Source organism: Perognathus longimembris, chromosome 14 (genome assembly GCF_023159225.1).
Source record: "Perognathus longimembris pacificus isolate PPM17 chromosome 14, ASM2315922v1, whole genome shotgun sequence".
Classification (NCBI taxonomy): Eukaryota; Metazoa; Chordata; class Mammalia; order Rodentia; family Heteromyidae; genus Perognathus; species Perognathus longimembris.
In genome coordinates this window covers 23367990-23512168 of record NC_063174.1, presented here as the reverse complement: position 1 = coordinate 23512168, position 144179 = coordinate 23367990, and the positions used below count along the sequence as shown (strand labels likewise).

At 38.7% G+C, this 144179-nt stretch overlaps 1 protein-coding gene across 7 annotated transcripts; it reads left to right on the top strand.

Annotated features, from left to right (window-relative positions):
• Nucleotides 1–75116: 75116 nt before the first annotated feature.
• Ddhd1 (DDHD domain containing 1) lies at nucleotides 75117–143952 on the top strand. 7 transcript variants are annotated; one of them, XM_048362956.1, is made up of 15 exons: nucleotides 75117–76134; nucleotides 99606–99779; nucleotides 100763–100783; nucleotides 106972–107073; nucleotides 108983–109111; nucleotides 110019–110166; nucleotides 117260–117366; nucleotides 122409–122515; nucleotides 125329–125591; nucleotides 127014–127089; nucleotides 129116–129265; nucleotides 131256–131508; nucleotides 132619–132810; nucleotides 136121–136204; nucleotides 141212–143952. In XM_048362956.1, exons 1-15 carry the CDS (start codon nucleotides 75270–75272, stop codon nucleotides 141391–141393), a joined length of 2853 nt encoding a protein of 950 aa, XP_048218913.1. In that variant the 5' UTR covers nucleotides 75117–75269; the 3' UTR covers nucleotides 141394–143952. The 7 variants fall into 7 exon arrangements, with proteins under 7 accessions (XP_048218913.1, XP_048218915.1, XP_048218914.1 ...); XM_048362958.1 differs by lacking the exon at nucleotides 136121–136204; XM_048362957.1 differs by lacking the exon at nucleotides 100763–100783 and having other exon boundaries at nucleotides 75118–76134.
• The last annotated feature ends 227 nt before the right edge of the window (nucleotides 143953–144179 follow it).

Here is a 144179-nt window from a genome sequence, read left to right as displayed (position 1 = left end):
TTTTGTCTCTTTAAAAGTTTTCATATTAACATGCCAGAGGATGTTGAGAAGATGGGTAAGGTGGGAAGTGCTAGGACAGCAGTTCCCACCAGCTCTACAGGAGAGTCAGGAAGCAAAAAAGGCAATGACATTGACAAAATGACACCTGAGTAGTGCCAGATGGACAGGATTTCACCAGATAGAGAAATTGGTGAATACATATATTTGGTTAGCTACAAGTAGACTAGTGTTACTGGGGCACAGTATATGGGAGAGACCTGGAGTGAGTTAATGTGATAGGCAAAGGTTAGAGCATAGAAAGTGCACGCTGAGGTTTTACTGTGTTGGTTTAATCAAATTAGAGAGAAATTTTAACTTAAACATAGGTGTGGTACCATTTACTTTATACTTAAGAAAGAAGACTGAAACAGTGAGAGAAATTCTAATGGAAAGCTTGGAGGTAGGAAAAAAGCAAGTATAAATCTGGTACAAGAAATTGATAAGAAGGTTCCAGTATTTGCTCTGAGTTAAAATAATGGAAGTATAGGTGGTAAAGAGACTGGATTTGAAAAGTAAAGCTGAACACTCGAGGTTTAAACATATAATCCTAACCACTTAGGGAGCTGGAATCTGAAAGTAACAGTTTGAGGCCAACCTACGCAGGAAAGTCTATGGGGATTCTTATCTCCAATTAACTACCAAAAAGGTAGAAGTGGAGCTGTGGCACAAATGATAGAAAGGGCATCATCCATGAGTAAAAAGGCTGAGTGAGAGAGCAAGGCCCTGAGTTCAAGCCAAAGTGCCCACAAAATTAAATAAATAAATAGTATAAACAAAAACTAAGAGCCAAGATTGGCAGAGTGAATGATTGAATTAACGTGTAGAGTGAGATGCAAAAGAAGGATTGAGGATGGTCCTCAAGGTTGTAAGTGAACAATGACAGGATATAGGGGGGAGGCAAGTTTGTACAACCTTTGGATTATTTTCCTTTAGTTTCTGCTATCAGTGTTTTTTTCTGTCGTACTGGAGTTTGAACTCAAGGTCTTGTGCTTGTTTGAGCCATGTCCCTAAGCCCTTCTTTCTCCCATTTTTCAAATAAAGTCTTAATTTTTGTCCATGCTGGCTTAGACAATGATACTCCTATTTATACTTCCTACATAGCTGGGATAATAGGTGAGTACCACAGCACTTCACTTTTTATTGGTTGAGATGGAGTCTTGTGAGATTGTTGCTTGAGCTAGACTTAAACCACTAGTCCTTCTGATAGCTTCCTCTAGAATGGCTAGTTTTACAGATATGAGCCACTATGCTCTGATGAAATGTTTATTTTTAATGTCTATAGGGAATACCTAGATGAACCTATTCAATTACCTATTGAATATGTAGCCTGGGCCTTACTAGAGAGTCAGCAGTGGATTGATGCATGTTCTTTTTGTAGTCTATTAACATTTTAACCCATTCCAAAGAGGATATGGGAGATAATACATTTAGCAAAGCCATCAGATGGGATAACATCCCTGTATTTCTAACCCCTAACAGATTGCAATGGGGGGAAAGCCACCATTATTTTCTACAGCAGCTCATATGTGTGTGTGTGTGAATGTGGCTTATCTTCCCCAGGCAGAATCAGTAGAGCATGTGACCATGGTGTAATAGAAACAGTATAAAGAAAGGAGTTTGGAAATGTGTTCTGATTTCAGCTCTCCATAAGCAATATGACTCTTCATAACTCATCTCGGAGGTCCCTGACTTGGGAGTGATGGATCATTTGATCTCCACGGTCCCTTCCAACTCTCCATGGGAATTCTCCCAAAGCCCTATTTCCTGGTTCATTTACCAAAGCTCTTTCCTCTCATTGTGGCCTCCCAGGTACTAATTAGTGCTTCAGCTTCAGAAGACAAAAGAAGGTCCAAGTTTGTGCTCTAGTTATTATAGCAAGAAAATATTAGATAGGGCAAAGCTATCATTACGAAATTGATGTTTGGATGTGAACTTTTTGGTTTATCACAGACTTCTAGAATCCCATGGGATCATAAATGATATAAATTTGTTCCACATTAAGGAAGACCATTTAAAGCAAGCTCACTTAGAAGCAAGTAGAGATATGATTGTGCTTTGATCTCCCTTTGCATTCATGTAGAAATCTCATAATTATGACATTCCAATAATAACAAAAGAACGTTTCAGGCAACTACAGAGTTTAATTGTCAAGAAAGAAAATAAACATCAACCCAACACAAAGTTTTCTCTTTACCAGTAATTACTGATTGACTAAAAGTGAAAGATTGAACTTCACAAAACAGTAAGAAGACATAGTTACGAGGGAAATGGTTGGGAAATTCCCAGTATGATCCGCACAGGGCTTGTAACACAGCAAACTTCCCAGCGCCGTGGGTGAGCATTCTTCTGGTAAGCATGCTTCTTTGAATGGCTTAGAATGCCCTTGCCCTTCTCTATGTGGGAAATGCTTACACCAAGAGCTCTCAAACTTGAGTGTATATCATGATGTCCTTGTAAAATAAATAAATGAAACAAATAAAGCCAGTTCAGCTCCTCAGAGTTGGTGTCTCATTAAGTTTTTATGGGGCCTACATCTGCAATTTGAACAAGCTTCCAGGTGATGAAGATGTTTCTGAACCAAAATACAGACTTGGAGAATCACTAACTCTCCGTCTTCTATTTCAAGAAAGGAGAAAGATGTCACCTTCCCCTGCTCCTCCTCCCACTAGATGACATCATACCAAAAAAAAAACTATAACTAGTACAGCTGCTTACAATTCTAGTCCTGAAGCTGCTCCTCCAGGTAGAATCCACCTACCGCCATCCTCAAAGCTGCACTGCCCTTGAAAGGAAGGTCAAATCTTTGTGCTTCTTGTGCTTCTCAGTGTTTCCATCAGTGCCTGTTGCTACCTGAGCTTTAGTAAATGCACACACAACACATGAATGAGTACATAAATAAAAGAATAATTGTGAAGGCATTCTTAATGTCAAATACATGGTTGTTACACAGTGGTTAAAAAATGCACTTAGCAAGCATGACTTTAATTTTAAGACAATTCTTCTTAATTTTAATTAACTAATTAAAAATTAATTCTCACTGGGCGTCAGTGGCTCATGGCTATAATCCTTGCTACTCATGAGGCTGAGATCTGAATATCACAGTTCAAAGCCAGCCTGGGGAAGAAAAGTCCCCAAAAGACTCTTATCTCTAATTACTCAAAAGCTGAGTGGAGCTGTGGCTCAAAGTGGTAGATCACTAGCCTCGAGCAAAAGAGCTCAGGGACTACACCCAGGCCCTTAGTTCAAGCTCCTAACAGACAAAAAAAAATAATCATTCTTAATTTGAAGAAAATTAAAGTGGCTTTTCTGCACTGCAGGGTCCTTACAAAGCTGATTCCTAACTTAAGGGAAACCAACACCATGACCAGATTCCTTGAGGTCCTGCAAATGGAGGGAGAGGATATCCTCAAATTCCCCACAGCAGGAATTTGAGGCTGGTGGCACTGACATTGATTCTAGATGGTCACAGGAAAAGGATGGTGTCAGCGTTCTAAGTCTGAAGAGGACCCAGGAGAAGCTGTGCCACTGTTGCTATTGGAAACCCTGCCGAGGTCAGTGTCCTGTCCTCCAGGAATCCTGGCCCAGGGGCCTTGCTGAAGGTTATGGCTACCACCAGAGCCACTCTTGAATGCTGATAGCTACACTTCTGGAACATTCACTAGCCAAACCCTGGAGGCTTTCCGGGAGCCAGTTCTTCTGGTGGGGACTTGATACCAGCACTGACTACCAGCCACTCCAGGAGGTATCTTATGCAACCTTGTACCACCACCCTGTGTAACCTGGGCAGGTGTTCCTCTGTGCTATCGGGATATTGTCATCCCATGCAACAATAAGGGAGCTCAGTGCCTCTGATGGGGATGCAGGAGGCGGAAGGGCACAGTGACACCTCCATTGAGCATCTGTGGGAGATGAAGCCTGATTGCTAGTTCTACTGTGGTCTGGAAAGAAGATTGAACAGGAAGAGCAGGTGAAACTACAAAGGCGGTAATCAGGGAGACTTTCAGAGTGAATGTTGTGCACCAGCCCCTGAGTTTGCTGATATACAGCCTGAGGTTTCAGACTGGTCTGCAGGTGAGAAGGTGAGGTCTGTGCTTATCCAGTAGGTCCCTACTGGAGCCTGGAGCCCCGAAGCTGCCACTAAGGACTGGTCTGTAGCATGAGCTGCTCAGCCACTCAGAGGGGAGAACAACAGTGAGTGGTCCTAAGCTGTTGGTCTGCAGATGCTTGAGCAAAATAGAAAGAAGGTTGATGGAAAATAAATACCAGTTGAAATAAAGGAAGGGGAGGGGAGGGGAGGGGAGGGCAGGGGAGGGGAGGGGAGGACTGAAACCAGGTGCTATGAAAGTATGCTGCCAGTAAATCTCCTCTAACCTAGCTAAAATTAAAGGAGGTTGAGAAAGAGGTGGAGAAGGGGTTGGGGATGTTGGGCCTAAAAAATGTGAACTTTTAACATGCTCCAGGCAAGGAGAGAATGGTCCATGGTAAACTCTTAAGTTGCAAGGCTTTGCCACAGCCACAGTGCAGCCCAGCCACACTTGACTGTATGTTAGAATCTCCTGTAGATCTTTACAACATGGTATCTAGCCCACTTTCTGAACCGAGTAAGTCACAGCCAGAATCTTAGGGGGTTTGGGACAGGCATCATTACTGTTTTTTTTGTTTTGTTTTGTTTTTTTCTTGGCCAGTCCTGGGGCTTGGACTCAGGGCCTGAGCACTGTCCCTGGCTTCTTTTTGCTAAGGCTAGCACTCTGCCACTTGAGCCACAGCGCCACTTCTGGCCATTTTCTGTATACGTGGTGCTGGGGAATCGAACCCAGGGCCTCATGTATATGAGACAGGCACTCTTGTCCTAGGCCATATCCCCAGCCCCCATCATTACTGTTTTAAGAGCTGCTCAGTATCGTAATGCACACCCAGGACTGAGAACACTCAATGTATAAATAAGTAAACACAGATATATTCAAATGACCTTAAATTTCAAATTCATTTAATCCAGATTATGAGGAGTTTCTGTTGTTCCTGATTGTACTGATGCTCATCATACCAAATATTTATCATCTTATTCTCTTTAAGACACTTACTTGATATAAAACACCTTTACTCAACAAATACCATGTAAACTAGCAAGACATTTCTGACAGCTTAAATATTTGCTTAATGTTAACTTAGTTTACTTAATATTCATTTAATGTTTGTCAAACTATCATGCTAAAAAATAAAAAAAAAAAACATTGCCAGATATAGTGGTGCACTCCTGTATTCCCAACTCTCGGGAGGCAGGAGGCAGGAAGATTAAAGAATTAGAATTTAAAACTAGCCGGGACCAGATAGCTACATCTTATCTAAAACAAAAGAAACAAACAAAACCAGCAATGGCTGGGCACTGGTGGCTCATGCCTGTAATCCTAGCTACCCAGGAGGCTGAGCTCTCAGGACCATAGTCAAAGCCAGCCCAGGCAGGATAGTCCATGAGACTTTATCTCCAATTGACTATCAAATGACAGGAAGTGGCATAGTGGTTCAAAGTGGTAGAGTGCTAGTCTTAAGCAAAAGAGCTTAGGTATAGCACCCAGGCCCCAAGTTCAAGCCCCACACATGATAAAAAAAAAAACACCAATAATTTTAGGTATAACAATTATAATATGTGTAGATTTTTCTTAGAAATGGGACAGTGTAACTGTCTAAGAAACTTCCACCAATATCAATGCCAAATGTCAAGATGCCACAGAATCTGGCCTTTAAGTACTGAAGCACAGAATGCTCTATTGCTTCCACAGTGTTAAAGAAGTAGAGTCTGGAGAAATATATATATATATATATACATATATATGTAAATATTTTCAGAATAGGACTCTGTTTGCGTGGCAATTAAGAGCACTGATTGGTATATATATTTTTAGGAAAAATTATCAAATGAAAATTTATATTTACACAGGATATACTATACATATTAGAGGATTTTCTTTTACAAGGCAATAGAAATATCTTACTGGTATAACTTCAACTACAAAGTTATCAGAGTTCTTCTAAAATATAACCAAATTGACAATGTAAGGATGGCTTATATAGCTGACTTTGATCTTGATAGTTGAAAAGGCAGCCCAGATAATGCTAAATCATCCAACCTTGGGTGATTGGTTTTGTCTTTGTTCTAGAAATAAATGACATAATTCATTCCAAGTTCCTGACTCCTGGGATCTAAACAGTAGACTCTGAAGTCTCTCCTTGCCAGAATGTGAATTAAAATATCATATATAGTATAGGAAAGAGAGACTTGGCCAATACTGCAGACTCCAGTGTTGCTGCAGAGCTTATTCTCAATAAGTTTAATTAAGCATTTAGTCAAACTAAAGCTGAGTACAGGGAATTAAGCCTTCCCCAGACCTTTTATTCTTTCAAATAAAAGATAGGAATGAAAATTTTGGAAGACTAATAGTTGAAGCCTTTTATTAGGTAAACCTTTTATGTTTCTTTTCTGTTAATCTTAAATTTCTAGGTAGTTGTAATCAGCAAGAGCTATTGAAACAGCATGACTTGCATATAGGAAAGGATAGCAGTGGTGCCAAGTTCAGTAAGTTATGCTATTACAAAATAATCATCTGACTGAAAGGAGAAGTGCCAGATGCAAGACAAAGGCTGAATACAAATTTCATAATGGACTGAGAGTCTTATTCTTATGGCTGAACTCAAAACAAAATACTTTGAACCTATTAAAGAAAAGCATCTAAGATCTGATCTTTATTCCCTTCCAATCAATTCCTTGAATCTATTTTCTAGTTTTGTCTCTTGTCTGAAATCTTCTAAATCACTAATGACATCCCACAGAAAAGAGTATATGTGCCAGAAATCTGAAAAATGCCTCTATTCTTTGCCTAATTTTCAAGGAAGAGAAGAATATGAATTAAATTAGTGTAGCCACAGTGAAACTAACATGAAGTTTCCTTAAAAAAAAACTAGAAATAGAATTACTGTATGATACTGCACCCCAAGCATCCATATCTGAAGGAATATAACTAAGCATACATACAGCAGAGATATCAGTGCACCATGTTTATTGCTGCACTGTTCATAATAGCCAAACTATGGAATCAGCCTATGCCCATCAACTGCTGAATGGATATATATATGAATATCAACTAGCCATAGATAAGAATAGTTACATCATTTGCAAGAAAATTGATGGAACTAGGCATTAATAGGTTAAATAAAAATGTGCTAGACTCTAAAAGATAAATATTGCATGTTTTCTCATGTGTGGAATCTAAGCCAAGAAAGAGAGAATGACACAAATGTAAAAAAATCAACACAAAAAGCTCAGTAGATATTTATATAACGAAAGAATTGACTGAGGGGAAAAATTCAGGAAAATAGCATTCACAATAGTCTCAAAAATAAATAAAATACCTAGGTATAAACTTAACCAAGAGGATGAAAGACATCTGCAATGAAAACTATAAAATCACTGAAGAAGGTGAAAATACTTTCATGGACTCTTAGAAATAATATCATGGAAATAGCTATACCACTGAAAGCAATCTATAGATTCAATGCAATCCCCATCAAATCCCAATACCATTCTTCACAGAAAGAGAAAAATCAATCCTAAAATTCATATAAAAGCACAAGAGACTCCAAATAGCAAAAGTAATTGTGAACAATTGTGTAGTAATGCTAAAGGTATCATAATTCTAAATTTCCAGTTATACTATAGAGCCATAGTAACAAAAACACCATAGTTCAGGCACACAAACAGTAGACATGAAGACCAACAAAACAGAATACAAGACCAAGAAATAAAACCACATAGTACAGTCATGATTTTGACAAGGGAATCAAAAGCCTATACTGGAGAAAAGATAGCCCTGTTTAACAAATGGTGGTAGGAAAACTAGTTATTTACACACAGAAGACTGAAACTAGACCACTGTTTCTTACCCTTACAAAAATTGACTCCAAATATATCAGGGATCTTATTGTAAGACTTGCAATGACCATGGGAAAACTCTAGATACATCCACTTTTTGGAACAGGATTCTAATTTCTTAGCAAAGAAGACCTAGCTTTGACAAATGGATTTCATCATCTTCAAAAGTCCTCTGTACACTAAAAAAAAAAAAAAAAAAAAAAACTGTGAGAATCAAGTGACAACTGAGAAAATCTTAACCAGCTATTCGACTGGATGAATGGCTGGTTACTCGACATTTGAAAGATATTCGAAAAGATGAATATCTAGAATATATAGAGTTCACAAAACTAAGCAGTAAAAGAACAGCCCAACTGAATAATGGGAAAGTAACTTGAATATAAGTCAAAACTAAGATTCTATATCACAGCAGTCAGAATGCCAATTATGAAGAAAACAAAAAACAAATGCTGATAAAAATGGAAGGTAGGAGCTAGGAATCTTCATACACTCTTCCTGGGAATGTAAACTAGAGAAAATATTATGGAAAATAGTCTTGAAACTCTTCAGAAAACTAAAAATGTACTTACCTATGAATCTACCATATCACTCCTAGCAATATAACCAAAGGTGTCCAAATCAATATACAAAAAGACACTACCATATCCATATCTATTGCGGTTGTGTTCACAATAGCCACTGAGGGATTAAGCAACCAATTACTTTGTTCATTATTTATAGACTTATTATATATGTGTATGTAACATGTACACATAAACACACATATAATATGAATGTATGCATGTGTGTTTATCTATATATTATAGATCTATTATATACAAATATTTATATGTGTATTATATTACATTGTGTATGTAATACATATAATGAAAATATACACAGTATATATAATATACATTTACATATGTATGTGTATATACTATATATACACATGTACATATGAGTATACAATTGTCTATACATATAACCATATATACATGTGTATATATTATATATACATGTTGTATATAAACACATATACATACAAGTGTATACACATAAATGTGTGTAGACATATGTATGTGTATATTGCATGTGTATATGTATATGTTTATATATGTGCATGTATACACTATATATGTATATATGTATAAATATGTGTATGCACATATGGTGTGCATACATATATACATATGTATATGTGTATATATATTTGATATCTACATATATATGTATATGCACACATCATGGAATATTACACAGCCATAAAGAAAAAGTTTATATACTTACCAAAGTGTAGTAGAGGTCCCTTTGGCCACATCCCTACCAGGATCTGTTATTGTTAGTTTTCCTTTTTTTAAAAAAAATTTTATTTATTAATTAAACAAAAATTTTTTGACAAGGTGTTGTGCAAAAAGCGTACAGTTACATAGAAGGGCAGTGTGTACATTTCTTGTGATATCTTACACCCTGTTTTTCTTTCCCTTCCCTAGGTTAGGTAGACATATATACAATATACAATGTACCAAGAACATATACGGTAGCCACGTGGCCTATGCCCAAGAAAATTCGCCTAGGGCTTTAAATGTAATGTCAACATTAGACAATATGTCAACAGTAGTCTTATATGAACGCACATACATAGCTTTTGAGCTATTGTATTCCACTGAGAGGTCAATTTTTGACCTTTATATGTTGAGTAGTTGTTTGGTTTTAGTTACATAATGTTGGGTCGCTGACCCAATCCTGTGGGAAATACCATTTGACAAGCAGTTTTTTGTTTCACAGACCTGGTCTCTACTGTCTCTCCATCACCCCATCTTAACAGTCATATATCAGGGAGATCATGCCCCGTTGTTTTCTGCGTTCTAGGCTTGTCTCGCTCAACATTATTTGTTCAAGTTCTGACCATTTCCCTACGAATAACAATATTTCACCATTCCTAATCGCCATGTAGTATTCCATTGTGTATAGGTACCATATTTTTTGGATCCATTCATCTGTGGAGAGGCATCTGGGTTGTTTCCATATTTTGGCTATTGTGAATTGTGCAGCGATAAACATGGAAGTGCAAATGTCTTTTTGATGTCTTGGTGCCTGCTGTTCCGGATAGATGCCTAGGAGTGGTATGGCTGGGTCATCCGCTGGGCCAGCCGGCAGTGAAAAGGGAATCCTGAATGAGGGGGGTGAGGATTAAAGAAAAGGAAAAATACAAGAGAAAAAAGACAAGAGGCAAAGATGGGGTACGGGAGGTCTGCAGCCTCAGATTGTAACTCAAGACTGCAGCCATGTTTATTCTTAAATTCCAGCTTATATGCAGTTTGACAACCAGGAAATAGCATAGGATTAACTAAGGTTTAAGAAAACAGGAAGGTCCTAAAATTGGTAAATAACAACAGACAGTAAAACAAGATATGGTTGAATGGTTTACAGAACACAGACTCTTGTGGACATAATAAAACATCTCGGGATTAGTACTGTCCTTCAAGTAAACCATGTCCTTGCATGTCCTTGAGATAACACAGCCAGAGGTTAGGATGAACTTTGTTGTTGGCTCCCTAAGCCATGACCTTGCATGCCCTTGAGAGTAAGCCAGAAGTCAGGGTGAATTTCACTGTTGGCTTTCGACAGGTCATAGGGTAGATCTATATTGAGCTTTTTGAGAAACCTCCATACTGATCTCCAAAGTGGTTGTACTAATTTGCACTCCCACCAACAATGGAGAAGGGTTCCTCTTTCCCCGCACCCCCTCCAGCATTTGTTGTTGCCTGAGTTCAGAGTATAGGCCATTCTAACTGGGGTGAGGTGGTAACTCAGGGTTGTTTTTATTTGAATTTCCTTTACTACCAGGGATGTTGAACATTTCCTCATATGTTTCTTTGCTATTTTTATCTCTTCTCTTGTGAAGTCTCTCTTTAGCTCCTTTGCCCATTTCCTAATTGGTTTATTGGGCTTGGAGGGGCTTAGTTTTTTGAGTTCTCTGTAGATTACAGATATTAGGCCTTTGTCTGTTGCTGTGCTGGTAAAGACCCTTTCCCATATGGTTGGCTGTCTTTCTATTTTGGTGGCTATGTCCTTAGCTGTGCAGAAACTTTTTAATTTGTAGTAGTCCCATTTGTCGAGTCTCTCCCCTTTTTGTTGTGCTGCTGGGACTCTATTTAGGAAGTTCCTTCCTGTGCCTATAAGTTCTAGCGTCTTTCCTACTCTGTCCTTCAGTAGTTTCAAGGATTCAGGTCTGATATTGAGGTCTTTGATCCATTTTGAGTTGATCTTGGTGCATGGTGATAGGCTTTGGTCTACTATGAGTTTTCTGCATATGGCTGCGCAGTTCTCCCAGCACCAGTAATTGAAGAGGCTATGTTTATTCTATTGTATGTCTTTAGCTCCTTTGTCGAATATCAGCTGACTGTAAGAGTGCAGTTTTATTTCTGGATCTTCAATTCTAATCCATTGGTCTTCAGGTCTGTTTTTATATCAATACCAGGCTGTTTTTGTTATGATGGCTCTATATTAGAGCTTGAAGTCTGGTATTGTGATACCTCCTGCACTGTTTTGCCTAGAATTGCTTTGGCTATTCTAGGTCTTGTGCTGTTCCATATGAATTTATGGATTGCTTTCTCTATTTCAGTGAAGAATGTGACTGGGATTTTGAAAGGGATTGCACTGAATTTGTATAACAATTTGGGCAATATGGCCATTTTCACTATATTGATTCTGCCTACCCATGAGCATGGGAGGTCTTTCCATCTCCTTGTGTCTTCTTTAATTTCCCTTATTAGATTTTTATAGTTCTCATTAAATAGGTCCGTCACATCCTTGGTTAGGTTGATCCCTCGGTACTTTATTCTATTTTTGGCTACTGTAAATGGAATTGTTTCCATAATTTCCTTTTCTGCTTGTACATTGCTGGTGTACAGAAAAGCTGCTGACTTTTGTGGATTGATGTTGTATCCTGCTACTTTGCCAAAATCGTTTATTAGGTGTAGGAGTTTGGGGACTGAGTTTTTTGGGTCCTTCAGATATAAGATCATGTCGTCTGCGAATAGGGATAGTTTGATTTCTTCCTTGCCGATGTGGATCCCTTTGATGTCCTCCTCTTGCCTTATTGCTATGGCTAGGGATTCCAGCACTATGTTGAAAAGAAGTGGGGAGAGTGGGCATCCTTGTCTTGTTCCTGAGTTTAGGGGGAATGATTTAAGTTTCTTTCTATTTAATATGATGTTAGCAGTTAGTCTGCTGTTACTGTTTTGAGGAATGTTCCATCTATTCCTGTTCTCTCCAGAGCTTTTAATAAGTATGGATGTTGTATTTTGTCAAAGGCTTTTTGGGCATCAACTGAGATAACAATGTGATTCTTGATTTTAGTTCTGTTGATGTGGTGAATTACATTGATTGATTTACGGATGTTGAACCATCCTTGTGACTGTGGGATGAAGCCTACTTGGTCATGATGTATAATTTTCTTGATCAGTTTCTGAATCCTGTTAGCTAATATTTTATTGAGGAGCTTTGCGTCTGTGTTCATTAGTGATATTGGTCTGTAGTTCTATTTTTTTGTTGGGTCTTTGCCTGGTTTGGGAATGAGTATGATATTAGCTTCATAGAATGAGTTTGGGATTTCTCCCTCTGTTTCTATTCCACAGAAGAGTTTGAGGAGTATTGGTATTAGTTCCTCACTAAAGGTTTTATAGAATTCGTGGGTGAATCCATCTGGGCCTGGGCTTTTCTTTGTTGGGAGGTTCTTGATTACCCCCTGTATCTCACTGTAAGTTATTGGTTTATTTAGTTGATTTATTTCTTCTTGGTTCAGTTTGGGCAGTTTATACTTCTCTAAGAATTGATCCATTTCTGTAAAATTATTGTTTTTTAGTGAGTAGATGTCAGGGCCTCTAAGGACCCCTTTTCCCCTACCTCCCAGGGAAAATGCCTGAACCCCAAAACTATGAAAGAGACTCAGCCCTACCCCTCCCACCGGCAGAAGGAATAAGGCGTATCTTTGTGGACTTTGCTGAGTTGAGGAGAAATGCCGAAATCCCCTTCCCCGCCAGGCCCCCTCACGTGTCTGATGCAGGAAGAGAATCCCGGGGAGACAACTTGATGGTTGAACGGGTCTCACCCGCCCAGGGGGCGGGCAGTAGAATTTATTACGATGACAAAGGCGGAAGGGGAGGGACTTGGGGTGATTAACTGATTGGATGAGCTGGGCTGCCCATCAGGTGATGTCATGAACCTTCCCCTGTGGGTGGGGATTACAGCCCCCCAAGAGCTGGGTCTCTGTAGAAGTCCCCGCCATGATGGCATGCACATGTTCGCCCCCCAGGGGCAGGGGCTTCTCTTCCTGTTACAGATGGAAGGGGAGGGGACAAGCTAAAGCCAACTGTGGCATCTTAAAGGCACAGCTGTCCCCAACAAGTAGAGGTTCTGGAAATAATTCCTTATGATTGTTTGAATATCGTGTGTACTTGTTGTAATTTTTCCGGTGGAGTCCCTGATTTTACGTATATGAGTCTCTTCTCTTCTTTTTTTTGTAAGTCTTGTGAGGGGTCTGTCAATTTTATTTATTTTCTCAAAGAATCAGCTTTTAGGGCTGGGGATATGGCCTAGTGGCAAGAGTGCCTGCCTCGGATACACGAGGCCCTAGGTTCGATTCCCCAGCACCACATATACAGAAAACCGCCAGAAGCGGTGCTGTGGCTCAAGTGGCAGAGTGCTAGCCTTGAGCGGGAAGAAGCCAGGGACAGTGCTCAGGCCCTGAGTCCAAGGCCCAGGACTGGCAAAAAAAAAAAAAAAAAGAATCAGCTTTTAGTCTTATTTGTTTGTTGAATGGTCTTTCTATTTTCAATCAGATTTATCTCTTCTTTAATCTTTGTGATCTCTCCCCTCCTAGTCATTTTAGATTCTGTCATTTCTTGTTTCTCCAGTTGTTTTAGTTTCATCGTGAGGTTATTCACCTGCTGTGCTTCCATTCTTTTAATGTGAGTGCTGAGGGCAATGATCTTGCCCCTCAGTACTGCCTTAGCTGTGTCCCATAGGTTTCTTTGTGATGTATTTTCATTGTCATTGTGGCTTATGAATTCGTTGATTTCATCTTTAATTTGGTATGTGGCCCAAGTGTTGGATAACAGTGTGGGGTTTAGCCTCCAAGAATGTGTATAGCCTCTGTGGTAACCGTTGTTATTGAGAGTTACCTTTAATCCACTGTGATCAGATATAATACATGGGATGACGTCAATACTTTTGTATTTGCTGAGGTTCTTTGTGTGGGCTATGACATGGTCTATTTTGGAGTATGATCCATGGGCTGCTGAGAAGAAGGTGTATTGGGTCTCTGTAGGGTGGAAGATTCTGTATAGATCTGTCAGATCTATTTGGGATATGGTGTTACTTAGGTCCTCAGCTCCCTTGCTAATCCTCTGGGTGTTGGATCTATCTCTTGGAGAGAGTGGGGTATTAAAGTCACCTACTATGGTTGTGTTTGGGTCTATCTTGTTCTGTAGTTCTGTGAGAATTTGCTTGACATATGTAGGGCCTCTTTTGTTCGGTGAGTAAACATTTATCACCATGATGTCTTGATTCTGGATTTTTCCTTGTATTAAAATGTAGTGACCTTCTTTGTCTTTTTGAGTTGATTTTAATGAGAAGTCCAGCTTGTCTGAGATCAAAATGGCTACTCCTGCTATTTTGGTAGGTGCGTTTGATTGGAAGATCTTGCTTCATCCTTTCATTCAGAGCCTGTTTTTAATCCCTTGCTGTAAGGTGGGTCTCTTGTAGACAACAGATGGCAACTTTTCTGCCAGTCTGCTCCTCTTTATCGGAGAGTTTATACCATTTATAATCAAAGAGATCAAGGATATGAGAGTTTTTTCTCCTTCCATTTTCTTGTTGGGCTGTTTTTCCTCTTTTTTTTTTCTTGTCTTTAGTGAGCTGCTCTTTCTTTTGGGGTCTGGATATTGTAGTTTCTTTCTGTTTCTGTCTGTGTGTCCTGTACAATTTCTGTTGGGTGGGATTCCCCTGTTAGAATTTGCTGTAGGGCTGGTTTTTTTATTCACATACTCCTTTAGATCCTCTTCGCTATGGAAAGATCTGGTTTTCCCCTCGAATGTGAACTCCATCTTCGCTGGATATTTTATTCTAGGTTGGCAGTTGTTGGCCTGTAGAACTTGGATGGTGTTCTTCCATTCTCTTCGTGTGTGGTAAGTTTGTGTGGAGAGGTCTGCTGCTGTTTGGATCCTCTTCCCATTGTAAGAGATTTCTTTCTTCGCTTTGGCTGAATTCAGAATTTGCTCTTTATTCTTGAGATCTGAAGTCTTGAATATTATGTGCCTTGGGGTGGCTTTTCTGGGGTCTAGCCTGCCAGGTGTCCTATAGGCTTCGGTTACCGGGATGGGGTCCCTTGTGAGATTGGGGAAGTTTTCTGCAATAACTTTATTGAAAATATGTTGAAGCCCTCTGCTCTAGTATTTCAGCTCCTTCTTCTATTCCAGTTATGCGCAGATTATAACTTTTGTCTTTGTCCACTAACTCCTGGTTTAGTCTGCCCTGGAGCTTTACTGTTTCTTGGAGTGTGGTAATTTTCTGGTTCTTATCGGCTGCATCATCGTCCAAGAGAGAGATTCTGGATTCCATATGGTCAATTCTTTGTGCTGTGGATTCAATTGCGGAGTTCATGGAGGTCAGAGAGCTATTTATGGTTACCAGATCAGCTCTGATTGTGGAAATTTCTTCCTTTAAAGAGTTGTATTTTAAATCTATTTTTTCATGCATTTCACTTCTCAGGATATTAAGGTCTTCTTTAACGAAGGTTTGCACTGTATCCATTTTTGCTTCCATTTCTTTCTTGGCTTCCTTCGAGACTTCCACTCTAAACTGGAATTGTTTTCTGATTTTGTTTCTGAGACTTTCCATCATTTCTGCCAACATAGCCTCAGCTCATTTTTTATTCTCCATCTTCTCTTCAGTCATGCTGCTTTTTGGAGCTGGCGAGTTGGCTTGCCCTTTGATGAAATTTGTTATATTTCTTTGTGACTTGCGCATCTGGAGATCTGTGGGTGGCTTCCCTGGTTTGGCTTTGTGCTGGTTCCTGCTGGTCTGTCAGTGGGAGACTTGTGTCCTGGCTCTGGGTTTGAGTTTGGGTATTGAACCTTGCTGCCCAATGGGTGAGCGTGACCTTCTCGGTTGTTGCCGGGGTGGTCACCCTCACTGCACTTGGGGGTGGGTAGGTTCTGTGTCTTTCTCTGTGGGATAGTGTCCTGCTGCTGTGTTGTGCTGACCCTAGTGTGCCCCTGGTGGGGGTTTGCTGGTCGCTGAGTCACCATGGTGTGGAGGCTTATCTCTTCTTTGGTTCTTTTTTCCCCACTCTGTATCTTGGTCAGAGGAGCTCACCTCTCAGGCGGTTCATCCTCCTGTGTGGATTATTCCGAGGCCGGTGTTGTTGATGGGCGGCACACCCACTTATGCGAAATGTGCCAAGTTGAGTGGGCGCTGCCACTGGGGGCTCTCTCCTCTTGTGCAGGTGCGCCTATCAGAGCAGGTGCTGCCACTGGGGGGCCCTGCCCACCTGTGCGATGTGCGCCTACCACAGTGGGCACTGCCGCTGGCGCCCCTGCCCACCTGTGTGGGGTACGCCTACCAGAGCAGGCCCTGGGTTGTTGGGGTGTGCTTGTGCCCTCCCGCAAGTTTGCTGTGGGGGGCGGTATATGTGGGCCCAGTGGGATCAAGTGTCCGGGCATGGGTTGGCTCCCACAGACTGCGCCTCCGCTGTGAGGGGGGGCGTGTGATAGGGCCCAGGTGTCCCTGCTGGGCTGGTATTGCCCACCAGTGCGCCTGTGGCTTTTGTTGAAAAAGTCCACGAGGCCCAGGTGCCTCAGGTGGGGCTTCCAATGCTTGCCGGTTCCCCGGCCCCTGTTGGGAAGGGGGGGCGGGGCCGGTGCGGCCGGTTCAGGCTCCTCTGCTGCCTTGGTGCTGCTCCGCCCCTCCCCTGCTAGCTCCTGAGTCCTCCCAGAGTTTGAAGGGAGCTTTTACGGCCTGATTTGAGGGTTCTTTGTTCCCCCAGGGTGGGGAGCGGAGGGAGGGAGTTCTAGCTTCTTTGTAGGGTTTGGGTCTCTGATAGCTGGTCTCCCATTGGGGGAGGGAGTAATGGGGAACTTACTGGTCCTGGATTGTGTGTGTGTGTCCCATGCTGCTGTTGGCCCTTCAGGGGTAGGGTGCTGGGCGGTCATTTGGTGGTGGTGGCCCCGGCTCCAGCTCGGTTCCCCCGCCGCTCACGTCCGATCCCGGCCTTGTGGTCCCAAACTTCCCGTCACTGCCGCGGTCTGTCTTGATCAGTCCATGCTCCCCTGGGTTCCGTGGAGTCCCACTGTCTGGACTCTGCGCTCCTGGCGTGACTTTTCGGCAGTCAGTTTGCTGGCGCCGGGTCCCCTTACCCAGCCTGGCCCTGTTTGGGCCAGGGTCAGCGGGTGGGGGGGAGGGTACCCTGGAGATGTTCCAGCTCCGTTAGGTTATAGGCTCTTCTTTTTTTGTTCTTTTTCATTTTCTTCGTTTCTCTGTTGCTTCTGGCTGCTGGTTTTGCTGGGTTCTTGATAGGGTGTTGGGTGCTGGAGTTCCCAGCTCGCTATTCAATTGGAGAGAGTTGGGGTGCCTCCCTACTGTGGCGCCACCATCTTCCTCCTCCTTAGTTTTCTTGATAATGGCCATTCTAACTAGGATGAGGTAAAATCTTAGTGTAGTTTTGGTTTGCATTTCTTCATCCATATGATCATATAAAATGGTATTTATCAAAATGAACTCCAAGAAAGTGAAACAGGATGTTTGGCGTTTTTTTTCCTTTGTTACTGTTTTTATTTTCTGTACATTTTGTCTTGTTTTTAAGTTTATCTGTTTTGGGGAAGGCAAAGGGGAACACAGAGGTGGTGGACAAAGGCTGAACAAATGTAACAGTGATACTCACTGTACCCTATGTTGAAAATGAACTATACAACTTATGTGGGAATGGGAGGGGAAAATAGAGAGAAAGAGAGGGAAGGGGTGACACTGTTCAAAAAGAAATGTACTCATTACTTGACTTATGTAACTGTAACCTCCCTGTACAATAACATTTTCTTAAGTTAAAAAAAAAGAATGTAAAGAAAGAAAAAGAAAAGAAAATTATCCAGGTGCTGGCAGCTCTTACCTGTAATCCTAGCTATTCAGAAGATTGAGATCTACGATCACAATTTGGTGCTAGCCCAAACTGGGAAGTCCACTAGACAACCTACAATTAAGCAACAAAATGCTGGCCTGAAATGTGGCTCAAGTGGTAGAGCACCAGTGATGAGCACAAAACCATAGGGAGAGTGCAAATAGAAAGAAAAATAATAAAACAAGAAAAAATGATAGAACTGAAGATTATCACATTGAGTTAACCTAAGTTCAAAAACGCAAATATCACATTGTTCTCATCTATGGAAACTAGTCCCAAAATATATACATATTCATTGGCATATACATGCTTGCATACACACCTACATAGGGGGAGTGTAAAAGGAGAGAGTGAGAACAACTATGATTAGCATATGCATATATAAAAATAGAATAATGAAACCCATTCAAAATTGGTTAACAGAAGAGAAGAGGAACAAGACAAATAAGGGGATGAACTTGATTCAAGGACATTATATACATTTATGAAACTGACACAATGCAACCCCTTTCTACAATCAATCTTTGCTAATAAAATACAAACCTAAAAGTAGATGGCAGGGCAATCGGGAGAAGATGGCAGAGGCGCAACAGCGCACTAGCTGAGCTCCCTCCAACAGCGCAGTTTTCCCACCCCAGAGAAACTTTTACTGCCAGATAGACAGCTCAAATAAGTTCTGACAGTACAGGGATTCAGGCCAGGACTGAAAAATCAACTTAGCTGGTCTGAAAACACCGATTTGAGCTCCGGGTGAAGTCCCAACGCCACGCCAATACAGGCACCGGCACCGCGCTGCGCACCCCATGCAGCTCAACGGAGACCAGGGAGAAATTCTCCAGATGGCAGCGTACATACAGATCGCAGGCTGAGCACGGACGGGCTGAAATCGCAGAGACAGCATGAGTATTCCCACAAAAGACAGTCTCACTCGCGCCCAAAGAGCAGCTCCTCCCCCAACCGCGAGAGCAAAGCGCCATCTTTGACACTGGCAAAGGGTCAGACCAGACTGGAGCTAAAGCCCTCCTGGGGAAAATGAGGACAAAGCGGCCATCTTTGCGAAGGGCAAGAGGGACCAATTAGCGAGAGCCAGCTTCGCCCAGGAGAACGTCCCCTGCCCAGGTGGGAGGCATGTCCTGGGCCCCGGCCCAGCTAGAGGTGCCCTCCCTGCCCACTGGAATTCCTTAATTAAAAAGCGAAAGCGGAGAGCAGCTATCGGCAGCACGGAACAGCCAAACAGGAGAACAAACTTTTTGAGTCAGATAAACGGTCCCATTTAGAAGCCCAATTCCCAGCCCGAAACAGAGCTGAATTCCATACCCAGCTCTGCCCAGAAGGCCGCCCCGCCCAGGAGGGAGGAAACTCCCCAAGGCAATTGACTCTCAGCCCGGTAAACCAGGCCAAAGATGCCCCGCCCTGCTGAGTTCGCAGCCCGGCATTAAAGGCAGCAGCCCCACAGCAGACAGGAGGAGCCATGGCTCCCAAGACCGCTCACGTCCCCACCTACAGAGCACGCCCAAGTCTTACCTGCAAGCGGTGGGAACCACAGAGACCCAGGATTGCACCAACAGGGGAGGAGGGTCAGAACACATCCACCCCTGCAAACTGAAGCCACATCAAACCAGCCAAGTGGCAGAATAGACTGCAGACCATCACAAGGAAACCAGAAACTGTAGAAAGCCCATCCAAACAAGGAAGACTTTTTCTTTTTTTGTGTGTGTTTGCTTTGTCTCAAAAGTTTTTTAAGCTTTCATTTTTATTTTTATTTTTTCTTATATTTTCATTTCTGAAACATCATTGGTTTGTTTTTGTTTCCCATTTTCAACTGTTGGTTCTATCATTTGTTGTTGTTGTTGTTGTTGTTGTTGATCTTTTTTTTCTTTTTTCTTTTTCTGTTTTTTTTTTCCTTTTTATTTTATTTATTTTTTTTAAATAACTTTTCTCGGTTATGTGCATCTGTCTTCCAGTATTCTCTCTTTATTTCTCTCTATGTACTCTCCTTCTTTAAAAATTACTTTCCCATGAATAACATCTCCACTCTTTACTGCTAACTCTCCACTGTCTATCATTTTAACCTTGTTGTTTCTACTGATTCTACCTCCACATTTCCACGTCACTGAAACTAAACCAAAATCATCACCCCCCCCCATACATTTTACTCTAGTTTCTTTATTATCTCTAACTTACCCTCCTGACTTACTACTAGGTCCTCCAGATCCCATTGACTCCTGGTTATTGGATAGAGGGTATCCCCCCTTAATTTGAGTGAAACAAAGGGGTTCATAGAGAAAGCTAGTCCAAAAGGAACTTAATATAAGAACAAGAATTGCTCATAGGGTTGTAACAGTAAATAAGTAACTACTGAATACAGGGCTCAGGATTGGTTGTTATATTGAAATTGTATTCTTTAGGAACACCAAATCTAATTTTATACACAGGTATAAAAGGTATGTGTATTTAATTGTGAACTTCTAAGATTTACACAACAGTGCTTGGTAAGGTCTGCTTTGGGTCTTAAATGGTGCTCACAGGTGCTGGTAGACTGGCATTCCCAATCCAAATGGGCAGAAGAAACACAAGAAAGATGGCAAACAATGAAGTCTTATCCCCCACTCAAAACAAGCTGGAAGCAGAGCAGTCAATCGAAGACATAGAAGAGAACCCCCAAAATGCTCTACAAAGTGTACTGATAAACATGATAAATGAAACATTTGAATCTCTTCAGTCAATTTTTCTAGAGTGTGAGGAGGCAAAGCAAAAATTAATGGAGAATTTCATGGCATCCACAAATAGAAAGATAAATGAACTTCAAGAGTCAAATGAAAAGATAGCTACCCAGCTTAAAGATTTGAGAGACAACATTCAAAACCAAATTAATAAAATTAATGAAGTAAAGAAGTCCATACAGGACCTAAGAAATGACATGGAAATCATCAGGAAAGACCAGTCAGAAGGAAAAGAGATTCAAAATCAAGTAGCTAGCCTACAGTCCCAACTAACTGAAGCAGAGGATCGAATCTCAGGAGCTGAAGATTCCCTAGAATCTATGGAGAAAGATCAAAAATCAATACAAATCCAGTCCAGTCAACAAAACAGATTGCTACAGGAGATTCAAGACACGATCAGGAAGCCCAATTTAAGAATAATAGGTATTGAGGAAAACTTGGAGAAAGAAGTTAATGGGATAGGCAACCTATTTAACAGAATATTAGCTGAGAACTTCCAAAATATCCAGAAGGAAAGGCCTATACAGATACAAGAAGCATTTAGAACCCCAAACCAACCAGACCAGAATAGGACATCCCACCGACACATTGTGATCAAAACAGGATCAGTAGAGTACAAGGAAAGAATCCTTAAAGCTGTTAGGGAGAAGAAAACAATCACATATAAAGGAAAAGCAATCAGAATTACCCCAGACTACTCAGCAGAGACCATGAAAGCAAGGAGAGCCTGGAATGAGGTATACCAAACACTAAATAAAAATAACTACCAACCAAGAATAGTGTACCCAGCTAAACTCTCATTCATACCCGAAGGTCAAATAAAAGTCTTCCATAGTAAGGAAAAACTGAAACAATATATCTTCACCAAACCAGCTTTGCAAAAAATCCTTAAAAATATACTATACAGGGAAAATAATCAAGATCCCAATACAGACAGAGAAATTAACCCTAAATAGTAAACATCAGATCAAGAAATGGGAAGACACAGCTTTTAACAAGATAGTGACAATGAAAGGAACGAATGATCATCTCTCAATCCTAACTCTCAACATTAATGGACTTAATTCTCCAATCAAAAGACATAGGTTCATAAGTTGGATAAAAAATCAAGATCCATCTTTCTGCTGCCTCCAAGAGACACATCTATCCAGCAAAAGTAAACATCAAAAAGTGAAAGGCTGGAATCAAATCTATCAAGCAAATGCCCCCCATAAGCAGGCTGGAGTTGCAATCCTAGTATCAGACAAAATTGACTTCAAATTTAAAAAGGTAAGAAGAGACAAAGAAGGTTACTACATACTAGTAAAGAGATCTCTCCTACAGGAAGATATAACTATTCTAAATATATACACACCAAATGCAGGAGCACCCAACTTCATCAAACAAACACTACTGACTCTAAAAACACTCAAAAACCCAAACACATTGATAGTTGGGGACTTTAACACTCCACTATCACCTCTGGACAGATCAACACGCCAAAAACTGAACAAAGAAACCACAGAACTAAATAATTGCATAGACCAACTAGACTTAACCGACATCTACAGAATATTCCCCCCAGCAACAACAGAATACACATTCTTCTCCGCAGCACATGGAACATTCTCCAAAATAGATCACATCTTAGGGAACAAAGAAAATCTGTACAAATTCAGAAGTATCAAAACCATTCCCTGCATTCTCTCAGACCACAATGGAATAAAATTAGAGCTCAACTCAAACAGCCATCACAGAAAATCCTACAATTCATAGAGACTAAACAACACACTGCTGAACCATCAGTGGGTCATCAAAGAAATTAAAATGGAAATTCAAATGTTTATGGAATTCAACCAAGATGAGGACACAAAGTACCAGCTCCTTTGGGACACAGCAAAGGCAGTACTCAGAGGAAAATTTATATCTCTGAGTGCATACACCAACAAACTGGAGAAACAGCAACTCAATAATTTAAGGAAGCACCTTAATCTCCTCAAAAATGAACAACAAACCAAACCCCAAGTCAATAGATGGAAGCAAATAATTAAAATCAAATCAGAATTAAGTCAATTAGAGACAAAAAAAACATCAAAAGAATCAACAAAACAAAGAGTTGGTTCTTTGAAAAAATCAACAAAATACAGACCCCTGGCAAACCTGACCAAAAAACGAAGGCAGCACACTCAAATAAACAAGATAAGAGACGAAACAGGTAATATCACCACAGAAATAACCGAAATTCAGAAAATAATAAGGGACTATTTTGCAAACCTTTATGCCAACAAATTCGAGAACTTGGAAGAAATGGTTGATTTCCTAGAAAAAATTCATATCCCCAAACTCAACCATGAAGATTTAAATCTTCTAAACAGACCCACATCCAGTATTGAAATAGAAACGGCAATAAATGATCTCCCATCCAAGAAAAGCCCAGGTCCAGACGGATTCACTGCAGAATTCTACAAGGCCTTCAAAACAGAACTCACACCAATATTTCTCAAACTCTTCAATGAAATTGAAAGAGAACGTTCACTACCAGACACATTCTATGAAGCCAGCATAACCCTCATCCCAAAACCAGGCAGGGACTCATCACGGAAAGAAGACTATAGACCAATTTCCCTGATGAACATAGACGCAAAAATTCTCAACAAAATTCTGGCCAATCGACTTCAACAGGTCATCAAAAAAATCATACACCACGATCAAACTGGATTCATCCCAGGGATGCAAAGTTGGTTTAATATATGCAAGTCAATTAATGTAATCCACCACAGCAACCGGAGCAAGGTAAAGAAGCACATAGTTTTATCTCTGGATGCAGAAAAAGCGTTCGACAAAATCCAGCACCCATTTATGCTAAACGCCCTGGAAAAACTGGGATTCCAGGGAACATTCCTGAATATAATCAAGGAAGTTTATGACAAACCAACAGCAAGTATAACTCTAAATGGTGAAAAACTAAAGCCATTCCCTTTAAAATCAGGAACAAGGCAGGGATGTCCACTCTCTCCCCTGCTCTTCAACATAGTACTAGAATTCCTAGCCAGAGCAATTAGGCAAGAAGAAAATATAAAGGGGATCCAAATAGGAAAAGATGAAGTTAAACTTTCTCTCTTTGCAGATGACATGATCCTATACCTAAAGAATCCCATAGACTCTACCCCCAAGCTACTAGAGCTGATCCAAAACTTTGGCAAAGTTGCAGGATATAAAATAAACCCTCAAGGGCTGGGGATATAGCCTAGTGGCAAGAGTGCCTGCCTCATATACACGAGGCCCTAGGTTCGATTCCCCAGCACCACATATACAGAAAACGGCCAGAAGCGGCGCTGTGGCTCAAGTGGCAGAGTGCTAGCCTTGAGCGGGAAGAAGCCAGGGACAGTGCTCAGGCTCTGAGTCCAAGGCCCATGACTGGCCAAAAAAAAATAAAAATAAAAAAATAAAATAAACCCTCAAAAGTCAACGGCCTTTCTCTATGCTAACAACCCAAAGACCGAGGCAGAAATAAGGAAAGGAACTCCTTTTGCAATAGCCCCAAAAAACATAAGATACCTAGGAATAACCTTAACCAAAGAAGTGGAAGACCTCTTCGATGAGAACTTTAAAAGCTTGAAAAATGAAATTGTCAGAACTAAGGAAATGGAAAAACCTCCCATGCTCCTAGATTGGGAGGATTAATATAATCAAAATGGCAATATTGCCAAAGGCTATCTACAAATTTAATGCAATACCCATTAATAGCCCAACACCATTTTTTAATGAAATAGAGGAAGCAATGGAGAAATTCATATGGAACAATAAAAGACCTAAAATAGCAAAAAACAATCCTTAGCAGAAAGAACAGTGCTGGAGGAATTACAATACCCAACTTCAAGCTGTATTATAAAGCTATAGTAATAAAAACAGCTTGTTATTGGTACCGGAACAGACCTGAAGACCAATGGAACAGAATTGAAGACCCAGAAATGAACCCACAGAACTATGCCTACTTAATCTTTGATAAAGGAGCTAAAACAATAGTTTGGAAGAAAGATAGCCTCTTTAACAATGGTGCTGGCAAAGCTGGTTCAACACATGCAACAAACTAAAACTAGTTCCTTATATATCACCCTGCACCAAAATCAATTCCAAATGGATTAAAGACCTCGAAATCAAAACAAACACCCTCAAAACACTAAAGGAAGGAGTAGGAGAAACACTTGGGCTCCTTGGCGCAGGACAGAACTTCCTTAACAAAGACCCAGAAAGGCTACAAATCAAAGAAAGGTTTGACAAATGGGACTGCATCAAACTGCAGAGCTTCTGCACAGCAAAGGACATGGCTCGCAAGATAAACAGAAAGCCCACAGACTGGGAGAAGATCTTTACCAGCCATTCAACGGACAAAGGCCTCATATCTAAAATATATGCAGAACTAAAAAAATTACCTTCCTCCAAAACAAAACCGCAAAGAACCAATAGCCCCCTCAGCAAGTGGGCTAAAAACTTACAAAGAGACTTCTCTGATGACATGAGAATGGCCAAGAGACATATGAAAAAGTGCTCTACATCACTGGCCATAAAAGAAATGCAAATCAAAACAACGTTGAGATTCCATCTCACCCCAGTAAGAATGTCATATATCAAGAAAACTAACAATAACAATTGTTGGAGGGGATGTGGCCAAAAGGGAACCCTACTTCATTGTTGATGGGAATGTAAACTGGTTCAGCCACTCTGGCAAGCAGTATGGAGATTCCTCAGAAGGCTAAATATAGAACTCCCCTATGACCCAGCAGCCCCACTTTTGGGTATCTATCCAAAAGAACACAAACAAAATCACAGTAAAGCCACCAGCACAACAATGTTCATTGCAGCACAATTTGTCATAGCTAGAATCTGGAACCAACCCAGATGCCCCTCCATAGACGAATGGATCAGGAAAATGTGGTACATATACACAATGGAATTTTATGCCTCTATCGGAAAGAATGACATTGTTCCATTTGTAAGGAAATGGAAGGACGTGGAAAAAATTATACTAAGTCAAGTGAGCCAGACCCAAAGAAACATGGACTCTATGGTCTCCCTTATTGGGAATAATTTGTACAGGTTTAGGCAAGTCATAGCAGAAAATCACAAGAGCCCAATAGCTATACCCTTATGATCACATAAGATGATGCTAAGTGAAATGAACTCCATGTTATGGAAACGATTGTTATATCACAGTTGTAACTACTTTCAACTTCTCATGTGTATCTGTAGCTTCTATTATTGACGATGTTCTTGTATCACCTTCCTGTGGTTGTACCTACACTATCTCTGTAATCTTATCTGAGTATATTGGAAACCATGTATTCTGGTTTTAGAAATAGGAAAGTGAGGGGCTGGGGATATAGCCTAGTGGCAAGAGTGCCTGCCTCAGATACACGAGGCCCTAGGTTCGATTCCCCAGCACCACATATACAGAAAACGGCCAGAAGCGGCGCTGTGGCTCAAGTGGTGGAGTGCTAGCCTTGAGCGGGAAGAAGCCAGGGACAGTGCTCAGGCCCTGAGTCCAAGGCCCAGGACTGGCCAAAAAAAAAAAAAAAAAAAAAAAAGAAATAGGAAAGTGAAAGGGAATACCAAAATTGAGAGACAAGGGGTAAAAAAAGAAAAACAACTACAAAAGCAATACTTGCAAAACTGTTTGGTGTAAGTGAACTGAACACCGCATGGGGGGAAAGGGAAAGGGGGAGGAGGGGGGGTATGAGGTAACAAGCAGTACAAGTAATGTATCCAATGCCTAACATATGAAACTGTAACCTCTCTGTGCATCAATTTGATAATAAAAATTTGGAAAAAAAAAAAAAGAACTTTCTTCTAGCAAGATGAATTGTGAGGAAGCTAGAATTCTAACTCGAACATTTCTGATACTTTGGCTTTTGACATTGGCCTCAATAAAGTGAAGAAACTTCAAAAAAAAAGTAGATGGCAGACAAACCTACCATTTATTGTAAGGGGGAAAAAAATCAATACTGGGTGGTTTAACCTAGAACAAACAGTTACAGAATAAACTGTTGACCATAAGGAATTACTCTGAATTAAAGAACACTTGTGTAAAAGTTTTCTTTTTTAAAAAACAATAATTATTTATTTATTGTCAAAGTGATATACAGAGGGATTACTGTTTCATACGTTAGGCAATGGGTACATTTCTTGTACTATTTGTTACCTCCTCCCTCGTTCCCCTCTCCCTCCCCTTTTCCCTCTCCCCCCATGAGTTATTCAGTTGGTTTACACCAAATGGTTTTGCAAGTATTGCTTTTGGAGTCTTTTGTCGTTTTTATCCTTTGTCTCTCAATTTTGATATTCCCTTTCACTTCCCTAGTTCTAATACCAGTATATACAGTATCCGGGGTACTCAGATGACATAGAGTGATAGCGCGGGGACAATCACAGGAAGGAGATACAAGAGGTTCATCAAGAAAAAAAGCTGCGATTTCACATGGCATGTTGAAAGTAATTACAACAGTGATATAATACTCGCGTCCATGACATGGAGTTCATTTCACTTAGCATCATCTTATGCGTTCGTTCATAGGGGCATAGCTATTGGGCTCTTGTGATTCTCTGCTGTGACTAGCCTAAACCTGTACTAATTATTCCCTACGAGGGAAACCATAGAGTCTATGTTTCTTTGGGTCTGGCTCACTTCACTTAGTATAATTTGTTCCAAGTTCTTCCATTTCCTTATGAATGGGGCAATGTCATTCTTTCTGATAGAGGCATAAAATTCCATTGTGTATATGTACCACATTTTCCTGATCCATTCGTCTACTGAGGGGCATCTGGGTTGGTTCCATATTTTAGCTATGACAAATTGTGCTGCGATGAACATTGTTGTGCTGGTGGCTTTAGTGTGTTCTTGTTTGTGGTCTTTTGGGTAGATGCCCAAAAGTGGGGCTGCTGGGTCATAGGGGAGCTCTATGTTTAGCCTTCTGAGGAATCGCCATACTGCTTTCCAGAATGGCTGAACCAGTTTACATTCCCACCAAGAATGAAGTAGGGTTCCTTTTTGGCCACATCCCCTCCAACATTTGTTATTGTTAGTTAATTTTTTTTTTAAGATTAGCAATGTTGGGGCTGGGAATATGGCCTAGTGGTAGAGCCCTTGCCTCATACACATGAAGCCCTTGGTTCGGTTCCTCAGCACCACATATACAGAAAAAGCCAGAAGTGGCACTGTGGCTCAAGTGGTAGAGTGCTAGCCTTGAGCAAAAAGAAGCCAGGGACAGTGCTCAGGCCCTGAGTTCAAGGCCCAGGACTGGCAAAAAAAAAATTAGCAATGTAGTAAGAGTCACAGATTGCTATAGATTTTATAAATCTGCAGTTTAGCCACCATAATATCTGTGATAGAAATGGATAAGTATGAAATACTTACAAGTATAGGAGGACCCTGTTTCAGATTTTGGTCTCTGTGGCAAAATATTTGGGAAATACTTATTTTGTCTCACAGGGTTAGTCCATGATCACTGTATTCAGACTTTCATCTTTGTCTATAACTAGCTCTAACTCATACTGGAAATTTAAATGAATTTATTTGTGGCCTAAAACATTTTCAGACAAGTTGAAGTAGTGATACTGATCTGTTGCTGGATTAGGTCATTAAAAAAGAAAGTTTCAGCTATTTGGCATTAAGCCAAATCTAACTAGATTGAATTTGGAGAATAAACAGAAATCTTTGATCAACTTCATCTTCTTCCTACACAAGGATTGGAACTTGTGTCTCTCAGGGATAGAATAAGATGCTGAGCGATGCTTTTCCCAGGCCACGTACATACTCAGTGCTCAAAAATTCTCATTTTATTAGCATTTTCATTACTCTTTATCATTGCCTTTACCTCATAGGGTTCTATGATACTAAAGCTTTCCCTTATTCAATCTTCAGACAACTGAAATCGAGCTGCACCCTTCATTCTGAATCTGATCTATCTCTAATGTAAGAATGAACAGAATCTTACCTGGCTTCACTATAAAAGAAAATAGGACATGCCCCAATCATTTATTTTATATCAATGTTGATATGTTAATAATCTTCCTCTCTATCTAACTGTCTTGCACTGTCTATTTTTATAATAATTGTCTACTTATAATTATTTCTAAACATATCTGGGAAACATGTATGATTTTAAAAGCTGCTATTTATCCAGTGTTTCTTGTGTATCTAAACTTCACCAACTCCTATCCAGTACAGTAGGTATTATACTTCCATCTTATGGACAGCTTCATAGACAATGCATCTAGAGATATGTGTATTCAAAGAATCAGAGGTCAAGAACCTAGACCTCTAATTTTCTCTATGTACTTACATAATCATCCTCAAAATATTAGCAATCTTGAAAGTCCCCACTCTGAGCCCCACCAAGTTACCCACAAATTTCTAACCTTAGTAGAATATTTTCACAGATGTATAACACACTTTATCTCCTCAATGCAGAACAATCATGGCTTTACCAAATCATTGAAGATCACCAGTTTTAGAAGCTGATACATGTCACAGGCTTTCCTACAAATATTAGCGGACCTCATAGCCTGATAAAATATGAGCAATTTGGAAGAAATGCTACCAAACCAATTCTACAAAGCCAGTATTACCCTAATAGCAAAACTGGGTAAGAATGAAACAGAAAGAAGAAGGTTATTGGCCAATATCCTTGATGAATATAGATGCAATGTTCTTTAAAAAATAGTTTCAAACCAAATCCAACAACACATTAGAAAGATATATACTATGATCAAGTAGGTTTCATTCCACAGATGCAAGGATGATTCCACATATACAAATAAATCAGCATAATGCTTCGCATAACCAAATTAAGGACATAAAACATACGATCATCCCAATTGATGCAGAAAAAGTCTTTGAAAAATTCAACATCCTCTCATGATAAGAGCTTTGAAGAAACTAGGAATAGAAACAACATGCCTCAACATAATAAAGGCTATATACAACAAGCCTATAGCCAACATGTACTAAGTGGAGGAAAATTGAAATAATTTCCTCTAAAATCAGGAATGCAACAAATGTCTACTCTCTCTACTCTTGGAATTCCTAGCCAAAGAAATAAGGCAATAAAAATAAATTAAAAGGATTGAAATAGAGAAGGAAGTAAAACTATCCCTATATATATACACACATGATATGATTCTATACGTAAAAGACCCTGACAATTCTACCCTAAACTCTTACATTTGATAAATATATTTTTTTTTTGGCCAGTCCTGGGCCTTGAACTCAGGGCCTGAGCACTGTCCCTGGCTTCTTCCCGCTCAAGGCTAGCACTCTGCCACTTGAGCCATAGCGCCGCTTCTGGCCGTTTTCTGTATATGTGGTGCTGGGGAATCGAACCCAGGGCCTCGTGTATCCGAGGCAGGCACTCTTGCCACTAGGCTATATCCCCAGCCCCTTGATAAATATTTTGGTCAGTGTAGCAGTAAAGCCAATATACAAAAATATCAATAGCCATTCTATATACCAACAGTGAGCATAATGGGAAATAAGCAAAACATTCACAGTAGCCTAAAGTATAAAAACCTAAGAACTGACTTAACTAATGAAGTGAAAGACCTCTATCCGGAAAATTATGTCACTGAAGGAAGAAATTGAAGAAGCCACAAGATTAAAAACTTCCCATACTCATGGATCAGCCAAATCAATATTGTAAAAATGCCCATACTAATGAAAGTAATCTATACATTCATCCCCCATCACAATTCTAAAAATGACATTCTTCACAGAGACAAAAAAAATCAATCCTAAAGTTTGTATGCAAGTGCAAAACACCTCAAATAAACAAAGCAATCCTGAGCAAAAGTGACAACACTGCAGTTATCACAGTACTAGACTTCAAACTATGTTACAGAGCAATAGTAATAAAAACAGCAGAGTACTGGCAGAGAAATCATATGTGCAGACCAATCAAACAGAATACAGGACCCAGAAGAAAGCCTATATAATCCACAGCCATCTGATTTTTGACAAGGGCACCAAAAACATACACTGGAGAAAAAGTAGCCTCTTCAACAAACAATGCTCTGAAAACTGGATATCCATGTTGACAAAACTAGAACTAAAACTCTGTCTCATGTTGTGTACTAATACCAATTCCAAGTAAATCAAAGACACATGGAATACTTGAAACTTTGAATGTCCTTTAGGAACACTTAGGAAAACAGTAGAACAGGTAGACATAAGCAATAACTTCCTGACTAGAACTCCATTTGCTCAGCTAATGAAAGGAAGGATTGACAAATAGGATTGCATCAAATTTAAAAGCTCTTCACAACAAAGTAAACAGTCACTAGAAGGAAAGAAGATTACAGAATGGGAAAAATAATCTTTCTCAGCTACATATTTCATCAGCCTAAAAATATAAAATAAACTGCTTCATGACTCAAGCTTGTGATCCCAGCTACTTGAGAAGTGGAGATTGGAGGACCATGGTTCAAGGGTAGGGCAACGCATAAAAAATTGTAAGACTCTAACTCAATAGCTTGGCACAGTGGCATGTGCCTGTTATCCCACCTGTGGAAGTACAATACTCAGATACAGTGGTACAGGCCTGTTGTTCCCAGAAACTTGAGGAAGCACCAGTATTAGGATGACAACACAGGCCAGCCTACACAGAAAGCAAGCAGACCTTACCTCAAATATATATAACCAAGGCATGCCAGGCAATGGCAGCTCATGCCTGTAATACCATCTACTCAGGAGACTGGGATCTTAGGATCATGGGTCAAAGCCAGCCTCAGCAGAAAAAAAAGTCTACAAGGCTTTATCTCAAAAAACAAAACAACAAAAAAAAAAACCTAGCAAAAACACTGGTCTGGAAGTATGACTTAGGAGGTAAAGCAACAAGAATGATGAAAAAGGCCCAGGTAGAGCATGAGGACACGTATGATACCAACACACACACACACACACACACACACACACACACACACACACACACACACATTGCCAAGGCATAAAGGGAAGAGAGGCATGGCTCAATTGGGAGGCAGCCTAACTAGCAAGCTCAAAGCCGTGGGCGAAACCCCAGTACCACCAAAAACAAATGAATATTTTTAAATGGGCCAAAGACCTAAAAAGAGACTTCTCTGAAGATGAAATGAGAATGGCCAAGAGACACATGAAGAAGTGCTCTACTTTGCTGGCCATAAAAGAAATGCAAATCAAAACAACACTGAGATTCCACCTCACCCTAGTAAGAATGTCCATTATCAGGGAAACTAATAATAACAAATGCTGGAGGGGATATAGCCAAAAGGAAACCCTATTACATTGTTGGTGGGAATGCAAACTTGTTCAACCCCTCTGGAAAGCAGTGTGGAGGTTCCTCAGAAGGCTAAACATAGAGCTCCCCTACAACCCAGCAGATCCACTTTTAGGCATCTACCCAAAAGATTACAAGCAAGACCACACTAAAGCCACCAGCACAACTATGTTCATTGCAGCACAATCTGTCATTGCTAAAATATGGAACCAACCCAGATGCCTCTCAGGAGATGAGTGGATGAAGAAAATGTGGTACATATACACAATAGAATTCTATGCCTCTATCAAAAAGAATGATACTGCCCCACTAGTAAGGAAATGAAAGGACTTGGAAAAAAATCATACTAAGTGAAGTGACCCAGACCCAAAGAAACATGAACTATATGGTTTCCCTCATAGGGAATAATTAGTACATCTCTAGGATAGAGATAGCAGAAGATCACAATAGCTCAATAGCTATGCCCGCAATGAACACATAAGATAATGCTAAGTGAAATAAACTCCATGTTATGGAAATAAGTGTTATATCATTGTTGTAATTAATTTCAACATACCATGTGAAACCGTACCTTTTTTTTCCTCTCATATTCCCTTCCTGTGGTTTTACTCCTGCTATGACTATAACTAATCTTAGTGCCCCAGATACTGTATATATGTGTATTGGGAATAAGGAAGGGAAAGTGAATACCAAAATTGAAGACAAAGGATAAAAAGACAAACCAATGCAATAGCAATATTTACAAAACCAATAGGTGTAAACCAACTGTACAACTCATAGTGGGGGAGGGGGAAGAAAGGGGGAAAATGAGGGAGGAGGTAACAAGTTGGATAAGAAATACACTTTCCTTACATATGAAACTGTAACCCCTTTGGACTTCACTTTGACAATAAAGAAGAGGAGAAAAAAAAAATCTAAATTCCCAAAGAATCAACAATATAATTCACAAATGGGCAAATGAACTGAACAATTCTCAAAAGAAGGTCAAATGGCTAATAAATATATGAAGAAACATTCAACATCCTTGTCTATAAAGAAAGCGTAAATCAAAACAGCATTGAGATTTCATCTCACCTCAGCCTAATGGCCACTATGAAGAACACAAAGAAACAACAAATGCTGATGAGAACGGGGGAAAGGAATCCTATAGTGCTGGTGCCACCATGGAAAACAGGGTGGAGGTCCCCCACCTCCTAAAAGGGAATTACCATATGACCCAGAGATACTACTCATAGACATTTACATATTACATATTATACATACAAAACATGTTTGTAACTGTGGGACTATTTGAAGGGGTGAGGGGAGAAGGAATAATGCAAGAATGCTGGAGAGTGTGTATTGACATTCATTGTATCTATGTATGAAGATGACATAAGGAAACTCACAGAAAGCTGTGGAGTAATAAGGGGATACATAAAGAGTAATAGAGATAATAGAGTCAGAGTCAGTGACCATTTGAGTAAAGTATAACAGATGCATGTGTAAAACACCACAGTGAACTCCCCCAAAAGAAAGTGAATAAAAAGAATATTTCACGGGGTCTACTGGACGATAGATAATAGCAGAGGGGGGAGGCGAACAGAGAAAATGAGTGAAAGTCAATGTGTTTGGAGTGATTTATAAACACGTATGAAAACAGAACAAAATCTGGTGCCAGTGGCTCACACCTATAATCCGACCTACTCGGGAGGCTGAGATCTGAGGATGATGGTTCTAAGCCAGCCCAGGTAGGAAGGCCCATGAGGCTATCCCCAGTTAGCCATCAGAAAACTGGAAGTGGTGCTGTGGCTCAAAGTGGTAGAGTGCTAGCCTTGAACAAAAGGAGAGCACCTAGGCCCGCAGTTCTCAAGCCCCAGGACCAAAAAGTAGAAAACAGAACAAAGAAATCTGTTGAAGTTTTAAGAAGAGGGAGAAAAAGATAGGGGGACATTATATGTGTGATGGAAATAGCACAATGAAACCTTCTAGTACTATCTAATGCTAATAAAACAATCATAATTTATAAATAAAGAGGAAATGCTGCCAGCAATTTTAAATGGAATCTATATTAAATAAACATGACAGAGCTAAAAAGCCCAAGTCCCTGGCAGGCAGTTGCTATTGTCCCACAGCTCGGGCTCCTTGCCCTCTTCCCCAAGATCTCACTTTCTCTTTCAAGACCCTTTTCCCAGCCCCTAGTTTTTCTAGCTTTCAGCCTCTGTCAGCCTCCATTTCCTTTAATTTTTCTCTCACAAAGAAATCCAACCACAGCTTCTGGATTGTGCCCTGGAGAGAGGTGGATGGAAAGACAGGTTTCATCCTTCCCAGATGTTTTAGAACAAAACCATCCTGTCTGTTGTGGATCACATGAAAACAGCAGTCTGGTCTCCTTCAGAAGTGTTTGATCATTCCAGTCAGCCGGTGTTTGTGGGAAAACAATATGCAGAATGAATTGCTAACGACTACCCCTAAAGTGAAATTCAAGCAGTCTCATTAACACAGCCTTGGGAAAATGTTGCTGAAGATTCCAAACAAGTAAGCAAGCAATCCCAGCACAGTCAATACTGAACAAGTAGAAAATGAGATAAGTCACACATTACACAAAACAGCTTTCAAATTAATCTAAGATTCAAAATTAGAAAAGGAACTTTGAAAGTAATTCAACCCAAGGGGCTTTTACTTAAAAAAATTATTATTGAGTAGAAAAGACTTTCTAGTATGACATAGGATTTAGAAATATAATGAAAACAGATTTAACAATCTGGCTACCTATAAGTATGTAACTTCCATATCACAAACTACCAAGTCAAAAAAAAAAAAAAAAAAAGCAGGGATGGTGACAACACTGCAACACAGAGAATAGATTGAAGAACAATTTCCGCAACAGACAATTAACTCAGATCTCATCAAAATGAACAATGATTTTAATAAGGTAAATAAATGTGACTAGGCAGCACAAATATATACACATATATGCATATACACATATACCCATACACACGTACCCAACTAACATATATATACACATTCATAAGCACATACATGCATATACACACACATATATGCACATAAACACATACTCACACACGTACATACACAAAGGGCCACTAATGCTATAAAAATACTTCTATCTCACTTATTCCTAAATAAACAGTTTTGAAAAACATGTTTTCTACATAATATATTTGCAAATGTACCAAAATTGACTACAGCTTGTGTCAGTAAGAAGAATCACCATAGTCATGCTCAGTTGACATGTAACATGAAACAGGCTCGAGTCCTGATAATTAGGCAACATCTGATTCAGAAATGTCACTTGCCTGAATTTTTCCTCAGATGTAGGATAAAGGATGTTTATTTGCAGCAATGCTTATCATTGAAGCAGGATAGAGGAATGAATGAAGTGACAAGTGAATTAGAAACCATGGAGGAGAAGAAAACTTAGACCTGATTCAGAAAACTTAGACCTGATTCAGAAATTATGGCATTCACACTCATCTTTAGATGTCAAATGAGTTACAATCTCCTAAAATGGGAAGGGGGTGGCAGGCATGCCTGAAAATTGACTATTAAACCAGAGGGGAGGGGCTGGGGATATGGCCTAGTGGCAAGAGTGCTTGCCTCCTATACATGAGGCCCTGGGTTCGATTCCCCAGCACCACATATACAGAAAATGGCCAGAAGTGGCGCTGTGGCTCAAGTGGCAGAGTGCTAGCCTTGAGCAAAAAAGAAGCCAGGGACAGTGCTCAGGCCCTGAGTTCACAGCCTAGGACTGGCAAAAAAAAAAAAAAAAAAAACAGGGGAATGCCCCAAATGCTAAACCCATTCTGTTTGTTTTCTTTTTTTGGCCAGTCGTGGGCCTTGGACTCAGGGCCTGAGCACTGTCCCTGGCTTCTTCCCGCTCAAGGCTAGCACTCTGCCACTTGAGCCACAGCGCCGCTTCTGGCCGTTTTCTGTATATGTGGTGCTGGGGAATCGAACCTAGGGCCTCGTGTATCCGAGGCAGGCACTCTTGCCACTAGGCTATATCCCCAGCCCCCCATTCTGTTTTTAATAACAGCAAGTTTACTAGGGTGAACTCTGTGTTGGGGGCAATAATAAGACCCGTCTTAGAATAATTATATCCATGTTTGTAGCAATAGACTCACTCTAAGCCATTGTCTCCAGGCTTGGGAAATTAAGCAAAATGACTAAGGGTTGCTAGAAGACATGACCACATGTCTAGGTAAAGATTCAAACGGGCATTCCCTCAACTCAGAAGGCATAAATACACCCAGGACACAGACTCACCTCCTGCATGGGGAGGGCTATTCCTATTTCCTGTTCTCTTTCCTTTGCTCCACCTTCCTAAATAAATCTTTGCTAAACGTCCACTTGGTCCTTTCCTTTTCAAGAAGCTTTACAAAATGTTCTTTCATGTATTCCAAGTTTCTGTGATTTTTTTCATGTACATTGGAAGACTTCTTCTCCCTTTATTATGGAGTATTCCTTCTTGACTTTTCTCAGGTAACCATCATAACAAAAGAACTATTACTGTACAAATGCTCATCCTAAGAGGGGCTGTATAACCCATACTACATTCATATAGTAAATTTAAGAATAAAGTAGATGACAGTTACAATTACAGAGCTAAGTGGGAAAAAAAAGCAGTGATACTAATTGTATAAAGAAAAAAACATACACAGCAATTCTGAATCTCAGTTCACCCAAACCAAGACATATTTAGAAAAAAGTTTACTTCATCTCACTAGAAATATATATAAATATGTCATATCTATCTTGTTCTTCCACCAAGTGACAAAAGTGTTCATTTTTTCTGTGTGTGTATGTGTGTATTGTGTGTGTGTGTGTGTGTGAGAGAGAGAGAGAGAGAGAGAGAGAGAGAGAGAGAGAGAGAGAGTCCTGGGGCTTGAATTCAATGCCTGGGTGCTATCCTGAGCTGCTTTTACTCAGGGCTAGTGCTCTACCTACCTACCACAGCTCTATTTACAGCTTCAAATTTTTCATCTTAACCAATTTGTTGTCCCACTTTCCCCAAAGCTATTTTTAAGATCCAAGGGGCTTAGAAATTGGCAATACATCTGAGAGACAAGTACATCTATTCTCTGAAATAGTCATCCATGCACACTGACTTCCATGAGTCATTTTTTCCATCTGGTACTCCTGATCATTTCACCAAGGACTGATATCTAATTGGCATGCACCAGGGCCACTGGTGTAATATTTTAGCCATAATACTTCTAATCAACAGATGCTGCTCTGAACTCTCTACTCCACCCACTAGACAGGGCTGCCCGCCTCTCCTTCACTTGAAAGCCTTCCCTATCTCCCTATTGCTAAGCACAGAGGAGCTTTCAGAACCCTGCTTCAATGACACAGACAGCTCGTCCTCAGCAAGTCAGGGGTCTTATTTGCTACTAAATATTATTGGGTGCTCTCTTCCTCAAAATGCTACTAAACTCCAAGCATTCACACACAGTGAGACCAAAGGATACTCTTGCCAGAGGAACACAAAGGCACAAAGCCTATGTGCAGCTGATCATACAAAATAGCACTCATCTAAATAAATTCCAGGAAATGGAAACCAAGTTTTTTTCTTTGTTGCTGTTTTCATATGCATTTTTGTGGGGGTTTTTTTGGTCTTATTTGTTCATTTATATGTCTTTGGGAGGTTAAGGGGAGGCACAGAAAACTAGACACTGTTGAAAATGAATTATACATCTTGTGGGGGAGGGGTGGGAGGGAAAAACTGAGAAAGATGGAGGGAAAGAGTGATATTGTCCAAGAAGAAAGGTACTCTTTATAACCCCTCTGTACATTATCTTTATAATAACAATAAAAAATTCGAAATGAAAAGGAAAAGAAAAAAATAAACTGTTAATTAACTAGGTTAATAGCTTACTGCAGTAAGCATAGTACTACCTTTGTAGGAGTCACTGAAATCCCTACTTTCTACTACCACCCCCAAAATACCAGGAAATTATAAGTCATTTGTGGATTAGTTCACTGAAGGGGTGAGAGTCCCCATGATCCAATCATTTTCCAAAAGTGATTTGCCATCCTTGGGAGCCAAGCCTTTTCACATGCAAGCCTTGGAGGGGTCATTTCAGACTCAAACAAAAACAAACAAAAAGTGGTATGGACAATCACTTTGGAAAAATTTCGAAGGTTTCTCTTATGAAGTTAGACATGCACCTATCATATGACCTAGCAACAGCATTCCTGGATATGTATGCAAAGGACCTAAGAGCCTATGCTTGCATATATAAATGTTTATACCAGTTTTACTTAGAGCTACCCAAATTGGAACTAACTTTCCAACAGCTCATGAAAGCAAATAATGGTATAAACATGCAAAAGAAAAAAAAAACCAACCTACTGCTCCACGCATTATGGATGATCATGATAAGTCAGAGAATATAGATTCAAAAGGCTATATACCATATGATTCTGTTCATAGGACATTCTGGACATGGTAATAAAAATTAAAATCAGTTATTTCCACAAGATGCCACTGGAGGAAAGGTTGATACCAAAAGGAGATTAGAAACTATGCCAGGTGATAGAATTGTTCTATATTGTGATTATGATAGTGATTATGGAATCTTATGTGTTTAATCAAAACTCATAGACCTTTTCTGAATATAAATTATATCTTGAACTTGACCTTTGGAAAGCCATTTGGCAAGAGGTAATTGTAAGGAATCTTTTTGGAGGTATCCAAAGGAGACTGCAATTCGGCTCTTTTCTATTCCTTACTTCACCTTATTCTGGTGACAAATGGAACATGAAACAGAAATGCACTAATGCAATTTCCACATCATTGTTGATTAAGTACAGTACTTATACTTACTAGGGTGAATCATTTCATATAAAATCTCTGCAGTCCATTCCTGACTAGAGCCATTCCCTGCCATTCTATAACAGCTTCTTCAAGGATAGCCAAAGATTTGGTCTCTCAGGGTTTCATGGTTGCTAGGATTGTAGTGAGCAGGGGCTTCCCATCAGGTATAATTATCAGTCAGACCTTTTTCACCTTCAATGTTATCACTTTCTACATGAGCTTCTATCTTCATAATAACTGTTTAGAAAGCATTAGAACATTTAAATGGCTGAGCATTTTAATGGAGCGTCCTACTAATGTTAAAAATGTTTGCTGTATGCAAAATTCTAAAACTGTAGACTTAGTCAAAATCTTATCTACCACCAATGAATAAGAACACTCTTATCTCTAATGCACAAGGTCCAATGAGCCCAGTGGGCTCTGGCCTCCTGCACAGATTTGTGTATCCAGAAAAGGGTCATGTGAGGTGAGTGAGATCTGTTATAGTCTATCCTATCAGACAGGTACTTGTTTCATCCTTTTAAGGTAAACAGAGTGATTTTTAATTGAAGTTGAAGAAAAGATGAAGAGAAGAAATGTAGCAAAACTCTCCATCCAGAGAGGAGTCCCTTTTATTCCAGCTTTGATATATGACTTAACAAACATGAGTAAGTTTGGGGGCTTTGAATATGGCCTAGTGTAGTAAAGTGCTTGCCCGTGTACATGAAGGCCTGGGTTCAATTCCTCAGCACCACATATATAGAAAATGGCCAGAAGCGGGTGCTGTGGCTCAAGTGACAGAGTGCTAGCCTTGAGCAAAAAGAAGCCAGGGACAGTGTTTAATGCCCAGGACTGGCAAAACAAACAAACAAACAAACAAATTCCCCATAAGATTCTTATGCCTAATTAACAACTCAAAAATTGGAAGTGATTCAAAGGGGTAGAGCACTACTAGCCTTGAGCAAAAGAGCTTAGGGACAGCACCCAGGCCCTAAGTTCAAGCCCCACAACTGACCAAAAAAGAAAAAAGAAAAAAAGAGTTAAGTTTGGATTTTCTAGAGGAGTCCAAACAATCAGTGTGGGATACAGATAATTCATGAATTGAAGTTGAACAGACATGAGTTTCTCCTTCTTCAGGTAATGAAAGTATTACAGGATTTAAATTAATATAACAATGAAGGGGAGAAAGGGAGAGGATTTCATAAGAGGTAACTCTGTTGACCTAACAAATTGGGTATATTACTCATTTTCTCAGGAGAAAACGAACAAGTATTGACCATTTTTATCTAGTGATGCTACAGTAAGCAAAATAGCCTCAAGTTGTACTATACAAGTTGAAATCGAGTTTGGATTTGCTACTACAGGTGTAATAAGGAATTTGACTAGCTTGCTGGATCCAAGAGACCCTTATCTCCAATTAACCAGCAAAATGCCAGAAGTAGAGGTGTGACTTAAGCAATAAAGCACCAGCCTTGAGGGCCCGGGGGGGGGCAGGGGTTAGAAAACTAAGGAAGTGTGTGCCATGAGGCCTTGAGTTCAAGACCAATAACAGTTCAAAAAATTTCAAGTATTTCTTGTAAAAGAATTTGAGGGCTAGGATGTTTGCATAGCAAGTGCAACATCCTAAGTTCAATCCCTAGTACCAAAAAAGAAATATACAGTTTAAAATAATGAATTTGGCTGGCCTTAAATGCAACTATATTATGTAATGGTAGCAATGGATGATAAAGCCCTATGAGCATAGTGTTAAACTAATACTGTCCCTAATCTAGATCAGCACAATAGGCTTAGCAAAGGTAAATTTTGAGTACAGAAAGAGAGAAGGAATTATAGCTGAGGGTAGAGGAATAAATAAGTTATTCAGTCAGAAAAATTCAGTACTACATTAATGCTCCTAAAGAAGATTAGAGCAAGAGAAACCATTGTCTCTTAGCTCAGTTCTGCCATATATTGGAGGTGAATCTATATGATTCTGAGGTCATTCCTGCTTTTGAAACCTGGAAAGCTGAGCGGCCTCTCACTGAAGCCTTTGTGTTCATACAATATGATTTGGGTTGAATTGAAATAAGGATACTGGATCTAACAGGTGCCATCTTGGCAATATAGATGATAGGGGATTAGGTATAACTCACTCCATGTTGTCTTCTTGGTGGTAAAAGGTGAAGCCTCACCCCCAGATAATGGGTGTGCCTGAATTCCTAGCGTCAGGGGCAGGGACTTGGACAATAGGTTACTGAACCAAACTCAGGGCACTCCTGGAACTCTCAAGCTCCCTGTGCCCCAGCCCTCCTGTTCATGACCCTAATTAGCCCCCGCCCCAACAGGTCAGCTGCCATTTTTGTGCCATGCCTCATGTCTTCTGACTCTCCTCAAGTCACCATGGCACCCCAGTTCAGCTCTCCACTGGGGTTGATCTAGCTTCTTGGGACTGTTTTTTCTGTTCTTTCTTTGCTTTACTTCATGTCTGCATGTCTCAGTTTTCTAACACTGTTAAGTGTATTCAAGGCTGCAAGATAGGTCTCTATTTGACTTTATAATAAGACTAGAATCAGACAATTTTCCTGAATTCTTAGGGTCAACCTACAGAATATGAGGAATGTGAGAGCCCTCTGGATTTGTAGCCAGTTTGGCAGAAGTGAAGTGGGTAAGCCTGGGGTCTTGATTGGACCACACTGTATCTATTACTTACATCTTGTTTATGGGACAATGGCAGAGTTGAGTGATTGTAATGGAGGCTCCATGTTTCTAAATCTATAACATACAGAGTTAGCAGATTTTCAGTTTTGATTGAAACAAACCCATCAGAGTCTGCCATTCTCTAGCCTATCAGCTGAATCTGGCCACACCATGTGACCCTGGGAACTATCTGGATAATGTTTTTTACTTTCTGGCCTATTGATACCTCTATCACAAAAGGCACTTGGTAAACCTGTTTTATGTATCATCTACATTTCTTCCAAGCACAGGAACCTGGTGTAATAAAAGTTTGGAATAACCTCTTCTATAGTCTGAATGCTCTTTAACCCAAATTCATATGTTGAAACTTAACCCACATTTCAGTAGTATTAAGAGATAAAACGTTTAGGTACTTGATTAAATCATGAGGGCTCTGCTCTCATCATTGGGTTATTGCTTTATAAAAGAGCTAAGACCAGATGCTGGTGGCTCATGCCTGTAATGCTAGCTGAGCAGCTGAGATCTGAGGATCACGGTTTGAAGTCAGCCCAGAGAAAAAAATCCATGAGACTCTTATCTCCATTTAACCACCAGAAAACTGGAAGTGGCACTGTGGCTCAAAGTGGTAGAGCACTAGCCTTGAGCAAAAGAGCTTGGGCACAGCACCCAGACCCTGAGTTCAAACCCTACAACAGACAAAAAAGGAAAAAAAAAGCTGAGATTACGTCTAACTACTTAACTTAGGCTCTTTTTGCCCTTCCCTCTTCTCCCTCATGAGGACACAGCATTTGTCTTTTCCAGAGGCTGCCGAAAAAAAAATAAAATAAAAAGCCATCTTGGAAGTAGAGAGAAGGCATTTACCAGACTGTAGATTTGTCTGTACCTTGATCTGAAACTTCCCAGCCTCCAGAGCTGTGAGAACTCAATTTTCTATTTACAAATTACCTATTCTTGTATATGTAATGAAATATCAGCACATATACACAAACACACACATACACACACATACATACACACACATACATACACACACACACACACACACACACACAACCATAATACAACCTTCACAAAAATCAGCAGCTGATAGACTTCTACTTACTTTCCTCATCTCTTCCTTGTCACTGAATTTGGCTGTCTCCAGAAAGGGACCACCATCTCATTGCTGCTTCCTGAGTAATTATCAAGATGATAAGGATGAGAAGTTACACAAACCTTTTGAAGGTCCAAGATTCAGCCCAGACTATTCCTAGGCACGTTTATTTATTTCTCTCATGATAGCATCAGGCTGCCTGGTTTCGACATCCTTTAGATGTCAGCCCAGCCAAAAGAAGGCCTAGGAAATGCAAAATACCTGAATTCGTTCTTTGGGGCAACATGGTTATGTTATCACAACCATAATGAGCACTTATATGAATACACTTATCAAGTTTCCCTACAATGGCCACATGATCTAGAGAAGAGACTATAACAGGTATCCGTGCTTTTTGTTAAAAATCTCTTGGTCCACCTTGCAAGGTAAAATGTCAGACCATAGTACTGGATGACTAAGGGTCAAATAATGAAGTTCTCAGTCTAGGAGAACACAAACACGTTGGCACTTAAGCAAGACAATCATAGCTTACAAACGCATAGGAAAAGGCATCATTGTCTTTTAGAACCACTCTTCTAAAGTCATACTTTTAGTGTTCTTACAAAGCTGATGTACAGAGGAGTTACAGTTTCATAAGTCAGTTAACAAATACATTCCTTTTTGAACAATATCACTCCTTCCCTTGCTCTCTCCTAGTTTTTCCCTTGGGTCCCCATCCACAAGTTGTTTAGTTCATTTGCAGCCTGGTGTCTAGTGAGTACCACTGATGTTCACCCTTTTTCCCTCCATTTCCTTAACCTCCCAAAGACAGATGAATGAACAAACAAGACAAAAAATGAAAAAGAAAACAATACAACAAAGAATAAAAGCTCTCGTTTCCTGGAGTTTCATGATAAGGGGCACATAGACATTGTAGAATCACTCTCAAAGCTTTCCTCACAAATAAAGATGCAGTGGGACCAGGCACCAGTGACTCATACCTGTAATGCTAGCTCCTCAAGAGATTGAGATTAAAGATTGTAGTTCAAAGCCAGCCTGGGCAGGAAGGTCCATGAAACTATTATCTCCAATTATCCACAAAAGAACCCAGACCCTGAGTTCAAACCCCAGGACTGGGGTGTGTGTGTGTGTGTGTGTGTGTGTGTGTGTGTGCACGCTACATATATAGTCAGGAAGAACACTTAGTTCTAAGCACCCTACACTGAACTGATTGCTAGTTTGTCATCTCCTACCAAATGACTCTGTAATTTGATTCCATTCCATTCCTCTTAACCTTGTCCGGAAGGAAAAGCAGAGAAATTCCTCAGCACTTGTACTTGCCTTCAGAACCACCAGTCACATCTGATATCTTTTCCATTGCATTTTCGGTCATTTTGTGGAGCAGACCACTATTGCCTGGTTAATAGTATGCATTAATAGGATGATTTGGGCTGATTACCCTCATGCAATTGTGCCAAAAGTGAAGGTTAGACAGTTATTAGAAATGAACTAAGGCCTACCAGCTCACTTGGAATACAAGTAGAGGCAATTTCAACCAATGGCCCTGGCAGACATAATCCTCACAACTGTAAGCATTTCCTTCCAAACCAAAAAACCATGTGAGCCCCTTGACTGGGTGAAAGCCAGCAATTAACTTGGCTCCTTCCCCACCTCATGGTACTTTCAGAGTGGTCACAAGAGACCTTTGAGTTTTTAAGGAAACACCACTTGTACCTCTTTGAAGACTGTGAAAATCTCTCTAAAGTAAGGGCACCCTTGATGACTGGAAGTTCTCCAGGAGGATACTTGTGTAGCTTAGGTTCAGGAATAATGTATAAATAAAGACCAGATTGGCACTAGTGGCTAACACCTGCAATCCTAGTGAGTCAAGAGGCTGAGACCCGGAGGACTGTGGTTTGAAACCAGCCTGGGCAGCAAAGTCCTCAAGACATCACCTCCAACTATCAAAATGCTGGAGGATTGGATGTATGGCTCACGTAATAGAGCCACCACCATGAACAAGTGAATGAGAGGCATCCTGGTCTGGAGTAAAGTAAGTAGAAGATATTTCTTCTTTTCTGAAAAGCTGTTTTAAAAATCACCTCAAAGAACTCGTCTACCAAGTCTATCACCACAGTAAGAATGGAAGGGGTAGATCCAGGTTAGAACCTAAGATAATACTCTGGAATAAGTACCACCCATTCCTGAGAAGAGTGTGAAAGAAATTCAAAAGGTTGGTATTTCCAAGTATGGAAGCGAAAGGAGCTATAAATAAGGCCTGATGTATGACCTAAAAATTAAGAAAATGATAGAAGAGGTGGAGTAGGAGGGGTGGATGAGACTATGAAAAGGGATGACATTGATCAAGAAGCACTGCACTCATAAACTGCTCTATTGGATGGCAATTCCTTTGTACAACTACCTAAAGAAAATAAAAAATGTATTTAAAAAAAAAAAGAGGGCTGGGAATGTGGCCTAGTGGTAGAGTGCTCGTCTAGCATGCATGAAGCCCTGGGTTCGATTCTTCAGCACCACATACACAGAAAAAGCCAGAAGTGGCGCTGTGACTCAAGTGGTACAGTGCTAACCTTGAGCAAAAGAAGCTCAGGGACAGTGCCCAGGCTCTGAGTTCAAACCCCGTGACTTGGTGAAAAAAGAGCAGGTGAGTCTGCCACAGACCATGCAATGCATGATTGAGAGGCTAGGTCCTTGAAGCTGCGAGGAAATGGCAAAAGCCAAGAGCAGGATGGACCATGAGTGGGTACAGGTCAGCAGCAAAGGCCACCAAGCTGCCTGTGAGAAATCCTAACTTTATTTCCAAGTCTGAAAACACAACAGCAGTGGACATCAGTGAAGGAGGAACTACCACCACAGAAACACACACACACACACACACACACACACACACACACACGCATGCCACCTTAAGCACCTGAAGCTTAAAGCAGCCCCTGAAGAAATGAAAGAAAGGGAGAGGAGGATGGAGATCTAAACATTTCTGGGCCCTTGAATAAAGTTTAAAGAATGAGTGAGTAAAAGTAAATGGCACAGCAAGCTTAACTATTAGTGGAAACAGCGGCAAGGGAAATTCAATTACATCTTTGCACACTTGAGTTTTGTGTCTGTGGACATTCACATCCATATGTCTCTATCTAGAATCAGATTTCTGTTTATACCAAATAGCATTTTTACCTGGAAATAATAAGTGAATAAGAGTAAAAAGGGCTACTTGAACAAACAGAGCATCATTTCTGCTTTTCCAGCAGAGGATGACCATCTGCAAGCCAAGGAGGAAGGCCCCTGAAGAACTCCATTCCCCAACACTCCCATCTTGACTCTAAAAATTATACGTTAAGGAGGTTTCTGCTGCTTAGGGTGCCCAGTCTATGGTACTTTATGGCAGTAGTCTAGAAAAGCAGTGCCATTCTTGTTGCTAAAGAGACAATGCTTTTAGGTATCAACTTTTTCCACAGCAATGAAACAGAAATTTGTTCTTGTTTATACATGAAACATTAGTAATAAAGTAATGTCATTAAGGCAGATCCAGAGCAGTTGCTGCCTGGACATTCTGTTCATGGAATTGCTATGTAGGATAATGAACAGCAAAACTCTTTTAATTTACTACTTCTTGCTTGAAAGTGAACTTAATAGGTTTCTAGATTTTGCAATTAAAATAATTTTTTTTCCAGTCATGGAGCTTGAACTCAGGGTCTGAGCACTGTCCCTGGCTTCTTTTTGCTCAAGGCTAGCACTCTACCACTTGAGCCATAGTGCCACTTGTGGGTTTTTTTCTATATATGTGGTGCTGAGAAATTGAACCCAGGGCTTCATGTAATACAAGGCAAGCACTCTACCACTAAGTCATATTCCCAGCCCCAACTAAAATAATTCTAATGAATGCAATAGATTTTGAGACTTTTCTGGGATCTTTCATATTTGTGTGGTGGTGGGGTACAAGGATTGAACACAGGATTTTGTATATGCTGGACAGTTGCTCTACCATTGGAACAATATGCCCAGCCCTTTTTGCTCTGATTATTTATATGTGTACATTTATCTATATTTATACATACATATATGTATTTATATATGTACACCTATGTATATGTGTATATACGTATATATGTATATGCTTATATACGTATATACACATATAGGCATATGTATATATAACATACATATATGTACATATATACTTACAAAGTATGTGATATGTATTTTCTATATCATATAAGTGTGTAGATATATTTATAACATACAAATTTATATATATATATATATATATATATATATATATATAAAATGTTGTTTGGTCTCACATTATGCCTGGAGCCTAGGCTGGACCTAATCCCACTATTTTCTCTTCCCACATAGATGAGATGATATGTGTTTGGCACTACACCTGCTTTTATTGGCTGAGATGGAGGTCTCCCAAACTTTTTGCCTGACCTGGCCTAGAACCAAGACTCCCTCAATCTCTACCTTCTGAGAAGCTAGGATTATAGATATGAACCACTGCACTCGGCCTTTAAGATCTTTGAACAAAATAGTAGATAATTAGGTTTTCAATTAAAGCATGAATAGCTATTAAGTTGGTTATGAACCACCATACTGAATTCATGAGGACAGAAAATTATCTTGGTTTTCCCAAATTTTAGACTTGCATCAGTTTCATGTAACAAGTGTTAAAATGTAAATGTAGAGTGATAGAAGGAATTCCTGGCACCGTAGACAGTGGTAGAATGCCTAGAACAATGGTAAGTGCGGGTTTATGGCCTAAAATCGCTAACTGGCCATGAAGATTTCTCTAAAATGGGATCCAAAAAAAAATTCAGCAGTCTGAAGGCCTCTTCCAAGTAATATATGCTCTTAAATAAAATAAATATACTTTTCAAAATTACTTACACACTATTGGTTTCTTTGTGGCCATCAAAGAAGACAAATAGCAGCTCTGGCTGGCTCAGCCCAATGCATCCTGAATCAACTTGCAGTGCCTCACTAATCACTATTCAGCGCTCCCCTCAATCAGCAAATCCCTATTGCTATGGTTTGGATTTGAAATGTTCCCCCAAAGGCTAGTGTGTTTAGGCATGGTCCCTAGTGTTCAGAGGTGAGACTACTGGAAAGTGATGGGCTCATGAGGGTGTTCACCTCACCAAATTATAACCTCAAAATATGAATATCAAACTATGAGTTCATCAATGAACTCATCATTGATCTATTGATGAATCTACTGATGGGATCATAATTTGGTGGGATATTCAGAGGATCTAGTTTAAGGGAGTGGATCCTTGGAGGACACCTCCCCTCCTCTCTCTTCTCCTTTCTCTTCATCTTTGTCCTCCTCTTCCTCTTCCTCCTCTTCCTGTTTCTGTGTCTCTCTGCCTCTATTTCTGTCTCTGCCTCTCTTTGTGTCTATCTCTCTGTCTCTCTCTGTGTCTCTGTCTGTGTCTCTGTCTCTGTGTGTCTCTATTTTTCTATGTATGTCTCTGTCTGTCTGTCTGTCTCTCTTGCTCTTGCTCTCTCTCTCTCTCGCTTCAATTATGGGACCACATAATCATAGACTGAAACTTCCAAACTGTAAACCAAATAAATCTGATCCTTTCAGGCATTGTGTCATAGCTATAGAAAATTAACACAGCTATTGAGATTAAGAATTGACAATTATTCTGTGGGTTTAGCAGCAAGACATTTGGGGTACTTTTATTTTTGTACAACAAAGTAAGCACAAGCACTCATTTTCTTCACTGTCCAAGTTCACAAGGTCCACGAGCACATTCCCGGATAATCTGAGCCAGTGGTCCATAGGCAGCCGGTCAGGCTGGAGCCACGGCTCTTAAGTAGCTTACAGCAGAATAATATGGAGGACTTGTTAAAATCAGATTACTGGGGCCTATTCTCAGAGTTCCTGGTTCATAAGATCTTGGATGGGGTCCAAAAATATGTATTTCTAGCTAGTCCCCACAGGACATGAGCCCCTGGCTATGTGGTTGGAATCTTACTTTAAGATACACCAAGGTAGAAATTTGAGCTCCAATACTTGGAGCCAAGTTACCTTATTTCTGAGAGGTTGTCATATGGGAACATGTTTGTATTTGAGGTTGCAGGTGAAGAGAAGCTCTGTGTTTTCCTGTGGTCTTCATTTTTCCCATTTTTAGCTTTCCTAGAGAGTTCTTAAGAGCTTTCTAAATCATTAAGTATATCTTCTTTCAAAGTCCCGTGGCATATCAATTGAAAGAGTCCTATTCCCTCTTATAGCATTTGTTTGATTGCTATGTAATGTGAGAAGAGTGCTTTAATAAAAGTTTGATGAAACTAAAGCTTTACATAAATATTTTATGCCACATCTTTTATCAATAGTGACCCCCCCCCCCAGGTTAAGGTTAGAAATGTGGTCTTCTGACACTGCTTTATGAGTGCCTGTGACACAAAAGGTACCGCAGTAGAGGCCATGGGACATGGAGATATGTAACTGCACTGGCTGCTGTGTATTTATGCGCAATGAAGTCAGACAAAAGATACAAAGCTGGAGATGGTCGCTGGCATCATGAGGGCATGAATAACATTCTTTAAGAGTCCAGGAAGTAGGGGGGAGGTCACAGTTTTCTAGAAGGTATCATAGAGAGATTTATGGTATGGATATTTTTCCCCCTCAAGATTTTGAGTTTCTGGTTAATTTGGTCCTTTATTAGTTGATATACTATAAATGATAATCTAGCATCATTATCTCTCTAAAGAATAAAAAGAGATAGTTGTACAGTTCAGAATAAAAGTTAAGTGTTACCAAATTGGAAACTGGAGAGTGATAGGCCATTACTGGACACTGGTAGGAATTCAGTGAGACGGCTGTCGATTTTTGACTCTTCTCCCCCCCTCCACTCCTCTTCCTTTCAGTTTCCTTCTCTCCTTTACCCACCAAATACATACACACACACACACACACACACACACACACACACACACACATACACTGTCTCCTTTAGGGCTCACATGGGCTAAACTGTCTGTATAGTTGCAGTTTCAGAAAATACAGAGAAGAGCTGGGCATGGTGGCTCAGATCCTTAATCTTAGCTCCTTGGGAGGCAGGGATGGGGGGCTATGGTTCAAGGCCAGCCTGGGCAAAAAAGAAGTACATGAGATTCCTTCCAATCAATGACAGCACAGTGGTGTGCACTCATCATCTTGGTAACAGGAAAAGGGAGAAAAGTTTCATGAAGAGAAGGATGGTAGTCCAAGCCTAAAGTTCAAGCAAGCCTAGACATAAAGAAAAATCCTGGGCCGGTAATATGGCCTAGTGGCAAGAGTGCTTGCCTCATATACATGAAGCCCTGGGTTCAATTCTCCAGCACCACATACACAGAAAAGGCCAGAAGTGGCGCTGTGGTTCAAGTTGGCAGAGTGCTAGCCTTGAGCAAAAAGAAGCCAGGTACAGTGCTCAGGCAAAGAAAGAAAGAAAGAAAGGAAGGAAGGAAGGAAGGAAGGAAGGAAGGAAGGAAGGAAGGAAGGAAGGAAGGAAGGAAGGAAGGAAGATCCTATGCAAAAATGACTGGAGGAAAATGAATAATAAATGCCAGAGGGGGTGTGGCCAAAAGGGAACCCTACTACATTGTAAACATAGAGCTACCCTACCACCCAGCTGCTCCACTTTTGGGCATCTACCCCAAAGATTACAAGCAATCACACTACAGCCACCAGCACTATGTTTATTGTAACACAATTTGTCATTGCTAAAATATAGAACCAACCCAGATGCCCCTCAGTAGATGAGTGAATCAAGAAAATGTAGTACATATACACAATGGAATTCTATGCCTCTATCAGAAAGAATGACACCGCCCCATTTGTAAGGAAATGGAAAGACTTGGAAAAAAAAATCATACTAAGTGAAGTGACCCAGACCCAAAGAAACATAGACTCTGTGGCTCCCCTCATAGGGAATAACTAGTACTTGTTTAGGATAGTCCTAGCAGAAGATCACAATAGCTATGCCCACATGAACACATAAGATAATCATAAGCAAAATGAACTTCAAGCTATAAAAACAAGTGGTATATCACTGTTGTAGTTACTTTTAACACACCATGTGAAACTGTGCCCTTTTTTTTTTTTTTTGGTTCTTCTTTTTCCATATTCCCTTCACATGGTTTTACCCCTGATAGCACTGTAACTGATTTTAATACCCTGGATATTGTATATACACGTATTGGAATTAGGAAAGAGAAAGAGAACACCAAAATTGAGAGACAAAGGATAAAAAGACAAACCAATGCAACAGAATACTTACAACACTTTATGGTGTATACCAACTGTACAACTCATATGGGGAAAGGGAATGGGGAAGGGGGAAGCGGGGGGTGGGGAAATAAGGGAGGAGGTAACAAGCTGGATAAGAAATGTTCTCACCATATTATGGATGAAACTGTAGCCCCTCTGTACTTCACTTTGACAATAAAATAATTTGTTTAAATAACTGGGGGGTGGGGTGGCTCAAGTAGTGGAGTACCAGTCTAGCAAGCATTAGGCCCTTAGCCAACCTAGAATACTTCCCCTTTAAAAAATTCAAAGGAAAGAAAGAAGAAAAGAGAAAAGAAGAATAAAAATAGATCGTTCACCTTATAAATCAAAGCAGTTGGAACAAAGGTCTTTGTAGCTTCCCTGGAACTTGCATTCCTATTTAACCTGAGGATATATGTATCCTCAGCTGTGTACTAATCTCCTGAATATTTTGAAACATACTGTGATGTAATTTTCTACTCAATATGTACTTAGTTCAGTTACATACAGGCTTTTGATCATACTTGAAACTGAGATAAAAGGGCACACACGGGGCTGGGGATATAGCCTAGTGGCAAGAGTGCCTGCCTCGGATACACGAGGCCCTAGGTTCGATTCCCCAGCACCACATATGCAGAAAACGGCCAGAAGCGGCGCTGTGGCTCAAGTGGCAGAGTGCTAGCCTTGAGCGGGAAGAAGCCAGGGACAGTGCTCAGGCCCTGAGTCCAAGGCCCAGGACTGGCCAAAAAAAAAAAAAAAAAAAAAAAAAGGGCACACACATGATTAAACCCAGAACCGAACATATGCCAGGCAAGCACTTTACCACTTGAGCTTTTCTTTTTGGAACAACATCTTGCTAACTTTGTAGAGGCGGCTTCCAACTCACAATCTTCCTACTTCTGTCACCCAGAGATCTTGGGATTACAGAAATGCACCACCATGCCCAGCTCCATATCACTACATTATAAAGAAAATTTGTGGTGTGGTCTCAATATGTAATACTATGATTTTTAATTTTATGTGTTGTATCTTATTTTGTTTTGGTTTGGTTTTTTGCCAGTCCTGGGCCTTGGACTCAGGGTCTGAGCACTGTCCCTGGCTTATTTTTGCTCAAGGCTAGCACTCTACCACTTGAGCCATGGCGTGCCACTTCTGGCTGTTTCTTTTTCTTTTTTTTTTTTTTTTTTTGGCCAAAATATGCTATTTATATTAATGACAATGATATTTAAACAAGGAGTTTAATGCATTTGATTACATCAGAATTCCATGTTTTAAAAATAGGACAAGTTAAAAGTAACAGGAAGAGAAAATTTGAAATATGCTAAAGTTACACCAATAAGAAAATCTACTTTAATCCATGAAGTTTAAGAAAAGGCACACTATACCTAAAGCATACAATGACCCAAAGACAAATAAGTAATCAATATAGAACTTCATATGGATACACAACTTCTTTCTTCTGTTTTAACATACTTTAAATAGGTATTTTTTATTTTAAAATTTTATAAAATACTGAATTACATTTAAAAATAAATATATACATTGATATTTTTCTTTTTTGTTAGTAGCAAAGTAAAAATGAATGTAGGCAATTAGAGACAGAAGTTATAAAGATGTATAAGTTAAAATCGTAACTATTGCAATAAAAGAATAACAGAAAATTGGTGATAGAAACTTAAAAAGGTGGAGCATAAGGGAAGGAAGGACAATAGATGCACAATTAAAGCGATTATTGGGGTCCTATGTACTCTGCCTACTGTGTGGTGAGTAGTTTCTTCTGGAATGGTCATCTGACATGAGACATGCTGCCATAGCCCTAACAAATGGCCATATTCCCAGCCCCGACTTCTGGCTGTTTCTATATATGTGGTGCTGAGGAATGGAACCCAGGGCTTCATGTAAAGGAGGCAAGCCCTTTACCACTAGGACATATTCCCAGGCCCTGTATCTTATTTTAAAAGTCAGAGCAGAGAAAAACATATGTATTATGAGTAGTTTTTTTTAAATTCCAAATCCTGAAAGACTTTACCAATGAGTTTCTGATTTTATTTAAATGATTGCTTAAGACATTCACAATCATAAATGACCTCCTGATTGCTGATGGTGATTAGGCATATTTGTTTACTCTGAGCTAAGCTTCTCCCTTGTCCAACATTAAAGACAAAATACAGCTTAATTATTTATAGAACAAATATAGTAGCATTAGCAGAAATATGAAAACCCATGTGGTTTCATAAGTAGCAAAGTATTAAGTTTTGCTGCTAACTAGCTATGAGATTTTAAATATCTCACTTTAAACCTCTCAGTCTTAGTTTCCTTCTTTACAAAAGGAAGAGATTGGACTGTAGGTTAGAAATGGATTGAGTGTACCTCCCAACAGAGTATGTGTTGAATTTTAATCACCATTTTGAAGATAAGAAGCTACAAACTTGCCAGGCATGTCTGTAATTCTAGCTATTCAAGAGGCTGTAATCTGAAGGATCATGGATTGATCAGAAAAAAAATCCATGAGGCTTTATCTCCAATTAGCCAGCAAAAAGCTGAACTGGATGCATAGTTCACATTAGTAGAGAACCAGCCAAGCAAGCAATCTGACTAAGTGCCAGGCTCTGAATACAATAATTGGTGCTAGCAAGGATACAACCTTAATCCATCCACCTTATTTGGAGGTGGGGTCTTTGAGAAACAATTAAGGTCTTATTTCAGATCTTCAAGGGAAAACCCACGTGGTAGAGACCCAAGCACACTCATTGTCTCTTGACTGGGGCCATCATCAGAGGCAGGCCCTTGAACTTACATAAGTATCTTTTCCCCAGAAATTTACACAACTTCCGGAATTACATTACAACGACACAAAATGGACTAATACAGATTTGGTAAATGGTCTTGAACTAGAACAGAGATCAGACTCATCAGGAGGGCTAACTTAAAGCATTCCTGCTTCATCCTCCCCCATGCAGGCACCAACACTCCACAGGACCCCATCAGAGACCTGGAAGATGAATTTCTAAGACCCCTTCTATATGGTAACCTCCTGCAGTCTTCTTCCCCACCTTCTACCACCACCTAGGGGTCTCTTAACTATAAAATATAACTTTTCTTCTCATTTTGTTTCAAAATATAGCAAATGAGGAAAGTACTTAAAACACATGGAAACTTAGCTATTTATTGCACAGGATGATTTCTCATAATCTGTTTGAAATCTTAGCATTTCAAGCTCCCAGAGGCCATCACAAACTTTGGTGAGCCTATCTAAGCTTTTAAACTGAAATGTGATCCTCTGGCCTTTTAAATCCTGCAAACTTTACTGTCCTCAATATTTGTTCTGTTTCATACTGGAATATATTTTTTAACTTTGTTCAGAAAAAAAGGTACTCTTTCTAGCTTAGACAGTCATTCATAATCCATAGCATTTGTTAAATGCCCTTTTGTGCCTGATATAATGCTAGAAGAAAAATACAACAAAGTAAAAGGAATCATTGCTCTGAAAATATGTTTGAAAATCAATAGCCTCAATGCCAGCCTAGAAAGGGTTTCATAGGTATAGGAATTTTCCTTGATCCATTGTGGATTTTTCTTTCCCCTCAAAGAACTAGAAGAGTTAACTTTTATCCACAGATCAGCCATCTTCCCTGCCCTAGTACTAGAGGTCAAACCAAGGCAAATGCTCTACACTGAGCTACACTCCTATTCCCCAAATTGGTGTATGGAAATACTAAGAAGGCATTTTAATTCTGATGCAATAAACTGAAAAGCAAATTTGTTCTCTTGTCTTGTGAGCAACTTCAGTTCAGAAAATGTAAATAATCTTTGCAACCCCAATGCCTAGGACACTGTCTAGTCAAAAAAAAAAAAAAAAAGAAAGAAATGGGATCAAGAAACATTTAAATGAATGGTCTGCTGTAGGAGCCATGGAGATATAGCTCAGTGGAAGAGTATTTGCTGGCATGTACAAGGCCTTGAGTTCAATTCCCCAGAAGAGCAAATAAATAAGTAGATGCTCTGTCTCCTTGCTCTGACTAACTCTCAGAGGGGACAAGCAGCAGGCTGCCTGGACTGCTATGCTCCTTCACATATAATACTAGAAAAGGGAGAAGCCATTTTCCCTGACTTGGGGTTTCTGATTTCTAAGCTATCTTTCCAAGTGATAATAGAGTGAATAGACCAGGTGAGACACAGAATGTGCAGCCACATATTTTATCTTCTTCATTAGTTTTTATCTTCAAAGAGTCTTTTCACTGCCTGCTCATCCAGAGGCAGCCTGGCCCTCAGCAGCTGTAACAACCACGATTTCTGAATAGTTAATAGCAGCTAACAGCTGTTCACACTTATCTTTTATGTGCAACATCTAACACAGGGCCTGGATTTAGGATCCATGGGTTTCAATAAATGTTTCTGAAATTGAATTGCAGAGGCTCTGTGTCTAAAAAGTGCTTGGCTCCCTTGCCTAGATATTCTGATTTAATTGGTCTTAAGTGTGGCTTTATATCAGCATTTAAGTTTCTTATATGATTCTAAGATACATTCAAAGCTGAGCTATTGAACAGTCTTCACATTACCCTGTCCCTTCTTTAAAAATTGAAATTAGCAGTTCTTAAAAAGCCATACAGTACTAAAGAGATAGTAGCATCTCAGTACAAGATTTCTCTCTATGTAGTCAGAAAACAAAACTCAGAAAAATGTAGGGCGGAGGCCAGATATTACAGAGAGAAATGGACACAGTTGCTACTCCCCTTATTGAATTTTTTAATGGCATGCAACGCCTCTGAAATATGGTTCAAAATTCTTAGCATAGCAATGGTGCTCACTGGATACTATGTTGAAAATGAACTCTATGACTTGTAGGTAGGGAATCAGAGGGAAAACTGGGAGAGTGCAAGAGAAAGGGTAACACTGTCCAAAAAGAAATGTACTCTTTACCTCACATATGTAACTGTAGCCCCTCTCTACATCAACTTTATAATAACAATTTAAAAATTAATTCTTAGCATGGCCTACAGTGCCTCTAGCATGACCTTAACATGGATTTCCAACCTGAGCTGGTGCAATCTCCTCCCCTTCAAACTAGGCATTATGTTTTTTCTTCACACCCATCAAAGAACTTTTTACAGGTATATTGGTGATTTATCTGGCTTAATGTCTATTCTCTCCCTACAGGGATGGCATTGAATCTGTCTTGTTCTCCATCAATAAGGTTCTATTGAGTCATGCTGTAACCTTGGACATATTATTGAGCCTCTCCAAGTTTCAAGTTTCTAATGAGCAAATGGTGATATCACGGTACCTAATGAAGGATTGTTGTGAAAGGAATTAATGAGTTCATTCATGAATCAAGCTTGCAATCTCATGCCTACCACAAAGTAACTACTAAGAAAAGTGTTAAGGATAATTATTCTGAAGAAGTCTTTAACGTAAGGTCCCTTCTAAGCTTTTTCTCACAATTGTATGCATCATGTAGCATTAGAGATTAGGAACTAAATAAACAATAGCTCCATTCTTGCTTTCCAAAATTTTGTGACCAAGTCAGAAATAAAACACAGAAATATTAACTTTATAATCTATGAGCTGATGAGATAATGTGGTTTTGGATATGAAGCTAAAGGTGATTACTATTACCCCTCGTCAAATTAAATCTGCTCCTTGCAGCCATTGTTATTCAATTGAACAGTTCTTTATTCAGAAACATTATCCACCCATACTATTCAAATACCTTTCTTCATGAGATGATATCAGTAATTTATAGTAAATATATTTATAGATTGGTTTACTTGATGAAATTCAAAGTTGATAACCTTACATGAGTCCTTTTTAATTTTGCTTGTCAAATTGACCTTACTCATGAAGAACAAGAGCTAGAAACTATTGAACTATGATATAAGGCAAGCAGGTAGAAAAGCATCAGTTAAACTACTGTTACAATATTAACAACTCTCCTACCCCTATATCCATATTATGTGCCTTGATTGAGAATAAACACTCTACTAAGGCCCAATTGAGGTATTTTCACAGGGACCTGGAAAATTGCCCATAAGTTAGTCTCAGTGCTGGGTGCCCATGGCTCACACCTATAATCCTAGCTACTCAGGAGACTGAGATCTGAGGATCATGGTTTGAAGCCAGCCTCATGCAGGAAAGTTTGTGAGATTCTTATCTCCAAATACAGAAAAGGCTGGAAGTAGCGCTGTGGCTCAAGTAGTAGAGCACTAGCCTAATGAAAAACAGGAGTTCAGGGACCACACCCAAGTCCAGAGTGTAAGCCCCAGGACTAGCAAAAAAAAATTTTTTTTAATTAAAATTTAGTCTTTGCTCATGGACAATTATTCTGCTTATCTTCCTACACTGGGTAACATGCAGTAGCAATTTATGAAAAAATACTTGATGGTAATGTCTGCATGGTAGTGATTCTAATGGTCTCCACTGCTTGCAAGGCACTGCTAGACAAAGCATGCATGACCTTGAGTGACATAAAATCTCATTTCTATTCTAACTAGACCTTATTAAATTGGTGCCACTATGATGATTCCTAATGATATGTAACCTCATTCTGAAATAAATTGTACTTGAAATAAGGAAATGAGATCCCATATATTAAGGAAGTGAGAAACCACATATCAGCAAGAACACCCAGAAGTTGTACAAATTCCATGAAGATGAGCTTGAAAAGTCCACAGCATTTCCCCAGGATTCCCTAATCACCCATACAGCATTGTACATTAAAAGAGTGATTCATTGTAACCTTGACCAAACTTAAGAGGCCATGTTTTATCATATAGATGTATGGACTTTTGCTTCAAATGAATGCATGGAGGAAAGCTTTTATTATTAAACCATCTGAGCTCCTCTAGTTCATTCTTCCAAGCCAGACAGCTCTGAGTATCACTTTGCTTTGAATGGACAAAGGACAGATGCAAAGACTGCAGTCTCTTGTCTGCCTCTTGATCTGCCTTCCCTGACAACTCTGCTTGGAGAGGAACAGAAAGATTAAGGAGATGCCAGGCTGTTGGGAAAGTGACAAGTGACAGCTTCTATCAGCATATATCTCTTCTTGGCAAAAATGAGGGAGTCTTGAAAGAGGCCTCTGTGGGACATGTTAATGATCACAAACCATCCTGAGCTGTGCATCCAAAGCCAGGAATATATGTATATTATTCATCAAAGCCAGCTTGCCAACTGACTATCCTTCACTAAAGTAAGCGCAATCATCTGTTGACCAGGAGGTTTGTATGTGCTATCTCAAATCATAATACTAAACTCTAAGATAATGAAGAAACTGACATTGAGAAAAAATTTGGTCATTTGTACAAGAAGCCTGAATTTCAATTTGAATTTCACTGGCTCCAAAACCCATTATTCAGTCACTCAAGGCCTTTCAATGTGCTTGGGTCTTTTCATTACACCGCTGGCTTAAGAAAATGGGCCAGACATAGCGCACAAGGTCTTAGCTAGGCAAGTGCCTAAAAATGGCTATAAAAAAGTGCTTAAATTTGCTATACCACATGGACGTCCTGGCGCTGGGAGGATGGCGGTGGCCGGTGGAGCCACTGGCTCGGGGCGGGGGGGGGGGGGGGGGGGGGGTGACGCGAAACGGGCCTGGAGGAGACCAGAAGTCAGTGAGCATGCGTGTAGCCATCAGCACCTGGGCACCTGTGCCCTGGCATCCCGGAGCCCAGAGGACCAACGGCCTCAGCCGCGAGGCTGTGCCCCTGCCCCTTCACCTGAGGGCAATCTAAGCAGGCCTCACTCAGAGACTCCTCAGAACAGTGAAAGGAGCCCAGCCCAGCCTTGCCCAAGATGCATTGCAGGGGAATCAGGGCATTTTAACCACACCAGGGATCGTTAGAAGATGCAAACCGGAAACAAAGATTCTGGTTTGCTTTTGGACTCGCCCTGTGACAGCAAATGTACACACCTTACAGATGGGTTTGGGCACCCACCTGTTCAGATTACCGGGCTGCTCTTTGCCGGGCAGTTGGTTGTCCTCATTCAGGTAATCTGTCCTCTGCACATGAGCCAGAAGCCTCTGCGTCACTTCCGGCCTCCCTTGAAATGTGCTGGACTAAGGAGATCAATTGTATTATTTAATTATACTAAGTGAAGTGAGCCAGACCCAAAGAAACATGGACTCTATGGTCTCCCTCATAGGGAATAATTAGCACAGGTTTAGGCTAGTCACAGCAGAGGATCACAAGAGCCTAATAGCTATGCCCCCATGAATGCAAAAGATAATGCTAAGTGAAATGAACTCCATGTTATGGAAATGACTGTTATATCACTGTTGTAATTACTTTCAACGTGCCATGTGAAACCATAGCTTCTATTGTTGATGATCCTCTTGTATCCCCTTCCTGTGGTTGTACCTGCACTATCACTGTATCTTATGTGAGTACATTGGAAACTGTATGTACTGGTATTAGAACTAGGAAAGTGAAAGGGAATACCAAAATCGAGAGACACAGGATAAAAAGACAAATAACTCCAAAAGCAATACTTGCAAAACTGTTAGGTGTAAACCAACTGAACAACTCATGGGGGGAGAGGGAAAGAGGGAGCAGGGAGGGGGGAATGAAGGAGCAGGTAACAAACAGTACAAGAAATGTATCCAATGCCTAATGTATGAAACTGTAGCCTCTGTGTACATCACTTTGACAATAAATAAGAAAAAAACTGTAAAAAAAAAATAAAATAAAAATAAAAGTTAAAAAAATTCTGCAAACTTCCTAGAATGTTTGGGAACCCTGTTGTTTATGGCATAATTGTATCCAAATGTACAGTAGCTATGGTTTTATACTTTCCCATTGTTTTGAGGATGTATCCAGGGCTGCTTACATATACTTTTTAATTGAAAGGCTTATTTTTATATTTAAAGTGCTCTATAATCTTGAAGTGAATTTTACTAAGTACTAGTTCTGTTCGGTGTCATTTTCCAGTCATAGTTTCCAGGGAAAGAACATGTTATATTAAAATGGAATTGCTTATCTTCTCCTGAAAAAAAAAATTTGCTATACCAAGGATCAAACCCAAGGCCATGTGCAGGCCAGGCAAATGCTCTATCACTGAGCTATGTCCTCAGCCATGGAACTTACCTGGCTCTCACTGTCCTGCTTCATCTTTGCCCACCTGGTTCATGTCTCCTTACTATACTCAGTGAGTCTCACAATATTTATATCTTTTTAACCACTGTTCTTTGTTGTATCCAGTAAGACTGCTTTCTGTAAGGCAGGGCTATGTTAATGAGCTACCTTTCCAATTACTTTGTCTGAAGTGTTCCTCATAAAGAACCACTCCATCAGGGAGTGTTTGACTGGTTGGTTTGTCTCTATCAGTTTTGCCACATGTGCATATAATATACACATTATTTTCAGTGCACCCATTCCTCCTAAGTCTGAAGTTGGCTCATCTTACCCTTTCTTCACCTCAGAAAAGTCTCTCAAGCAAGCTTTATTAACCATCAGCCAATAATGGGTTTGGCTGATAATGCCTAAGAAATACCTGATAATGCCTAAGAAATGTCCTGCAGATGTGTTGTGCTATTGAGTAGTATAAAGGCAGCCAGGTGATGGTAGCACATGCCTATAATCCTAGCTACTCAGAAGGCTGAGATCTGAGGATCATGGTTCAAAGCCAGCCCAGGCAGGAAAAACCATGAGACTCTTATCTCTAATTAACAACACACACACACACACACACACACAAATCCAGAAGTGGAGCTGCAGTTCAAGTGGTAGAACACTAGCCTTGAGCACAAAAGCTCAGGGATAGCACTTAGGCCCTAAGTTCAAGTCCCAGGACCAACACTATATCTAAATATAGATATAGATATAGATACATGTATATACATATACATATATGTATATAAATATACATATGTATACATATATGAAGAGAGAAGCATAGAATTTGCCATTATATTTATTTCAATGGATTAGCCATCAGTGATCATAGTACTAAATCCTATTAGAAAGCAGATTTTATAGAATATATTTAGTACTGAGATTATACTATCAATGGATGAAGAGAAATAGGGGAAATTAAAACATAGCATTAATGTCTTTGTTTGGGCTCTACACTCACTCCTGATTGCTATTACCCTAATTATCCCTAAACATAGTCTTCATGTTTGAATCATAATATACCAAAATAATATCCTAAGGCTGTATCTAACAGCTGTATCTAATAGCTGGCCAAGACAAAAGACCCTCAATCAGGAATTTGGGAGACTGGTAAGTGTCAAAATCCAGAACTCAGCCAGCCAAACAACTTAGCCAATTGAAGGGTTGGCCAAGAAGATATAAATGCAATGAGACTTACTGAGCAGAGTAGGCAGACACTGAATTAGATGTGCATAGGTCAAGTAGGACAGTGAGAACCTAGGTTAAGACCCATGGCTGAGGATATAGCTCAGCGCTAGAGTACTTGCCTGACATGCACATGGCCCTGTGTCAGATCCTTAGTATTGCAAAATTAATCAAGCATTTTTTAAAAAAGCACTTGCCTAGCTAAGTCCTTGCCTGACCCACTTTCTTAGACAAAAGTTGGAATAAAAGAAACCAAGTATATTGAAAGATCTTAGAGGATTATAACTTATTACAGAGAATAAAGATAAAAGGTTCCATCTGAGAAATATTATATAAAGATATTCTTTACGTAATATTCAAGGAATGTGCTAAATAGTTAGTCTTGAAAGTAGATTCTCAAAATAGATTTCAAAACATCTAGAGCCAGCACATTTCCATGGAATAGGTTTTCTAAGGAAACAATAAAAAGACCACTTCTCATGCTACCATGAAACTCTAAGGACTCTGGCTCAGTATCCTTAAGTCCATCATACACACCAAACACCATAAGGCCAATGTACTTCCTGTTTTGCACCTCACCAGGGAAACATTCAGCCTCCTCCTTTTCAATCTGTCCGAACACTCAAGTGTACCAGATATGTCTCTGGCTTCTCACTTTGATTCAGCCTCTGAAAATCTTATACACCCTCTCTCACATCCCATTCTATTACTTCCACATCAGGGGTTACTTTCACCGAGTTTCCCATCTCTTACTTGATTTTCCCCAGCATTTCAGAAAAATAGAAAAGAATATTTAACCTTAGTTACTCCAATCAGAATACTTAAGAAATTTCTCCCCTACAATTATCTTAAATTGCATCCAAAGATACCTTTCCTTTATATTAAATATTGACTTACCCAAACTGCCCTCTTTAAAACTTAAATCCAAACAAAACCAACAAAAACAAAAAAAAAAACAACTTAAATCCTCTTACAAGACAGGAAATTTTAGTATAATTGAATAGATTTCAATTTTCCCTCTAGGGCAGAAAAGCCCAAGACAAGGAAACACTTCCAGAGAAGAAAGCAGTCAAAGAGAGAAAAAGAAAAAACAGAAGCACCAAGTAACAATTGCCATTTTCTAATTTTGCTATTAATATGAATTGCACTGGACTTTTATAAACAATGTCCTGTCAAAGCTACATCTGTAGAATGAAAAGGTCAAAACAGTTTGCCAGTTTATAACTGTTATCTTATGTCTCTAAATCAGGGATTAAATATAGATCCCTTCAGATTCATGGTTAATATTAATATTTGAGGTATTAATCTAGTTTCTGCCCTCATCTCATCCTTGCTTCCTTCCCACTCCCTGCTCTCCAGCTCTGCTCTTCATAACATCCAGTAGTTCCTAGTGCCACTCAGCCTTTCCCTGAGCCCTGGCAAGCAGGACAGTCCTAGCCACTGACTCAAGTTAGAGCTCAGAAGGGTGCTGGATCCTCCAGTTCTCCCTGAGTAGACAAATGAGAGAGAGGGGAAATGGTTACATGATGTTTCCTCTTGCCCAGAGGGCCCAAGATCACCACATAGAGTTTCCTATATGTCCTGCTGTGGCACTCAAACAATGTTCCAAATATAGCTGACAGAGAGCTGGCTGGCCTGAAGAGAGTAGAGTTTGTGTTTGAGACAAGGAAGATTTAACAGTGACTCACTGATCAATCATGAAGATCAGAGAGGAATGTTGAGTATCTTGGCAGATACTCCAGGATGGGAAATGATGATAATATAAACAGATGCCCCCACATCTCCACCTCCACTGACCCTTGGCATAGGGGAGCACCCACAATTCAGACCATGAGATTAATTTCAACTACCTGGCAGAATAAAATAAAAAAACTAGATGTTTCCTGTATGATTGACTATGAGACCTATAATATATATCCTCTAGATCAGTTAATAGAACAAGTTGCAAAAAGAAGGGTAGTTTTATTAATTAAGATGCTAGGACACAAGGTATATATAGAAGCAAACTAAGAGCTTCTGCCTCTGGCGTGTGAGTCATATGGAATCCATGCTTAGGCAGCATCTATAAGGACTTTATCCTTGGGATCCCAGGGCCAAGTACTCCTGCTGGCACAATGCCAATGTCCAATGCACCATTGTGCATTGGCTGGAATTATATATACCGCAGTTAGCAAAAATTACAGTATATTTCTTTCAGACATCAAATTCTGAAAAGCCCTTTTCAGAAAACTGTAAGAAAAAAGATAGGGCTGAAATTGGAAAAAGGAATATCAGTTAAAAAATACAAAACACAAAATATAACAATGGTGATAAATAAAAAGTATAAACAAGAGAGATAATGCATAAGATCATGTATGAAAGCTTTTTACCATATCCACCCTCTTCCATCCCAAGACACATATATGCACACACGTACACAATTTCAACAAACTGAACTAAGTTTCCTCTGGGTTAACACACTATATCTAAGTTCAAAATTACTTGCATCTTGGTTAGTGCTAATTATGGCATGCTAGATGGCTCCATTTGGCAAAATAGTCAACCTGAACTGTGAAGTTCAGTTGACAATTCTCGACTGAACTTGAGAATCAGAAAAACAATCATAAAAGGTCACTGCTAGAGCTTTGAGGTAGAGAGGGGGACATGGCTCAAGTGGTAAAACGTATGCGTTGCAAGTACAAGACCCTGTATTCAAGCCCTAGTATCACATATGTAAACACACACAGAGAAAGAAAGAGAGAGAGAGAGAGAGAGAGAGAGAGAGAGAGAGAGAGAGAGCATGCTAGAAATGACTTTAGCTCAATTTCCTCATATTACAGATGAGAAAAGTCTGCTCCTGTAAGGTCAAAGTTTGCCAGGAGTCACAAGGCTCGTTAGTGGTAGAGCTGAGTTTGAAATTTAGGTTTCCTAATTCTATGTCCCATCCTTGCTCTACTCCTTAATTCCTCTGGGCTGTTTTTAGCTGCCTATCTCGGAACACACGTGCTTTCCTGATCTATATCAACAACGTCAACATTTTCCTTCCATTTCTGTAAAAAATGAAAAGTGCTACCAAGGACTGTCAGGACTAGTGAGACTCACTATAGCTCTCTACAAAGAGACAGTTGCTTTAATCCAAATAATTCTGTTTCCCATTTCTGGTGCTCTGCCTCAAAGGGTTCTGAAAAATAATTTCATGCAACAGCGGTAAGAATTAAAAATTAACAACTTCCTCACTTGAATGAAGCTGATGGTCTAAATGACAGCAAGCCTTAACTGGGAGAAGGGTAAGGCCCCATTGCATCACTGTGCTCGGCATAAGCTCTGGGGAGCATGGTTAAAACATAGGAAGTAAACATAAGAGATGAGCCAGAATAATGGAGTTCTGTCAATGTTATTGCCAAGTAAACTGAATTTCTACTCACTGATTTCTTTGAAAAAGGAAACAAATATTTATGTTCACTTAGTGTAAGACATCTTCTAAGGTTGCAGTATTTTTGAGATAATATATCAGAAAACTCTCTGTCCCTGGGACAAAGCCGAATACAGCAAGACTTCTTTTGGGTAGGCTACCATGAGAATGACCATTGCAAATAGATGGCTATAAAACTGTTTGTTATATTTCACAGGCAATGAAGTGGGGAGAGTACTTTTTGTAAGTGGAAGTTCCATAAATTTTTGCTGCTAATGCCTTTTACTATTTGTGGAAAGACAAAATTTCTTTAAAGGCACTTCTTTTAAATTTGAAAATGAGTTACTGACTGCTCTTGTGTGATATCATTTTATATAGAGTATCATGGTGCATTAGCTTCTCTTATCAGGCAACAAGTTCTAGTGACAGGCAGCATAATGGAAAGAAGAATTCAGTGAGTAATTTGATACTTTCATATATGCTTTTCCAAAGCCAGATCGCTAATAGCCTGCCCACATAGACCATTTCTGAAAATAGTTCTCATCCTTTAGAAGTGCACTAGGCAATCTCTTCTTCTTTAATCTATCCTATACTTAACTGGCTAATTAGTCTTCCTTTTGAGAGACAGAGACAGAGGCAGACAGACAGAGACAAAGATAGAGACAGAGAGATAATCACTGTGTTGATGTTTCTGTCCTGAAAAAAAATATCTTTCAATAGCTTCATTTTATATACAGACTGAAGTCAAGTCTCCTGAGCATGACATTGTGAGTTCCCGGTGCTAGGACAGGCAAATATTCAGTGTATAGTAAAACATGTAATTCTTGTCTTACTTTATTTTTTTTTTACTTTCTTTCTTCTCCCTGTTTTTGGGGGGGATTGGGTTTTTTTGTTGTTGTTTTTGTTTTGCTCATGTGTCAGATGAGCTTCTTATCTCATTCTTTTAACAATTTTTAAGCTTTTGTTAAACTTGCTTTTCTAATTTTCTATTTATTTATAAGTTCTACCCACTACTCTGGTAAAAACAGTATACCTTTTTCCAATCTACGTATAGTTACTCTTTATTTGTTAAGGCTTGTGATCATCTTTTTGCCTGCTATATTTATGATACATATTCAGAGTTTATTGATTATATTGTTATGGGTGATTTGAGAAAGTCATAAGTTCAGACCCAAATTTCTAAGGTCAGATTGCCTTCCACACAATTCACATCTTGAATCTTTTTAAAAACTCTCTGGTTTATCCTGACATTCCTCTTTGCTACTGGATTCATACAAACTATCCAGAGTTTTCTAATTCCAGCTACAGTATGCAGGGCAGGAGGATGCTCAAGAACCTCCTGATGACACTAAAAATCCATGAGTGCTCAAGTCCCTATGTAAAATGGCACAGTATACTTGGCCTTCCAAGTGGATGTATGTTGCCAACCAAATATTTGGAAAATGAAAGTTGCATCTGTGTAAACATAAATACTCTTTTTACCTTGTCATTATTTTCTAAAGAATAATACCTATCTGCATCCCATTTACATTGTATTAGGTATTCAAAGTAATCTAGAGATAATTTAAAGTATACAGGGAGGTATGGGTAGGTTATATGCAAATATTGCACAACTATATAAGGGCCTTGAGTATCCTAAGACTTTGGTCTCCCAGGGGATGTTCTTAGAACTAATATCTTGTGGATACTATATTTGCATATAACTGTATTTGCATATAACCTACATGTACTTCTACATCAATATACTTGAAAACTTTTCTAGATTACTTGTAATATTCAATACAATGTCAATGCTATGTAAAAAGTTTTATACTGTACTGTTCAGGGAATAGTAATGATGAGTAAAGACTCAATCACAAGTCTTTACTTGCTAATCATTTTTCCAAAGCATTTTTGGTCAATAATGAATCCTGACATGAACAACTCACAGATACAGAGAACTGACTGAATTTCATACATTGACATTGATATTGACTGACCCTTCAGGCCTTTGCCAATCAGCTAACCTATTGGGAGTTTATTGGGTTATTGACAGCTTTTACCTTCTGAGTGGCAAAGCTTTCTTTATGCTGTGTATCCTTGCTGAGTCTGAACCTTATATTTTTTTTAAATGGGGTTCATTTTCAAAAAACTAGTGAGAAGTGAGGATTGTTGGTTGTAGAGAAGCAGTTTCATACCGAGAAGTGGTGGATTTTTTCTTCACCTTTGGAAGAGAATGTTCCTTTGTTCTTGGAGAAAACTACTGACAGGGTCAACCTTAAGTAACTTGACCAGAGATGAAGGGTTTCAAGCTCTTCGCCTACTGTTCTAGGCTGGTTGACCCCACACTACCCTATCTCTGAGGTATTCTGTGGGTCTGTTTGGAGAAAGGTAAAAATAGGAAACAGGAAGGGGAGATGAGCTGCGGCTGGGGACTGGAGATTGAAGTGACAGGCTGAAGAGTGAATTCTAACTGCACTAGAGGTGGAGCGGTAGAACTCTGGATTCCAGCTGAAAGAAGCAGCCCAAAGCTGAAGGAGGGCCAGTATCTTCTCCCCTCTCAGACAAACACTGTCTTAGCACCTCAACCAGGGCCATTAGCAGGCATCAGAAGACAGTTCCCTGGACAAGGTCACAGCCAACATCATGAGGGAACAACACAAACCAGCCTGCAGTGAGGTTCCTTCAACCAGCCAACAGCAAAGACCTATGAAAGGAAACAACATTGTAAGACCTGAAGAAACAATGAAGATAATTGTAGTGGATGGGCCAGATTTTAACCAGATATAAACCATTCTCTTGGGAACAACAGGAATATTTGAAAACTATCTGGCCAGCAATCAAGTCAGAGGGATCTCAAAGTATAATTGGAGCAATAAAATTAATATGGTATCATAACTGAAAGACTATGACAGTTGTACACACACAAGAAAGAACATCCATAAACAAAATTCCTACCTTCCTCCTCTGTGTCAGTAGGAAGGAAAAGGGATAAACCCCTTAAGTGGAACCATATGAGAACGATAACAGGAGAACAAATACCTAAATTCAGCAACAGAGACTACATGGTAATATGTGCATGGTCCTATGCTAGCTAGAGGGAGCAAGAGGTATCAAAGTGCTTACAGTAGATTGGTTTGAGGGAAATCTTATCTCTGATCACTGCTAGTGACTAACCTAATAGAGCCCATTATTGGGACATATGATATGATCCTCATAAAAAGTCATGTAGCTGGGCATCAGGAGCTCATGCCTGTAATCCTAGCTATCAGGAGGCTGAGATCTGAGGGTTGCAGTTTGAAGCCAGCCCAGGCAGTGTCTGTGAGACTCTTAACTCCAATTAATCACAGACAAAGATAGAAGTAGCATTGTGACTCAAGTGGTAGAGTGCTGCCTTGAACAAAACAAAACCGAAACAAAAAAGGAGCCTTGGGACAGCACCCAGGCCATGTTCAAGCCCCAGGACCAAGAGGGGAAAAATGGCTCATGTAAAATTCCAACTTTTTAAAAAAATACATGAGGCCCCTACAGTTTCTAATTATTGTTTTATACTGCTCAGCTATTCTAATAATCCATATCTGCTCATCTCAACCTCTCTTTACTATCTTCCAGTTCTTTAAATTCTCCCCTTCTTTTTGAATATTCTTCTGCACCTCCATCAGCCTTTTCAGTGACTTTCCATTTGTCTTTCAGGTTCAGACTCAGGCTTCTCACTTTCTGGAAAGGCTTGTGTAGCTAGATGTCCCCATCATTGCTTCCAATAGCTTGGACATCCCTCTAAAAGCTACCATAGCATGTATTCAGGACATCCTTACAGCTCCTTTCAAGTTACAACTACCACCTTTCCATGTGTATTCTGTAAGGGACAAGCTGTTATTGTCTTTAATATATATTTGACTTCTATATAGTATGTATTCAATAAATCTTTGGTCATTCAAGTTAATTTTTTTTGAGGGGGGTGGGTCGGTCATAGGGGCTTGAGTGCCATCCCTGAGCTCTTTTGCTCAAGCCTAGTGCTCTACCACTTTGAACCACAGCACCACTTCCAGTTTTTTGGTGTTTAATTGGAGATGAGAGTCTTACAGACTTTCTGGTTGGGCTAACTTGGAACCAGGATCCTCAGATCTCAGCCTCTTCAGTAGCTAGGATTACAGGTGTGAGCTGCAAACACCTGGCTTGAAGTTAATTTTTTATCAGTTACCTCTAATAATCGTAACAATCAAGAGAGTAATTATTTCTCTCATTCTCTAAGTAGGAAAATACTGCCTATTATTTATAGTGGCTGAAAAGTAATTGCTGAGAATAAAATTCTTTTTGTATATTTTCCTTCCCTAAGAACTACAATGAATTCCATGTTCTCACCTCTGACTTAAGACTGCACTGTCATAAAAGCAGAAAAGTGCAAGGGAGTTTTGCCTTTCTTAAAATTCATTTAATTTTAATGGCGTTCTCATGGTTTTTGAAATAGATCAGAAACTTGTAGGAACCAAAGAGTTTTGTAGGCCCCTAGACTCCTCAAAAGAATATTTCTCCAGATCACATATGGAAATTAAGCTAAATTTTAGTTCTGAAAACCCCATGGGTAGGACCACTGGCGTTAAGAAGGTCAGCAGTATTAAGTAGGGAAGAATGCAGTCACAACCAGAACTCCATGTGACCTAGAATTCAGCTCCATGACCTGTCCTAGAAATTGCATTAAGCTGGATATGGTGCATACTACCTGTAATCTCCTGTAATATTCTAGAGGTGGAGATTAGGATTGTGGTTCAAAGCCAGCACAGGTGAAAAGTTAATGAGTGAGGGCCACCCACCATCTCAACAAACAAGTCATGCATGGTGACTCACACCTGAAATCTCAGCTACTTGGGAGGCATGGGTGGAACCATCACAGTCTGAAGCTAGTTTTAGGCAAAAGGTGCAAATCTCTATCTCAAAAAACAATTATAAAGCAAAAAGGGCTAGGGACATGACTTACGTAATACATATATTGTAGCAAGTATTATAGGGCTAGGGGTATGACTGAAGTAGTGCATTACTAAAGCAAGCGACCTCAATGCTAACACCAGTACTGCAAAAAAAGGGGGGGGGGGAGAGGAGGAGGAGGAAGAGAAGGAAAAGGAAGAGGAGAAGGAAGAATTGCATTAAGATAGAGAAGCCAAAAAGGGCTTATGAACAGGCCCTTTGAGGACTGAGGTTGAGTTCCTTCCCCTGACGTCTGTGTGGATTAGCTAAGAGTTCTAAGAAGAAGGTTTTGTAACTAAGGAATCATAAGGCTAGAATGAAGTGCCAACAAATAAGGTACTTTAGATTATTCCATTTTGCAAGACTTATGGATGAAAGGAAACCAAGAGCAAAAATGAAAGGAAAAATTTAAATATAGAAAAGTCTATTGCACATTTGCTGCCAGCTATGGCAGGTGATGAATACAGGAGGCACCAAGGAGTTTTGATATACATTGCTCCATTTTGTGCTACATAATCTGTATTGCTGCAAAGTAAGGCAAATAGTATGTACCTGATGCTGAATCTGAAGTTCAAAGTTCATGTAGCTAGGGCTGGGGATATAGCCTAGTGGCAAGAGTGCCTGCCTCGGATACACGAGGCCCTAGGTTCAATTCCCCAGCACCACATATACAGAAAACGGCCAGAAGCGGCGCTGTGGCTCAAGTGGCAGAGTGCTAGCCTTGAGCGCGAAGAAGCCAGGGACAGTGCTCAGGCCCTGAGTCCAAGGCCCACGACTGGCCAAAAAAAAAAAAAAAAAGTTCATGTAGCTAGTCCTGGCAGAAATGAGAATGGAACCTGGTTCTATCTGGAATCTACATGATTTCTATGACTCCTGTCATTAATAATCTTATTTAAATATGCTAATTAACTACATTGACATAGTCATGTGAAGAGAAGTCTTGCTTGGAGAAATCTCTAATGCCAGTAGGCAAAGTCAATATTAAATAATACTATTTTCCATTAAAAATTATCTTTTAACTATACAAGTGGCATACAAATATATGCCCATCATTATAAAGTCAAAATACAGAACTTAAAGTTTACTTTTATTTCTCCCCCTGCCCTCACTAATAAATGAGCACTCTGAAGCTTATGAATGATTTACGTATATGTACCAAAACATACAAATACATACAAGCCATGTAAACATATGTATATATGCATCTATAGTTTTTAATATAAAAGTAAAATCCAACAGAGACCATTGATCTGTAACCTGTTGTTTTCACTGAATAATGTTTCATGGAGATTTCTGAACTGGTCTTTTCGGAGTATTCCATAGGCAGTGATAAACAATAGGTTAACTATTCAGCTACTTTCATTCTAATATAAAGATATTTCTGACTACAAAGTGTTTTTCCACTTTGGTTATTTTGTTGTCAGTTTCCAAAACAAAGATAATGTCCTTCAGATGATATCCACTTAGTACTTTTGCATCCCAAAATTTTTTTATAGAATGAGATGTGACTATCCCAAGAAATCACAGATAAGAATATCCATAACAATGGATAGACTTGGCATTACACTTTGATTTCAAAATACATTTCACTGTTGACCTTAGCAGCATGCCTAAACTTTGGTGACACCTAATACATACCCAGTGAATGTTCCCTGTTCCAGTCTAGGATGCTGTTGTATTTAGTCAGTATACCAAAAGTACACTTGCATTTAAAGGAGTGGGATAAATACTAATCCTAAAAATAAAAAGGAAAATGTAAAGTTTAGTGGGTGGCTTATCCAGCAGGCATGCAGCAAATGGAGGAGTTACATTTCTTCCCTCGTTGTTCATTTTAAACACACACATTCCAATGTACCCTCTGAGTAAAGCCTTTACAAGTATGGGGTTGGGCTCAGAATACGTTACATGGCATAAGGCTATCCCCAATATTTTCTATAGATGTGAATATCAGGGAAAAGGTTTAAGGGAGAAGGAAAAGACAAGACAGGAAGAAACCAAATTACCTAACTTCTAAGAGAGGGAGAGAGGAAGATAGTCGTTATTGTCAGAGCTCCTGCCAAGTGCCTATTGAATGGAAGACAGGAAATGCCCACAAGCTACTTGTCTTTCGTAGTTACAAACAGCTGGCTTTACCTGTTTCTCTTGCCCACCAAGAACTCCTTGTGGTTTGGTTGAGAATCACCCAGCTGGTTTTTATAGAGCACAGACCAAGGAATGCCAGAAGTCTGAATCCGTCATGCGTAATTTCCTACTGTGAAGGAGTCTTGGTCTTGGGTAGTTATTAAAATACATAGAATGTTTTGTGTAATGCTACAGACATTCACATGCTGCTGTACCTGCTTAGCACACCAATAAAGGGGAAGGAACAACTCAACACCTGTCTGGTAGGTAGGGAATGGATTGAAGGCCTAGTCCCTTTCCCTTTTAGTAAGAGTGTACAACCTGAAAAGATGCTCTACAAAGCAAAAGATGGGCAATAGCAGGAAGCTTCAAAGAAATGATGACTTTTTCAAAAACATGTTTCTGTTATCTTTAAGTAGTTATACAAAGGAGTTGTCATTCAACAATGCAGCATATAAGTACAATTCATCTTGATTAATGTTATCCCTTTCAACATTCTCCCCATCCCTCCCAACCCCACCCCTCCTCATTTTTCTTATGTCAGTAGAATATTTATTGAATTATATGGCTGCATTCTTCTCCCCCATCATTTTAAAGCTAAAACTTTAGTTGAGAAGAGCTTCTTCCTACCCTTTGCATTACTTGGCTAGTGAATAAAGAGAAATAAACACAGGCAGTCATATGTAATTTGATATTATATCTTCAAATATATATTGCTATCAGCCTGGGACCTTTTACTAGCTGTGTTTCTAGTCTGAGCTCACTTCCAAAGGGCGGCAGCAAATTCAACTCCCACAAGTACTGACTGACACCTCCCCTCACCAAGGTCCAGACCAAACCAGCAAGGTTTACAACATGTGGATTACAATACCTGAGAAACAACTGCTACAAGAAAGATCATGCTACCTAACAGTGTGGTCTTATCCACTGCCCCAAAAGAGGCAATCTCAAACTAACCAAATAAGCAACACAATTAGACAATGCAAATAGTCACTCAGTACAAAGCAAGGAGTCCTTTTATTTTTTTACAGGGAAAAGTATTCATTAAATAGGAATTGTGTCATCCTTAAAGGTTAAGACTGGCTAAAATAATCTGGCCAGACATCTATACAATTTGGCTATGTTCTATCAAGAAACAGACATTTCAAGGTTCGGGGTATGGCGCAAGTGGTAGAGCACTTTCCTAGAGAGTGCAAGACTTTGAATTCAAACCTCAGTTCAAAAAAAGAAAAAGAAATATCTTAAATGTAATGGTATCTCTTTTCTATCACGTTGTGTGTGTAGTGTATCTTTACTTATCTATATCTATCACTAAACTGGAGATAGAAGAAATTTATTCACTCCCATTCTCTTTTGTAACAAAAGCTAGCATAGTTGAGGGCCAGTGGCTCACACGGTAAACCTAGCTACTCAGGAGGCTAAGATCTGCCAGGAAGTCCATGAGACTCTTATCTCCAATTAACAAAAAGCTGGAAGTAGATTGGTGGCTGAAATGTAGAGTGCCATCCTTGAGTGCTGTCCTTGAGCAACAAAGCTAAGGGATAGCACCAGGTTCTGAGTTAAAACCCTTGTGGTAGCCCGTGCGCACACCCACACCCACACACATACAGAGCTAGCACAGAGGTGCTTCTTGAATAGTAAATAGTTCAAAATTAATAGCCAATTTTGTATTCAGCATATTATTAATAGAAATGTTAAAGAAACTGGAATGCAGCTACTCACGAAAGCATCATGAATGCTAAAGTGTTCTAATCTTAAATGCTTTGCATCAGGGTCACTGTGTACAATTGGGCAGGTTATTTGCTGTAAAAGGTTACTCAGTCCAAAGCACAAACTGGAGCAGAAAATCCAGTCTGTGCTCCACTAGCCACATTATGAACCATATCTGCCCCCAAGAATCAATGCCTTTTTTCAAGTGCCTGCAAAAGTTACTCTATGCACTAGAGATGATCCTGATTTAAATAATGACTTCAAGTAATGTCTTGACAGGTTACATCCCAGGAGCAATAATACTTGCCCTACTGACCTGATTACAGAAAGGGAGTAGGTAAAACTGATGATTGCTGTTCTTGAATGGAGAACAGAGAGGCTGAAGATTGTTTATCTCTGAAATCTAAACATAGTGATGGGCATACAAAATAAAAAACTTTTTATTAAATATAAAATATGAATATATTAGTTATTTAATATAAAATAACTTCTGCCTTCGCCCTGATCCCAGAATGTGAATTATAGAATCAGAGATGCACTAGAAAAAAATAGAAGTCCTGGTGACTCAAACTTGTAATCCTAGGTACTCAACAGACTGAGACCTGGAGGACCAAGATTCAAAGCTAGCCTAAGCAGAAAAGTCCAAGAGATTCCATCTGCAATTATCCAGTAAAAAGCTAGGCTGGAAATGTTAATCAAGTGTTGAGTGCCAGCCACAGCAAATCAAACCACTGTACACCCCTCCGAAACAAATTTCAACAAAACAATCCACTACTAGAAATCTTAACGATTCGAGGCTCTAATACTGAAAGGAACTTTGTGGAGATCATCTCCTAATAATCCCTTACTGTTATAAATGAGGATGCAAACCCACCAAGGAGATTGACTTGCCCGGAGTTGTTAGCACAGTTGAGTCTAGAACCTAGTTGTTTTATGGCTTTCGAGCTAATCATCTTTTTACACTTGGCTGGGTTGGCAGTCATTATAATCAGCGAATATGGATTGAGCAACCCACTGCGTGGAAAAGGCTGGGCATCTGGACCTTGTTTCCATCAGGGCCCTTACCCTGGAAAAAAAAGAGAGAGAGAGAGAGAGAGAGAAAAAAAAAACAGGAACTGGGAGCATTGAACCATAACAATAAAACGCGGAGTCCCAGGAAGGAAGTCCATCCAGTTTCTGCGTGGGAGTGCTGACAGAAGGGAGCCGAGGTGGACTTGGGGTGGAGTGGCTTGTGTGGGCTGACAATCCAGTAGAAACACAGCAGGTGACCCAGTAGGTTCAGGTCAGACTACCCCAAGTCACCAACTTGAGCAAGCAACTTTCCAGGGCCCCTCCGGATGCGGAGGCCGGCGGGTTCGCCACCCAAATTGGAAGGATGAGTTGGGGAACGCCTCACCCCACCTGGGCCCGGCCCCCCAGAAGCAGCTGTGCAGTTGACACCTGAAAGATCTCAGCAGGCAGTCGAGGAGGCCCAGGTTGGCAGCCGACCCGAGCCGACCCGGGCTCTCGGAGGATAAAGGAAAAGGGTCTGCGCGCGCTCGACGCTGGCAGAGCCGAGGTTTCCGGGGTGACGCGCCGGTCCGGCGACCAGGCGCGCGCGCGCGCCGCCGAGGGGCGAGGTCAGACACAAAGCCCCGCCCACGCCGGGAACGTGACAATGGGGCGGGTCTCAGAACGCCGCTGCGGCGGCCTCGGGCCTCGGGGAGAGGCGGAGCCGCCGCCGCTGCCGCCGCAGCCCCGTCCGGGATTTGAAAGATTAAAAACTCCCCGTGGAGAGGGCGGCGGTGTTGGATGAGTGGCGGAAGCGCTGGGGGCCACGGCTCGGCGCGCGGCCGGACAGCCGGCGGCGTCTCCTCACCATGAATTATCCGGGCCGCGGATCCCCGCGGAGTCCGGAGCATAACGGCCGGGACGGCGGCGCCTGGGACCTGAGTCCGGACTCGGCGACGGCGTTCGGCGCCGGCGGCATCTGCTGCTTCGAGCACCTGCCCGGCGGGGACCCGGGCGACGGGAGCGTGCCGCTGGCCCTGCTGCGCGGGGAGGCCGCCTTGCACCTGGCGCCGGGCGCCGAGGACCTCAACCACCTGGCGCTGGACGCCTGCTTCAGCGACGAGAACTACGACTTCAGCTCGGCCGAGTCGGGCTCCTCGCTGCGCTACTACAGCGAGGGCGAGAGCGGCGGCGGCGGCAGCTCGTTGTCCCTGCACCCGCCCGCGCCGGCCTCGCTCGCTCCGGCCGACTCGGGGGGTGGCGGGGGCGGCGGGGGTGGCGGAGGCGGCGGGGGTGGCGGGAGCGCGGCGGGCGGGGGCTCTGGGGAGAGGAAGCGCCCCCGGCCCAGCGGCCCCGCCGCCCGGCACCGCTACGAGGTGGTGACGGAGCTGGGCCCCGAGGAGGTGCGCTGGTTCTACAAGGAGGACAAGAAGACCTGGAAGCCCTTCATCGGCTACGACTCTCTGCGCATCGAGCTCGCCTTCCGGACTGTACTGCAGGCCTCGGGCGCCCGGCCTGGAGTCCAGAACCGGGATGGCGACCCGGCGTGCGGCCGGGCCTCCAGCTCCGGAGAGGAAGACGACGAGGATCGCGCCTGCGGCTTCTGCCCGCGCGCGGCGGCGGGACAGGAGCCCGAGATGGAGGAGCTGGTGCAGATCGAGCCGGTGTGCGTGCGGGGCGGCCTCTACGAGGTGGATGTCACCCAGGGAGAGTGCTACCCGGTGTACTGGAACCGTAAGTAGCGGGACAGGGTCGGGGCCGGGCCGTCCCTGCAGGACCCCGAGAACCGGCGTGTGGGTTTAGCACTCGGAAGCGCGTGAGGCCTGGCGTGTGTGGTCGGGGTAGGACGGAGAGCTTGCGGGGAGCGCCGGCGGGAGAAGGGTCGGAGAGCAGATGGCCAAGCCCAAAGCTGCCGGGGGTGGGGGTGTCAGGGAGAGAAGATTGCACCCCGAGAGCGACTCCCGGCGGGGATGGCGGGGACGATTGCGGCTGCCATTCCCTGGAGATGGTTTAGGAAACGCATTTGCACCCACCCCTCTCCCCCTCCAATCCAGAGGTTTGCCTTTCGTGATCCGACTTCGAGAGCCTGGTCCAACTCGAGATCTGATTCGCTCTGGTTTACCTTGAACACCTGTGATGGAAGTCTCAGTATGGCCTCTGCAGTGGGAAGGATTGAGGGCGTCTGAGGGGAGTCCAGAGTTCAGTTATGGACTCCGGGGAAAATGAAGCCCTAGCGGGAACATACACTATTCTCGCCGGTGCGTTTCTGGAGATGTGGAAAGCTAGCACCTCAGGTTACAGTTCTGGCAAGCCAAAGAGGCTCTGCGCCCTTGGTGGGATGCTCCTTTTCTTCCTTAGGTCCGCGTTGACATTATTTTTATTTATTGCTTCTTGACCTTGAAAAAATAACAAGCCCTGTACCTCTGGTTTCTCGTCTATACAATGGCGATATTGCAAACAAGAAAATATACCTAACGGTCTTGGAACAGTGCTTGGCACTGGTGTGTGATACAAGTGTGAAGGATATTCTTTATACAGCAGCACAATTAGGTTTGTAATGAGAGTAAGCAGGAAGGGCATGAAAATATCTGCAATCCGAAGCAGCAAATAGTACATATAATATATAGTAGATACTCAGTAATAGCAAGCTAGTGGCCACTAATAATTTTTATTGTGTAGTATTAACTTTGCGAGCCCTTGCCCTAACTCAGGTGTCTGGTAATTGTCATTACCTTTAGGTCGTCCATTCATCTCTCTAGTAATTATATGTACCGATGGCTTAGATTTCCTTCAGTATGTATTGTGGCATATGGACAGAGTCCATCACCTTTTACCTCTCTCTCATAAGGCCTAGTGCAGTAGATACTTAATAACTTGGGATTTAATTGCACTGTTGATTCTGATAGTGTGAAAACTTTTATATGTTTACCATAAGTTTCTAAGATATCAATCACAATATGTGCCAAAGCAGCAAATAAAAAAAGCATAGCAGGAAGTTTCTTGCTGCACTTGAAGATGACACCAGAGGCATTTGTTACTGTTTAAGGCCAGATTCATATGGAATCTGTTATGTCACTCACTTTTTATTATAAGTTTACTAAATACAGGGAATGCTTGTATTCATTTACTTCTTTCTGATTTACTGAGTAGTTTGTGTTTACGCAAGATTCCTGTGAATGTATGTGGAAAAGTAGAAGAAATGTCCTTATCTTTCAGGACCTTCCCACTTTGTGTTTTCTTTAAAGTCTAAGCATCACAATAGACTTTTTTCCTTAGAAGCAGAAGGACTTAACTGAAACCAAAGAGTAGGGTAAAACTGCAGAGCATCTTTGAAAAAGGGACTGGAAACTAGGAGATAAATCTTTTAGATTAAGCTAAATACAGTGTGCTCTCTTTTATGATAAAAATTTTAATGTTTGCGTGGTGCTTCTTGAAAAAGGGATTTTTTTACATTATTTCACTATTATAGGAAATTAATGCTAACTGTGGGATACATAGAATGCTCAGTGAAATTTAATGAGCTTGTCCAAGGTCACTCAGCTGGGAAGTGATAAAGCAGTTCATTAGTTTGATGAGGGAACAACACAGTACAGTGTCCAGAAAAACTTCCAATCCTTTCAAGGGTGAGAATGTCAGGGAAGTGTTCCAAAAGTGTAATGCTGAGTCCTGAAAGGATGAATTTAATCAGAGGACTCCACAAGATAATAGAGGAAAAGGCATCCTCACCAGGTGGAGTGGGGTACATAGAAGCCTGAAAATTGTATGGCAGTTTGAGGAAACAAGCACCACACCTGGGCTGCACCCACAGGGGCCAAGATGCACAAATAAGTTTGGGATTTGACCACCAGAGATGGTGGTGCATGAGAGCTAGCGTTTGATCAGGGGACAGGTTGGAGGTTGTGAAGGGAGTACCTGCACCCGGCTGCCTTATTGGGAGAATACTACACAGGATAGATGTGCACTTCTAAGGAGTTTGAGCTTTTTCCTGTGAGTCACAATGAACTAAAAAGTTGAAAGTTCTGGGGCTGGGAATATGGCCTAGTGGTAGAGTGCTTGCCTCATATACCTGAAGCCCTTCAATTCCTCAGCACCACATATATAGAAAAAACCAGAAGTGGAGCTGTGGCTCAAGTGGTAGAGTGCTAGCCTTGAGCAAAAAGAAGCCAAGGACAGTGCTCAGGCCCTGAGTTCAAGCCCCAGGACTGGCCAAAAAAAAAAAAGTTGAAAGTTCTTCATTAATATGATCAGTGCCTATGAAAATGGATTGGAGAATGGGAAGCAGAATAGCAGTGTCCAGCAAGAAATGATGAGGGCTTACAAAGTTAACCTGAAGGATGAGACTTGGGCACATCTACAGTTTTTTTTTTTTTCCTACAACAGTAGCTATGAAGCCAAGTATAACTTATAAGTTGCATCGTAATTAACATCAGAGCAGCACACATTTTGTCTTCATACTAGCATTTTCTGAATAGTTTTCTACAAAATAAAATTCTGTAGGTGTCCAAAGGCATCATAGAAGCTACAATGAAAACACAGTAGCATTTTTCAAAGGAATTGTATAGGATCTCTTTTCTCACAGAATTCTCTGTAACTTCATTGCTTCTGTAAATCCTTGTGAATTATGTAAGTTTTCACACCTTTGTGGGAGGATTTGGTCTTCAAATGGAAGAACTCTTGAAATACTTGCACTTTTGATTTTTCCTTTACTTTACTCTTCTTTTTTCACCTCTTAAAGATATTTTCTGAGTAGTAGTAATGAAAGACTTCCTAATTCCAGAAGTCCATTGTCCATTTAGATTTTTGTGGCCTAATTTAGCCCATTGCTTCTAGGTACACAAGCTATGTCCAGTCTAAAAGAAAGATTCTAATTTACTTTTCCTTCTGAACTTTACTCACAGATAAAATTTGAGCCAGTTGGGCATGCGTCACTCAAAAGGGAATAGCACTTGTCTTCTATCTATAGCTGAAAAGTTAGTAGTATTATATATGAAAAAAGAGAGGAAATTTAGTTTTGTTTTATCTATGTCTGGGTATTCTAGCTGCATGTGGACATTTTAGATAAAAACTGATCTTTGCTGAGTAATGGCTAAGTTGACTCCCTTTTTTTAGTTCTCCTCCTAAGCTGCTTGTTTTGAGGATTATGTATGTACGCATGTATGTAGAATGGTGGCTGTCACATAGTACTAGGTAAATGTAAGCTACATCTCTGTGGACTCTCCTCTAAAAAATTATGTGCCTTATTTGCAGAAGCTCAAGTAAATTTTTTTAAGTTAACCAGTCAAAATGATTGAGTGGTAAATACTGTTATTGGCCTGATCATGATCCGAGGTGAGAGAATATTGGCAAGCTGGGTACCAGTGGCTCACCCCTTAATGCTAACTACTCCGGAGGCTGAGATCTGGAAGATCAAAGTTTAAAGCTCACCTGGACAGGAAAGTCTATGAGACTCTATCTCCAAAGAATAATCATCAAAAAGCTTATGGTCAAGTGGTAGATCACCTGCACAAGGCCTTGAATTCAAACCCTGCCACCTGCAAAATATATATGTGTAAGCCAGGGAGGTTAGACACACCTGTAATCAATAGTACTCAGGAGGCTGAGACAGGAGGAGGGCAAGTTTTAAACCAGTGTATGCTTCACGAAGATTTTGCCTCAAAAAATTATTAATAGCTGATGGAACAACATACATATGGAACATTATAAGTAGAATAGTCACACCACAAGTCTGAAAGCATTGTTGTATGCAGTAGAGTATATAACTTACATTCATATACATTTATATATGAATATGTAGTTTCCAGAAGTAGCTATAAACCACAGGTTTCTCCTCCTCTGCTTTCTGGTGTACTTATAATATTTGATTGCATTGTTATAGTTTTAAACCATTTTCAGTTTCAAATCCTTTCTAAATTCATCTTTCTTAATGATACTTTGAAGTGAATGGAAATCATATGCCTAACAAAATAAGATAGAAAAATTAGAGCTTTTCTTCCAGATATATGATGCTCATTAACTTGTTATAGATGTAATCATGCTATTTACCCAAGAATAAGTACCAGTCTTTTGTTAATAATGTAGTCCAAAAAAGGTAGAAGGTACTCTGCCTCCAGCAAAACAAGATTGTAGGGCTTACCCCTGAAAACCTATTGGAGACATTAATCTCCTCTTTTAACTGCATTATTCCCAACTCATCCAAAGTGGAAAGCGATCATGGGCTACATTAGACCTCTCACTCATGTTTACAGATCCTTGGCAGAAATCTTGAAAACCTACCCCCATCCCAGGCCAAGTCTGTTTTTTAATGTTGTTTTGGGAGCCCACAGAAACAGCACAAGAATGCAAATTGTTTCAGACACAGATGGAGGGCAGGACCTGGCCAAGGTCTATTCCAAGCTTGTCTTCCATTGTAATATGCCAGTTAGCTTAAAAACTGCTTTAATATTATTTATATGCTTATGTATATGCTTAATGTGGCTATCTTTCCGGTCAAATCACTTTACTTTCCTCATGTACTGTTTTGTTATAAAAACACTTCCTGTACTCATCCCTCTTCTAAACTTTATTTTCTAGGACCTTTCATACCAATTTTTATGGTTTGTGTTTTGTTGAGATTTTTTTTTTGTTATATGGAAAAGAGAAAGCTAATATGCTGGCCAGGAAAGCTCTCAGGATGATCAACACTAAGGGGAAGCAAGCAGAAGACAGACAAGAGAAAGGGAAATGGAGAATGTATTCATAAGAAGCCCAAGATGAGGAAGACTGTCAGGTAGCACACAGTCTGACAATTGGGGAATATGATCTGAAGACCTTTATCATTTCATGAGCAAGAAAGAGTTGAAACTGTATGTGTCAGCAAGACAAACTAACAGTGATAAAATGTATAGCTTCAGGCAGTCTGCCCATTTAAAAAGTAGAAAAAAAAGAAAAACATGATTTATATCTACTGTGTACAACCTGCAGCTCTACTCTTCAGATTCTACATCTGTGAAGGGTAATTTGCCCAGAAAAAAAAAAGTTGAATCACTGACAGATACTTGGATTATTTGGACAGAAAGCCTAATAAGGAACATTCTGATACTCATAAATTAGGGTTCAAGTAAGTGATAAAAAGTGAACTGAAAAAAAGGAAAGGTTGATATGATCATATAAAAATTGCTTCATATACTGGCTTCTAGTTTTACTAGATTTCCAGCAAGGCTAAACTACATATTCATTAATGTTTATCCTAATATTTTTCTTTTTTGGTCAGTCATGGGCTTGAACTGAAGGCCATGGTGCTATCCTTTAGCTTTTTTACTTTAAGCTAGCACTCTACCATTTCTGAGCCACAGTGCCACTTCCAGTTTTCAGCTCATTAATTGGAGATAAGAGTCTCATGGACTTTCCTGCCCCGGCTGGCTTCAAAACTGTAGTCCTCAGATCTGAGCCTTCTGACTAGCTAGGATTACAGATGTGAGACATTGGCACCCGGCCCTAATTTCTTATTACATTAAACTACCTCTGGATAGTCATTCAAATATACTCTCAGATTACTACTAGGGGTCAGAACAGTCTTTGGAAATTCAGTATTTCTGTATCACAAGACTTCAGATATCTGAAAAATCTCAAAAAAAAATTAAGTCCCATTTGAGTGTTGGATGATATTTCCAAATCACCATGAGGTAAGCATTTATTTGCAAGAATATACTTTTGTTCTTTGAATAGAAAATCTATTCTCCCTCTGGCTACCACTCAGTGGACCATAATTCTGCACACTGACAGAATACATCTTGAGGTATGTGACATTGGACAGAGAGCTGTATAAATTATGTTAAAACCTAAGGTTTATAAATCATGCCATGGATTGTGCCAATAACTTTACATGATGCACAGGGGCAGACTTGGAATTACTTATGAGTCTTAGCACAGACATAGCTAAATGAAATCCTACCCTTGGATTTCACTGTTTTTTACAATGGCCAACTTTCAATGTATGTATTATTAACTGAATCAGTTATTCTTATTGTGTGTAGAATGCTTCTAAGTAGGCCCAGAGTATCCCATATCTGCTTCATTCTCAGCTAGTCCTTCCTTATGTTGGATTTTAACATCTGGTATGTATTTTAACCTTCCTCTAAGATTTTAGAAGACAAAGGGTTTCCTTTAACTAAAAAAACAATCATCAGAAGGAGTCTACTTCAAAGCAAACCAGTGTTGAATACCACTCCAACCGAAAAAAGTACAGTGTGGCTGCTCAAGTACCCTCAAATGGCACTTACTCCTCCAGTGACTGCCGAAGTTAACTCTTCCTGTATGTCTAGCACTCAGTGAGACAGGGTACATCTATAAAGTTTATGAGCAGATGACTTTGTTCAGCATTCTCATTTTGTAGACAAATTCTAACATACTTCTTATGTAAAATTATAATAAGCTACCAATGCTCTTCTCTTTGCTTTTTACAAAAAAAATTGAGACCTTATATTTTATTTCTTGGTGGTCGTGGGTTTTGATGGTATTGATGATTGAACCAAGGGCCTTCTGTATGATAGGCAAGCAGTATACCTCTAAACTACATCTTCAGCCTGACATTTTGCCATTTTAAAAACTTGAATATAGTTGTATTTTATTTAATTTATGGTTTTAGCCTGGTGAATTATTTTATGTAAAGCTATGTTATCATTTGTACTTTTTCTGGTGGGAGAAGGTTCAGTCCTACCTTCTGTATAGTGTATATGTCAATCCTGGAATATAGGGCTGATGTTTGAACTTTTGATTACAGGATTCTGTTTTATGTGAAGATCTACAGCCTATGAGAGACCATGGGAGACCACACATACAAGATAGATCTGGTTTGCAACATTTGTTTGCCTGTCACCCTTTGCCTTACTAAAGCTCATCTCTACCTCCTCCATTTCATTTCCAGCTGGATTTTCTAGAAAGGCAGCGTTGAGTATCGGTTAAGGATGGGCCACTGGTGCCCAACTGTGTCTGAATCCTAGCTGTGCCGTATGTCTCCGTGACAGACAGCTTAAATTCTCTGTGCTTTCCTTCCTTCTGTGAAATGTAGATAGTATCTGCATTTCTGATTACTTTAATAAATGAGTAAATGTATTTAAATATCTTGACCTATTCCATAAGCAGTAAAATATGTAACTATTAGCCATTATTATTTCTCCATTTTCCTTTCCTATCTCTCCAAGTTTATACCTACTTAACATTCTTAGCTCTCTCAATTTGATTTGTAGTCCCTTTTCTGACATGGCATTTTCTTGGCCTGCTGTTTTAGTAACTACCTCTTAAATAGGGAAATCCCTTGAGCCCTAGTAACTGTTGCCTGCCCTTGTGATTTTTGCCTGATCTCAGGCCTCTGAATGACATGTGTTGTCTTGAGTCTTCCTGGCTTGGACATCAAAGAAGTATACCATTTACTCTGTCATGAATCTACTGCTTGTGGCTCAGAATTCTTTCCCATAGAAGAATTCCAAACTATTGAGCATCTATACTTTTTGTGGGGTAGAAGGTATGTAGATGCTGTCACCAAATATGGGAAGAACTGACTAACCCCCAAAGCTCATTTAGCTCATCTCTACCACCTACCAAGATTTTTGATACAATTGAGAACTTTATAGTTTTATAAAAGACTGCTCAGTTTTCAGTTGAGGCAGAGCCAGTAGTTCTTGGTTTTCTGCCATTTTGGCAAGAAGAAAATGGCCCGAAGAAAATGGCCCACAACAATTTTCCTTACAATGAAAGGGGAGGTCTCAGCATGCAAAACTTTGAGGGATTCCTCTTAGGCTAACTAGCAGTGATAGCAATAAACTAGCCATAGTAGGAATGGCAGCAAGGTTCTAGTATCTAATGTAAAATATAACTTGAAATAATCTTGAATCTGTACCTAATCCAGAGATTTGAGGCAGCCATTCCTTCCCCATTATTGGATATAAAAGCTGTATGGACTCAGAGAATAGAATTTTGTTGTCAAGTTGCTTTGGTTTGAATCTTTGCTTTATTGTAGCTATATGGCAAAGCAAATTATCTCTGTGGCAGGAGTTACTCTCCTTTGTAAATTGGGAATAATTCCTGCTTCCCGCCTCATAGGATTAATATCAAAATGATGATTCCTATTTAGATTTAGTTGAAATACATATATGTAGGTCATTTAGCAGAGTACTTGTTCAAATAAGTGTAAGCTGTTTGTTAGAAAGGAATATGAAAAGTTATGCATAAATATATATACTTTGTACAAGGTACTATGTGTACATATATAGTAATTAGATATATGTATGTGTGTATACATATGTATACATTTCCGGATGTTTGGGGAGTTTTGGGGGTTTGTTGTTGTTGTTGTTGTTGTTGTTTGTTGTTGTTTTTTGGTCGGTTGTGGGGCTTGATATCAGAGCCTGGGCGCTGTCTCTGAGCCTCTTTGTACTCAAGGCTACTGCTCTACCACTTGAGCCACAGAGCCATTTCTGGTTTTCCGGCGATTAATTGGAGCAAGAGTCCCACAGACTTTGTCTCACAGGCTTTCCTGCCCAGGCTGGCTTTGAACCATGATCCTCAGTTCTCAGCCTCCTGAGTGGCTTGAATTACAGGTATGAGCCACCAGTGCCTGGCCCAGGTGCTCATTTTTAAAGCCTATTTAATCATCAGAGTTCCAAGAATCACAATGAAGTGCCACACTCAGGACTCAGGAACTTCAATCCTATTAACTCTGCCTGTGAATAATGAGACCCATTCAGGTTAAAAGACAATGGAAGACTCTTCAGACTGTAATTGTCCCTCTTGGGTTTCTTGTCTATTGAATGATAGCTTATATTAAACTAGTAGTTTTCTGAGTTCCTTGGTTCTGGGAGGGTGGCCATAGTTGGTAAAATTGTTTTGTTTTGATTTTTGAATTTAGTAGATATTTTTCCTTTGTTTTGCTAGGTTTTTTTTGGTGTTTTTTGTTGTTGTTGTTGTTGTTTTTTGCCAATCCTGGGACTTGGACTCCGGGCCTGAGCACTGTCCCTGGCTTCTTTTTGCTCAAGGCTAGCACTCTGCCACTTGAGCCACAGTGCCACTTCTGGCTCTTTCTATATATGTGGTACTGAGGAATTGAACCCAGGGCTTCATGTATATGAGGCAAGCACTCTTGCCACTAGGCTATATCCTCAGCCCTCTAGTAAAATTATTAAGAATGCACATTTTTAGCCATAGAGTTCTCATCCTTGGAGAGTTTTAAAATTAATTTATTTATTGTCAAAGTGATGTACCAGAGGAGATATAGTTTCATATGTAAGGTAGTGAGTACATTTCTTCAAACTTTTTACCTCCTAATTTTTCTCCCACCTTCCCTGTCCCCAATTTCTCCTCCCAGTTTTACAGTTGGTTTACAGCATATTGTCTTGTAAGTATTGCTGTTGCATTGGTTCGCCTTTTACCCTTTGTCTCCATTTTGATGTTCCCTTTCCCTTCCCTAGTTCTGATAAACGTATATATAATACCCAGGGAACCAACATCAGTTACAGTGACATCAGGGGCAAAACCTATCCTTAGAGATTTGGTTCAAGGGTTCTGAGCTGTGAAGTTATAGAATCTTCCTCTTTAATAGATATCTCAAGAAATTGAGAGTGCAGGAGGTATATAGACCTAACTTTGGTAGCTTCATTTGTTTATAAATCTAGTCTCAAGCTGCCCAATTTTCAGTTTCTTTACCCTTACAGAATTCCCAGTTCCGTTCATCCAAGGTTCTAGAACTAGCCTTCAATTCTCACCTTGGTATCTTCTTTACATCTGTGTTGTTCTTTCCTCCTGTCTCATCCCATAAAAGATAAGGAGAAAGGGATCCAGGCAAAGTTTCATACCTCTTCCATACATGCCATAGATCCTTCCCTGAAGCAGTACTGTGAAAGAAGTATGAATTTATATTTCCCTAGGCCCTTTTAATGCTATTCTGGGCAGATCTATATGGAAGAACCTGTAGGGGGTGCCATTTCCCCTTTTATCTGTAGCCCACACTTAACCTTGAGCAATCTGTCAAAAAGTTTTAGCTAAAATCTCTTGATTCCAATAAGCAAGTACATCTCGTGTCTCTTTGTCTACCTCAGATATTTTATTATCAAATGGTTCGGTGACTTCAGTTTTTTACAGAGCTCAAGGAATGTTATAATTTTGCACAAATTGGTCTTTTAATTTGTTTAAGAGGAGGAATAATACTCTAACTTTCTCTGTCCTAACCAAAAATTGGAATTCAGTTATACCTTTTTGTTTTGTAACAGTTGCTCTTAGATTTTTCATTATGCATCTTTAACTTGTCACAATAAACTTAAGTTCCTCATGGGATGCTTCCCACCTCTTGGCCTTTCTGCTCTGTAATACATTTTACTGCTATTTGTATTATAAACTCAAAAATCTATGCTTTTATTTTTTTCTCTCAGCTACCCATTTCTTTTAAAGAACTTATTTCGCTTTCATTTTTGAAAGAGATGTAGGATATGTAATCTTTAATATTTGTTTCCATCAAGACTTTTAAATCTACTTCATTGTCTTTGATTTTTATAGTTTCATATGAAGTTAGATGTTACTTTTCTTTTTCCTGATAGCCCTGCCTTATTAGTAGTTTGATCATAATTCACATTGATGTGATTTTCTTCATATTTCATCTGTATGTTGAGATTCTAGGAACTACAAATTTATAGTTTTCACCAAATTTGTAAAATGTTTGGCTTTTTCCTAATTATTTTTCTGTTCACCTTTACCTCTTTTCTTGAGGTTATACTAAGTATAAATCCCTGTGCCTGGATTATACCATAACCCCATTTTGATTTGCCCCACAGCTGTCATTTTCCCTTTTTCTTTTTAGATTTTTTGTTTTATGTAGTTTCTGTTGTGCTTCTACTGCTGTTTTCTTTTATTATTACTGTTTGCCAGTACCGGGTTTTGTGGGGGAGGGGTTGTTTTCCATAATCTTAATGTTTATTCACTTTTCTTGCTTAGCTGTTGCTCCATCATATGAGTCACACCTCCAGCCCAGTTTTTTTGCAAGTTATTTTGGAGATAAAGTCTCAAAATCTTGTCTTCCAGGGTTGGCTTCAAACTAGGATTCCCTGAGCTCAGCCATCCTGAGTAGCTAGGATTACAAGCATGAGTTACTGGCACCTTGCTTTGAATTGCCATGTTAAGTGAATATATCCTACTGCTGTATTATGAACTTGAACAATATCACTGTCTTACAATATCTAAACTACTGTTGATCTCATTCAGAAGGTCAAATTAGGTATTTTCTTATAATTCCATTTCTTCTTATGCTCATATTTTCCTCTGCTTTGTTGAATCTAGTAAGTGTAACATTGCTTTTAATGTCTTTTTTCTGCTAATTTTACCATCTTTACTGTTTGGGGGTCTGTTTGTATTGGCTAACTTTTCTCCTAAGAGTGGGCTTATATTTTTGTGTTTTGAATACCTGTTAGGTATTGTTTGGATTTTATAGGATTCCTGTTGTGTTCTGAGCTTTGTTTAATACATAGTGAAGTTACTGCAGATTAGTTTGATCCTATCAAGATGTTCTTTTGGACTTGTTATGGTCAGAGCATTTTTCCCCTAGTACCAGAGTTTGAACTCAGAATCTCCTGCTTGCTTGCTCAGCTGGTGCTCTATCACTTGATCTCACTTCCAACTCCACTTTTTTTTTTTCTGATTATTTTGGAGATGGAGACTAATGGACTTTCTACACTAGTTGGCTTCAAACCACGATCCTCCAGATACAAGCTTTCTGAATGGTTAGGACAACAGATATGAGCCACTAGTGCTTGGCCAGACCATCTTTTATCGTTAAAGTAATTTTTCCTCACTGCTGAGGAAATACTTTTCTAGGTACATTCCTCAGTACCTTCATAGATTAGGGCTCATTGGAACATAAACTACTCCCAGCCCTGTATGAACTCTGGAGATTGTTATACTTACTTTTTCTAGTGCCTTCTGTGTCTCACTTCTTTTTAGTTGTTTTCGGTGAGGCTTTCAAGGAGATGCATTTCAACCACCTTGCCATGAGTTATTTTACAATTCAGCAGGATTGTTTAGTTTTGTGTGGGTCACCTCTTCCTGCACCATATCCTGGAAACTGGCCAGTCATCAGTGTCCTTTCTGCAGTATCTGAAAGTCATCATTGCATATATTTTGCCTGATTTTCTAGTATTCAGGTGGTATTATAAATCTAGAGTGTGTTATTATCACTGCTGGAAGTAGTCTGTCCTTTCAGTTTAGCAAATTGATTCACTCTGTGTTTGATCTTTATTTCCCTCTAAATTAGGTACAACTCAGTATTCTCACAGCTATTGCATGTCTTCCTGCCCAGGTATGTCAAGAGTGGAAAATATAACATCTGTAGTGACCAGACACAGACCAAGTGGCTTTTGCTCCATAGAGTAACACTGAGATGTATGTCTTCTGCAACTGTTTCTATGGGATAAGATTTGTTGGAGTCTTACATCCAATTATTTGCTGCTAGTTCTTTTTCGCTGGCATGAAATCTGTGCTTAACTGAAAAAGTTGCTCATTTAATTTCTTATACTCCTATAATGAACTGGATGTTTGTCTCACCCCCAAAATTCCTGTGTTGAAATTCTAACCCCCGAGTTAATGATTGGGAAGTAACCTAGGTACTCCTAAAAGGAGTTCAGTGCCCTTAGAAAAGAGGCCTGAGAGGATGAAGGAGCTAGTTTGTACCTTCTTCTCTGTAGAGTACATGAAGATGCTATCAGTGAAGCAGAAAGCAGTCCCTCACCAGACATGGAACCTGCTAGTATTTTGTCTCTCAACGTCCCAGTCTGTAGGATGGTGAAAACTAAATTTCTATTGTTTATAAGCCACATAGTCGGTGACATTTTGTTATAGCACCCTGAATAGACTGTGATGGCTCCCTAGACTCAGCCTTTCTTTTTCTGCCTTGTTTCTTAAAACTGTTAAAAACAGCCTTTTAAGAGTCTGATTTCGGCTAGGCATCACTGGCTCATGCCTGTGATCCTAACTACTCAGGAGGTATTGGAGTTCAAAGCCAGCCCAGGCAGGTGTCCATGAGACTCATCTCCAATTAACCTTAAGAAAACTGGAAGCAGTGCAGTGGCTCAAGTGGTAGAGTGCTGAAGAGCTCAGGGACAGCGTTTAGCCCCAGAGTTCAAGGCCCATGACCGACCAAAAAGAACAAAAACAAAACAAAACTGATTTCACATCAGAGGATCTGCCTCAAGTGTTTCAAGTGTACAGGTATCACCAGGAACTAAATCACAGCCTGGATTAATTTGCTACAGCATGTCATCAACGATAACAATGATAAATCTTTCTCTTTGAATCTTATAAATTTAATTTTTGGTTCTCTGGCTCTCTTCAGTTTTCCTGGCATGAGAACTTTTGGAAGAAGTGTTAGGAAAAATGGGATTTTATTATACAAAATGACTGAGAATTCTAGAATGCTAGTCTTGATATAGCCAGGTTTAACTACTACTTGTGATTTTAGAACTTCAAAAGATATTCCATTAGGGCTGGGAATATGGCCTAGTGGCAAGAGTGTTTGTCTCGTGTACATGAAGCCCTGGGTTCAATTCCCCAGCACCACATATATAGAAAATGGCCAGAAGTGGCACTGTAGCTCAAGTGGCAGAGTGCTAGCCTTGAGCAAAAAGAAGCCAGGGACAGTGTTCAGACCCTGAGTTCAAGCCCCAGGACTGGCAGAAAAAAAAAAAAGATATTCTATTAATCAGAATAATATCATAATTTGGAGGAATTTATTGTTTTCAGTGTTTTCACATACATTATTACATTTATACTAATTATTACCCTTTGTGAGACAATATTCTTACAAATGATAGAGATTCAGAGACTAAGAAATAGAATTGGAATGATAGCCCAGGTCCTCTGAGTCCTTTCCTAATACTTCCATTTCTACTATATAACATCTGTGTCTTTTACATTATCTGAGCAGACATGAAGATTAGCTCACCCACAGTTCCTAATAGTCTGTATTTTGTAAATTTATATAAGATTTCTTGCCTTACATTACTTTCTCTACCTGTTTGGTGATTTTCTAAATATATTTCTCAAATATATTTCTTATAACATTAGTCTAAGGAGTTCTTAAACATTTTCTATCACTGCTTTTTTGCATATTTTTACTTTTATACTCATTAGAATTTTTAATTTTGACTACAGAGTTCTTTTTTCTCTTTTTTTTCACCTTTAAAAAGGTATTTTAGAGTCAGGCACTAGTGGCCCATGCCTCCCTACTCAGGAATGTTAAGATCTGAGGATTGCAGTTTGGAGCCAGCCTGGGCAGGAAGTCCATTAGAATCTTATCTCCAATTAACTACCAAAAAGCTGAAAGTGGAGCAGTGGCTCAAGTGGTAGAGTACTAGACTTGAGCAGGAAAGCTCAGGGACAGCATCTAACCCTGACTTCAAGTCCCAGGACTAGCAGAGAAAAAAAATACATATTTTAGGGGCTGGGCATAGAGGTTTGCATTTATAATCCCAGCCAGGAAGATCTTGGTTCAAAGCCAGCCCTGGCTAAAAGTTAGCAAGAATCTTAACTAACAAGCCAGTTGTGGTTGTACATGCATGTAATCCCAGCTGTTGGAGAGGTGTAAATAGGAAGACTGTGGTCTAAAAGTCAGCCCAAGCAAAAGCATGAAATCACACACACACACACACACACACACACACACACACACACACACACACACACACACACACACACACACACTATGAAGCATAATGAACTTGAGAATAAGGCTCAAGTGGTAAAGTGCTTAGTTGCCTAGCTAGGACAAGAATAAGTTCAAACCTCAGTACTAACCCCCCTCACAGATTTTAGTTTGTTTTCTTTTGAATTCTACCCAATTTCCAACTTAAGTTGAGATGGTTGTTTCATTTGTAATTATTTCTTTTTTTTTTTTTTGGCCAGTCCTGGGCCTTGGACTTAGGGCCTGAGCACTGTCCCTGGCTTCTTCCCGCTCAAGGCTAGCACTCTGCCACTTGAGCCACAGCGCCGCTTCTGGCCGTTTTCTGTATATGTGGTGCTGGGGAATCGAACCTAGGGCCTCGTGTATCCGAGGCAGGCACTCTTGCCACTAGGCTATATCCCCAGCCCCTGTAATTATTTCTTGTGAAGAGTAATTATTTTGGCAATTTGACATTAGTCTTAACATCTTCCTAAATACTGTGTTACTCTTTGTACTGTGAATTGTTTTGCTTCAGTTAAACATAAAACTAATCAATTCACCATACTTATCTATTGTCTACGTGGCAAAAGAAGGGAGTGGCCACCTCTACCTCATCAAAAGTTCTTCAGAGAAACAGGCTTGACTTGAGTCTTAAAGAAGGACAATACAGGCAGAAGGAATGGTGTGTCTGAGGGTCTGGAGTCAGGAAGAAGTTCTGTTTGACAGGAACATTGGAAATAAGGTAGAAAGGGTTAGGAACAAATCTAGGAGGAGGAAAAAAAAAACAACTAGAGCCAGGCACCAGTGGCTCCTGCCTATAATACTAACTACTGAGGAGGCTTAAATCTGAGGATCATGGTTCAAACCTAGCCCAGGCAGGAAAGTACATGAACCTCTTAAATGTCCAATTAACCCCTAGAAAACTGAAGTAGTGCTATGACTCAGAGGGGCAAAGCACTACCCTTGATTAGCTCAAGGACAGTGCCTAGCCCCTGAGTTCAAGCACCCATAACTGACCAAAAATAAAAAGATAAGGACTGATTGTGGTGAACTTTTTCCTACTTAAAATCTGAATTTTAATTCTGTGAGAATCATCAGCAGGCATAAGATAGGAAAGTAACTTGATCAGATTTTTATTTCAGGTGACTGCTTTGTCAGCAGTATGGAAAATAAGTGGAAAGCTGCAAAAGTAAGTTCATAATGAGGGGAGCTTGCTAAGGAATTAGTATGATATTCCAAGTGAGGTTGTGAGAAACTCAGGTGGCACTATGAATGGTTTCAGAGAGGTGAAGAAAGATGGTAAGCTGATGAAATGTACAATTTTAATGTATTATGAGTAAAAGGATATGTGTAAGCAAGTTATCTCTAATGTGATTTTTTTGTTTGTTTTCTGTTTTTACCTTGTTGGATTGTGGAGGGGACAGATCTACCCAAATGCTGCTTGGGGAAGCAGAGGAAATCTCAAACTTCATTTTGGCATGCTGTATTTAATTGTCTGCTATGCAGCCATGTAGAAGTATTCACTGGGCACTTGGGCATGTAAGTCTAGAGTTCAGAAAAAGATAGCTGCAATTCTAAATGCACAGATTCTCTATAATGTAAAGCAGTGAGAACAAAATGGAATGTGCAGGCACTGCTTTTGGAGGTGTTACAGTGGAAATATTTGAATTTATATTTACTTTCAGTTTTGGACTTAATTTTCTATTTTCATATGTGTGTTAATGAATAAAACATGACTACTAAATGTATAATACATGTGTATATATGTATATAAGAGAGTATATAAGAGCATGCCCAATATTTTCAGCTTTGATGAATGATCAACTTTGTAAATAAACTGGTTGGGAACCAGTGATCACCTGATAAGCATTTTACTTCATAATATGTAACTCTAAAAATACATATTTCTGGACCCTGTCTCTAGAGACAGTTGTATAAGAAGGAACATGAAAAAAAAATCTCTCTAATTCCTCAGATGAATCTGATACTCAGTCAGGGTTGGAAACCACAGGTTAAAACCATGTTGAGTACAAAGAGAAGATAAATAGATTGACAGTAATTTTACCAGGAACAACTTAAAAGATTTATTATCAAAAGAGAATAATAGAACAAGGAGAACTATAAAGAATACACACTTCGGACCATGAGCCAAAAGCTGAGTGAGACCCCAAGGCCCTGAGCTCAAGTTCTATCCTTTTTTTTTTTTTTTTTTGCCATTTCTGGGCTTGAACTCAGGGCCTGAGTCCTTGGCTTCTTTTTGCTCAAGGCTATTACTCTACCACTTGAGCCACAGCGCCACTTCTGGCTTTTTCTATATATGTGGTGCTGAGGAATCCAACCCAGGGCTTCATGTATACGAGGCAAGCACTTTTACCACTAGGCCATATTCCCAGCCCCTGAGCTCAAGTTCTAGTAGCAGTGGTGCATGCACACATAAAAATGGCAGATACAAGTAGATGTCACTACCCTTAGGACTAAGATAGAGTCCCTAAGGACAAGGCCATTCCTGTCAGGATTGAGATTGAAAAGAGTGACTGCAGTCACTGAATTGCTATCCTATTAGGAATGCTGAAAATCTGCCATTGTCTTGTGATGTTAAATAATTGTAGACTGGGGGCTGGAAATATGGCTTAGTGGTAGAGTGCTTGCCTTGCATACATGAAGCCCTGGGTTCGATTCCTCAACACCACATAAACACAAAAGGCCGGAAGTGGTGCTGTGGCTCAAGTGGTAGAATGCTAGCTTGAGCAAAAAGAAGGCAGAGATAGTGCTCAGGCCCTGAGTCCAAGCCCCAGGACTGGCAAAAAAAGAATTGTAGACTGTACAGATCATAGTCGTATAAATGGTAGAGGCTATAAAGACTGTTCTACATATTATATAAATCTAGAATTGGGAACTACAAAGCTAGGCATTTTATTATATAGATTGACAGGTAAATTACATTAGTATTGTTCAATAATAGATAAATATGTTGGATATCATAGACATTAGAAGAGTGAGGGAAAAGGGTATGGATAAGAATGTTCAAAGGGGTGCTGGGAATATGGCCTAGTGGCAAGAGTGCTTGCCTCACATACATGAAACCCTGAGTTCGATTCCCCAGGACCACATATATAGAAAACGGCCAGAAGTGGCGCTGTGGCTCAAGTGGCAGAGTGCTAGCCTTGAGCAAAAAGAAGCCAGGGACAGTGCTCAGGCCCTGAGTCCAAGGCCCAGGACTGGCAAAAAAAAAAAAAAAAAGAATGTTCAAAGGGGTGACATTGATAAAGATATATTGTGTTCATAAACTGGTTTGTTAAATGGCAAGTCCTTTGTACAACTATTTAAAGATAATACAAAATTATTAAAATAAAATGAAAAAAGGATAAGCATAATAGTATATGGTTTTACTTTTTGGAAAGGAAATTGTTCTCAAAAAAAGCTGTTTTCCTACCTGATGCATTGACTCATCCCCATAATCCCAGATAGCTGGGAGACAGGAATAGAGAAACATGATTTGAACCAGCCCAGGCAAAAAGTATGAGAGCCTATCTAGAAAGTAACTACAGCAGAAGGGGATAGGGGTGAGGCTTAGGTTTAAGTGATAGAGTGTTTGTCTAGCTAGCAAGTACAAGGTTCTGAGTTCAAACTCCAGTAACCACACCAACAAAAGTAGCTGTTTTCAAAGATGTGAATATGGAAGTTAATTTTACCAAGTTCCCTGAAGGTTAACCTAGCCTTTGTAGCTTTCCTACGATATCAGAGTGATGCATGTTACCAGGAACCAAAGTTGATGGTGGCACTTAGTCCATGTGATTGAAACCTGTTCCCACTGCCTTGTCTGTATTTCCCATACGCTCCCTGCCATAGTAAATGATTGGCTAGAAAATAAGAAATTGTATTTAGCATGTTTTATTTACTAAAAGAAGAGTTAATTACAAACTTTTGTGTACTTAAGGCTTGGATAGTTAATTTGCATGTCAGTAGCCAAAGTATTACTGCTATTACTTGATTTTAATGGGAGTATTCAGTAGATAAATTGTATTTGACTAACTGAAACAAGATTTCTATAAAATGAATTTTTTTTTTTTTTTTTGGCCAGTCCTGGGGCCTGGACTCAGGGCCTGAGCACTGTCCCTGGCTTCTTTTTGCTCAAGGCTAGCACTCTGCCACTTGAGCCACAGCGCCACTTCTGGCCATTTTCTGTATATGTGGTGCTGGGGAATCGAACCCAGGGCCTCATGTATACGAGGCAAGCACTCTTGCCACTAGGCCATATCCCCAGCCCCTATAAAATGAATTTTAATGAATGGTTTGGACAACTAAATTTAAAGATAGTAAGCTACCAAGTTACCTATTCTCATCTCACGAATGCTTGGCAGCTTTTGCCATGCCTCCACAGAAAAGTCAGTCTGTAGCATGCAGGTCCAGTGGACTCCGCTGCCTTCCAGAACCCCACGCCTCTTCCAAAGCTACAAGGAAAAGGCATTGCTGCCATCACCATCATCTGGTTCTCAGTACTGTTTCAAAAAATGAAAATATATGTGCCGGTAGAGTTCGTTGTCTAGTGGAAAGGATGTGTTTGGGAACAGTTTAAGAAGGCCTATGAAAAGTGTATAGAGTTCCTAGGTAGTTCACGGCAAGCCTTCAGAATTATATGACAGCATTTTCCTTGTCTATCTTTCCTATTCCACATCTGTCATGTCTCCTTTTCTTGTACCTTCTACATATTACTAATCCTTATTGGTCTTACTTTCTTTTGAATACTGGTATCTGCCATTCCTGTTTATCCTTGAACTGGAACTTACGTCCTTCCTAAGTGTGGTCAGATTTACCTTGTAAGCTTCTGCAGGGGTGAACTACATGTATGCCTTAGACACTTAAGTGGGAAACCTGTAGGAGTATGGCTAAGCTGGAGGAGTATCCTTTTGGACTTGTCTATATATACAGTTCCTCCAAGAACTTGGGAAATTTTGTAGCTGTTCCCTCTGACTCCTGTAAATGTAGCTTTTTATACATAAATACCATTTGCAAGAATTTTCCCATCCACACATAGTGATCTTCTCAGGCCATGCTCATGCTTGTAATCACAGCTGCTTAGGAGTAGAGATTGGGAGGATCAGTGTTCAAGACCAGTGAGGGATTGGGGGAAGGAGAGAAGTAGTGAGATGCCATCCCAACAAATAAGCTGGGCATAGTGAGACACAACTATAATCACAGCTGTACAGGAGAAATAGAAGGATGATTGTGGTCCCAGGCTAGTCTAAACAAAAAGTGAGACTATCTAAATGAACTAAAGGAAAAAGGGCTGGAAATGTGGCTCAAATGGTAGAGTACTTTTCTAGCTGGTGCATGCCTTGAGTTTAGACCCCTCAAAAGATCCACTCTTAACATTTGCAACAAATGAAATGTTTATACTGAAAAATGGACTCTTAGGTTATTTGTTGTGGTGAGGGTTTTTTGGACTGGAAAATAATTTCATGTTCCTTTATTTCCTTCAACTAAAACCTTCTTTAATCATGATGTGCAAACGAACTATAATTAGGATAACTTAGCTGCTTTCTGATAGGTAGAAATGGGGATAAAGTTCTTGCCACATAACGCAAGTGTTGTAGTCTGAAGTCCAGGACTACATGGCATCTCGTACATGATCAGGGCAGAGCCTCCAGCTATTACTCACAGAAGGAACCACCACCTTGTAACAGAGACCTGGCTCAGAGAGCTTCAGCACTTCAGCACATACAAGGTGATAGAATAGAAAGAGAGCTGTAAAAACTGTATCCTGTCACCAAAACTCAGTCACATGGCCAAGCCTAGCTGCACAGGAGGCTAAAAGGTTAGAAATAGTCATATAACCATATATATGGAGTAAGGGGAATATGATATAAGATGGCTATCTAGGAGTTTTTCTAATATACATATTCCAATATACATATTCGGAATCAGAGAATAAATATGAGTAAGCTGTTAATAGACAAGAGACCACTACAGTGAACAGTTCACTACAAGTGAACAGTTTGGCAAACATATTGAAACTGAGGAAGATCCAATTTGGAGCCCTAGGAAAAGTGTGCAAGCTACCAACCATTGGAGTAGTGCTGAATGAGATGTACCTTGTTCCACAACAGTCCATACATTTATTGACATCATTCTTCATGTCTACTGCCATACCACCGTGAACATGCGTAGTCTCATGTGAAATTACTTTATGGTAGTTCTTACCTTTCACACTTTTGAGACACATGAGGACATGGCATCTGTATCCAAGGATCCCACAGAATTGAGGAAGACTAAAGATAAGCATTGCAGTGAAGATAAGCACTGACAGATACACATAGGATTAATTCTGTTGTGTTGCAAAGAAGGAAAGGCTGCATGAGGGGCAAGAATAGACGTTAGCTGTATGAAGGAACAACATATACAGGATATAGATGTCAGACCCAAACCAGCACATTCTGAGAACTGTCAGGATACCAGGGAAAGCACAAAAGGCCATTCACAGTCTCTTCTGTATCCCAGAGCCTACCCTGTGCCTGTTCCATGACATCCTCTCAGATGTTGAGTGAGTACATACTTAAATAGCATCAGGTATAGGGAGAAACTGTGACAAGACAGGTGAGGAGGAACTTAGAAGCCATCCTTAGGAACTCAATGGTTATTTGGAAAGTAATAAGGAACCATAAAAGAATTTGGAATAATATGATTTGTTGTTTTAGAAAGGCTCTCTAGCAACTCTGGAAAGATCAATAGAGTTTTTTAAAAGAGAATACAGCAAGTCAAGGAATATATGTATGTGTGTACATGCATGTGTGTAATGTATATATTCTTGGACATAGATGTGCTTGTGAGTAGTCATTTGGTAGAAATGAGAGTGTTGTAGAGTTGAAACTCGGGGATTTGGGTTTAGATAAGAGGCTTCTGAAATTAAGCAATCAAGAAATGGGAATGTGCAGTTGGATAATGACTGTGGCCTAACGAGTAAAGGATGTATTTGAAAGTGATTTAGGAGATTGCAGTACACAATACTTAATGTCTAGGTATAGGTTCAAGAAGCATTAAGGAAGCGGCATTTTGAATGATTGCAAGATTTTTTTTTTGTTTTGTTTTGTTTTGTTTTGTTTTGTTTTGGCCAGTCCTGGGGCTTTGGACTCAGGGCCTGAACACTGTCCCAGGCTTCTTTTTGCTCAAGGCTAGCACTCTGCCGCTTGAGCCACAGCGCCACTTCTGGCCATTTTCTGTATATGTGGTGCTGGGGAATTGAACCCAGGGCCTCATGTATACGAGGCAATCGCTCTTGCCACTAGGCCATATCCCCAGCCCCTGATTGCAAGATTTTTATCTTGGATGACCAACTACCATTTATCATAATAGGGAATACAGGGAATAGGGAATACAGTACTGGAGCAGTTTGGTTCTCTTGAATTTCATGATTACTTGTGATTCAGCACAGCTAATGAACCTATACTTCTTAAGGAGAAGGCTAAAAAGCTGGCCAGGGAAAAGTTAGCATGAAATCCTATCTAAAGAAGAAACAAAAATCAAAGAGCTGGAGATGTGTCTTAAAAGTAATACTGGGCCTGCCTAGCATGCTCGAGTCTTTTGTAGCACAAAGTTAAATAAAACTAACCTCCAATCCAAGGAAAGTTTTCAGAAATGATAGGAAAACTGAAATGAATATATGAAGAGGTTCTATATTAGAAAGATACATTCAGAACAATTATTAAGTTATAGCCTAGGAAAACTATCAAAGTCAAAATGTTTCTGTTCCGAGCCTTTCAAGAAGGAAAAAAAATATATCAAATTACTAATAAAGGAAAATTAGGATTACATCAATATCCTTAGGAAGAATACTCAAAGGCCACAGAGAACATTTCTAAAAATTTTGTTAATGATAGTCAGATTTGAATTTGGGATCTTATACTTTGAACAAGGCTCTACTTTGAGCCAACACCTCTAGCTAGAGCAGTTATTTTTAAAAACTAGTGCAAGTTAATTTGTCCTTCAAGTATTAGGTACATTTCTTTGTGGCCATCCTGGGGCTTGAACTCAGGGCTTGGGGATTGTCCTTGAAATACTGTTATTCAAGAAAATGTTTCTCACCTTTTTATTCTAAAAGACATAAGGAATTTACTATAATTGTTTCATTTGTTCCAGTTGATTAAGAATCCATGAACCCCAAGCCAGCCTTAAAGAATGTTGCACACTTCTGTGCTCTGGGATATGATTTTCATATTTGCCAAGACTTGCATAGAACCTTGCATAAAATTTGCCGTATGCCCCCTTTTTAGCCCACTAATTGGCATTATTTAGGGCTCCAAGTAAATGTTTTTGCTACAAAAAAAGATATACCTAAACAGTAACCCCTCTATACAACACCTTTATAGTAACAAATTTTTATATTTTTTCATAAAAAAAATACTGGCTTGAAATCTGTGTTTTAAAACTTTAGATGATCATCTCAGGTCATGCAAGTGTGTTTTGGGGAGAGCACTAGCTACAATGTCTCCTTTAGAGATTGAATTCCAAATATAAAATTTTGTTATTTTCTTTTCAGAGTCTGATAAAATACCAGTGATGCGTGGACAGTGGTTTATTGATGGGACTTGGCAGCCTCTAGAAGAAGAAGAAAGCAATTTAATTGAGCAAGAACATCTCAATTGTTTTAGGGGTCACCAGATGCAGGAAAATTTTGATATTGAAATGTCAAAATCCATAGATGGAAAAGATGGTAAGACAAATTAATGCATTTATATATTTTGTGAACAAGTAAAATACTTGTAAGGTTTAGAGTAGTTGGTAAGTTTGATTTTAAAAAATTAAAAGTCAGGATAGTTAGAATTTATAAAATCCATTTTTTTTTGTGGTTTTGTTTGTTGGTTTTTTTTGTTGTTTTTTTTTTTTGAGGTCCTAGGGAATCATACCCCAGCACTATTGAGCTACACACCCTTTTCTCTGAATATCATTTTTAAAAATACTTGATTTTTATTCTGAATTTAAACTATTAGTTTCTAAACTTCAAATATGAAGGTTCATTGTATGAATGTTCCATTGCTAACACAGTTTACTATAAATATACAAATAGTTATGTTATATCCCCTGAATTCATTTTTCTAACAGTTTTCTAATTTCCCAAAAAATTTGGCCAGGCACTGGTGGCTCATACCTGTAATCCTAGCTACTCAGGAGGCTGAGATGTGAGGATTACAGTTCAAAGCCAGCCCATTAGGAAAAGTCCGATATACTCTATCTCCAATTAACCACAAAAATAAAAACAGGAGTGAAGCTGTAGCTCAAGTAATGGAGTGCTAACCTGAAGTACAAAAAGCTCAGGGACAGCGCCCACGCTCAGAGTTCAAGCTCCAGGACCAGTAAAAACAAAAAACTTTCAAAGTTAAAAACCAGAAAAAAAAAAATTTTGAGCTTACCAATTATATCAAAAGTCCAGTTTTCTTAATATTTTAATATTTGTTATATTGAATCTTAAAAGAACGTAATTGTCTTTCTGTTTCTTTGTCTTCCTAATGACAAATCAATTTCTAATTTAAATTAATCTCCTTATATTTCCTAATTCAGCATTTGGATACATTTCAGTAGTTAAAATTATTATATAATAGCTAAGTTTCTCGTGTTTTCATAATGTGCCTGAATCTTGAGTAAACTTCAAAATATGTGATAAATTTAAAACTGCTTCTGTTGTTCCATTTACTGCAGGCAGTGGGATCAACTATTCTGGTGAGTATAAATATACAGGTAGATTAGAATGTGTCAGTACTCTACATTTTATCTTTATCTAAAAGCTTCTCTTTATCCATGCCTGCCTTTATTTGGGAGGTTTCTTGCGGAGCCCTATTGAACAGAATGAATTAAAACACAAATGGAGTGATTTTTCAGAAGCAGAAAAATTCAGTATTGGTCAGGTAATGCTCAGAGTGAAGCATGAGAAACATTGTGTGCTTGAAGTGTTGCTGAAAGTGGCAGAGCAAGGAGCTGTGTACTGACGGAGGATATTTTCCTTAATGTTAATAAATCCCCATTCTATTCTCTCTTACTGTTTACTCTTACCTCTTCAAACACACATATATGTACATATTGGTCACAAGCAAGGAAGCTGCACAGTTTATAAGACACTGTTTTGTTCTTACTTGGTTGAAAGTTAGGAAAGTTGTAACTTCTGCATGAATTGGCAGTTAAATCTAACAACTTATGTAACAGTTGTATGTTACATGCAGATACTCAACTGTAGGAATTTTAAATACCTTATTTTCCTAATCAGGATGAAGGTTTTACTTATCAGTATACACAAATCAATTCAGTGTAAGAGTTGGAGGCTATATTCCTGCAGGTTGTAAGGCAAATACATAAAATATTTTTTAGCCTCCTTTCACTGCCATCAAAATAATCTCATACCTGTTGCACAGCATTTGAATGATGGATTACTTATCATTTCATTGCCATTGAGAATTTTTGAGCTTTGGATTTCCCTTTCCCCCCCCTAGTCTATTACCTCAAAAAAAGCAGTCATTAACAAACCTAATTCAACCACCTCAATTCTTCATTAATCTTATATTTTAAAAATCAAGAGCTTAGAAGAAAAAAATGAGTGTAAAATTTAAAATTATTCCACTTTCTCGTACTGTGTTCAGAATTTTTTTTTCATTTTGTAACTCATCTTGTGGAGGTTAATCATCAACTCTGCTTCATCTCTACCCATATATCTCATCTTACCCATATGGAATCTTGTTTACAAACTTTCATGTGACCTTTTTATTTCTGTTTCCTTGCCTATGGCACTAAATGTGGCAAAATATTCATTTTCCCCAAAATGCCCAAATTTAAATATATCTGGTTATAAGAACATGTTTATTTTGTGAGTAGCTTTTTAAATATATAGGATCTTATCTTTAAGGATGGTTAAGCTGTTATATTAGATGTACTGTGGTATATTGGCATATAAATTCAGCATACTTTGTCATCAACAAAGATTATGTCATATTCAACTATTATACTATTATAATTTATTTTTATTCATATTATATTAAGTACTCATCCATATGTTAAGGAATGACCTTTGAAAATTATTAATAATTTTGCAATACATTGAAAATTATAGTTTGTGTTAAGGAAAGAACATTTTCCATCTAAAAAGCCACCATTTTGAGAAAATGTTTTTGAGAAAATTGTTGAAAGAGTATTTATTATTTTGCTCCAAGCTGAAATTTTATGCTTTGTTCATTTATGGAGGGCAAATATCTTTCCACCTAAATTTTTTCATCTATAAATGATAAAGCCTTAATTCTTCATATGATCAAGATATCTTGAGTGCTTCCATGTGTGGCTATGTTGTGTTAAGTACTTTGTGAAAGGAAGAGACAGTTTCTACCCTCAACAAGTTTTCCAACTTATGAAGACAAAGCCTACAGCTAAGAATATTTACAGAGCACTAAGTAAAAGATGTTACACAGATAACAATGAATATTAAATATTCTGAAAAGGTATTTGGGATAAAGAATTAGTAACCATAGTCTAGTATAGTTATTAAAAGAAGATCTGGAAAATCTTGTTAAATAAATACAAATATTTTTAAACATTATATTTAGTAACTTGTACTAAGTGCTCTACCTGCCTTCAAGAGCACTAAAAATAATAATTCTCCCCCTCCCTTTTTTTCTGACCCTGTCTGTACCCTTGAGTATTTTCCTACTTATTAAATTTCATACTGATCTATTAGCATCTAGTTAAATCTATGAAAATTTGGTACAACTTTGTAGCATCCATATAAAGCCAACCTACAAAATGATGTCTTTTGCATTTTGTGATTTTGAAACTTTAATCTAAATTTAGTTCTAAGAGCTAAAGTAAAAAATTCCTACTCCATTCCTAGGCTAGGAAACATTTATTTAGGAACCTATCAAATGAAAGCTCATCACTTGTGATGAATCAGACAAACAAACTCACGCTTCCACAATAACTTTGTAAATACTTAAAAGGAGTGACAAACCACTGTGTCACTCATTTACAATTTGTCCAAATACATGCAGCAGTTGTTTTTTTTAAAAGAAGTTGAGCTAAAAAAGATTAATGTTGTATGTGACTCTGTCCGAAAAATGTATAACTTCAACAATAAGAAAACATCAGAAAAATTTAAAATTCAACCTAGCTAATTAACATGCCACAGAAGTATAAAGGTCATGAAAGATAATGAAAGATTAAAAACTTGACACAGATAAGAGAACACTATGAAACATGAAAACAAAACACAATGTTGTTTCCTGATTTGGATCCTAGAATAAAAAAGGTTGGGGAAAAAATGGAGAAGCCTGAATAAAATTATTATACAATGTTAATTTCATAGATTTGATAATTCTGTGGTTGTTGTTCAAGCTACTAACATGAAGGGCAGCTGGATGGAAAGATATATAACAACTTCTTGTACTACTTTGCTACTTTCTGTTAAGCCCAAAATTATTCTAAAATAAAAAGATTTTTTAACTTAAAAATAAGGGCATAGGGGCTGGGAATATGGCCTAGTGGCAAAAGCGCTTGCCTCGAATACATGAAGCCCTGGGTTCAATTCCCCAGCACCACATATACAGAAAATGGCCAGACATGCCGCTGTGGCTCAAGTGGCAGAGTGCTAGCCTTGAGCAAAAAGAAGCCAGGGACAGAGCTCAGGCCCTGAGTTCAAGCCCCAGGACTGGCACAAAAAAAAAAAAAAAAAAAAAAAGGGCATAGGGAAATTAAACAAATACTAAATCTTCAGTTAATCCAAAAGAAACTCAGAAAGAATAAAGAAACAATAGCAGATGGACAAAAATAAATAAGTGGAAATAAACCTGAGTCCATTTATTTCAATAATTACGGAGTATAAGTGAACTTACATGCCCATTAAAATTGAGCACTTCCCTAAAATGCCCAACACTCTGGATGCAAGCTCCCATCACCATGCACCAAAAGAAAAAAAGTTGAAAGCAAAAGAATGAGGATTTTACAGTTCTGGCTAATTTGAGGTACTATAGCAACAGCACAGGTGTTGATGGCTTTGTATTTACACCATATAGTAATTCGGTGGGTGGAGGGAGTGTATATTTCAGTCACTTGCTGAATGATGGTAGTCCATGTTGTAAAAATAGCATTTCAGAACTTAGAGCCATGTATGGCAGTGCACACCTATAATTCCAGTGCTTAGGAGTCTGACTGAGGTAGGACAATCACCAACTTGGACAACACAGTGAGTTCCAAGCCAGCGTTGGCTACATAGTGAGGTGTAGCTCAAAATAAACTATCTTTCATTTTCTTCTTCCTTTGGTTTCTATGAAGATCCCCACTTCACAACTTTCTTTTTTTAATATAAATTTATCTTAATTTCCCTGCAGAAAAATTGCCATGAATTTTCTTGTTAGCAAATTTAAAATGTGCAAGGCTGCTGCTTCCTAAGTGTTAGAATTTTCTGTGTTGTTACCACATGCTTGTAATTCCAGCACTTAAGAAGCTAAAAACAGGACTATTCTACCTTTAAGGCCAGCCTGGTGACATACCAACATGCTGTCTCAAAATAAAAAGTTTCTAAATTCCAGGTTGTCAGCTTTTTATATGAAGGGAAAAGTTGAGTTTTTCTGTTCTAGGAGTTAATATGCTACCAACCCTCTTTTGGATATTCCTTTTGTTTTCAGAATTATATAATAAGGAGAATGAGATAAATTAGTAAGGAAGTCGTTTTAACTATTCTAATCCGTTGGAAATAATTTTTCATTACTGGGTAAGACTTTAATGTATAAAAGCATTTTAAAGCATCATGAATCACTAAAACTGTTTTTAGAGAACAAAAACATTAAGTAGTACTTTCTAACATTTGAATTTCCTTAACCGTTACAGAAGGATTAACAAGCTTTTTTTCCTCTCTTAGTCTAATTATATTCTTTGGGTTGAAAAAAATTGAGGTCTCTGACTTTGTTATAAAATGGCTTTCAAGTGAAAATAAGTTTGTAAAGGTAAAGAACAATGTTTAATTTTTGAAAATATTTTTAAATGCTTTTTCAGTTTGGGGAGTGAAAGGCTTTTTTTTTCTGTGTATATTGGGTGGTTGTCTTTTTTCTTTGACCTTTAAGCTATGCTATTCATTTAAAAAGAGAATGCCATTTTTTTTCTATCTGGTGGTTTGAGTGTTTGTATAATTTTAAAATATAGTCAAGTGGCCCATATGTTTCTCATTAGTTCTCTCTTAGTATAGAATTTGGCTCTTGTTAAGATTTATCACTTAGAATAAAAACAAATCTAGTTTCTATTCTCTAATTATCAAGTTAATATCAATTTGATCCACTTTGCTGTGTTAGCAGTTTTTCCTAATGGATTTTTTTGACTGTGGGTCTGCGTGTATGTCTATTCCTGAGTAACTGATCAGAAGGCATATGAAAGAAGCAGCATTTCTGTGAAGAAAATTGCTTCCAATATGACTTTTCACTCTGTGACACTGAAATCCCTTTATAATCCTGTAGTAGCAGCCCAGCTTTTAGTCTTAGTCTGTAGTTCTTCTAGATATCTATTTACACATAGGCATAGTATTAAATACATAGATGTAGTTATTAAAGCCTTTTGAGCATTTCTCAAATACCTTTACTGCTCAAATCTTTGCATATATTTTATCTGTATATGCAACAGATTTGTTACATTTCTAATGCTATCCTATAGGAATTTTAAGATTTATATATTTCAGCAGTATTTAACCTTTGAATGTCAAATTACTCTAAAAGGGAGTAAGGATAACAATAAAATACATTAGAACACAAATTGTAAATGACTTCAGTTATAATCTGTGTTTTGATATATTTTATTTTTAACTTATATAATTTATTAACTGAACTAGCAAATTTACAAGGTTCAATTTCAAGTGGACTTAAATAATTGCATACTATGATGTAAAACAATTTGTTGGCATATAACTAGCAAAGTTTGACAGTGAAAATATTGACTTTAAGGTTAACTACTAATGTACCGAATATCAAGGCGTATCTGGCTTTTCTCTTTATTGTGTTATGCTTACAAGATGTCACAGTATACCTTTTTCCTAATATATTGTTTTCATTATTTTATCACTAATCTTTCCAGGAAAGATTAAAAGTAAAGCTTTTAATTTTTATTTATTTTTTCATTTTTAAAAAGAGGCTCTTTAGAAGACTTTTAAAGAAGACACTTACAATTCTGGCTGAGATCTGAGGATCATAGTTCCTAAGCTTACTCAGGCTTGCTTATCTCCAGTTAACCACAGCCAGAAGTACACTGAGTTCAAGTGGTTAAGCACCAGCCTTGAGCAAAAAAGTCAGCCCCCAGGTCCTGACTTCAAGCCTTAGTGTACAAACACACACACACACACACATCTTCTGACAACTTGAACAGAATTGTGAAAAGGATATGTTGTTCCTAAGAGAAGCTTCAAGCCATTATACTTCATAATGGAAGACTTCTAATGGAATGGATACTGTGGCATTGTCTTAGACAAGCTGCATTAGAAATTGCACATGTCATTCTCTCTTGTACATCAGCTGTTGGCTATGTCGGAGTTAACATGTTTGGAGAGAGTTAATAGTATTATTATTATAAACATAGAGTTTATGTTTCTTAAGCATTCAAAAATGCCATGTTCTCTTTTTATGTTCTGTCTCTGCAAAGATATTAAATGGTAATTACGTAATTGTCTGTAACTGATAAATCATTTGCCTTTATTTCCTTTTAGTAAATATACAACATATATTTGATAAACATTAGATTAATATTTGTTTTATTATTTTAACTGGAAAATAAGTGAAGCATTTAAAATAATGTTTGTCAAACATATCTAATTTTGAAAGTTAATACTAGAAAAAAAAAGGCAAAATGGCAAACCTCATTTAAATTTACTTTGAAGCTCAGTGTTTTTGCTTTCTTAGTTGTCTACCACCTCCCTCCCTTCTCCCTCCCTTCATTGTTCAAATGGAGAGGATATAAGGAGAGTACAGATGCGGCAGGTCTTAAACGAAAGCGTTCCCAAGGTACAGTAATTGGAGTTTTATTTCTCTGTGTAGCTAAATTCCCAGATTTAGCATTCAGATGTGTTTAGAGAAATAGTTTATAGAAATTAGTTTTTTAGCATGTCCATTGTGCTATACATATACGTAAACATTTGTAAACTGTGTATGGTCCAGTAAGGAGACATTCACCACTATTGAGATGCTTTAAAGACAAGATGTGGATGATAAGGAAGGGCATTTTGTTGGCTTAGCACTACTCTCTATCTCCATTCTTGTAGTTAGGGGTTTTTTTAAGCATAACTTGCTCAGTACTATTTTAACAAAATGGGGTTTAGAAACAATTGTAAAAAGTTGCTTTTTCTTTTAAAACCTGATCTTGTTTTCTTTGGGACCAAAGATATGAATGTTTATTGTGTTAGCTGTTAGCCTAAGGTCTTATTTTCAGCATCAATAATGTGTCCTTGCAGGTAAGTAAAATATAAATTGATTTTACATACATTTTGTAAATCACATTTGTAATGTAAGAACTACATTTTCTTGCACTGTACTATATATTCTAGTAGAGAATAGGTTTTTCTTTAAAATGTTTCATAATCTTAGATCTTGGCCAGGACCTTATCTCTTTATACAGGCCTATGTTGTTACCTTACCTTGAATTTCAACCCATCTTCAAATAAATAAGACTCTGATCGTAATTAGTTTTATAGCAAGTTACTTAATCTCTGAATATCTCATATGTACATTACAGAATAATACTTTGCCCTGATTTTTGAAGACAAATCAGGCATAACAACTGTGTTCTGATAAGAACGCAAGATTTTCTTAACTGTATATCAAAGATAGAGAAGAAGAGTTTATGGCCTTCCAAATACAGAATTACCAAATTCTGACTTGATGGATATGTTTTTACCAGTTTTCTCAATCCATTGCTTCCACTCCTAATACTGAATTTGTGATCTGTGCCCCTCACACTGTATTTGGTGCTAGAGACACAAAAATGATCAGGACAAGACCTTGCCTCACAAAACTTAAAACTTTTTGAGGTTCATGCCTTTACATCTTTTTTTAAGACCTCATGTTCCCCAAGCATAACCCTGGTTTCAGAAATGTATATTGACCATCATGATAGAAAAACAGTTTATCATGAAAACATCTTATGACTTTGGATTTCTACTAAGGATAGCCAGAAAAATAGCTTTAATATTTGCTCCCCAGGGGCTGGAATATGGCTTAGTGGCAAGAGTGCCTGCCTCTGGCTGGGAATATGGCCTAGTGGTAAAGTGTTCGCCTCGTATACATGAAGCCCTGGGTTCAATTCCCCAGCACCACATATGTAGAAAATGGCCAGAAGGGGCGCTGTGGCTCAAGTGGCAGAGTGCTATGCTAGCCTTGAGCAAAAAGAAGCCAGGACAGTGCTCAGTCCCTAAGTCCAAGGCCAGGACTGGCCAAAAAAACAACAACAACAAAACAAACAAACAAAAAAAAACATTTTTGTTTCCCAAACACCTTTTATTCCAATAGATGATTTTTGCCTTTTGATATTTTTGCTATAACCAACAGAAAAACTGGACTTTTTAAGTTTGTGTGTTAGAATTATTGGGGACTTTTAAATCCCTTAAGCCTTTGGAAAAATCAGCTTACATAGCTAAGAATGCAATTCTTTAATTAACTTCATATAGAGGCTACAGTTATATAATCACACTAGTTACTCCATGTTGTCTTCACAAGTTGCTATTCCTTGGCATTGTTTATCATTTATAAAGTCTCTGCCCCTTACTTAACATAAGTTTTTTTAATGAATATTTTTTCCCACTGAACTGAAGTACATATCTGGGTTAAATACTATTGATTCAAAGATCTGGGTGGTAGAGTTATTCATTACATTGTTTGTCTTAGACACCTTCAAGTTATATTTTCTTTTTTGAAACAGCTATCCATAGTTTCAAATTGAGTCGAAACCACGTGGACTGGCACAGTATGGATGAAGTATATCTTTATAGTGATGCAACCACATCTAAAATTGCAAGAACAGTTACCCAAAAGCTGGGGTTTTCTAAAGGTAATTATTAGATATTATTTTAGTTTTTTAAAATTAGAATGTAAGAATTTGTTTTTACTTATATCCAAAAAAGAAAATTCTCATTTTATTTTCAGTATAGTTATTTAGTTGTTAAATTTAATATGGATATCCCATTAAGTGAAATTTAAGGAGATAGAGATGACATGTATTTATTCATTCATTGATTGGTAATTATGTAGTTAGAATGATCAGACAAGATTAATAAATGTTCTGAAAGAAGTCAAATCCAAGACAGTGAAAGTAAAAACATTGATACATAGTGTTGAGGAAAAATGAAGATCAAAAATTTTAAGTAGAAGGTAAGGAAATGAAGTTAAAGATAACTCTTTAAAAATCTACTGAAAGAAGAAAATGGTACCTTAGAAAGATAACATTCTCAAAAAAATAAATACTTTAAAAAATGTTTTAAGTTTTTAAAAATTTTACTGTCGTTTGCATTTTAGTTTACTTGATAATCAGTGTGCTTGAATATCATCTTACATGCTTGTTAGTCAGCTATATGCATTTTGTAAGTTATCTTGTCATATCTTTATCCAACATTTTGCTGTTTGAAAGTCTGTCTTTACTTTTAAATGGCAAGTTCACTTTGTGTACTTTAAGTAATTAACTTACTGTATGTCACATTTTCCCCAGTTTTCCATTTATGTGTTATCTTTGTTTACTGATATTGTAACATAGAAGCTTTTAATCTGGCATGTAGTTTTCTTTTTCATACTGGCTTTTGACTTTGATGTCATGTTCCATTCACTTTATATCAGCCATTTATCTTCCTTCTCTATGTTCAGTGAAATGTTTTGTAGTCTCACTACTTTTTTAGTTTAAACGTATTGTGAAAATACTATTTCTCAAAATAAATATTAAACTTAGAATCCTAATTTTCCCACAGCATCAAGTAGTGGGACCAGACTTCACAGAGGCTATGTGGAAGAAGCCACTTTAGAAGACAAGCCATCCCAGACCACCCATATCGTGTTTGTTGTTCATGGTATTGGGCAGAAAATGGACCAAGGAAGAATTATCAAAAATACAGCCATGTGAGTTCTTTGATATATGTTATATATCTAGTCTGAGATCCAAGCTTTTATCTGAAACATAGGAAGGATTAATTTCACTCTATATTTTTCTATTGCCAAAAACTGTTTAATCTCAGTCAAGTTTATAGGCCAAATTTTCCCCACCATATGGAGAAGAGAAAGGATAGGAAAGTCTTTTTTTTTTAACATATTAAGTTAACTTATACAAACCCAAGGTTTGAAAGCAATAAAAAGATCTAGTTTTAGATTTGTATCCTACTCTCTGAACACTGAGAATACTTCAGAGTTGCACAGCTCTGAACCAGCTAAGAAATTGTTTAATCTGCCTTTAGTGTCTTATCAAGTTAATTTCTACTAGAAGAAACTGAGTTCTAAATTTTATAGAAATTGGTAGGTATTTTGCTAACCTACCAGAAATGTTACTTGCCTCATGGATTTACACTACACTTATGCTAAAACCTCTGAGTTGTTACTGTATAGACGTGTATGTTTCAAAAATATCATTTGTATGCTTAAAGGGAATATGGTGATTAAAAATTCCACCACAAATTTGATTCTGACATTGTGTCAGTACAAATTTATGATGTGATGAGAACAGATTAGTTGTCATTGAGAATCACAGTTTTCTGATTGTAGTCTTCAAGTGAATGTTTCTTGAAATTTTTTTAAAGCAAGTAGCATGATGCTAGGAAATATGTCATCTGAAGCCTTTTTAATAATTTTTAGTTTTGTTTCAGCTTTCATTGTTACTTCTTAACTGCTGGTTAAACAGATTAAAACAAAAGTACAATGTAACTTTTAAAAAACACACACTGTTTTTTGTTAGATACAGCCTGGCTACTGACCCTTCCTTTGTTGTTACAATAGAAATCTTTTCCTGCTGATTCTGATTTTATTGTGATGAGTTGTATATTCTTATGATAATTCTTATACCAGGATGCATCTTTTGCTTGGATATCTGGGGTCTTGAAAACTCAGTTTACTGTTAGAGTCTCTCAAATCATTGACATTGAGAAGGTATTGGGTTTTATTTCTCTTAAGTGCCAGATAGCAAGATCTAAAAACAAAACAGGCTGAAGCCAAACAGCTCTACCCATCTTCATTTTGTAGCTACTCTCAGATACATCCTGTGACTCCAGAAGCGATGTGTATAGCATTTTATGTTCAGTCAAAAGAAAGGATTGAGTCTTTATTACAGGAACTCCTGGATAGTCTCTGCACTTCAGTGACTGACATTGTTGCACTTAAGTACCTGAATTTATACATGCAGTCTGATTGACCAGACTTGTGGTAGTTTCACCCTCTCTAACATCAGGTAGCAGTTGGTTGACTTATCAAAACAGGAAGGAAAGGTAGAGCCACAGGTACAAATCAAGAGCTAGTATTAGAAATTGGAAATTAGTGAATCCTAAATGACTCAGAAGTCAAGTGTTCAAATCACAGAGGATTATCATTGTTCCCTAAAAAGGCAGGTTAATCTGCAAATAGTCCATAGGAATGTCCAGAAGGTTTCTTAAGTTTTCCCACTTGCTACTATTCCTAAGTTAATTGGTCCAGTTGTCTTGGTGGCTAATTTTTTTTTAAGAAAGTAAATTTAACCTCATACAGTATATTAAGGTATAAGCACCTTCACTCCATTGACAACCTTTGGTTCACTAAGGATCTTTTGAAATCATATCTTTGATACATAGAAATACAGATTTCATAGTAAAATTACAAGTTTCAACTAGTTTTAATCACTTGTGTCAGCAAAGAATGTTTAATAATTTGCATAGATTGAGAAAAAAGTTTGCAGACAACTAATGAAATAATCAAAATTGATTTATTAAAAATGATGAATATGATTTAAATACATAGATTTACTTTGTATGGATTTTTATTACAAGGCATATCTTTTTCAAAGTCACATATGTAATATCTTAATGAGGTAAACTATAGTTTTAGAAGAATATGAAGAGATTTTCAGTAAAATATGATAGGTTGAAGATATATAAGCTATCTTATTTCCTCCTGAAACTTCACTTAGGTGATAGCATAACCCTTAAGTATAAAAACAATGGAAGAAGAAATAGTGGCAGACAAGAAGGTGAGCATCCAGATGGTTCACAACTCAAAAGATGAAATCCTGGGTATAAAGTCAGAGTCTTCCTGGGCATGGTAGTATATGCCTATATGCCCGTAATCCCAGCACTTGAGGACAGTCTAGCTGTATAGTCTTAAAAAGAGAAAAAGAAAGTCTGATTCTCATTCCTATCCCCATCTTCCCCATTATTGTTTTTTCTATCTCAGTATATATTCTTTCAAGTTTTCTTCATGCATATATAATTTTTACACAAAAATTAGCATAATATATACACTTCTGGATCTTGACTTCTGTATTTTTTAATGTACTTTGGAAATTACTGACTGCTCGTGAATTTCCAAATCTTTCTTTTCCTATGTGTACTTTTTCAGAGTGACTTAATGATCCTTAATTGGACAGTACTTTCAGATGCTACTAATCTCTCCCTTCCTTCTCTTTACAGAATATGAACTAAGTACTCATTGCCTGGCAAGAGACCATGGAAGTCAAATTTGTAGGACTTAAATCACAATTTTTTGTTAATAGCATAATTACAGCACAATAATTTATTCTAGTCTGAACTATAATACAGTTTTAAATCATTTTTTTCATTTTTCCATCTCTACTGTCTCTCATGTAGTCACCATCTATATATGGTAGACATAAACTGTACCATTTTATTGTGTAGTATGTATATTATGTAACTATGACTGTTAATTATCTATGAGGGAGGACATCAGTTGTAAAATAAAATGAGGAAGATCTTAATGGTTTTTTGAAAACAAAATTGACAAGCTTTTAGCTACAGTAATCAAGATAATGTAAAATTCAAATTACTACAATCAAAAATAAAAAGAGGAGACATTATCAACTGCAGCCTTACAGAAATAAAAAGGATTATAAGGTGATACTGCACAGCAGCATTTATTTGCTAAATAGACATATCCCTATAGGTAATGTAGACCAAAACTGATTCAGTGTAAGTCTAAGAACTGATAGACCTATAAAATGTAAAACATTTGAATCAGAAAGCTTCCCAGCAAAAAAAAAAAAAATTAAGCCTCAAAACAGATAACTTCACTGGTAAGTTCTAGCAGACAGGGGAAAAAAAGAATCAGCACCCATTCTCCTCAAACTCCCCAAAATGGGAGAAGGAAGATTTTTCAGTTCAGTGTTTGAGACCAGTATTACCTAGACACCAAAAGCAAGTAAAAGTATGAATAAGGAAGGAAAATGTACCAGAATACAAAACTAATCAGCAAACTTAAGTCCAGCAGCACATAAAGAGAGTTAAATAATCTGGTTAAGTGAAATTTATTGCAGGAATACAAGGTTAGCTGAAGCAACTAAGCTAAAAGAAAAAAAAAATGAAAGTCTAGCATGATGGCAACATGCCTATACTTCCATTATTCAGAAGACTGAAGGCAGGAAGATTATGTCATAGTGAGTTCACTACTAGCGTAGGCTATGTGTTGGGGTGATGGACACATCCTTACAACCGTGCCCAACTAGAAAGATGAAAGAAGATAGGAAAGGAAACGGCACCAAGAGAGTAGAAGACAAAGTTTGTGGGTACGTCACAAATTTGCCTTGCTAAAAAAGGCTGTTTTAAGAGATTAAAGACAAAAAAAAATCATGTAGATTATAATGCAGGAAAAGCATTGGACAAAAGTCTTAACACTCTTCCATAATAAAAGCATTCAGGGGGCTGGGGATATGGCCTAGTGGCAAGAGAGCTTGCCTCCCATACATGAAGCCCTAGGTTCGATTCCCCAGCACCACATATACAGAAAATGGCCAGAAGGGGTGCTGTGGCTCAGGTGGCAGAGTGCTGGCCTTGAGCTGGAAGAAGCCAGGGATGGTGTTCAGGCCCTGAGTCCAAGGCCCATGACTGGCCAAAAAAAAAAAAAAAAAGCATTCAGGAAACTAGAAACAGGAACTTTCTCAACCTAGTTTACCTAGTTTAGCCCTCAGCTAAAATTAATATTTAGTAGCAAAGACTAAAACCTTTCCCTAAGATCAGGAATAGGACAACTCTGTGTTTTTAGTCAAAGCAATTATTCAAGAAAAAGAAGTAAAGGGTATCCAAGTTTGAAAAACAGTAAAATAAATCTGTATTCCTATATAAACAATCCTGAGGAATACACTCACACAGAAAGCATAAGGGTGAACTCAGCCAAGTAACAGAATACAGGTCAATATATAAAAATTGATTACACTTACATAATAGTAGAGAATAGTCTGAAGACCAGATTAAGTAATTCCATATGCTGTAGCATCAAAGAGGATAAAATAGGTTTACAAATAGGCATAGAAAATATGTATGCTGAAAAAAATTGCATATACCATTGAAAGAAATTAAAGGTCTGAGTCAATGGAAAAGACATCTGTGTTTATAAATTGGAAAACAATGTTAAGATTTCAGTACTTCTCAAATTTATATATTCAGTGGAATTTGTATTAAAGTGCCATCTTTTTGTTGTTATTGTTGTTGAGCAAAAATGAACACAGTAATTTCCATGCAGAGGCAGAGGACCTAGAATAGACAAAACTTGTCTTAAAAAAGAACACAAATAGAGAACTCATACTTCTGGATTCTGTAATTTACTACAGAATTTACTACTAATTAAGACCTTGTAGAACTGCCAGGTATATGGGTAGAGAAAGTGAATGGAATTGAATTAAGAGTTCAAGTTGATTTGGAGGGAACATACTGGGGTTTGAACTCAGGGCCTGGAGCCAGCTAAACAAGAGCTCTTTCCCACAAGTCGCTCTACCAGTCCTTTTTTACATTGATTGTTTTCAAATTAGGATCTCATTTTATACCATGTCCTCCTAGTTACACTTACTTTTGTTGCTGAGGTGACAGAGACATGTCACCACTGTACCTAGCCATTGATTAAAATGAAGACTTGTAAACTTAAGCCCAGTGTCGGGCTATATTAATTGTGGGGGACAGCCATACACGCTTCTCCCATCCAAAGGAGGCCAGAGCGTGTCCCGATTGGGGCTAAGCCGATTTGGGGACGAAACCACCAGTCCCAAGGCCCCCCTTACGTTTAAGAGCAGACACTGGACATGGAGATTTCGGGGAGCCATCTGATGTACTTCCGACTTCCGTTTATTTTGGGGGTGGGCAACTACATTTAAAGCATTAGTGGCGGCGGGAAGGAAAGGGACTTGGGGTGGCTAGCTGGATATTAGCGATTGGCTGATCTGGGCTGTTCGTCAAGAGTGGCACCCTAGGACCCCACGGGCGATGTCATACCCCATTAGAACCATCCCTGGGCCCCCGGCGGCGCCATCTTGGTGGCAGACACGTGGATCCAAGACCAAGACGGGAGGCGGGGCTGGTCCAGAACTACTCCTTCCGGTTTTGGACCCGGAAGGAGGTAAGAGTGGTTAACAGCCAAGCAGCCCCAGGGTGGGAGAAGAGGCAGGACTCTTGAGACTGCCCCCTTAAAGGTACAGCCAGAGCCCAACAGCCCAGGTTTACCTGGAACCATGACCCGCCTTTCCCATTTGCCACTTCCCAAGTAGATAGGATTACGAATTGAACTACTTTGTCCAGTCCAGTGGTTATTTTTTAGATAGGGCTTCCTGCCCAGTTGTGCACTTGGACTGCAGGCCACCTAGTTTAGGCTTTTCATCACAGCTGGAATGACCACGTGTGCCATCAGGCCCAGATTCTTCCATTTTTCTGCCCAGGCTACCCTAGAACTGCAGTCCTCGCTTTCTGCTAAGACAACAGGTTTGCACCACTGCATGCAGCTGTTAGTTGAGAAAGTAGCCTTGTGTATGTGTGCGCTGGCCTTGAACCACACTGTTCTTCCTATCTCAGCCTCCCAGGTAGCTAGGATTACACTCACTGGTACCCAGCTTCAAACTGGTTTTCAACAATGCTAGTAACAGTTCAATGGGGAATGAATCTTCAACAGATGGAGCTAGGAGAACTGATTATCATATAGGAGAATAAAGGTGGACTCTTGCCTGACACTGTATGTAGAAATTAAAGATGAAATGAAGACTTACCTAAAGCTCTTACTTAGAGCTAAAACTATAAAATCTTGAAAAGGAAACAGTAAAATCTGTTCAATCTGGAATTAGGCAGTGGTTTCTATAATGCTGCATCAAAAGTAGAAGCTACAAAAGAAAAAAATAGATAAGTGAGATTGTATCAAAATTTTTTAAACTGGGGGCTGGGAATATGGCCTAGTGGCAAGATTGCTTGCCTCCTACACATGAAGCTCTGGGTTCGATTCCCCAGCACCACATATATATATGGAAAACGGCCAGAAGGGGCGCTGTGGCTCAGGTGGCAGAGTGCTAGCCTTGAGCGGGAAGAAGCCAGGGATAGTGCTCCGGCCCTGAGTCCAAGGCCCAGGACTGGCCAAAAAATAAATAAAGTCACAAAAGGTGAATTTACAAAATTTTTTAAACTTCCTATATCCACTCTCATTCAAAGAAAATCTCAGATGTCACATCATTTTATCCATAAATAGTATATTTCTATGCAATATTGAGGTATCAAAAATTATTTTTAAATTTCAGCCTATTTGTGAGTGCAGTGTTCTCATTTTCCCAGTGGGATGCTACCCACATGTGCTAACGTTCACTAAAAAAGGGAAAAAAATAAAATTCATTGATACCGTAGTTTCAAAAACTCAATTTTTAAATTCCTGTTAAAGGGAGAATGAGGAGAGGATATATGAAATAAGCAGGCCACAATTTGAGAATATTTGAAACGTGATGATGGCACAGGTATAATTCATTATACAATCTATTCTATCTAAAAATTTGCATATATTTAGGAAACAGTGTAACAGCTTAGAACATTTGAAATCACAGTTGTTATATTTAAGAAAATAACTTTGAAATGATTCTAGTGTTGCCAACTTTGCTTAGTATAGCATTAATAGATACATAATTGGAAAGGGGGATAACAAGATTCTTTATACCATATAAAGACTTATGCGAAGTTATTCTCAAAGTTTCACTTTGCTTTTATTTATTTATGTATTTGTTTTTTAGGATGAGAGAAGCTGCAAGAAAAATAGAAGAAAGGCATTTTTCTAATCATGCAACACATGTTGAATTTCTGCCTGTTGAATGGCGATCAAAACTTACTCTTGATGGAGGTATATTTCATCTTAAAATTGAATGATATAACCAGTGTCAAACATTTACCAAAGTGAATGCACAAAATTTGGGAAATTTCTTTGTTCATTGAAAAGAAAGTCAATTTTGTCTTGGGATATATTTATTCTTTGTTTTAGATTATTTGAGAAAATAGAACTGTTGCTTTTTTTAATGATTACACTGATTTGTATCATGTGTAGCACCATATAGATTTCACAGCACTATTTTCATGCATGACCTCTATAGACTCAAGGTAGAAAAGGCATGTGGAAGGAACAGATGTCTTGCAAGAATCTAAGTCTCTGTAATATCAAAGCCCATATTCATACAATACTAAACTGGCTCCTGATGATGTCCAAGGTTTCTTCCAGGTTTATGATACTGTCTCAAAGTTAGGAATTTCAGTTAGCACTTGCCAAACCAAAATAACTGAAGAATAACTTGCAGCTTAATGGCTATGTGTAAATATTCTCTATAAAATTTTAACCTTTGCTCACTTACTCAGGTGGATGCTCAAGAATATAGCCAACAAAGATGTATTAAGACATACTAAAGCCAGGTGCCAGTAGGTCACACCTGTAATCCTAGCTACTCAGGAGGCTGAGATCTGAGGATCACAGTTCAAAGCCAGCTGGGGAAGGAAAGTCCCTGACACTCTTATCTCCAATGAAATACTCAAAAGAGCCAGAAGTGATGCTGTAGCTCAAGTGATGAAGTGCTTCTCTTGAGCAAAAGAAGCTTAGGGACAGCACCCAGGCCCAGATCCAGGACCAGCCAGAAAAAAAAAAAGAAAAAGATTTACTGAAGCCCATGAGCTTTCCAGCCCTATTTGATTTTAATTACTGCAGTAGTTTTGTTTTAATTAATTTTATTGTTATTATAAAAATGATGTACAGGGTGATTACAGTTAGTAAATAACGTAATGAATACATTTCCTTTCATACAGCATTATCCCTTCCCCCACTCTCTTGCAGTGAAGTAGTTTTTGTTTACTTGTTTGTTTTAGAGACAAAGTATCACTATGTAGGCAGACTGGCCTCAAGCTCTGTATAGTCCAGGCTTTCTTCATGATTCACCTTCCTTCTTTGGCCTCCTGAATGCTGGGGTTATGGGTATATACCACCACTCCTGGTCTTCTGTGGTCATTTTGAAGGCTTTAGGATGAGTGAGTGAAGCCAGTCTTTAAAGATTGCATACTTTGGCTGGGGATATGGCCTAGTGGCAAGAGTACTTGCCTCGTATACTTGAAGCCCTGGGTTCGATTCCCCAGCACCACATATACAGAAAATGGCCAGAAGTGGCGCTGTGACTCAAGTGGCAGAGTGCTAGCCTTGAGCAAAGAGAAGCCAGGGACAGTGCTCAGGCCCTGAGTCCAAGCCCCAGCTGGGACTGGCAAAAAAAAAAAAAAAAAAAAATCTAAAGATTGCATACTTTGGGCTGGGAATGTGGCTTAGCGGTAGAGTGCTTGCCTAGCATGCACAAAGCCCTGGGTTCAATTCCTCAGCATCACATAAACAGAAGAGGCCAGAAGTTGCACTGTGGTTTAAGAGGCAGAGTGCTAGCCTTGAGCAAAAAGAAGCCAGGGACAGTGCTCAGGCCCTGAGTCCAAGGCCCAGCTGGGACTGGCAAAAAAAAAAAAAATTGCATACTTTGTGAAGTATTTAGGGAGGTAAAACAGTTCTGTATTCTGATCATGGTGGTGATTACTGTACATGCACTGGAACTCATAGTTATTTAAATTTAAAAGTAACATTAAAAGCAAACTATAGCAAATCAGCTACAAGAGAAAGAAATAATAGCTATGAAGAATTGAAAGCATATGCTCTAAAGGTCATATGGTCATCTACAAAAGAATTCATTAAAAAATTATTCACAAGAAATGTATTCACTGCCTTATGATGTAACTGTACCCTTTTTGCACAATACCTTGTCAATAAAATTTAATTTTAAAAAACATTAATAAGATTATGGAAGTTGTGAAGAAGGAGAACAATAAGTAATTGCATTTCTCTGTACCAGCAACACACAAAAATAACATTAAAATGCAGAATACATTAAAAATGCAGAATATCAAGAAATAACAAAATGTATATTTATAATTAAAAGTAAAAGGGCTAGGAATGTGGCTTAGCGATAGAGTGCTTCCCTAGCATGCATGAAGCCCCGGGTTTTATTCTCAGCACCACATAAACAAAAAGCCAGAAGTGGCGCTGTGGCTCAAGTGGTAGAGTGCTAATAACCTTGAGCAAAAGGTAGCCAAGGATAATGCTCAGGCCCTGAGTTCAAGCCCCAGGACTGGTAAAAAAAAAAAAAAATAATAAGTACAGGCCACTAAAAGATAATTAAATTCAACTTAAACATAACGATAAATTTAAGAAGTATTTACTTTTCCGCAAATTTATCTATAGATTCCATGAAATCCTAATCAGAACCCATTATTTTTCATAATTCTTGACAAGCTGATTGTGAAATGCTTATAGAGTTGTTTCCTAGACAATCAGACCTAGTATTTCATCTTTGTAATTAATACAGCTTAGTGTAGGTACTGGCTAGGCAAATAGACTAGAAAACCAGAGTAGAGTTCATAAACAGACATGTGCTAATGTGAAAACTTGATACCTGTCAGAGCTGGCATTACAACTGCTAGGTGAAAGGATGACCTGTGGTTTCAATGTGCTCAATAAGTGGTTGTGTGAAGAAGAGGAAAGACACCTACTTTACACACCAGATAGAGAACTTTTCATAGTTTACAAAAGAAAATATCTAGAAACACCCACATGTCCCTTGAAGGAATGGGTAGATTGTTTTGTGTCAATGTAGAGGAGAGTAAATACCATACAGCAGTGAAACTGTGGATTACAACTAGATGTATCAACATGGATGAATCTGAGTAGTATGGCAGGGGCAGAGGAGTATCATACACTGTTCAAAATCAGGCAAAATGAAGTATTTAGCATCTGACACATAGTAAATACTATGAGAGTAATTGACTATAATAGTTAATGTTTTTAACATGAGTAAATATGTTTTTAAAAGTGCTTAATTAAACCTCTTATTAATGAGATTGCATCTAGTAAAGAGAAGTTTGAGGATGAAGTTTAAGACTAGAGATATAGCTGGTAAAGTGTTTGCCTAGCTTGTGTGAGGCCCCTGTGTTCAGTCTCCAGCACTGATGACAAAAAACATTACTGCCAATAAAATACATGGTGGACATAAAAAATAATGGCAGTATGGTGGTGGTGTACTACAGATTGGACCTACGACCTTTGCACATGCTAACCATGCACTTTGCCACTGAACTTACACACCCAACACACTAGCAGTATTTTTAAATAAGACATCAGGAATGTGGTTTCCTTTTTATAAATTATTTCAGTTGCCCCTATGTATTACTTTCTTTTACTTACTAACATTTTTGCAAATGCATTAAAATGGTATTTAAACTGTTTTCATATGAACATAGTAGTTATACCTTCCACTTTTGAAACTTAAAAGTAGTCATCAAAGCAGGAGATAATAGCACACATCTGTAATCCCAGTACTTTGGAGGCCAAAGCATGAGGATCAAAAGTTTGAGACCAGGGGCTGGGGATATAGCCTAGTGGCAAGAGTGCCTGCCTCGGATACACGAGGCCCTAGGTTCGATTCCCCAGAACCACATATACAGAAAACGGCCAGAAGCGGCGCTGTGGCTCAAGTGGCAGAGTGCTAGCCTTGAGCGGGAAGAAGCCAGGGACAGTACTCAGGCCCTGAGTCCAAGGCCCAGGACTGGCCAAAAAAAAAAAAAAAAAAAAAAACAAAAAAGTTTGAGACCAGCCTAGGCTACTTGGGTAAAACTCTGTCACAAAAATATGAAAAAAGAAATAACAAGTCAGCTGTAAATAATGTCATATAAACTATGAACAGCCACAGATTTTCCTTTACATCTTTGAAAGACTTCTTGTCATTGCCTTTACTACATTGTATTGGCGGGGGGGCAATGCAATAATCTAAGCCAATACAGTTTAAAACAGGAGAAAAATGAAATTGCACCATAAACCTCCTGCCTTTCTGGGTGCTTTTTAAAGTAATAATATTCACCCAAATGTGATTAATACTGTTGCACAATGTGAATATTGTAAACACAGATTTCTCTGTGTTTAAAAGAAATGCAGTTTACTGCATCTTTGGTAATTTTATTAAGTAAATAGTTTTCAGCACTTAACCTTGTTCAGTAAGAAAGTCCATTGTTCATTTCCTTGCTTTTGTTCCCATAGAGTCTTTGGTACACTAAAGGCAAGGCTTGGAAGTCTTTATGAGTTTCTGCTAGCAGTGCCAGACCTTCCACATAATTATTGCCAGACCCAGGATATATACCCATCTTGGGGCTTGAACTCCAGGTCTGGGCACTCTCTCTGAGCTTCTTTTGCTCAAGGCTAGCACTCTACCACTTGAGTCACAGCGCCACTTCGGCCTTTTCTCTTTATATGGTGCTGAGGAATCGAACCCAGGGCTTCATGCATGCTAGGCAAGTACTCTACCACTAAGCTACATTTCCAATCCCAAGAAATGGTTTTTGATAATGGCTCTTTATCCCTTAATGTTGTTTTAATGTCATTTTCTTTGTCTTTTACTGGTTTGTTTTGTTTGTTTGTTTTTCTAAGTTTTTTTGTACTCATGCTGGAACTTAGAGCCTCACATGCTTCCTCGGCCTTTTCAAAAGCTCAAGGCTGGCACTCTACTACTTGAGCCATACTTCCATGTGTGGCTTTTTGTTGGTTAATTGAAGATATCAGTTTCTCAGATTTGTCTGCTTGGGCTAGCCTTTTAACTTTGATCTTCAGATCTCAGCCTCCTGAAAAGCTAGGATTACAGGCATGAGCCACTAGTGCCTGGCTGTTTTTGTAATCATTTTCAGGAAAGTAAAGTACATTAAAGCCAAAGCCGGTCTTAACTATTTAAATGTTAAATTATTTCAGGAACTATAATATTTCTCTTGATGCATTTTTCCCCAGGAACAAATATCTTCTATAGTTTTAATTTTGTTATTTCATTTTTGTAGATACTGTTGACTCCATTACTCCTGATAAAGTTCGAGGTTTAAGGGACATGCTAAACAGCAGTGCAATGGACATCATGTATTATACTAGTCCCCTTTATAGAGATGAAGTAAGTACTATGACTGCCTTGTTGCTTTTTTTAGATGTGTTTAATAAGAGTGATGCTATATGAATGCCTGCCTTTTATGGGTTTACTAACCAAATGAGAAATTACGGAAATATATTTTTCTGCAGATAGCCTGTATTTAACAGTGAAATTGGCAGTCTTCAAACTAGACATTAAAGCCCTTAGTAAAATGGATAGTCTTATGGGTGGGATATTGATTTGAAAATTGTTCTTTGAAAAATAGCATCTTTTATCAATCACATTAACTATATCTGTGATGGTTGTCCTCACCGTGTTTCAGACACCTCGAAATTTCCTTCTACTTGATTCTATGTGATAGGCATATATTGCCCCACTGTGTAGTGATTTATACAGTTTCCAAATGACAATGTTGCAAGTGCACTACAAATAGCACTAACTAAAGGATCATTCAACAGAATGAGAGAATTTCTATCACATCCCTTTGTCACTTCACTGGAAGCTCTTTGTTCAGAGTAACTAACACTTGTTAATTTCCATAATAATTTTCATAAAAACCCTGTGAAGTAGATTGATTATTATCCTTTATTTGAGGGGTGAAGAAACCAATACACGGAGAGATTAGATAACATGCCCAAAGTGTCTCATTTAGCCAGGTGTTAGGGGCAGGATTTGAACCCCAGCTAGTAGAGTACCACGACCATGCTGTCTATACCGCTCTCTTCTGTGGTCACAGTGTAGTCAGTTTGTTGTCTGATCACAGTGTTGTCAGTCTAGCTGCTCATTTTGACTCCCCCGACCTGTAATCTTGTTAATACATACTCCTTGAGCACCTACTCTGTACCAGGCACTGTCTTAACATTGCGCTACTTCACTGTAAAATTACCTCTCAGTAGTGGAAGGGCGGGGGAAAAGCACTGCCTGTGTCCAAAAGCAAAATCTTTTACTTATAAAACTCCCTTTTCAGAAATCTCAGGTAAGATTTATGTATATGAACTCATCTGGTAGAAAGTATTTTGAGCTCCTAAGAGAGCCCAGGAACTTGAATTGAACAAGACCTCCAGGTGGATGATTTTGATACATATTGAAAATTGGAGAATCACTACACTAAAGCATGGAAGTCTTTAAATTAAAATACCAACTAAAGAAACACATTTCTCCTTTGAGGGAAAGCATCTTATCCTTCTGCATTATCATCTTATGCTACATTGAATGTAATTTATTTCATCAGACAGGACACTTGGTTTCAGTAGCTTTCATGAGCCCTCAGTATTGCACTATGAAGCTCTCAGATGTCAACAGAATGACATGCCTTCATCTATGACTTTGCTGATCCAGCCAGTCATAAAATGCTCAGATGATTGTCAGTTTGTAACATTGAGTATGCTCAGTAAAAGTTGATGGAAGCTAGTTGTCTCTTGAGGTAGAATAAGTATTAAAAGTGAAAAGTTCTGGCCGTTTATGCCGATAATCCTAGCTGCTCAGGAGGTTGAGATCTGAGGACTGTGGTTCAAAACCAACCCAGGCAGGAAATTCTATGAGAGTCTTTATCTCCAGCTAACCACCAAAAAGCCAGAAGTAGAGCAGAAGTAAAAACAAATTATTGTTCTTTGTCAAGAGTAGTAGCTAGCATCCTACAGATTTCTATAAGAAATTGAGTGTCAAACTCAACATCTGTAACCAAATAGAAGTAAGTAATAGTCAGGAAACAAAAGAACTTAAAACTCAAGTCAGGGGCTGGGGATATGGCCTAGTGGCAAGAGTGTTTGCCTCATATACATGAGGCCCTGGGTTCAATTCCTCAGCACCACATATACAGAAAATGGCCAGAAGGGGTGCTGTGGCTCAAGTGGCAGAGTGTTAGCCTTGAGCAAAAAGAAGCCAGGGACAGTGCTCAGGCCCTGAGCCCAGGTCCCAGGACTGGCCAAAAAAAAAAAAAAACTCAAGTCAGGAGCCACTATAAGTTTGAGTAGCAAAAGAACTTTATTCTTTTGATTATGTGGAATATTGCAATAATAATTATTAAAGTTTAATTTCAAAGAAAGCAATTTTGTTAAGAAATATAACTAATATATGTCTAATATTAATAACCCCAAACTTTAAAGAGCCTTACTTCTCACCCATAAAAATCAGATTTTTAATTATAACTTTAGATCACCAACTGAATGGAAATTTGAAATATCAAGTAGGTTAACAGCTTTTTATTTAAATCACAGTGTCCTTTTTATTATATTATTCCTAACTGTATAATATATATGTTCATATGTCTGCTAAAAACTCATATTCATTTTCTAAATGTATGACTAAATATCATAAGATATAAAAATTAAGATTGAAGCCAGCCACAAGTTGGTCATGCCTGTAATCCTAGCCACATAGGATGCTGAGATCCAGCCTGGGAAGAAAAGCCCACAAGACTACATTTCTAAATTAACTAGCAAGTCAAGCTGGAGGCATGGCTCGAATGGTAAAGCACTATCTATGGAAGCAAGCTGAACAAGTGTGAAGTTCTGAATTCAGACACCTTTACCAGAAAAATTATATATAGAATTGCATGTAGGATATGTTGCAGTTACTGGAATCTACAGAGAACACATTTTTCTTAATCTCCCAATGTAGTTGACTGCAGGCCTATACAAAGATCTTTGTGTGTACTCTCTGCCTGTATGTTCTGTAGTAATTATAAAGATTTTAATATTATGTATGCCTTTAGTTCTGCAAGATTATAAAGCAAATTCATCTGATAACCTAGTCAGTAATGTTTAGTTTTCTTGAATTTAGAAAATAAGTTTTACAGCACTTAGTGATAACTAATATTTTTTTTTTATTTCAAACAGCTAGTTAAAGGCCTTCAGCAAGAACTGAATCGATTGTATTCCCTTTTCTGTTCTCGGAACCCAGACTTTGAAGAAAAAGGGGGTAAAGTCTCAATAGTGTCCCATTCCTTGGGATGTGTAATCACTTATGACATAATGACTGGCTGGAATCCAGTTCGACTCTATGAGCAGTTGCTTCAGAAGGAAGAAGAGTTGCCTGATGAACGGTGGATGAGTTATGAAGAAAGACATCTTCTTGATGAACTCTATATAACAAAACGACGGTAATGTAGCTTGATTTGGGGAAATAATTTAAAATGTCCTCACATAATTACTAGACCTCTTAGGAGAAAACTTATGACTTTGATTATTCAGGATACAGGGGTTACTAGATAATGTGCCTGATCAAGTTTAAAAATTTAATTTTCATGCCAATTACATGCATTTTTCTGTAGCATAAAATCATTTCATTTTCTTCCTCATTTTCCTTCAGTCTTTCTTCACAACTAGTTAGGAGTGAAATCTAAAACTTAATTCCAAGCTGAGTCTATGTAAAACCTTTACTGAAAATGTTTGCCAGTTTGCAATCACTTATAGTTTTATTGGTCTTTAAAAGTAGGTCTCTATCTTTATTATTTGAAAATAGTTTTAAAGCGCTTTTATTTATTGACCAATGTATTTTATTATATGTTGTATGTAAACATAATTGTATGTTATGAAATTACAAGCATTTGATCATGTTGTCTTCCTAGAACTATCTTGTAATTCTTGGCCATGTTCTTATCTTGATTGATCATTCTATGGCACAACTTCTTGGTCCTCTCAGTGGTACAAGTTCATGTCATCAATTTTGACAAAAGAAAGCATGTCCTTCCTTCAGATAGTTTAGCATTGTATGAAAACAACTGAGTTAATTGACAAAGTCTTATTTTCTTCTAGTATTAGAGAAGTTCATTAAAAGACAAGCTTAGAAAATGAATTATAGTTTTAAAAAAATTAATCCATGTTTTGTTAAATGTAAGACACAGAACATTGTAATGAGGAAAAAGATGAAGTAACCCAAATATTCATCACCAGAGAAGGTTAATCTGTGATATGTTGGACAGACAGGTAACTCTTGCTATAAAAAGTATAGTAGGTCAAGAGGCAGTGACATGAAAAGATCTTTAAGATTACTTGAGTATAGGAAAGGGAAGGATGCTTTTAAAAGTCACCAAGAATAAACCATTTTTGTTCGTGTGTGTGTTTGTGTTTGATTAATGGGAGATAAGAGTCTCCCAGACTTCCCTGCCCTGCGTGACTTCAAACCATGATCAGATCTCAGCCTGTGGAGTAGTTAGGATTCTAGGCATTAAGTAGCAGCACCCAGCAAGTCATTCTTAAAGGCATATAGATGCTTACCTAATATTCAACTAAAAGGCCTTTTTCCTAAAAGAAGAAAATGCCAGGCTAGGTCAGTGGTAGATCATTGCTCTAGCATACACAGGCTGTAAGTTTCATCCTTAGCATTGAAAGAAGAAAAGTAGTATTGTTTGAGTAGTTGTATTTGCTTTGTTAGAAATTTAGTACACTGTGGTGCAGCATGTGCACTTATTAAAAATGGTTAACAGGGATTCAAGTAGGGATTGGTATGCTTTGTAAACTAATAAGCATCTAATGTAGTGTTATCACTATAGACCTGTGTGTAATCTCATACCACTTCTTAGGCTGCGGGAAATAGAAGAACGGCTACATGGATTGAAGGCATCATCCATAGCACAAACACCTGCCTTAAAATTTAAGGTAAGGAAAAAATGATGCATTATCTCAGTATTCCTTAAATATTTAAGCATGATTTATGGTGTGAATTGAAGTTGAATTATGAATGGCTACTGAACACTTACTGTGTATTAGACACTGTTTCTGAGTTCTGCAAAGGAAAGAATGGACAAGATGGCACTTTTTCCCTGGGGACATGGAATATTAGCCACACACGAGTGATGTGTGTGAGAGAAAGGAAGGTTTAAGAAATGGCATTTATACCTGTTTTAAGTAGGAAAAGTGTTTTTCTGTGTTAAAAACCAGGCATGGAGGAATGTACTTCATAGTGGTAATCTGGAGTGTAGAGGAAGAAAAGTTGAGAAAAAACTGTTTTGATCACCGGCATGAAAAAAGAAATGGAAATATATCGGCAGTGATTCCAGGACTGAAAGCTCACATTTCACAATACTGACCCAAGATAGGCCAGTTTGTCTGTGGGGGGTGGGGAGAGGAAAGCAGGAATACCTAGAAATAATATGATTGAAATAGGCAGTATACTAGAATGGCTTGCTGAAAGCAATAGTTTAGGAAAATCTAAAGTGCAGAGAGATCAACAATGACCACTCATGGAAAGGATATACACATAGCTGAATAAACTGACTGCATAAATAAAAATGTCATACATTTCCAGTTGAACCTGTGGTACTGTATTACTTGTTCTTGGAATCTGCTGATTCTGTCAGTGAATTTTTTTTGGGGGGGGGACCAGTCCTGGGCCTTGGAAGTGGAGCTGTTGCTCAAGGCTTTAGCCTTAAGTAAAAAGCTAAGGGACAGCCCCCAGGCCCTGATTTCCAGCTTCATTACCACCAAGAGGGGTTTATGGAAAGGAAGTAGGGAAAGGGTGAGATATTGACAAGCTTTAGTGTAGTGGGAAACTTGAGGTTGAAGGCATGGCACAGTTGGTAGAGCCCTAGCTAATGAGTGAAAGCAACAGGTACCAAATTCAAGTTCCAGTCTTGAAACAAAAAGAGAAAAGAAAGAAAAGTGGGAAACTTCTGTTCTCTCCATTTAACAGTTCTGAATTCATTTGTTCACTTATCTCTGAACAAAGGGTTAGACTAGACATAAATTTTCTTTACCTTTAAAATCCTGCTGGCTGAAAATGTTACTGAAGCAACCATTACCCTTATTTTAGAGAACGCCCCTTTGGTGTGTCCATCATACTACAGTTTTACCACAAAGAAGAAAAGCTGCTTCTTCCATGGCAGTAAGAATTTATAGTGCCTGACCAATATGTAAAAAAGTGTGCATGTAGCCATGCACCAGGTGGTTCACACCCATAATCCCAGTTATTCAGGAAGCTGAGTTCTGAGGATTGAGGTTCAAAGCCAGCCCAGGCAGGAAAGTCCATGAGACTTATCTGCATTTAACCACCAAAAAGCCAAAAGTGGAGCTATGGATCAAGTGATAGAACACTAACCTTGAGCACAAAAGCTCAGAGACTACACTCAGGCCCTCAGTTCAAGCTTTGATTAGTGGATAGGAACACACTCTCAAATGCATTTTCTTCTTATCATCCTTCCCTTCTAATTCTTCAACTCCTGGTGGTTTTTAAGTAATGAAAGTCTGCTGGGTGCCAGTGTTTTATAAAGCCTGTTATCCTAGCTACTCGAGAGGCTGAGATCTGAGGATTGCAGTGTGAAATCAGCCCAGGCAGGGAAAGCCTGTGAGACTCTTCGTCCAATTAACCTCCAAAAGGCTGGAAGTGGAGCTCTGGTTCAAGTGGTAAAGCACTAGCCTTGAGCACAAAAGCTCAGGGACAGTGCTCAGGCTCTGAATTCAAGCCCTAGAACTAGCTCAAAAATAAATAAATAAATAAATAAATAAATAAATAAATAAATAAAGCTGCCTGGAAATAGATCATTTTCGAATGATTAGTTGGCATTTAATTAAGCAGATATCACAGAGGCAGTTTAATATACTTAGGGACAATTGTTTTTTCATATTTTAAAGCATATCATGCCATGATCCTAATGAAGAATAACATTTGTGACACCCTTTCCTTCAGGTTGAGAATTTCTTCTGTATGGGATCCCCACTAGCAGTCTTTTTGGCATTGCGTGGCATTCGACCAGGAAGCACTGGAAACCAAGACCATATTTTGCCTAGAGAGATTTGTAATCGGTTACTAAACATTTTTCATCCTACAGATCCAGTGGTAAGTTGCAATGTAGATTTTTTTCCTCAATATTATATTGTTTTTACAATAATCTATGCCAGGGCCCATTGAATTAAGGAATCTTACTTATTTGCAAAAGTTCATGTTCTTAGAGGACATTTGTATCTTGGTTTATTCAGATTTGTGAAATAAAATACATTAGAAATAATGTTTATGTTGCATTTATAACATTAGAACATATTATAGAATTATTGTCCCGGGACAATTAATCAGAAAGATCAGGAGTCTCCTCAGTTCCCAAGCTTTGACCAGCTTTAATACCAGTAACATAGGAGCCAGTCTTAAAACTCTGCTTGAAAAACATACTACTGTATTGAGATGTGTTTGATAAATCCTCTTTTAAGAATGAATATATTCAGATATCACATATTAATCAGGAAAAGGTGGAACTACTTTAACTCAGTAAAATTATTGAATACTGAATTTTTATATGTAGGTTGTAAATGATGTTTTTAAATGTAAGCACTCCAAGAATCTTGCATCTAGGTATAAACAGCCAAGTAAGATTTTTTTTAAGAAAGAAAAATGCTTGGAGAGAGCTATGTCTCAGTGAGTAAAGTGCATGCGTAGCCTACAGGAAACCCTGAGTTCACTTCTGTAGTATGACAAAGGTACGGAGGTAGATAGGTTGGTATGTAAATAAATATGGGAACAAAGGTAATCTAACAAATTCAAATAGTGAAAAAAACCTTTTAAGTAGTATTCATTTTCTAAAAAGTTGCTTTTATTATAATTACATAAAGTCTTTTGAAAATGTTTAGCTAGTACCCAATAAGTATAACATTGAATAATTACATTTAAAGACTCAAAACATCCAAACTGAGGAGGGAAACTTCTGGCTGGTTCTAGGGTGTTGCAGGCTTGTGTAATCCCAGCTACACAAGCAGCAGGATTGGGAAGATGGATAGACTGGGCTATCCTGTCAATAAATGATACCTGCTACATGGGAGGAAGATGTCGTATTGCAGTCCAAGGCTGGAGAACCTGCCTGAGAGATAAAGCAAAAAGGACTATGAGTTTGGCTCAAGTAAGGCCCTGAGTTCAAACCCCAGTGCCATCACAAAAAAAGAACAGAGGGAGGGAATGAAAAGGAAGGGAGATGATTCAACTGGAACCAAAGAACTAGAAATAAATTTGAAGTGGAATTCTGATAGGCTGTTATTATATACACTGGCATTTTATCCATTCTCTTATAACTTGAAAGTGAGCTTGAGCTCAGAGGTAAACTCTGTGCCTTCTTTAAACATCTTGGGTTTGCTTGGTGCTGAGGGTTGAACCCAGGGCTTTGCACACACTGAGCACTCAACCACTGAGGTATACCCTCAGTCCCTGCATTTTTTTCTAATACTTTCGAAATAGTTTGTCAGAACTGTGCAAAGCAGTTTTTACAAATACCATCTGTTCTTCCTCAAATTCCATAAGAGACAGAGTGCTACCTCTTTTCTACAGTTTTGGAACCTTGTGACCTAACAAGCACCAAACAGTAGATCAGTGACAGAGAACAGAGTCAAAACATCCCTATTCACAGTAACCAAGGGGGCTTTTGTTCACAGCTGATTAATGCTGTCACTATATTAATCTGTCTATAAACTGGATTTAATAAGAAATTAATATATTAAAAATTGAACTTATTTACTGTGTTCCAGACCACCATTTCCTATGTCAGCTTTATGAGATTGACATAAATCTAATTGTTAGATGATACCAGAACATTATAAAAATTATCTTCTTCTGTAAAACAAATCAATGGAAACCATTAGCCAAGACTAACTCCAATTTTTTTCGTGATCTCATTATCAAGGATATGGAATTAAACCAACTACAAATTATTAGCAGTGAACAACTAGAAGTACGTGTTTGGAATGTCCATTTTTAAATTCCATCTCTGAGTTCTACTTAGTATGCAGTTTATCAAAATCCAAGCATTGTGCATTAATGTTTTGTTTCTCTGAATTCTTTTTAAATCAAGGCTTATAGATTAGAACCATTAATTTTGAAACACTACAGCAACATTTCACCTGTCCAGATCCACTGGTACAATACTTCAAATCCCCTACCTTATGAGCATATGAAGCCAAGCTTTCTCAACCCAGCAAAAGAATCTACCTCAGTTTCAGAGAATGAAGGCATTTCAACCATAACAAGCCCCGTGACCTCACCAGTTTTACAGCGCCGACACTATGGAGAATCCATAACTAACATAGGCAAAGCAAGCATATTAGGTAATTACTCTTCGCTATTCCTTACCTATGACTATGTGTACATACTCCATTTGGCAGAGTTGGAGATAGTCCATTACCAAACTTCCAACAGTACATCTCCTAGGATCAATTACTCTCTGCTTGTTCATAGTCGAGGGGGGATCTTCCAACCTTAAATGTAAAAAGGCTGGAAGAACTGACAAGGAATTGTTCTGAGCATCAAGTCCCTTATTTTAACCTTGGCCCTTCCACTTACTGGGAGATTTTGGGCAAGATCTGTAGTTCATAATGCTTTACTTCCTCACATATGAAATGAGAAGCAGCCCTGTCTTCTAAGGGTCCACACACACACAGTTCCTTGATTTGCTCTGAACGTCTCAGACTGTGCTTCCTAGGACAGCAAGTGTGTTTCATTTCTTTGTGAGTGTTCTCCAGTGTACTTGCAGAGTTTGGCATGTCACTGGAACAATGTACCATTTGAATTAGTTCTTGCTTTTGGTTACAAGTTGCTTTTTCATAAAATGCCACAAGATGGCACTATTTCACTTCACATTCAGTGGTGTTTAATTTTTTTTTTTTTTTTAACCTGTCTACTCATGGCACTATTTCACTTCACATTCAATGGTGTTTAGATTTTTTTTTAACCTGTCTACTCAACTTCAATAATAATTATATGTATCAATAATGGCGGTTTACCCATGTAAGTAACATGGTTCTTTTATTGGAGGTTTTAATCTTGCTGAATATTTTAACTCAATAACAATGATCACTTAAGTACAATAGCATCTTTATTCCTTTGATTGTATATTCTTTTTTTAATACTTTAAGTAGTTGTACAAAGGGGTTGCCATTCAATGCAGCAGTTTATGAATACAGTGCCTCTTGATCAATGTCACCCCTTGATTGTATATTCTTACAAGTTGTATTCTCAGTTTATACAACTTTTGCTCCTTCTGAGTCTTTTTATTTAGAAACCAACAGTATAAATTATAATTTTCTTATGTCTCCACCCTGGAAAAACATGACTAGGGCCTGGTTCCCTGTGCCAGTTGGCTGTAATTATGGGTGTGCTCTTCAGCTTGGAGTGTGGTGTGATTCAGCAGGATGACTGCCCTCTTTTGTGAAATACAGGGGCTGCTAGCATCGGAAAGGGACTTGGAGGAATGTTGTTCTCAAGATTCGGACGTTCGTCCACATCACAGCCGTCTGACCCATCAAAAGACTCAATGGAAGAGGAGAAGAAGCCGGTTTCTTCACCTCCTACTACCACTGTGGCAACCCAGACACTTCCACATAGCAGTTCTGGCTTTCTTGATTCTGCATGTTAGTTCATAACATTCTTTTCTTGAGTTTATACCATTACCTTTTTAAAAGTTAAAGGCAGGATAATTTAAGATATCAACACTAGCAGTCAAGTCTCAGATCTGAAAAACTATATATATGTTAACGTTACCATGCCCCCACCACCACTACCCTCCTCCCCCAAGCTAGGGCTGGAACTCAGGGCTTGGGTGCTGTCCCTTGGCTTTTTCACTAAAGACCAGTGCTCCACCACTTGAGCCACTTAAGCTTGTTGCTGGTTAATTGGAGGTAAGTTTTATGGACTTTTCTGCCATGGCTGGCTTGGAACCACAGTCCTCAGCCTCCTGAGTAGCTCAAATTACAAGTATGAACCACTGGTCCCCAGTAACTAGCTTTTAAAGATGAAGAGGGAGGGAAAAAAACCTATTCTACTTATATTTTTGAGAATACTTCCCAGAGCCAGGTGCTTGGTGGCTCACACCTATAATCCTAGCTATTCAGGAGGCTGATATCTGAAGATTACAGTTCAAAGCCAGCCAGGGAAGGAAAGTCCATGAGACTTATCTCTAATTTTCCACCAGAAAACCTAAAGTGGCTCTGTGGCTCAAGTGGTAGATAGCTAACCTTGAGAAAAAAAGACTGCTTAGGGACAGCCCCAGACTCTGAGATCAAATCCCATGACCCACAAAAAAAAGAAAAAAGAAAACTTCCCAAGTAAATTCAGTTTCCATTTTGCATTTGTGTAAGAATAATTCAATCAAGACATTGTGATATAAAGATTTAAAATGCCAAGAATAAGTAAATCTATTTGGGGTAAGTGCCTCCTGATTTACTCATATAATTATTTCAAATCTATGCTATATGTTGTCCTGAGACTGTTGTAAACTTTTAGGTGAAAACAGTCCTGGTGCTAATCCCACAGCTCCCTTTATCCAACCAGTAAGACCTTTGAAGCTTGCCTTCACTGCGTGCTTTCTCCTGTCCCACCTGTCTAGTATGAAGTAGGATTTCAAGAAATGAGGATGTGATTGAATAATTAAGCTGAACTTAGCATTAGAATTGAACTTTAATTTTTTTCCAGTGAACTTACATTTTAAAATCTTGGATAGCTGTGAAACAGTAGTACCTTTAGTATGTCTTTACTTCTAAGGGTCTACACATAAGCATTATTTTTAAATGTCTAATAAAATAAAAACTACTGTGTAAAATCTTAGCTTTTGTATTGACAGATGAGAAGAAACTCTGAAACTAGCTAATTCCTTTCTGTAACTATAGCAAGAGGGAAACTATCACTAAAAACTTTTGAACAGATTTTAGTTCTTTATAGCATTGTCTTCTTACTGTATGTACTACTCTAAATTTTGATATCCAACCATCCATAAAGTATATTATAAAGGAAGTAAGTTGAGGTTTTACAGCCCTAGAGGCTGCCTAGTTCCTCTGTAAATCATCCCCATTCCAGAATGAAATATCACTAGTGTTTGCATTCCTAGGTGGCCAGTAACAGTTTGATCAAAGTATCTGAACACTCTGGAAAATTCTTTGTGTGTGGTGTGTGTGTGTGTGTGTCTGTCTGTCTGTCTGTGTACATCTGTGTCTGTGTCTGTGTCTGTGTCTTAGAGCCTGAGTCTAGATATTGTCCCTAAGTTTTGTTGCTCAAAGCTAGCACACTACCGCTTGAGCCACACTCAAGTTTTGGTGGTTAATTGGAGATTAAAAAGTCTCATGGACTTTCCTGCCTGGGCTGGCTTCGAACCATAAATCCTGAACTCTTAGCCTCCTGAGTAGCTAGGATTACAGACATAAGTCACCAAAACCCAGATTTTGATATTTGTATAAATCTCAATTTTTCTATGAGTTTCATACTATTACTAAGTTCTCATTTTTACTTCATCTCAAAGGTATGATTGTGAATATATACAGTTCTGCAGAGTCATGTAGATGTCAAAGCCCTAACTTCTGAGGAATATTAACTTGAAAGAATTTTATAAGGTAGCAGTTTAAAAGTGATAGTTCTTTTCAATACTGTTAATATACAACAGTGATGCTGATAAGCAATAGAGCTAATGAGAGATCAAGAAGAGCACAGTCAGGAATTGAGCCCCAGAAAAAGAATAATGAGAACACATATAGAATCTGTTGGTTGGATGGAGGAAAATTTGTTTTGTTTGCTATTTAATATATTAATTTCAAAATGATCATATGAAAAGCTATTTCTTCTAGAACTGTAGTAGTGGAGATACTAAGCTTCACAAAACATACATTGCATATACCAGGCAAGTACTGGGCCATTGAGGTACACCCCTTGCCATACTTTCTCTCATTCTTGCATGTAAATTGTTTGCTAGTCCTAATGATAAATTTGTCAACTATAGTCCCAACTAAATCTTGAGTTAATCATGTCTTTGTTTTATATATGTATGTGTGTCCAAATAGAGCTTTAGCTATTAAAATTGTATTCCTGCTTTAGTACACTTCTGCATTTTAAATCAACTCCCTAAGATTTGCTATACTAATTCTTTGACTGCTTCAATAATGTATTCTTCTATGTAATTCTGACTTAGATGAATTCTTTATATCATAGCTTCTATCTTGGCTATATCTTGAAAATCATAACACTTTTCTGCCTTAAATCATCTTATGGAATTTGGTCATTGTGATTAGGTGACTGGCTTCCTTCCTTCCTTTCTTCAACTCAGCTTTGATTCCCTCGGTTCTGGATAACCCCTGCTCTGGAGCCCACTGTCTGAGGGTAAGAAGGACATGGGCTGTGCCTTCATGATCAGTCGGGCTTTCACTCTTTGAAAAGGGTTTTCAGTTGAACTCTTCCTTATTTTCATCAAGTTGGTATGTCTTATGGAACTAGTCTCCATTCCTTTTGAAAAGTTTCAGGAAGTTCAAGGTTTCATTTCTTGTGCCCTTATCTATAACATATTAGAGAGAGAAAAAAAGATGTGTTTCTTTCAGCATCATTTTTCTCTGGGTTAAGACTAAATTAGAAAATTTAGGAAGTATCTAGGTATTAACCAATGATAACATTATATACTTCAGCGCTTAATTATGCCTACATTTTCCATGAAAGAACTCGTCACAAAAAAACAGTGAGTATACGTTTTTGGCAGTACCGAAGCTTGAACTCAGGTTTTAGTGGTTGCTAGGCAAGGGCTCTAACCATGCCTCCAGCAGGGGTATACCTCTTTACGTATGCTAGGCTTAACCAGCTTAGTTAGAAATATATTACTCTAAATTTTGGCCACTGCAGCATTGAAGGCCATTTTTAACCATCAGCCTCATCTTTACAGCATCTTTGTTTGTTTGTTTGTTTTCACAGATTTCAGACTTCAAGAATCGTTCTATTATCTCCCACAACTTCTTTTTCCGGAAAATGTAATGCAGAATAAAGATAATAGCCTCGGTATGGTATATGTTAGGAATAGCACTCAGTGTATTATGAAAAACAATCTACATAGAGTTCTGCTCATTTTTTTAAAAAATGGATCCCTTTTGACATAAAATAGGCTTCAGTGTTACCACTACTAATTTATTTTTAATCTTAAACATGATAGTATTCCTAAAAATTAGATATTGACTAGCCATTTAATGTGGTAAAATATATGATCCTCCTCTGCTTTTCCATCAAGAGTGAACCTAAAGAGTGGAGACAGGCATTAGGCCAGTTTATTTTCCTAAAGGCTTCAAAAGGAGGTTCATTGTTCTTTAAGTGTAATATACTTAAGAATATAAAAATACCTCATTTCTAGTCATTTCAAACATTAACACTTAGGGTTGTAGCTTTTTTACAGCTGATAACTGGTTCCAGTACAAATATTTAATGTACTTTATGAGGATAGGTTTACTTCAAGAAATAGTATTGTTGGATATGAAAGGTATTTTCCATGTTTTAATTTTTAGCCTACTTTAAATGTATCACTAAAGGACTAATTTTTAATTAGTGTTTAGAGTGGCACACAGACTCTTGGATTCTACTAATATAAATCCTCAATCTTCTAAGGATTAACCTTACTAGTTTAAATTTATTTTTTACTAATAACTTCTCTCCTATTTTTAATACTGGATTTTGTATTTAATTTACTGGGATAAAAAATGTTCAGGATTTTTTCTGGCTATTTTAACTACATTTAATTTATAAAGTTTATTTGATAATTTTTTTTGTTTGTTTTGACTTGGTATTGATTTGGGTTTTAGTTCCTTTAGATGGGGTCTTACTCTCTTGTAGCCCAGACAAACCTTGAACTCAGGATCCTCCTGCCTGAGCCTTCCAAGTGCAAAAATTATAGGTGGTGCTATCTGATAATTTTCATAATTTTTTCAGTTATCAAAAAGCACATTCTTTGATACAAGTTCCAGAATGTTTTAATACTTTTTAAGGTGATCTCTCTGGTTCTTGCCTATATAGTAACTTTCCATAAAGAAAAAAATATGTTGTGTGTGTGTGTCTGTGTATTGCTGAGGATCACCCAGGACCTTGGGAATTCTAAGCAAGTTCTCTGCCACTGAGCTATGTCCCTAAACCCAAAAATATTTTTTGCATCTTCAGTTAGAAGAGAACTTAATCTCCTACATTTTTCCTGCAGTTAGCCAGCCTTACATTTCTAGATTGTCCTCACCCTAGCAGTTAGACCACAGGTTGTATCTACACCCAAAAGGTGCAGGTGGCAAAATTGATACAGCTCCCATTTGATGTTTCCTTGTTTTATTTAACCAATTACTTTATTAAATGTTTACCATATGCCAAGATACCATGGTAGTTACTAGAAAAGATACAAGTTTCAGTACTGCCCATAAAGTTGCTAATTACATAGCTGGTAAGAAATTAAATGGCTTGTAGGGAGTGTATGTTCTATCAAGTAGGGAAACAAGATAATTATATCATTGTATGGTAGTATGTGATGAGCCACCTAATAGAGTTCCAGATGAAAAGACTGTCAGTTCTGAGGAATGAGAAATTGCTTTCCCTTGACAAATTGCTTTCACTCCATTGAAGAATGAAAATGTAGACATACAGAAATGAAAAGATATTGCAGGGGAAGAAAATTCTCAGTTTATTTGAGAAGAACCTCAGATGAATGGAAGGGAAGAGTTCCGAATATTACTGAAAACATTTGTTAGACCAGAGTGTAGAGGGACCAACACATCTGGCCCTTTTCTGGAGCATTTTATGATAGCCTTCTCTATAGCCTTCAGTCATTAACTGTTGGGAACATGGATATCTTCCACAATAAATGCACTTTAAGAAAAGAAATGAATTTTGCAATTTGGGAAGTTTTTGTTACTATTTTAAGTGAAGAGTGGTTAGAGGATGTTGGTTAATTATATTTGGAACCATGATAATTCACAAGTTGTGAGTATTCCTTGTCCATTACCAAGCCGTATCAGCTGTGTAGCTGCGCTGAAGCAGCACAGACCTAAGTTATACTGAATCATCTTTCTTGTGACTGAATCTTTCACGAATCATCTGGAAGCATAAATGGTCCTTGGCAAGTGCATTTACACATCCTTTTTTTAGTGCTTTTCTAAAGCAAAATGTCTACAATTATGACCAGAATTACTACTAGTGTCTTTGTAAGAGGTGTCTTTGTAAGAGTCACTATATTTTTTACATTTTCTCTCCAGAAAAGTTGAAGGGCTTCCATTAAAATATAAGAAACATGTTCAGTTAGTATACATCATACTTACCAAGATGCTTATCTTATATGCATATATATTATTTTCCATTTCATATCTATGTTGACAGACCTCATACACAAAATTCTCTAGTGAAAGTACATTACTAACATAAATGACTCACCTTCACGTATGGAGATAGGCAACACAGTGCTTTGGGAAATAGGGAAGGAAATATGCCATAAGTGTAACTCCCTAAAAAAGAAGATAATCTATTTAGTATACACCAAGAGCTGATGTCTGTCTAAACCACAGCTTTTCTTAGCTTTAATTTTCTCCAACTTTCAAGAACCACATTCTGTCTTTGTAGATGAAGAAATTTTAGCATTTCTGCATTTGAAAGAGGGCAAAAGAAGAAAAGGTATTTATCATCATCTTTCTTTCTGACCCAGATCAGCTAGAGAAAGTGGGAAAATGACTAGCCTGTGTCTATTTTTGGTATCGTAATAATGAGAAAGGCATTAATTACATCTGATCCTTGGCCAAGAGCCTATTTCACATCACATAGAGAATGGTGCTGCTCTGCAGACCATCTTTCCCTTGCGGGTTCTTTTTTTTTTTTTTTTTTTTTTGGCCAGTCCTGGGCCTTGGACTCAGGGCCTAAGCACTTCTTGCGGGTTCTTGATCCACACATAAGAGAGGAAGAAGATATTTGAGGCCACCTAGCTCCACCTGTCCTTCCAATCACCAGCATAGGTGTGCGGTAACAGCACTGACAGCCAGGCTGCGGGAGGTAAACCTTTCAAGAAGGATGAGAGACAAGAACAGGTTCATCAGGAAAAAGCTAGTTATCTCATTCCTTCCTATTGAGTTCCAAACACAGATGGAAGAGGATAGGGAGAGCCAGTCTGGTTAATGTCATTAAAGTCACAGTGGATGGTAAAAATGACAATGGCATGTAATAGGGAAGTAATTTAATATCTGAGTGTCTACTCTGAAAAGCAATGTTAAAGGCATATTAAATATGAGTAAATATTGGAATGCAAAATCAAAGTGGTACTGTCAAATAACACGTGCTATAACAGGAAAGATCTGGCTATAAGTTTCAGCTGAATAGTTTTGGACTAAGAAGACATGTGAAAGTTCTTAAAAATTGTAGCTTGATCTTTACCAATCTTAATGTAGGTTGCTCTCTTCTGTTTCTTCTTTTTTCCCTATAAGCAGCTCCATCTTGGTTTCTCTTCACTGTGCTTGAGAATTCCGGTTTCCTCTTCTGTTTTCATCTGCCAGTCTGTTGTCAGTACTGAATGTGCCTAAAATACAACACAACCATAGAAGACAGAAGAGTGTAAAGATTAGGAAATTCGTACCTCACATGGATTCCATCTATTTCTGATTTACGGTTTAGCTTTATTTCAATGATGGGAAAAAAATAAATGTAGTCAGAAGACGTTTGTAAACAGCCTGTGTATTCTATAAGTATTATAGCCAAGTAGGCATTTATTACTTTAATGTCAACCTCCTCTAAAAATATGTGGATAAATCCTTGAATCTTTTTTTGTCAAAGAAGCATAATTGAATAGAAAAGTAACCACAAGTATTTTCAAATTACCAAGTGGTATTACCACAAAATACCTGCTTGAAAATCTGTATTAACTAAGCACATGTATTATTTCATAGAGTGATGGGATTTTCTATATGTGTCTGCCAAATTCCCAGTATAAAGCAAAACCCAACTTTTCACTCCAGCCTTCTTAATTTTTGCTGGTTTTGCATTTAACTACTTTTGCATTCTGAAGAGAGAAGAGACCTCAAGTGTCTAGTATTGTTACTGGCATTTTTGTCCTGTTTATAAGGTAGAACCTACAAAATAACTGTTGGAAAGAAGGACTTGGCCTATAACTGTTCTGTCCTCAAACAGTTGAGGACAGAGCTTGAGGAATAGCTGGCTCATTCACAGTTCCTAAAGATCAAAATGTCTTTCTTTAAAGCAGTATCTCACTACGTAGCCCAGGCTGTTTGCAAATTTACAATCCTTCTGCCTCCACTTTCTGAGTGTTGAGATTATAGGCATGGGCCACCACATTTTGCAACTGCTGTCTTTAATTGTTAAATGAGCCCAGTAAAATTCTCTCAGAGCCTTGGTTTGTTGAAGTAATTTTTCCCTAACAGGTATTACAAGCACCTTTATGTGGGTTTTAAAAAGACTAACTTGAATTCACTATTTCCCTGGGTTAAATTTCTATGCCACCAGGGAGTTCTTGTGAACACCTGAGCAATTGCACAACCCAGGCTCATGTCAGACCCTTCTGGGTTGATTTAGCATGTATGTGTGGCAGCTACCTTTAAGGACTTTCAGCCTAGTGAAGAAGATAGTCTCGGATTGTAAAAAAAAGATGGTGGCCTTAAAACAGATACCCACAGAACCAGGTGGCATATGGGGGCCTTTTAACTAGGAAGTCTTGAGTGATCTGTTCCATTCCCACAGACATTACACTTGCAAACCTGGACCATAATTTCTAAGGGTTGCATTTTCCTTAACAGATTAAGCAAAAAGCCAAAGGGCTCTTTCTCTCTTTCCAGAACTATGCCACTGTACTAATTTTCCTTCTTTATTATTCTCTGTTGGCTTGGCAAAGGAGTGGACTCCTGAACTACTGAGGCTCTTTTGGGTATCCCATGAGATTAGAATAAAAATTCTCTTTAAAAGGGCATGAGCGATTAGAAATTGGTTTCCATCGACTGTACCATTGACCTTGTCTTATTGTAACCTTTATTCAATCTCTGTTCTTTTTAGTGGAACTGGATCACAGAATTGATTTTGAGCTCCGAGAAGGCCTGGTGGAGAGCCGCTACTGGTCAGCTGTCACGTCGCACACTGCCTATTGGTCATCTTTGGACGTGGCCCTCTTTATGTTAACTTTCATGTATAAACATGAGCACAATAATGATGCGAAACCCAATTTAGACCCAATCTGAACTCTTGAAGGACATTAATGGCCCAAAACTGATTTTTTTCTGTTAAAATGTGTATGTCAAGATATGGAGATTCCAGGATTAAGTATGTTCCAGTTTTGTTTCGGGAAAGAAATGTTTGAATTTAAAAGCACTTTATTTTTTAAAAAGAAAACAAATTTTCAGTCCAAAAGAAGTTACTTACAGTTTCCATCATTTTGACTATCAATCTGACACCAACTGCAGTGATTATCAACCACAGAATTTCACATGAAACAACACCTGCTTGTGAGGAAGGCGTGGATGTTACCATCACAACCTAATTTCTGCAAAGTATAAAGACATATTGATGTTTTGAAATCTGACACATAAACCTAAACTGTTATAAGTCCAAAATGGCAAAGGTCCAGTGTATCCTAGCTAAAGATTATAAGAGATCATTGTTCAGATTTCCACGAAAGTTTCCATTTCCATAATTCTTTTGAAAGAAGAATATAACAGATTTTAAATGTTCTAAATTTAACTTGTTTCGAAACTAATGCTAAAACAATAACAACTGAACTTACTGTATTTATAAATTATTTGACTAAATGCTTTATTTCACTGTTTGAAACATTACATTTTTTTAATGTTTCCTTTGAACAAACTGAAGAACCACATTTATTTTCTTTAGTATGAAGATCCTTTTTCTCCATCTTTGTACTCTTCAGATGAATACATGACACTGTGGTGGTCGGTATTTTTTTGTTAGAAACTTGTGGCGTCACACAACTCTAGTTCACTTATTTAAAATAAAGATGAACTTTTTATTATGTCACATGTACCTCAGAAACAGCTAAATTTTTTTCTAAACTTGACCGAGTGCTCCACAGTGGTGGTACGTTTCATTAACTTTACTAGGAAATTAGAAAAAAAAAATCTTTGGAATAGGAAATACAACAACTATTTGAAATGCATTAATATTTGTGTGCCAAACAGTTAAGATCCATGAAGTGCTGGAGTGCTACTAACATTTTATCTCGATGTGATGGAAGAAAGCATGGAAGCCCAGCACAAGCAGCGGCGCTGGGTGCTGGAAGGGCTTCCTCAGTGTCATTGTCCCCACAGTGCTTTCATCTGAGGAGCTCAAAGTGCTTTAAAGGTGTCCCTTCAATAGTCTCTGTATACTAGCTCCTAGAGGTAAGTAAAAGTGTTGTTTTCCTGTAACACGTTAATGCGTCGAGGCACCGAGAGGTTATGTGCCTTGTGTTCGATCACATAGCATAATCAACAAAGCTTTGGATTGAAGCCAGACTTCTCTGTGGTGTTTAGTAACTGATGGTTTACATGCAACTTGTGGACTGCAGACAACTGAAAGTGGTGAAATGACCATGAAGCCCATATGTTACCTGTGTGTACACTCTCGGGTTCTCATACACAAAGGAAGAGTTAAGTAGCCATCTCTGCCACAAGCAGCCCTCACTTCTGAGTGGGTTCCACTAGCTTCCACTCAAGGTGCTGTCTTTACTTAGCTTTAGCTCACAAGGAAGAAATCATTTTTTTCAGGCAGTACTGGGGATTGAACTCAGACCCTGTGCTTGCTTGACAAGCACTCACTGAGCCATACCCTCAGCTCTGCCCGGAATGTCTTAGCCTCCCAGTAATCATTGTCAAATGGAAGTAGAGTTGACCAGGCACCCACCTTCCCCGCTCCTTTCTTAATAATGAAGTAGAGACTGGCTTATTTCTAGGTTCTACTCCATACCATCAGTACTGTTGGATGTTTTGGCCTTCCATTGAATTTGCACAACATAAAGAGCACTTCTTAATGTTTAAAAAATTCTTAAGTCTCTATGGTCAAGCACATGACTCATTAAGAAACCCTTGCTATAAAAGGCTTTTGATGAGATCTTAGCAAAGCTGAAGCAATCTCTTGAATTTAGAGATTCCTATGAACTCAGGTCATTTTCATACCCTGTTTATTTTGTAGGTCTAATTTAGTTCTCAGGAAAATTAAACCTATGTTGTATGACTGTGTCACTAAGGGTACTTGAAAACATGTTGCTATAGGTGTTGTGATACTCAAATGCCTAAGACCTGGAAAGGATTCCTTCTTAACCACTGGAACATGAAGAGACCACTTTACCTTAGAAGCATAGAATCCTATCACGAATTTTCATTTGTTATCATTGAGTAAAAAGAAAAGTGTGTTTCCATGCCCAAAAAGAATATATCTGCTTCCTTTTCTTCATATTGAGGAAACATTGATTTGAATTCCTGGAAAGAGCTATGTTCAGTTCCCCTCCCCTTTCAAAATAGATGTTTGAACTACTGGACCAGTGTGTTTCTAATTCGTTATTTCATCAATAGAGATGGTGGTTTTTGGATTTACAATGCTCTTGTTTTGTGTCTCTGCATGTGATCATGGGATGTACTTGTATATTCTCAAGTAATATTCAGAGTGTGTGATTCTGGCTCGATTTAGAAGCTAAGTCAGTTACTGAGTAACATTTTGCAACTTTATTCAGCAACTACTAAATTGGCCAAAAGAAGTTGTGTTTTTGATACTATTAAAATTTTATTCTCTACTTTGTGTACATGGAATGATTCTCTTGGGTACTAATTCTATCAACTCAGTCCAGCAAAGCTCCCAGGTGTGCCAAAAACTTAGAACAAGAAGAATGTTGCTTTATTTTTTTCTTTTAAAACTAGCCTAGGATGTTTCTTCATAACTTTATTTTCAGGATTAGATTTACTTGTCGTAGGACATAATTACAAAATGGCACTTGGATATTGGAGTTGTTACTCTTGGATGTGTGAAACAAGTCTTA

Bases quoted from the DNA above. Each gene is read 5' to 3' on its own strand.
- Ddhd1 (XM_048362956.1), top strand. From the start codon at position 75,270: ATGAATTATCCGGGCCGCGGATCCCCGCGGAGTCCGGAGCATAACGGC. The intron at 117,367-122,408 runs GTATATTTCATC...TCATTTTTGTAG, and splicing joins AAAACTTACTCTTGATGGAG to ATACTGTTGACTCCATTACT. The intron at 127,090-129,115 runs GTAAGGAAAAAA...CCTTTCCTTCAG, and splicing joins CACCTGCCTTAAAATTTAAG to GTTGAGAATTTCTTCTGTAT.